At 40.9% G+C, this 144,179-nt stretch overlaps 2 protein-coding genes across 18 annotated transcripts; both read left to right on the forward strand.

Moving 5' to 3' along the window:
- The first annotated feature begins 14,947 nt into the window (after window positions 1–14,947).
- Window positions 14,948–19,258, forward strand: LOC131243600 (uncharacterized). Its single transcript, XM_058243079.1, has 2 exons — window positions 14,948–15,242; window positions 19,094–19,258. Exons 1-2 carry the CDS (start codon window positions 15,027–15,029, stop codon window positions 19,181–19,183), a joined length of 306 nt encoding a protein of 101 aa, XP_058099062.1. The 5' UTR covers window positions 14,948–15,026; the 3' UTR covers window positions 19,184–19,258.
- A 13,084-nt stretch (window positions 19,259–32,342) lies between these two features.
- Window positions 32,343–120,320, forward strand: LOC131243598 (uncharacterized). 17 transcript variants are annotated; one of them, XR_009170140.1, is made up of 6 exons: window positions 38,466–39,394; window positions 41,519–41,582; window positions 41,709–41,763; window positions 41,887–41,928; window positions 46,372–46,452; window positions 47,400–47,712. XR_009170140.1 is itself a non-coding variant. In XM_058243069.1 (6 exons), exons 4-6 carry the CDS (start codon window positions 44,230–44,232, stop codon window positions 120,252–120,254), a joined length of 795 nt encoding a protein of 264 aa, XP_058099052.1. In that variant the 5' UTR covers window positions 39,083–39,394; window positions 41,709–41,763; window positions 41,887–41,928; window positions 44,169–44,229; the 3' UTR covers window positions 120,255–120,320. The 17 variants fall into 17 exon arrangements, 13 of the variants coding, with proteins under 13 accessions (XP_058099054.1, XP_058099058.1, XP_058099050.1 ...); XM_058243069.1 differs by lacking the exons at window positions 41,519–41,582; window positions 46,372–46,452; window positions 47,400–47,712 and adding exons at window positions 44,169–44,850; window positions 119,785–119,865; window positions 120,162–120,320 and having other exon boundaries at window positions 39,083–39,394; XR_009170141.1 differs by lacking the exon at window positions 41,519–41,582.
- The last annotated feature ends 23,859 nt before the right edge of the window (window positions 120,321–144,179 follow it).

The raw sequence follows: 144,179 nt of genomic DNA on the forward strand, positions 1-144,179 counted from the left end.
TATGAATTTAATTTAATTTTTCATATAATGTGGCCCACTTCAACCTTTAATATATGTTATTTTTTTTCTCAATGCCTTAATTGATATGTCAAAATGGATAAACGGTTTAGATAAAACATATACATCAAGGTGGGCCCCACATAGCTATACAAAAACTATCCGTTTTTGTGTTTATGTTTTTACTGAACGTATAAAATAACGTGCACTGCACGAAAGCACCCAGCTTCTTTTTTATATATGTACAGTGAGTGGGACTTGCTGTAATGAACTTAGCAAGTTATGTGGGTCTTATCATGGGGTATGTGTTATATCTAAACCGTTCATCTATTTGGTAAGCTCGTTATAAGGCTTACAATGAAAAATAAGACAGATATAACTATCAAGTGGACCACACGAAATATTTAATGGTGAAAATCATTTGAGGCTGCTACTTGTGGTGTGGTCCACATGATCTTTGGATATTAATTATTTTTTAAATAATATACTAAGATGATCTCTAAAAACATATGAACGGTGTAGATATAATAAATACATCACTATAAGGCCCATATACCTTTAATCTCCTTTGAACCGTTCATACAACTCGGAGCACGAGGAGCGCCGGTCTCGTCCTTGCACAGAAACGGACTGGCTTACTCCCGCCTGTTGACGTGCCGTGCAAGTAACCCATTTTCATATCTGAGTGAACTCTGTTGGGGCCCACCATGAATGCATGTGGTGTATCCATGCCGTCCATTTGTTTTTTCAAATTATTTTAGCTGTTGAACCCAAAATTGATGAATATTCAAAGCTCAAGTGGACCACACCATAAGAAAAGGTAAAAATATTATTTTTTACTCCGGATCTGGCCGGATCGGAACGGTCCGGATCTATTCGGATCGGGTTTTCGGATCGGAACGGTCCAGATTAACCACTATCCGATCTCGATCCGAAAACTAGTCGGATCTAAATGATCTTACCCGATCCTACCCGATCCAGGCCGTCGGTTCTGTTCGGAACGGGTCTGATCGGGTCGGATTCACCGGATCGGTTAAAAAATGCCCACCTCTAATTACGGTACGCTTTTGCTCTTACAGTCCCGAGTAAACTCAGTTGGGCCCACCTTGTATGTATGTAGTCTATCTCGGCCATCCATCCGTTTTTCTATCTATTTAAGGGGTTGATCCCAAAATTGAACTATATCCAAAAGTCAAGTGGATCATACCACAGTAGACAGTGGGGATAATGATTTCCACCGTGGAAACCTTGCTATGCCTCACAGTGAAGTATTTGTCATCCAACCTGTTCATAAGATCATACAGGCATGGATGAAGAGAAAACACAAATATAAGCTTGATCCAAAACTTTTGTAGCCCCCAAGAAATTTTCAACAGTAAACGTTCAATTCAATTGTTTCCTATGGTGTGGTCCATTTGAACATTGTATATGCTTCATTTTTTGTCTCAAGCCTTAAAATTATCCGGTAAAATTGATGAACGGAGTGGATAAAATACATAAATCATGGTGGACCCCACAGAGTTTACTTGGTACCTAACGTAGTGAGTTACTACGAAATCCATTCCTTTCATTCAGGGATTCAGCGCACGGGTTGAGTAGTGCAGCCGGACTCCTACCAAAGTTATGTCACCTTGTTACATGGGTCCCACCATGATGTATGTTTTGTATCCACACCATCCATCCATTTGGAGAGATCATTTTAGGGCATGAGAAATAGAATAAATCAGATCCAAAACTCGAGTGGACCCTACCACAAAAAACAGTAGAGAGAGTCACACCCACCATTAAAAACTTCTAAGGGTCACAAAAGTTTTGGATTAAGCTGATATTTTTGTTTTCCCTTCTTCGATGTCTGTGTTAACTTAGGGCATGTTTGGCCAGGTGACTTAGGAGAGAGTAGGAGGGATGGGATGGTAAAATCCTGGGATATGCCAAATGAGCCAAACAGACCTAGTGAACTTATCCCGGGATATAGCTAGCCAACCCATGGATCTTAAACCAATCCACTCACATCACCATCATTACCTTAAAATTGATCCCATCCCTCCTAATCCGGTTCAATCTGGGGCGTGTTTGGATGGACGGATTGGAAGGGATTGGAAGGTAAAATCCCGGGATATGCCAAATGTACCAAACAGACTCGTGAACTTGTCCCGGGATATAGCAATCCCATGGATCTTAAACCAATCCACTGACACCACCATCATTACCTTACAGTCCATCCCATCCCACCTAATCCCATTCAATCCAGCCAGCCAAACAGGCCCTTAAGGTCCACCATGATTTTTATTTAAGTTTTATTTGGGGATTCAGCGCACAAGTTGAGTAGTGAGACTCGCTACTAAAGTGACATCAGTTGTTATGTTGGTCCCACCATGATGTATGTTTTGTATCCACATCGTCCATCCATTTGGAGAGATCATTTTAGGGCATGAGCCAAAGAATAAATCAGATCCAAAACTTGAGTGGACCCCACCATAGAAAACAGTGAAGAGAGTACGCTCACCATTAAAAACTTCTAAGGGCCACAAAAGTTTTCGATCAAGATGATATTTGTGTTTCCGCTTCTTTAATATCCGTGTTAACTTATGAACATGTTAGATCTCAAATAAAAATCACAATGGACCTTAAGAAGGCTTCAACAGTGAACGTCACTCTCCTCACTATTTTCTATGGGGGGTTCACTCTAGCTTTGGATCTACCTCATTCTTTTGATCATGCCCTAAAATGATCTCTTTAAATGGATGGACAGTGTGGATACAACACATACATCATGGTGGGCCCCACCGAACTTGGTGGCATCACTTCAATAGCGAGTCTAGCTACTCAACATGTTGATAGCTAATCCGCCTCCAATTTCTTTCTTCTAAAATTTAATTAGGTCATGTCATCTCACGACAATTTTATAAGATTAAAAAATATTTACAAAATTTGATTGATTAGCAAGGAATATTAACTGCGACCTAGGATGAGTGATATCCGTAGGATCCTCACCGTGGGCCCACCTTGATCTATGCGTTGTATATCTACTCCATCCATTTGTTTTCTCATATTATTTTAAGACTCGACTTGAATCGGTACTTGTGATATGGGATATGGTTAGATTCAGTCCGAATTAGTCCAGGCCAGACTCGGACTCGGATCGGGTTAGGCATGCTGGACTCGGTACCGAGTCAGGTCAAGTGCGGGTCAGGCCTATTTCAAAACCGAATCGAGTCGGGTCAGCCCTAACTTGGTTTGAACTCGATGCCCACCTCTAACCATGATGGTTGTTTTTTTATCCACATTGTTTATCCATTTTGCCCACTTACATCAAGGCATGAGTTTAAAAATAGATAGATCAATATCTCAAGTGGACCACACCATATAAAAAGTGGTGATTGAACACATACCATTATAAACTTCGTAGAGCCCAATGTAATGTTTATTTTCCATCCAACCAACTGATAACATCACAAAGACATGGATGAAGAGAAACACAAATATCAGCTTGATCCAAAACTTTTGTAGCCCCCAATAAATTTTTAATCTTTTAATCATCCATGTTACTTATGGTGTGGTCCACCTGAGATTTGGATCTTCTTCAACTTTGTGCTCATGAACTACAATGATTTGTAAAAATGGATGAAAGGTGTGGATAAAATACATACATCGTAGCAATGGAGCCAATAGAGCTTTTCCAATAACACATAGTACTGCAGTTGGTGGTATATGCTACCAGTGTCCCCTTTGTCAAAGCCACTAGTATGAGCAAATAGTCAGTGGCTCAAGTGGGCTATATTATAATGTTTTTTTGGAAAAATCAACCTAGACCACAAGGTGCGTCACCTCATTTTACGCCACAGGCCGAAAAAATCAGTTCTATCAATAATTCAGGTTGACCACATGATTGTAAAAAGTGTATAGACAATCCTCGCCTTCCAAATTGTTTCCATTAGTCTGGCCAAAGTGATTCATGTATCGGTATGATTTTTGGCAAAATGTTTTTTATTTTTATTTTTTAATAATCTAGTTGTTGAAGTGGATTTTGATGTAAGTATAATGTTTGACACTTTAAAATAACGGGTGGACATCTCTCTCCCAACTATATCCTTTAGTGTGTATCTTTAGGCTTAGACTTAATAGCCAGTGGTTATAGTTGATATTACATAAACATCCCAGTGGGCCCCGAAAAAATCAAGATCATGCCCCATACAACACACACACACACACACAAACTCTCTTTTACAATTGGAGAAGTATGGGGTATTAAATTTTGAATTTTTAGCGGGGGCCCACCATGATGTGTACGCAAAACCCATTCTGACAATTAAATGTGTAATCATTTAGGCTCGAATTCAAAAAAATTCGGTCAACACGAGATTCATGTGAACCACACTAAAGAAAATATTTGGAAGAGAGACATCCACCCCTGAAATTTATAGCACCCACCATGATGATTATATAAAATGGACACATTAGTTTATTGAATGGAACCTCATCATTTTGTGTAATGGAACCTTATCACTTTGTCAAGTGAACCTGTCACTTTGTCTATTGAAACCCTGTCATTTTATTTGAAAAGCCGCTACTTTATCTGGTGAAATCCTGTCACTTTGCATAATAACATCGTCACTTTTTCTAGTGGAACCAAGTCACTTTATTCGAAAACTCATCATTTTATCAAGCAAAACCCTATCAATTTGTCTGGTAACCCCATCACTTTATCTAGTGGAACATCGTTACTTTGTCTAGTGGAACCCCTTACTTTGTCCAATAATCATGTCACTTTGTCTATCAGAACCTTGTCACTTTGTCTAGCACCCATTTCACTTTATCTAGAGAAATCTCGTCACTTTGTCTAGCAACCTCGTCACTCTTTGTAAAACCTCGTCACTTGATACAGTAGAACTTTGTCACTTTGTTCTACTAAATAGTCTTTTTGTCTAGTAGAACCTCATCACTTTGTCCAATCACTTTGTCTAGTAAACCTCGTCACTTCGTCCAACAGTCTCATCACTTTGTCTAGCAACCTCATCACTTTGTCTAGTGGAACTCAGTCACTTTGTCTTCCAATCTTGTCACTTTGTTTAATAGAACTAGGTCACTTTGTTCGGCAACCCATCGCTTATTTGACAATCTGAAACTTTGTCTAATAGAACCCTATTTGCTTTGTCTCGTTTAACCTTATTAATTTGTTTAGTGGAAGCATGTTGCTTTGTCAAGTAACCTCGTCACTTTGTTTAGTATAACTTTGTCACTTCGTCTAATAACTCCGTCACTTTGTTCAATGAACCTCGTCACTTTGTCTAATGACTAAGAAAAAATTGTCGACAATGGATGGTTTATATTGTCAGTGGCCTCACATGATTTAACGCCCACGTTGAATTGTCTTATTACCATGAAAACTATTCATTATATTTTGTTCCTGAAAGCTATGCTTAATTATCTTAATGTTTAGTAAATCTTGGGGGTTGTACCTCACTAGGATAGCCATTGATGCTATCAAACCATATTCAGTGTATAGGACATGCAGATGATGAGCATGTTAGTGTTCACGTGGAATAGGAGCAAGATGATCTTACAACTCTTTATTCATAATTTCATTCGTATTTAATTTGTATTATCTTATATTGTAAAAACTTAAGACATTGGTTTGTATAAGCCTTCAGGTAGCCACTCGATTATTTTGTTATGTATATTTGGACTCCCTCTTATACTTAATTTGTTTCTATTCCGCTAAATTGCTAACTCTAATAAAGAAAAAAATGTACGTGAAATTTGGGCTATATTTAAAAGTTAACACTCGGGTTTTTGGAAAACTAATAGTGTCACGCCCCAAACCTAGAAATCGGGCTCACAAAATTCTCGATTGCCGAATCTGGTGCTGACAGCCTCCGTAGTACCCCATTCTCGGCTCTCAGTGCCCATACGCCACATTCCGATCCTTGGATCTTACAAGAAGGATTTTTCAACGTACATTTGTCTCATAAGAAGCATAATCAGAAGTTTACCCAAATCACAAAGGCAGCATCATTATCACATATCCATTAATATAAATAGTTGAATACAATGCTGGAAGGTAAATACATATATCAAAAATCAAAGCTCCAGAAGATAGCTGTACGCTCCAACCTCAACGCTGCTGCGACCTAACGCCACCTGCATGCATCTATCATGCATAAGCTTATAGAAAGCTTAGAGGCTGGTGTAAGTGTGTGCGATGCACGTGCCAAGCATCTAAATATCAGAGTATGCGGAAATATGCTGGTAAGTATCATCAGCCTCATCCAGGCTATGCGATGCAAAAACATAATAAGCCAATATCATATACTGAGGAAACAATGTAGATCAACTATACAATGCAGAGATATAGTAAGCCAAATATCATATACTAAGAATGCAATGCAATATACAAATCATGACGAGCCTTCGAATACCTTCAACCTCATCCATGCCATGTAAGTGCAAAGATATAGCAACCCAAAATGCCATATACCGCGGATATAATGCAATATGCGATCCGAATGAAATGACCAAGCTAGAGTGTGAAGTCGGGATGATAGTACATAGTATCGCAGGCTATGGGGTCCACTACAAATGACTTCTATCTAAACCAGTCCCATACCTAAATTTAGATAGTCAGACTTAATGTGGTAAACTCCTGATCCTAGGTTAGTCGTGCTCCTAACAAAAATCCTGACCGTTTCGAAGGTATACATATCAAATTAGTTGCGCACTACCAGCTCGAGTGGATAGTGAATGAATGAATGAATGAGTAAGATGCTGAGTATACAACTCCCACTCAATAAGTCCACATATCAACATCATACATTCTGGGATCATCATAGGGGTCTAGTACACTCTACATACAATCGCCGCCCACTGAACGTGCAACCATGCAAGTAGAAGAGATCTCACTATCCGCCTGACCAGTAATCAACCAATATCTACCCGGCACGTCGATAGCGGACCCAATTACGAGCTGGTCAAACTCAGCTTAGCTTCAGAGCAACTAAAATTATATTAATTATTGCCATTAAATATTGTCCACTAATTAATCCTTGAATCTTTAATTACATTAACACCAAAAAAATAAATAATAACAACATTCATTGAATTTTAATTAATTTCTAAATAAATAAGGATAAAAGTCTTCAATGTTGCCCAACTGATTCTTCATATACAAATCCTGCAAAATAATCTATACGGGTGTGAGCACGACGGCTCGTAGGGTCACATCCCAAAATTGAAAACTCTACGGTAACACCAATACAACTCAATAAAATAAATATGATCAATTACGAGTATTAAATCGGCATTTTACATGATAATAATAACAATTTGTATTTTATAATAACAAAATAAGATATACAGTCAACTAAAATCCTTTTTGTTTCAATCCAGGGTAGAGCACCCGTATGTATTGATCCTTTTAGGGAATGACCCTCGGCAGAACACCGATGTTGATCCTTTTAGGAAGCACCTGATGAATAAACTTTTAGGGTAAATACCCAGGGCAGAACACCCGTATGTGTTGATCCTTTTAGGGAATCACCGAGGGCAGAGTACCCATGCCGATCCTTTCTGGAATGACCCTGGGCAGAGCACTCGTACCATGCCGATCCTTTCGGGAATGACCTTAGGCAGAGCACCCATAAAAATATAATGATCCTTTTAGGGTAGAGCACCCATAAAAATATAATGATCTTTTTAGGGCAGAGCACTCATAAATTCAAATACATTATTCATCATGTAATAATAAGGAATTAATTACAATTTGATCACATAACGATAATTAATTGAAATCAAGTAATAACTCAAATAAATTACCTTTATATTGTGCAATTAAGAATCAAATAAAATAATCTGTAACTAATGATATTAATCAAATAAATTGAATACATAACAAATAATCAAATTAATTTATATATTAACCTAAATTTTCCAACAGAGAATATCACCTACGTGCTATGGAAAAATAGTGTGATGGGAGGAAAATAATCTGAAGCGATGCTAATTTCTACGTGTACTAACTTGGATTGACCAACTCTGAACTCGACCCGACTTGGGAAGTAGAACTTCATATAAATGTGTCAATCTCCATAAAAATCAGATGTTATAGAAGGATCTTCAGGTTAGCTCGTACTCGGCGAGCTGAGTTGCACTCGGCAAATTTAGTCAACTTGGTGGAACGGCTCGATATACGCTACCTCCACTCAGGATCTCTCTCTCTCTCTCTCTCTCTCTCTCTCTCTCTCTCTATAGAATAGTTGCAAGAGATGCTGGAAAAACCAACAACGCATCATTGGGGATTGAGTCAGTGAGTCACGAACTCGATGTTGAACCCTCACGGATACTCTCCCTTCTCCTGATCTCTCTTTTTCTTCTCACAATCTTTCTTTTATGATTTTCTCTATGGTTTTCTATAGATAGCATGAGAAATGGGGTATAAAAATAATGTCAGGTGAGTTGGTGGGTTCTGAGTTTGAGAGTTGTGTCTTCCGCGCGTTTGAGGAGTCGTAAAGAGAAAAAGAACGTGGGCATATGCAAACTTCTGATTGACTGTCACGGGGAGGACTGCTGGAGGGCCGATGGCCATTGGATGAAGGATTTTGAATGGCTGAGATTGTGTGGAAAGACCTCACATGGATTGGGAAGAGAAGAAGCCGTGTTATAAAAACGGAAGGCTTCCTTGCGCATGTAGAACTCGGGATGATAGGTGGGGTCCATTGAGATGTATGACGAAGGATTTAAAACATTCATTTATTTTGTCAGGTTGAGATGGGTTGGGAGTTCAAGAATGAAGCAGATCTGAAACTCTGGTGGACCGCACAGTTGGAATCCAGGGAAGAGTTTTCAATGGATGGAATTACTTCAAGGTCCGAACATGATGGATGGTTTGGATTATGCTGTGGGTCCCAACATGACAAATGGTTGATGGTCATAGCTCGGGTCGTGTGAGTACTGGCCGAAGAAGAAGGGAGAGAGGAGCGGGAGATGGGGTTGGTTACGATGAGATGAGTGCACGTCACTTTGTTTTGTTTTTTTTTTTTTAAATTTTAAAGTGGGCCCCATAGGAATGATGTGACAGATCCACACCGTTCATCAGTTTTGCTGGATGATGTTAGGACATGGACCACGAAATGAGGTAGATTCAAGGTTAATGTGGGCCACACCAAAAGAAAAAAATGGGATATAGTTCCCACCGTTAAAAAAGTAGACGGGTTGTTATATTCTACCCTCCTTAACAAAAATTGCATCCCCAAACTTTATTATGCCAATACCTAAATAAAAATTGCGTGGTGGGTTTGTGAATGACGTAGTTTGTGCTAACATTTACTTTAGTTGTGGTGCCTCTTCTGGTGATAGTGTGTTATGAAATTATTCGTAGAAACCTACTCTCTTCTGATAGTGCAACAACATAATCAAGGGTTGACGTCAATGTTATGAAGGTCTTTGATTATTATTATTATTAGTAGTACGTTGAAGATTTTATAGGATTACAAGGAATATTAGATACTCTAAAGACTTACACATGAAGATCAAGAGGATAAGAGCTGTGATATGTACCAAGGTTGTAATAAAAAAAAAAAAAAAAAAAAAAAAATCAGATTTTGAGGACATTGTTCCTGCTAATGTTTCTGGTATTTTCAGGTATCGGATTGGTCTAAAACTTTTTATAATGATGCATTTATTAGTATATCATAACTCTATAAAATTTCAGCTTAATCCAAAGTTTACAAAAAATCCTAAAATTTAGAAAATTAAGTTTGCTCAAAAGCAAATAATTTCTGACCAGTATACACATAAATTAAAATCGGTATAGGAGAAACCTAGAATTATATTTTTATATTATTTTTTTTTTTATAAAACTACACTTATTAATCTACATCTAAAATTTTGAATCGCCTTAAATGGAGTTATAATTAATTAATTATGATTTTTATAATTCAGGTGTTTTCTGCTTACTATTGTTGTCCAACTTATCATAGTAAGTTAAAAATTCTTAAAAATTCCTTAGGATCCAGTTTTGAGCTGTTAGTTCAATGTTAAGCCTAAATAGTATCAAATTTGATGTTATACAGATACAAAGGGTTTTCTAAGTTCATATTTTATTTTAATTTTCATTTCATCACAAAAGTAAATAATCCTATATTTGGATCTCTAATTCAATCTCTATCATAGGCCTTAAAATTGATTCTAGCCTGAGCTTAATCAAATCATTAGTGTAACATATATCAAAGGTCCTCGTGAGAATCTAAAACCTAAGCTTTGATACCCATCTGTCACGCTCCGAAAATCGGAACCCGAGTTGGCCAGGCCCGAACCCGAATTTCAGGATTGTGAGTTGTATTTAAATATTTCATGCATTTTCAAGGCAATCAGAGCAACTAAAATGATATTAATCATTGTCTTTAAATATTGTCCACTAACTAATCCTTGAATCTTTAATTACATTGACATAAAAAAAAAAATAATAACAACATACATTGAATTTTAATTAATTTCTAAATAAATAAGGATAATAGTCTTCAATGTTGCCCAACTGATTCTTCATATACAAATCCTACAAAATAATCTATACAAGTGTGAGCACGACGGCTCGTAGGGTTACATCCTTCCCAAAATTGAAAACTCTATGTTAACATCAATACAACTCAATAAAATAAATAGGATTAATTACGAGTATTAAATCGGCATTTTACATGATAATAATAACAATTTATATTTCATAATAACAAAATAAGATAATATAGTCATTTAAAATCCTTTTTGGTTCAATCCAAGGCAGAGCATCCATGTGTATTAACCCTTTTATGGAATGACCTTCGGCAGAGCACCAGTGTTGATCCTTTTAGGACATGACCCTCGGCAGAGCACCTGGTGAATAGACTTTTAGGGTAAATACCCAGGGCAGAGCACTCGTGTGTGTTGATCCTTTTAGGGAATCACCTAGGGTAGAGCACCCGTGCCGATCCTTTTGGGAATGACCCTTAGCAAAGCACCCGTACCATGCCGAGCCTTTTAGGAATGACTCCGGGTAGAGCACCCATAAAAATATAATGATCCTTTTAGGGCAGGGCACCCATAAAATTATAATGATCCTTTTAGGGTAGAGCACCCATAAATTCAAATACATTATTCATCATGTAATAATAAGGAATTAATTACAATTTGAGCACATAATAATAATTAATTGAAATCAATTAATAACTCAAATAAATTACCTTTATACTATGCAATTAAGAATCAAATAAAATAATCTGCAACTAATGATAATAATCAAATAAATTGAATACATAACAAATAATCAAATTAATTTATATATTAACCTAAAATTTTCAATAGGAAAGATCACTTACTTGCTATGGAAAAATAGTGTGATGAGAGGAAAATAATCTGAAGCGATGCTAATTTATACGTGTACTAACTTGGATTGACGAACTCTGAACTCGACCCAACTTGGGAAGTAGAACTTCATATAAAGGCGTTCATCTCCATAAAAATCAGATGTTATAGAAGGATCTTCAGGTTAGCCCGTACTCGGTGAGCTGAGTTGCACTCGGCAGACTCAGTCAACTTGGTGGAACGGCTCGATATACACTACCTCCACTCAGGATCTCTCTCTCTCTCTCTCTCTCTCTCTCTCTCTCTCTCTCTCTAGAATAGTTGCAAGGGATGCTGGAAAAACCGACAACGCATCATTGAAGATTGAGTCAGTGAGTCATGAACTCGATGTTGAACCCTCATGGATACTCTCCCTTCTCCTGATCTCTCTTTTTCTTCTCACAATCTTTCTTTTATGATTTTCTCTATGATTTTCTATAGATAGCATGAGAAATGGGGTATAAAAATAATGTCAGATGAGTTGGTGGGTTCTAAGTTTGAGCGTTGTGTCTTTCGTGCGTTCGAGGAGTCGTAAAGAGAAAAAGAACGTGGACATATGCAAACTTCTGATTGACTGTCACGAGGAGGACTGCTGGAAGGCCGATGGCCATTGGATGAAGGATTTTGAATGACTGAGATTGTGTGGAAAGACCTCACATGGATTGAGAAGAGAATAAGTCGTGTTATAAAAACGGAAGGCTTCCTTGCACATGTAGAACTCGGGATGATAGGTGGGATCTATTGAGATGTATGACGAAGGATCTAAAACATTCATTTGTTTTGTCAGGTTGAGAAGGGTTGGGAGTTCAAGAATGAAGCAGATCTGAAACTCTGGTGGACTGCACAGTTGGAATCCAGGGAAGAGTTTTCAACGGATGAAATTGCTTCAAGGTCCGAACATGATGGATGGTTTGGATTATGCTGTGGGTCCCAACATGACAAATGGTTGATGGTCACAGCTCAGGTCGTGCGAGTACTGGCCGAAGAAGAAGGGAGAGAGGAGCGGGAGTTGGGGTTGGTTACGGTGAGAGGAGTGACGTGTGTCACCACATCACTTTGTTTTGTTTTGTTTTTAAACAAAATTTTAGAGTGAGCCCCACAGGAATGATGTGACAGATCCACACCGTTCATCAGTTTTGCTAGATGATGTTAGGACATGGGCCAGGAAATGAGGTAGATTCAAGGTTTAAGTGGGCCACACCAAAAGAAAAAATGGGATATAGTTCCCATCGTTAAAAAAACAGACGGGTTGTTACATTCGTGGGCCACATAAGTTTTGAATCAAGCTAATATTTTAGTATTTTCAACTCATCCTAAGCAAAAATTACCTCAAGAAGGGCATGGATCACATATGAACGTCTATGATTTCCATAGAGATTTCAATAATGGACATTTTCATATTAATTTGAGTTTTGGATCTAGTTCATTTTTATATGGAAAATATAGATGTACAGGATAAGTTCTCACAAACATCACAGTGGCCCACGTAGCTTCTGACTGCAGCTGTGACAAGTGGTCTGCTTTAGAAAAGAAAAAAAGAATCCTACTCCACCATCTCTGGCCATGAACAGCAGTTCTCTGGTGGGCCCAACGTGATGTATATGTTTATCGCCGTTGTCCCTCGATCATTTTAAAGTATGAGCACAAAAATAAAGTTGATCCGAATGCTCTAGTGAGCCACACTATATATGACTCTTGCATTTAATACAATCCAAGCTTATTATTTAGTGTGGTCCACTTGAGAAGAGAAAAGGATTTGCTTTATCATTTGGTAAGGGCCTTAACAGTCTTGAGTGAGGCCCAATCTAACCTAATCTGCTCCCGTGCAACACATTCCAAGTATAGAGAGATTTTTTTTTAAAAAAAGTGTTGTATGTAGAACTTCCATGGACCGAGCACGACAATCTGCACTCAAAATAATAACAGCTGAGTATAAAACATATATTGGCCCCACGAGTACCGTCCAGTAGAGACGTGGCATGAAATGCAATCCGCATCCCATTCTTATTGAGCATGAAAGTTTGGTATTTTTCTTTTACCAGCGCTTTATCTACGAGCTACTAATAAAAAAGCATTAGTATCCTGTCAATGAGACCCTGTATGCAAGCAAAGCTGCCAGCCTAGATTCCCCAGTAAACGGGACTGTACTGTCAATGACACCCGGTATGCAAGCAAAGCTGTCAGCCTAGATACGCCAGGTTACTGGAACCTGGGTGACCAAATGCTTTTTTGGTCCCACCATGATATCTTCTTATGTTCGGGTAAATTCAGAGCTATAATGAGCCATACCACAAGAAATAGTAAAGATATGCTATCTAGGTTAGGTTGATTTGCACTAGTTATTGTGTTCTTGGTTCATCAATCACCTTAGAATAGTGAGGAGAGCTTTATAGCAGTGGTGGCGAATGTAGAATTTAGAATGCGCCATTCTATCTATGCATGTATGGATGGTTTGAGAAACTACCAATGCAACTCTGCTTGAATCCAACATTGTCCCTAATTCATTTATCATGCTGGCTGTGCTTCTAAAACTAGCTGCCTTAAGTGGAAACTCTGCCAAGTCAACTCAACTAGAAGGGATTTTGATTAGTTGCTTGTTGGCTTCAAAGCTGTTGAGGGCTGAAACCTTGGGAGCCGGTTACATGAGACCCCGGACAGGCCTAAGACAGTTTGGCCCTTACCATGGAGCCCACCTTGATGTATGTACTCTGTGCCTATATTGTACATCTGTTTTTTGAGATAATTTTAGGGCATTATCCTAAAAATGAAGTAGATCTGATCATTAGGTGGACCATACCTTAACATTTTGCACTGTTTATTTGTAATACAACCTGTTGATAAGGTCACATTAGCCTAGATGAAGGGAAAAAACACATATCAGCTTGATCCAAAACTTTCATGGCCTCGAAAGGTTTTTAATGGTCGACGCTCATTCAACACTGTTTCCTGTAATGTGGTCCACTTGATATTGGGATATACCTCATTTTTTGTTTCATCATATAAAGTGATCTGAAAAAATAGATGGAGGGCATGGATGAAATACATACATCATGGTAGATCCCACAGAGCACCGACCACCAGCCATTGGCAGGTAGCAGGGAGAGTAGCTAATCCGTTCCCGGATTTGCCTGCTTGCGGCAAGCAAAGCATCCGAATTCATAAATATATCGATCCTATTATTCATCCTGCAGTGGGCCCCAGCATTTTGGACGGTCTAGATTTTTCCAACAACCCCATAAATAAACACCAACACAAGACCACAAGCCCAGTGACCCACCCAAATCATGGCACCCACGCCACGCTTAAAGCTTCTGATAAACAAGAACACAGGCGAGGTGTTATTTGGAGAGGCTAAGAAAGATTTCGTAGATTTTCTCTTCAGCCTCTTAGCAAATCCAATTGGGTCCGTTGCAAAGCTCCTCACAAAGGAATACACGGTGGGATGCACTGGAAGTCTCTACGACGGCCTCGAAAATCTCGACGATGAATACATGCAACCTAAATTTGACAAAAAGACCCTCCTCGACCCCAAGATGTACAATCCGATTAGCGGTCCGGATCCTCTCCCCACATCTAAGTACTACACATGCGGCTATAACTACTCTCACCGCTTCGTCACAGATGTAGAGGGCGTGGGGTGTCCATCTTGCATCAATAAAATGACCGCTGAGGTTGTCTATGTTAGGCCTAAAGTGGTAGCGTCGGGATCGGACGGTGGAGGTGGTTGCGTTAAGGGTGCGGTGACTTATACGGTGATGGATGATTTGGCTGTGAAGCCCATGTCTACCATATCAGGCATTGCTTCACTAACCAAGTTACAAGTTGAGGATGTAAGTGCGCTCGAGGAGAAGGTTGTGGAAGTGGGGTTCGATGAGGTACGGCATCCATCTGTTACTCTCTGTATTAGTTTGGACGCGGATTGCGTCCTACTGCCGCCGGACGGATTAGCTCTTTGGGGCCTACCGTGATGTAAGTGTTTTATCCACGCCGTTCAACGCTTTTATCATATCATTTTAATATAGTAACCAAAAAGTGAGGCAGGTCAAAGTCTTAAGTGGATCACAAAGTGGGTATTGAGCGTCCACCGTTAAAAACTTCTTGATGGTAAAAAATAATTTGGCCATTACAAAGGTTTCAACAGTGGGTGTCGTTATCAGTGCAGCTTCCTTTGGTGTAGTCTAATCGATCCATGGACCTGCCTCATTTTTAGGATTATACCTTAAAATGATCGGCATGGATAAAACACTTACATCAAGTTGGGCCCCACATAGCCCTACCCGGATGGAAGGAAAGCAGATTGGCTGGTGTACCACACACCAGCGACCTGGACGGTGTGTTGACGTAACTAAGTTCCGTGGGTCCCATCATGAAGTATGTGTTATATATATATACCATTGAAACTCTTCTCAGAGTCATAGAAGTTTTTGATATGTCTCTGTGACCTCCTAAACAGATTAGATTGGAAATAAACGTTATAGTGGGCCCTACGAATGTTTTAACGGTGAGAATCATTATCCCACTACTATTTGTGGTGTGGTGGGGCTCATGATCTGGAATGATCTCACCAAATGGATGAACGGTGTGGATATAATAGATACATGATCGTGGGGCGCATGTAACTTAGATCTCCTTTCAACCATTTGCACAACTGGCGCTCGTACTCACAGCAGCCAGGTTGCTGGCGTGTGGTACACCAGCCAATCCGCTCCTACAAGAAGTGGGTCCTTATGCCTCTGTTGCAGACTCGTAAGAGTTTCGATGATATAGGCCATCCACTATATGGTTTCTATGTTAGTTTTTTTTTTTTTTCATCTTCGTCCAATAATCTTAAGAGATTTTTCTATATGGCCGCTTGTTTTTTGGTCCATGGATTAAATAGAGCGTTTAAGCTATTTCCAAAAAATAAATAAAAAATTGTTTAGGATGACCAGAGCCATTATGTCCAACTTTTTCATGAGTTCATGGAAAGATGCCAGTGTAAAACTTAACCAAATTCAAATCTTAGGTAAGCCACACCATGAGAAATAGTGGTAATGAATAGTATGTACTGTTGCGCCAATTCAATCAAATTGAACTACTCGTGTGATCAAGGGTATATATTGAACTTTTGTATGTGGGTAAAAAATGAGAAGTGGCAGACTCTACTTGACTCAAAGTTTGATTGAACCACTGGTGTCTCCTACATTAAGCTAAACAAGATTGGAGATAGATTAAAGATCCAGGTCCTCTCAATTACTAATATTTGCACTTCCTCTGAGACAATTTGTGAAAGGGTAAGATTAAGCCTTTCCTAATGAGTTCATTTTGTTACAAGTTGGTGAACTTAAATATTTAATATTCTTTCACTAACATTTTAAGTTCAAAGCACTTCTTAAAGGAATGAAGATATACACAAATTAAAGAATGCGAATTGTTGTCAATTTTATTAACATTGGCGTATGAAACCATCAAAACTCCTCCCTAAGGCTCAACACAATTTGGTAGTTCTTTATTATTATTATTTTTTACACACGCACATACACCCCACACACAATTTGGTAATTCTAGTTCAACTAAAACGTTGTATGTGTATCACAGATGTGACACACCACTCCTTACACGATTTTGCATGTATCACAACTGAGTGAGGTCCACTGGTACACTCAACCACATCATCCAACCCTTAGGACAATCCAAACCCTTGATCAATAAGGCTCACCTTATAGAATTCTTATGCCACTCATTCATACCGTTGATATTCTAAGTGCCACTGTCATCTATATAGGTTCACGCTGTTGGATACACGTCTTTTGATAAGTAATATGATGTAGAGCGGGTTGTAGACGCTTTCATGTCCAAGATGGACCAGAGAAGGCCCGACCAGAGGTAGAAGTAATCAAGACCATTGGAACCTTAAAATAGACATATCTCGCAAACTGGAATGAGTGACTTCTGCTCAAAATTATATATGGTACGTTGAGTAACTCATTCCGGTTTGTGAGATATGTCTGTTTTAAGGTTTTGACGGTCTTGATGACTTCTGCCTCTGACTGGGCTTTCTTTGGTCTATCTTGGACATGAAAGTATCCGTGACCCGCTTTATATCAGTCCCCTCCACTTCAAAAAAACTCGTCCTCGAGTTCGTGCTACTTCGGTTTATGATACTCCATCTGGTGCACCACAACGATACCTTGATCAAAAGTTATGATCAATTTAGGGTCCGCCTTCTTTTGCTCCAACCATGCTAGGAATGTATCTATTACACATTCTACATCATAATATCACACTTGTCTGAGAAAAAGAGTGGTCAGTAAAAGATGGCCAACAGTCCAAAATCGAGGGGCATGTGTGGGTCAGTGCAAATGAAATGCTTAGATTGGTCACGCGTGTGCCATTCAATAGTGGGAATCAGGCCCCTGATGATAGTTGCAGTGCATGTGCGATACATGTATCTCAAACCAAACACTATGGGTTCCACTTTAGACACACAATCGCCTTAAAATCAAAGCCAATGGATGGTTTCCATGTCTTTACTGGACTCTTATTGGTTGGACTCGCATCAAACCCGTTGATCAGGTGAAACAGCCACATGCAGAGCTTGATTGGGCCACAATGGTTTGTATCTTGCATTAAACTCGTTGATCACGTAAAACAGCTATATGCACATGCAGCTTAGGTGGGCCATGAGGGTTTGGCAAAACAACCACATGCCCCATCTAAAATCTCATCATTGGTCTAATCAATGATAGGGCTTATCCTTGATTAGAAATGGGGAACCATAGGTTGGCCACCACTACTGGTTTTTTAGAGCTCGCGCTATCCACTATGGGGCCCATCCGAACTCTCTGCACATTGACGAGACGAACTTAACTTCTCCACCTATCGTCAACCCATGGGGAGAGTGATAGAAGTAGAGAGAGAGAGGAGGAGATAACGAGAGGCCTATAGAGGGAGAGAGGGGAGGAGGGAGAAGGAGAGGATAAGAATAGCAAAATTTTTACTAAGATAATTAATATTCTTTAAGTAGGGTAAGTGGATTATAATTGTGGTTTGATGGAAGGCAGTTTAGTCAATACAAAAATACGCTACTGAATAGTATGGTAGTGGGCAATTTTTTTATCCAACGGTGAAAACTTTAGGCAGTTTTATGGAAATAGTTAAAAATATATAGTTTTCCATAGGCTAAAAGGTAAGTGATTATATGGAAAAATTCATAATCTTAACCATATTATTTATACTTGAAAAGTGAATGGTCCATATTGATCGTGCTCAAAAAAGTCTAGTCATTGATATTAACCAATGGTATGAAAGAATGGATGGTCCAAATTTGAGTCTGAATGTCCCATGTGCCTCTTGAAATTTTTTAGGACATTGGGAAAAGCTAATGTCCAACAATGTCCCTGTATTTTAAGAGACACATGGCATGTCCCACCCCCAATCCGTACATTGCAAATGTGAAAATTTCATACAATTGGATAATCCTACTAAACCTTTTAGTGTGGGCTATTTTGTTATAACTGTACATTTTTAGAGCCATAGATAGGATGGTTAGCATCATCAAACTAAACTAAGTCCCACTTGCACTCACTAATAACCTACAACATCGATCATATAATATGGGATTTAATATTTTTGTTTAATTTTATCTTATTTTATATATATATATATATATATATATATATATATATATATATATATATATATATATATATTTAATGTACGATTGATTTGTGATTTTATTTGTTAGGCTTTGGCTCTCTTAAAGGCTTCCTTGGAGTCGAAGACAGCACTCAATGACATCTTTGGAGCAAAGTCGGAGAAAGTGCTTGTGGTGTAGATATATTGCAACATTATCACCAAGCATCTCCTACTGTAAATTGGTGTTGTGTGGGAATCTCATGCACATTTTCTACGTTGGGATTTCCTGATAACATTAATGGATGGTAGGAGATGTTAGTCATAAAATATTATGTTGTTCCTTTTTATACCTTCATATTTGGTTGAAAATATTTATGGTGTTTAATATCTTAAAAAAATACAGTGTGAACTCATTTATTTTGCATTGAAATATTTTATTTTGAAAACTTCAATGGCTGTAAACATTTCATCGACTATATGTTTAGAGGTATACACGAGTCGATCTGAGTCGAGCTATGAGCACAGGTTGACTTGGTTCAGCCACTTGCCAACCCCAGCTTGAACTCGGTCCTCGAGTCTGACTGGCCAGCTCGGCTCGGTTCGGTCAGTAGCTCGGGCCAGTTCGAGCCGAGTTCGAATGAAGATCGACCCGAGTTTGCCTCTGCGGCATTTTCACAAACACATGGACTGCATCTCAAATTCTCGCTGTTTGGAAAACAACGGCAGCGGTTTTTACAGGTATTTCATCAAACACCTCGTAGGCAACATGAAAATCAAGAAAAAAGGGTATTTGTTTCACATACATACCTTCCTTGCCACCAGCCGATACTTGGTTGGGTCATTTCATCAAACAATTGATTTGGATTTGGACAAACAACCGAGAGGATTTGGGCAAACGGGTTAGGAGCTGAGGTTAGGGTTGGGCTAACAGGTAAGTTTTTTTTAAAAAAAAAAAAAAAAAATTAAAAAAACTTATATATACTCGACTCAAAAATCGATCCGAGCCTAATCAAGTCGAGTTGAGCTCAATACCAAGTCAAGTCGAGTCAAGCTAGGTCCAGCTCGGACTCGACTCGAAATGTTTCGAGCTCATTAAAACTGGCTTGAATACAGTTTCCATCTGAGTCGAGTTGAGCTTTTCCGAGCGAGCTAACAAGCTAACTCGACTCGTGTACACCTCTATATATGTTGTAGTGATCCCATTTTTCGTTAAGAATTTTTTTATATATATGGTGGCTGGATCCAATTTTCTAGGTTGGTTTTCAAACTTCTTATACCTGGGCTCAGAAGTCCTTTGGCATTTAAGCTATTCCAAACACACCCACCAATTTAACCATGTCTGTCTATTAGTTTCTATGGTCTATCTACCCAATAATTTTATAGGCCTAATCTTTTAAAAATTTCATCATAGTATCATGGTGGAGCCCACCTATTGTATAGGTTAGAAGAAATATAGACATCACCGAGGCTACACGATAGAAAACAATGGACAACCATCCAAAAGCCTCTAAATTCATGTCGGTGGCCCAGGTGTTGGTTGGATCAACCTAATTTTAGGGGCAACTAACTTTCATGGTGAGGCTATCCTGATGCGTAGGTTGGATGTTATACAAACGCTTGGTGGGCTAGCTCCTTGCAAAGCACTTTCAGAATAAGCATATTCTCTAAGGGCTTGTTTGGTCGGACCGATCCCACGATATTAGGAAGGATGGGATCACGATATCCCAGGATATGCATAACGAGCCAAACAGACTCGGTGAACTTGTCCCGGGATATAAGCAATCCCATGGATCTTAAAACAATCCACTGACACCACCATCATTACCTTAAAATTGATCCCATCCCTTGGTTGGACAGATTGGAAGGTAAAATCCCGGGATATGCCGAGCGTGCCAAACAGACCCAGTGAACTTGTCCCGGGATATAGCAATCCCATGGATCTTAAACCAATCCACTGACACCACCATCATTACCTTAAAATCCATCCATCCCTCCTAATCCCATGGGATTCACTCGGCCAAACAAGCCCTAAGGACTTGTAGAGGAATCGGCCTCTTGTATCCATGTTATTTTATTAGAGCCACATAATACCTTATAATTTATATCAAGTAAGACAAACCAAAATTGCCCACAACACTTGTCTTATGGAGTGTATGTAATATCTACCACAGAAAAAGATAAGCTTGATGGAAAACTTATATGAGCCACACTCATGTAATTAAACAATGTAAATTTTTCCTAAAACCTTTAATTTCAATCAGTGTGGGCCGTGTGGCTCATGGGAGTTCATGTTCTCATCATCCTTGATAAAATCAAATTCACCACGAAGACATTCATAAACCGCCTTACTATAATTCTTGGCAAATAATCCCAATTTTAGTTTAATAGTACATCCTAATAGGGGACCAACCATACTTGTTCAATTTATCTCTTTCTAACCATGTTGATATGATTAGGGGTGTACATCGAGTCGAACTGAGTTGAGCTGGCCTCAGCTCGACTCGCCTCGGCCACTAGCTGACCTCAGCTTGAACTCGGCTCGGCTTGGTCCTCGAGCCTAATTGGCCAGCTCAGCTTGGTTCAGTCAGCAGCTTGGGCCAGTTCAAGCCGAGTTCAAGCTAAGACTGAGCCAAATTCGCCATTGTAGCATTTTCATAATCACCTAGAATACACCTTCAAAATCTCACTGTATTTGAGATAGTAGCAATGGTTTCACAGGTATTTTATCAAACACCTTCTAAGCAACATAAAAATCAAGAAAAAAAGGGGTGTTGGTTTCATATACATACCTTCCTTGCCACCAGCCACACTTCTTTGAGTCATTTCATCAAAGTAACCGAGTCACCAAACTGGTTCGATCCGAGTCAAGTCGAGTTAGGGCCAACTCGAACTCGGCTCGAACTCATTTTTGAGCTCAAAAAATCAGCTCGACTTGGCTCGAACTCAACTTTGAACCGAGTTGAATCAAGCTTTTTCGGGTTGACTCGAGCGAGCTAACCGAGCTAGCTTGGTTCGTGTACACCTCTAGATATGATAGGGTCGATCTTTCCTATTAATTATGATGACCATAAGTATGTCATAAGAAGTTTTTAATGGTACAACGGTCTGTCACCACTGTTTATTATTGTATAGTCCACCTGATGATTAGATTAACTATGTGTATACATAATACATACATCAAGGTTGGACGTAAATTTCCTCCCAAAGTATCTTGGGAAGTTCTTGTGCTGGAAACCTAAGTGGGGCCCACATTTTTGAGAAATCAACCTCATCCATTCATTTTTTGAGCTCATTTTAAGACATGAGGTCAGAAAATTAGCCAATCCAGTACTCGAGTGCGCCGAAAACGTGAGTATTGTACTTCCACAGTTGAAATATTCATGGGGCCACATAAGTTTTGAATCAAGATAATATTTGTGATCTCAGTTCATCCAAGTAGGAATGATGTTATGAACGGTATGGATGGCATGTAAACATCATGTTCGACCTAAGGATGTTTCAACGGTGGGAATTTCCCTACCCACATTTTACTTTAATGTGGTTCACTTGATTATTCGATACTACTCAATTTTGGTCTCCAGTACTGAAACGAGCTTTAAAAAAAAACGATGGACGGGTAGAATTTTCACAAACATCATGGTGGGGCCCACTTAGGTTTCCAACGTCTTCACTTCCTGCGAAAGCCTGCGTCCATCAAGGTTGACCCTACGGTAACCCGGGGGTAAGGGCCAGTCCGTCGGAAACTAATTGGCTACTCCTCTACTACCAGCTCGGTGGCTAGCGGTCGGTGCTCTGTGGGCCCCACCATGATGTATTTGTTTCATCCATGATGTTCATCTATTTTTTAAGATAAACCTTACTGACCTCGAAGTTTGGTCAAATTACCTAACGAGAATTGATTTTAGATACAGGGGCTTCGTACCACATGACCCCTCATCAAAATTGGTTCACCAGTAATAATGAACGTGATGGTGACCAAGTATTTATAGGCAATGATAATACATGTAAAGTGATTGGTATTGATTAGTGCGCATCAAGATGTGTGATGGCATGAAGCGTATCTTGACTGATGTGAGACACGTTCTTGAGTTGAGGAGGAGTTTGATATCTTTTAGTACACTCGAGGCTCTTAGGTGCAAGTTCACCATTTTTTATCGTATCCTTAAAGTTTCAAATGGGGTACTTGTAGTCATAAAGGCATAGAGGAATGGAAACCTTTATAGGTTGATTGTAAGCACTTCATTAGGTGAAGCTGTAATATATGTAGCGGATTCCACGTCTATATGTATGTGGCATGCGCACTTAGGCCACATGAGCGAGCGAAGTATGAAGGTAGTTTTTGAATGTTATTTAATTCCAGTTTTTAAAAGTATTGATTTTAGTATATACGAGCATTGTATATATGATAAACAGTTGATATTGTAATTTAGGAAACATGTTTGTAAAGAGGTTTTAAATTATGTGCATTCTGATGTATGAGGGCCATCGCTCATGGTTTTTTATGGAGGATCGTCATGGTTTGTCACATTCATTGATGACTACTCTAAAGGGGTGTGGGTTTAATTTATGAAAAATAAATCCGAGGTTTTCACCAACTTCAACCAGTGAAAGGCGATGGTGAAAAAACAGTCAGGGCAAAAAGTGAAAGTGTTGATGACAGATAACGGTGGAGAATTCACTTCAGGGGAATTCAATCAATATTATAAAGATGAATGGATTATGAGACACAACACAGTGCGCCACACGCCAGAGCAGAACGATGTGGCTAAGCGAATAAATCGGACTCTCTTAGAGTGGGCCCAATGCATGATGAGCAATGATAGGTCAGGTAAGGAATTGTGGATTGAAGATGTTAACACAACTTGTTGCTTGGTAAATCGGACCCCTTCTATTGTCATTGGATGTAAAATTTCAAAGGAAGTGTAGAGTGGTCAACAAGTAGACTACTCAGGGCTACACGTATTTGGTTGTAAAGCTTACTCTCATGTACCGTCAGTTGAGAGAGATAAGCTGGACTAAAGGGTTAAGAAGTACATCTTTGTCAGTTATGGTGATGGTGTGAAGGGTACAAGCTACATAATCAGGATCACATGAAAAATCATCCTTAGTCGCTACGTCAAATTTGACAAGAGATCATTATTCCGTAAGGATGAGCACAAGAAAATAGAAAAGTTGGTTGTTAACATTCAGGATGATACAGAAATGCAGACAGAGGTACATGATCGGGTAGAGCAGCCACATGTGACAAGGAATCCGCTAAGGGATAGTAGGTTATCGATGAGATACAAGGATTACTCAAATATTGTATTCGCTCTCATTATAAATGAAGGGGGTCCGTTTACTTTTTAGGAGGCTCTTAATGAGTCAGATGTTGAAAAGTGAAAAGTTAGATGAATGATGAGACAAACTCCTTGTACAAAAATAAGATGTAGGAGCTAATGGAGCTTCCCATCTGCCATAGAGCAATCAGGTGCAAGTGATCTTCAAGAAGAAATATGATAGGTACAAGGCGATGTTGGTAGCAAAGAGATATATTCAGAAGGAAGGTGTTGACTTCACTGAAATATTCACGGCGATAGTTCACACGGAGAAGTTTAAATTCTGTGTAACTTATATGGGCTTGGCGAATGTGTAAATGGAAAACAGAGTGTACATAAGAAGCGATGATGGAGCTATTATGTAAGGCAGAATTAGAGATGAGGATAAGAAGTTATGAAGAATGAAGATTGAAGACATTATGGAGATTATTGTTGATGTCTTAAATCTGTAAACAATAGGGTCTGTATATGTCATCAAAGGGTCATCGATGAGGTGTTTATGCCATCGAAGTCCCATCGATAAAATCAATGTTGGTTGGTGAAACTTTTTAGTGTTGTTACTTGATATCATCGACAGATTGTCGATGTCATTGAAGACCCATTAAAGATGCGCACAGAATTATGCAAGTGCAGGATTTGTTTCCTATTCCGGTTGTGATAGTATATATATCGAGTGTAATCGGGATCAGAGTAAGGGATGGGTATTATAGGGCTTTCGAATTCGTTCATAAGGGTTTCAAGGGCATAGCTAGGGTTTGTGAAGTGGATTCGAGGCTTGTTCGAATAAGTAATACTTTATCTCTTGTAATTTTCACTTTCATTAATGTTGTGGATCTCCAACACACATTATAATGTAAGGTGAGTTGGCATCATAGTCCGAAACTTCTTTGTGCAGTTGTTGAGTGTGTCCAACCAGACCCATTATAGTGTCGGCCTTTCAATGGGGCTGACCTTGATGTATGTATTGTCGTCCATCTATTTCGCAAGTCATTTTAGGGCATAAGCCCAAAATTGAATCATATCCAATTCCCAAGTGACCCATAACATAGGAAACAATGGTGATTGGCTATTAATTAGCTACAAAAGTTTTGGATCAAGCTGACATTTGTTTTTTTTTCCTTTCATCTAGTTTTTGTGACCTTATCAACCAGTTGGATAGCTAATAAATATTACCGGAACATTACCTAAGATTTGCATCTTCTTCATGTTTTGGGCTCATGCCCATGATCCGAAAAAATGGATGAATAGTGTGGATATATAATAAATATATCAAGGCAGGGCCATGGTAAGAACCGCACCGTCTTGATTGTGGCCGAGGCCGCACCCAACACGCTACAACTGCAACTTGTATACTTGCATCCCAAGTTTCCTCACTAGGAGACTCTGTCCACTTTAATTGATGGCCGACAGATAAAAGCACTCCTAGAAGAAAAATACCAAAAATCTCCGTACATGGCATTGTATGTGGGAACCGATTGCTGAGTTGCAACGCCATCATAATTTGTGGCATCAATCCATTTTTCGCGCAAAGATGCTATTTATTTAAGAAATTTGCGCCATGAAAACGGTGGGCCCAGATGAAAAACATACCATACAGGTCGGCTCATCAGATAAGCCACAACGTCAGAGAGAATGGTCCCCTGATGGTCTGATGCCCATTGCTGGTATGGCCTACCTTGAGACTGGATCAGCCTGATGACGTTAAATAAGACGGAAGCGGATTGGCTGGTGCTGCGTCAAATAAAATGAAGACTCTAAGAAGTTAGCGAACTAGGTAAGGCAACGGCCTCACCCAAGCTACAGCCTTACCATGGGGTCTACCTTGATGTGTGTATTTTATTTCGACTTGGTCATTCATTTTTTTTCATATTAATTTAGAGCATCACTTTAGAAATGAACCGTATCCAATTATCAAGAGGACCATAGCATAGGAAACAGTGGTGATTCGCTATTATTGGGCTACAAAAGTTTTGAATTAAGTTGATATTTTTTTATCCCTTTGTTCAGGTTTCCATGAATTTATCAATAGATTAAATGACAAATAAATATTACGAAAACATTATAGTAAGCTTTAGAAAAGTTTTAAAGATAGGTGCTCATCACCATTATTTCTTATGGTAGGGTCCACTTATGATTTGGATCTTCTTTATATTTGGGTTCATGTCCTAAAATAATGTCTAAAAATTAGATAAACAGCATACATACATCGAGGTGAGCCCACCCCACTGTCTTGGGTGAGACCGGGCTGCACCTAATCCACTCCCAAAGAACCTACCCTGTAAGTCAGCCTCTAGAAAGCAAATTAGCTGAACAATACCAAACTCTGATTAAAGTTGGGCATCGGACTGAGTCGGATCGGATTGGGTCCAACTCAAACCGATTCGAAATGTACATGGCCTGATCCAAACTCGATCCGATCCGGGATCGAGTTCGAGTCACCTGACTCGAACCGATTCGAAATTTACATGGCCTGATTTGATCCAAGTCCAACTCGGTTAAGAAAACCGAGTCGAATTAGATTGGGCACGGTTCGAATCAGATCCCTGAAATCAAGTCGAATCAAATTGGGTACGATTCGGATCGAATCCCTGTAATAATGGACCACCAGCGAGCAGGGACCGCACGGCTAGCTAGGGCGAGATCCAGACAGTGGGCCATGGCTGGTCGACAAGCCACAACCGCACAACGAGCCAGTGCGGTCCACCACAATGAGCTATTGAGCTCCTAAAATAAAAAAATAAAAAATAAACTGGAGTGGCTAAGTGGGTCCTACTTGATGAATGGAGAATGAAGATGATGAATGGCCGGATCTGCTGTGTGGAGACTCGAGTGGCCGGATGCCGGATCAGGATCAGGATCGGTAGACAGATCTGGAACGGGATTGGGATCAGGAGTGGTGTGCCAGGATGTGGAGTGGAGTCTGAAGACTCTGAACTGATCGGATCGGGATCGAGATCTGCGTTCGGGTAGAGACAAGACGAGAGGTATTTGGGGATTTAGGGTTCGGCGCGGCAAGCTCTCAGGTGCGGGTAGAGAGGTTAGGGTAAAAACATAAAGGGGTGTGTGTGTGTGCGCGCGTGTGTGTGTTAGGGTAAAAATGTAAATACATACTTACTAATAGATCCGGTCCGGATCAAATTGGATCGGATCCATTTGGATTAGGCTTCGGATCGGATCGGTCCGGATTGACCACGATCCGAACCTGATCCGAAAATCATTTGTATCTGAATTACCCAATTCGATCCACACCGATCTAGGCTATTGGTTCGGTTCGGATCGGGTTGGATTCATCAGATTAGATTAGACATGCCCAGCTCTAACTCTGATTGGGGACACTTCTTTGTTGAAATAAGACTAAGAAAAATTTCAATTTTAAGAGACTGATAACCAAATAAGTGTAATTTTTCTTTCTAAATACGTGTATCATCCATCCTGCTCTGCCGGTGTATCAAAGTTTTTCTCCTTTGAACGACCATCGCTGAACTGCCCATGGCTATGGGCCCGACCTAGCATTCCGAGGAACTTTCCGTCGCAGCCCTACCTAGCTTTGGTAGGAACTGCCCATCGCGGTGGGCCAATCCGCGTCCACTTTTGTCTAGCAAGGGTCCAAGAAAAACTCTCATCAATGGTAAAGAAGATGCTTTAAAAAAGAAAAAGTTCTCAATAATCATTTTAATGTGATGATAGTACGGTCTAATAACTTGAATATAAACTACGTAGACATCACATACAGCGGCTGTAGGAATACAGCCATTCTTTTTCCACCAAAGTCTCTCGTGTATGGAAAATCTGAACCGTGTAATAGGTTAGCCACCCCACGATGATCTATCAAGTCCACTCATCAAGTGGGACACAACATACAGACTATTGTATGACTTGATAGGCCTGATTTTAATAATACGTGATGATCAATATTGGTCCAGAGTTTGAACGGAACGGATATTCTACACTTGTGAGATGTTGGCACGAAAGGAATAGATGCACGTGTAAGTTCACGAACGGCTACTGTAAGTGCTCATTGCAAAGCATCTGATCTAACATACGCCGCAGCTGCATGGAACGAAAAAGTAATACGTGGAAAGTGCCGCGTCCCGCCAAGAGGAGGAATGCATGTCGATGTGAATCCCGGACACTGATCACGGACGCGGACTGCGTCTGCCCCTGCTGTCTGGACGGATTAGGTCTAGGCAGGGCCTCTGTGGGGCCCAACGTTATGTTTGATTTTTATCCCTACCGTCTATCCATTTTACCAGTTCATTTTACGGCATAAAATAATAGATGAAGAAAATTCATGGCTCAAACAGATCACACAGTTGAGATTGAATACCCACCGTTGAACGACCATCGTGAAGCCCGACCTAGCATTCCCAGGAACTTTCTGTTACGGCCCCACATAGCTTTCGCAGAAACTTCCCATAACGGTGGGCCCCACCTAGCTACCGGTCGAAGGAAGCTCCTGCGAAAGGCCTTTCAGACAATCCGCGTCCTCTATTGTCCTGTGAAGGAAGGGTCGAAGAAATACTCTAATCAATGGTACGAGAGATGGTTTAAAAAAGTAAAAGTTCTCCATAACGCATCTTCATGTGACGTGGATAGTACGGTTTGTCCATTTTACCGGATCATATTAAGGCATAAAATAACAGATGAGGAAAATCCATGGCTCAAGCGGACCACACAGTGGAGATTGAATACTCACCATTGAAACTTCTACTTGAGAGCAGTATAAGTTCTGATCAAGCTGATATTAGTGCTTTTCCTTCATCCAAGTCCGTGTGACATTATGAACCGGTTGGATTACAAATGAACATTGGCCCTAAGAAGGTTTCAACCATTGGCGTCATTACCATTGCTGCTTCCTTTAGTGTGGTCCACTTTAGCCTTGGATCTGCTACGTTTTCGGACACATAAAATAAAATGATCTTAGAAAATGGATGGACAGCAGGGATAAAACTCCAACATCAAAATAGCCCCACGGAGCTCCTACCTGGACCCAATACGTCTAGCGGGGGCGAGACGCGATCAGCGTCCACTGATCACCCATAGGCAACGCACCGTATCTTTGTGGTTCCAACGTTCTTTCCCTCGTAGCATCGGAATTTTATACAAAATCCGTGCCAGTAAAACGGTAGCCCCACCATAATGTATGTGTTTCATCCATGCGGTTCATCTATTTTTATAGATCATTTTACGATATGTGAAAAAATATTAGTTATATCCCAATCTCAAGTGGACCACATTATATAGGAAACAGTGTTGATTGAAGGTTGACTATTAAAATTTTTTTGGGGGCCATAGAAGTTCTGGATCAAGCTGATCATTGTTTTTACCCTTCATCTGAGTCTTTATGACCTGATCAACCGATTACAGATTGGATGTCAAATAAACAGTACGAGGGGTTTTAGGAGGATTTTAATGGCGGATATCCGATTAATATTGTTTTCCTGTCGGTGTGGTCTACCTGATATTAATATCCCTCTCTTTCTTGGGATGAAGCCCTAAAATGATACGTAAAATGGATGAACAGAATGGATGGAACACATACATCATTGCGCGGCCCACAGCACCGTCCACCGGGCTGGTGGCAGGGGAGTAGCCAATCCGTTTCCTCGTTCGAGTACCATACCATTTCTGACAGCAGAACGCATGGATAACCCGAACGGTCACGGGACAATCCCGCATGGAGAAGACTGTCTTATGAATGAGACCTGCGGAGACTTAGGATGCAAGTAATGCATGACCGAAAGGTCGTCGGGACCACCACCATGGTGCCTGGTTGTGTGGAAAGTTGGAGGGTGGGGATACACCGCTATGATGCCCCTGACCGGAAGCGGATTGGCTGGTGTGCCACACACCAGCTATAGCTAGTGTATTGATGTCAGTGAGTTCCGTCACTCCCATCACCAGGTATGTGCTATATCTAAACCGTCCATCCATTTTACGAGATTGTTATAAGGCTTGAGACGAAAAATAAAATAGATCTACCAATCAGTTGGACTACATTGTAAAAAGCAGTGGGAGATTGAACGTCTGCCATTGAAAGTCTTATGGGGTTCACGGAAGTTTTGGATTAATATGAAATTTGTTTTTTCTCTTCATATGAGTCTTTGTAACTTTATGAACAAATTGGATGGAAAGTAAATGTTATAGTGGCCCTACCCAATTTTTAACTGTGAAAATCATAATCGCGGCTACTATTTGTGGTGTGGTCCAAGTGATCTTTAGATATGATTTATTTTTTGGATAGCTTTAAAATGATCTCTAAAAATGTGTGAAAGGTGTAAATATAATAAATACATCATTGTGGGGCCCACAAAACTTTGATCTCATTTGAACCGTTCATATGACTCAAAGCTCGAGACGCTTCTGCGCTCGTCTTCGCATGACACATATCTACACTGGTGCATGGTACACCAGCCAATCCGCTTCCTTCTTATGAATCAGACCAGAGGAGACTTAGGATGCAACTGCAAGCAATGCATGACCCAAGGTCGTTGGGACCACCACCATGATGCCTTGTTGCGTGGAAAGTTGCATGGTGGGGATACACAGCTATGATGGCCCTGACCGGAAGCGGCTTGGCTGGTGTAGCACACACCATCTGTATAGCTAGGGCAATATTGACGTCAGCGCGTTCTGTCAGTACTACCATGAGATATGTGCTATATCCAAATTGTTCATCCATTTTACGAGATTGTCGTAAGGCTTGAGATAAAAATGAAACAGATCTAACGATCAAGTGGACCACACTGAAAAAAGCAGTGGGGGATTGAACATCTACCATTGAAACCTTTTTTGGAGTCACATAAGTTTTGGATCAATTTGAAATTTGTTTTTCCTCTTAATTCAGGTGTTTGTGACCTTATGAATAGATTGGATGAAAAATAAATGTTACGGTGGGCCCTACAAATTGTTAAACCATGAAAATCATTATCTCTGCTCCTATTTGTGGTGTGGTCCGGATGATCTTTGGTTATGATTCATTTTTTGGATAATGCTCTATAATGATCTTTTAAAATATATGAACGGTGTAGATATAATAAATACATCACTATGGGGCCCATATAACTTTGATCTCCTTTGAACCGTTCATATAACTCAGAGCTCGAGGAATGTCATTGTTCATCTTCGCACGACACGTACCTACAGCGGCTATATAGCTGGTGTGTGTGGTACACCAGCCAATCCACTTTCGCAGAATAGGTGCGGCCCACTACATTGATTTATTTATTTTATATATGCACTGTTTATCTGTTTTGCCTGATCATAGATCTTAGGTAATGAGCCAAAAAATGAAGAAGATCCAAATCTCAAATCTCAAATCTCAGGTGGACCATACTATAGGAAATACTATGATTGAACGCCATACTGGTGAAAACTTACTAGGGCCAACTGTAATGTTTGGGAATTGTTTATTTGACACCTATTGATAAGGTCACATGGTTAGTTTTGAACTAAGATGTAATGTGTGCCGGAGATCTACATCATCAATTAGATGAAACTTTCCATAGTGGCCATGGGCTTAAAATCAGGCCAATCTATAACATAGGTGGGCCACACCATATACACCAATTGGGAGTAGATGCACCCCCACTGAAACATTCGTGATTGTTTATGGGGCCCATGGAGATGTGGCTCAGACATCTAATCCATCCATTGTGTGTGTCCCACTTGGATGAGGGTTCACAATAAATTTCAGACCATTCCAAAAATCAGGTAGGCCCTACTAAGTGTTTTAGATGTTTTATGCATGATTTTACAAAGATTCAGTTTTTATGGCCCACATGAGTTTCAAATACAGTTGATTTTGGGACATGTCATAACCTAAAAGGAGACACACAAAATGCACGGTGTGGATGTCCAACACACATGAGGTGGAGCCCACAGATCTCGAACTCATGGGTAATTCCCATAAGGTAACCTGATCATATACGTAGGAGATTCCATGAGGTCGATATCTGTGGGCCCAACTTGGATTATTTGCCCACTAATGAACAGTGGCAAACACAGCCCTATAAATCAACACTAACACAAGACCACAGCCCAAAGTCACCCACCCAAACCATGGCATCCAAGCTAAGCTTAAAGCTTGTCCTGTACGAGAACACAGGAGAGGTTTTATTTGGAGAAGCTGGAAAAGATTTCATAGATTTTCTCTTCAGCCTCCTTGTATTGCCAATTGGGTACGTTTCAAAGCTCCTCACAAAGCAACGCATGGTGGGATGCGCTGGAAGTCTCTATGATAGCTTTGAAAATCTCACCGTTGATTACATGCAACCCAACTTTGATAAAAATACCATCCTCAACCCCAAGACGTCTATTCCGATGAGCGGTCAGAATCCTCCCCTTCTGTTGCAAGATGGTGCTTCCACCACATCAAAGTACTACTCATGCGGCAGCTACTACAACTACAGCAATCACTACTACATCACAGATGTTAAGGACGCGGTATGTGAATCTTGCAACAAAAAAATGGCTCAGGAGTTTGTCTATGTTAGTCCTAAAGGTGTAGCATCGGGATCAGACGGTGGAAGAGGGTGCGTTAAGGGTGTGGTGACTTACATGGTGATGGATGATTTGGCGGTGACGCCCATGTCTACCATATCCAGCATTTCTCTACTCAACAAGTACCAAGTCAAGGACGTAAGTGCACTCAAGGAGAAGGTTGTAGAAGTAGGCATGGATGAGGTATTGCATCTCTCTCTTACTCTATAAGTTTGTATAAGTGCGTCCATTGATCAGTGATCCAAACCGTTGATTCTATGGACCTCATATATGCACCAAAATCTATAAATTGGATGGAGTTGGACGATGAAGTTGGGTTAACGTTGTTTGGACAAAATTTCTAGAGTTATATGGAGTCCTACATTTTGTGTTTGGAAGATATAATTGTGGAACTCGTCTTACATGCTACAAAAAAACCGATTGTATATGTTAAAAGTGTCACATGCTTCCTCAACATGAACATGGTGACCCAAATGAAATGGACTTACATGATGTAAGATGCATATTGAATTGAATTGATATAGTCCATCCATCATGTGGCTCTCACCATTAATTTTCAGCCATCTTCATCAAATAATCTTAATCTTGCTATTTATTTTTTGAAAACATGAATGGTCCATACTGATCATGTTAGAAAAAGTACGCTCATTGATATGAACCAAAGTGGAGTCTGCACGTCCCTTGTGTCACTTAAAATTTATCAGGACATAGGGGAAAGCTAACACCGTAACAATATCCCCCATATTTATTAAATGGCAAATAGCATGTGATCCACCTCCAACGTGGTGTTAAGGAAAGAGAAGAGGAATTATGTTATCTACTACGTGAGTGGAACTCTAAAACTCTGTCCAAGTGAACTATTTCACTACGAAAAAAGAACTATTAGGCATAGTGTTTGCTTTGGACACGTTTAGGTCATACTTAATAGGATCTAATATCATCATTTTTACTGATGAGCTAGCATTGAAGTACTTTTTTTTTTTCTAAGAAAGATGTCAAGCCACCTTTTTTTTTTTTTTTTTGGGTTAGCTTGTTAATACACACCCATGTCAGTACACACACTCCATGTTAGCCACCCCCGCTAGGGATCGATACTAAGACCTCAAGTGTTGAAACGAGGTATCTCCACTGCCAAGCCACGTTTGTTAATATGGATCTTTCTTATCCAAGAGTTCCACATAAAAATATGCTATAAAAAAGGAGTTAAAAACGTAATGGTCGACCATCTCTCTCGCATCACAAATGTGAAAAATTCATGCAATTGGATGATCCTAACCTTTTTAATGTGCACTATTTTGTTACATCCATTTTTACATGCCATAGATAAGATGATTAGAATTATCAAACTAACTTAGGTCACACTTGTACCCACTAATACTCCTACAATATTGATCATATCATGTGGGATTCAATATTTATTTAATTTTATCTTATTATATTTGACGCATAATTTATTTTTAATTCCATTTGTTAGGGTTTGGATCTTTTAAGGGCTTCCTTGGAGTCGAAGACAGTACTCACTGACGTCTTTGGAGAGAAGTCAAAGAAAGAGCCGGTAATGTAAAAAAAGATGAAGAAAAAGAGTGTGCACCCAGCATCTTCTATTGTAAATGATGTTGAGAGATGTTAGTTATAAAATATATTTATATGTACTTTTCCTTTTTATAAGTTTTTTAAGAACATTTGGTTGGAAATGTTTATGGTGTTAAGTACCGCAGTTTGAAGTTCAGATTGACCATAGTAGTTTAAGTGCATTCTTAAACCGATGGTTTTATTTCAATATTCATAATCATTTATATAATGAGACTCATAGATGGATGTGATACTCCTCTCAGTTTCTTAGATTGGACTATTTTAAACTGACGACCATTTCACTCCTTTCATGTATTGGCCCTAACACAGCTTTACCTCAGACCTGACTTGGCCCAATCCTATAAGGCCAGGGCCAACCTTTTTAGCCTGAACATGGCTAGGGCTAGGGGTATGAGTGGCGTAGTGCCACTTGATAAATTATTAGGATTTGTTTCATTTATGAGATTCTGGTGCTCTAGTTACACGTAAGTGGCCCCAATATATACACCATGACCCTTGTATGTACCCTCTAAATCATGGAGGAACATATAATTCCATTAGAATGACCTCAGAGATAACCAAGAAACTAAAATCATAACTCCCTAATATTTTATAAAGTGGTCAAAATTCAGTTGACCCTAGGCACATTGAGGCTCTTTTGCCAAGTCACTTAAACATATGACAGTCAAATCATTGATATGAACCATCCATTATGTTTGTTCTACTTCTTACAGGCCAGCATAAAAAAGAGAATGGACACAACTAATCCAATCAATTCATTTGTGATAAAATTAATATATATATATATATATATATATATATATATATATATATATATATATATATATATATATATATATATATATATATATGTAAAAAATTAATGATATTTTGGAAAGTAAAAATAAATAATATTTTGGCAACTACTTTATTTTGAAAAATCTTTCAAAATCTAACAGGATCTCACTTGCACTGATTGATACCCGCGGGGTACTAATCATATCCTTAGTGTGAATCACGTAAATCTTCTTCATTTACAATTTTCTACTATATATGCTGATGTTCGTTTTATTTGTAAATTGGGTTTTTAGGATTTGGCCCAGGAATCGAAGACAACATTCACTGGTAGTTTCCGAGTGAAGCTCGAGGCCATGGAGTAGCTGGAAAAGACAGCACTCTATAACAAACAATCTGCCACCGTAAACCAGTGTTGGGGTGGGAATTCCTTTGCACATTATCTGCCAGTTTTCACTTTTTTTTTTTTTTTGAACCATGCATTGGGATTTTCCAATGTCATCAATGAATGGTAGGTAATGAATTATGGGTACTGCTCTTCTTCTTTTTTTTTTCTTTTTTTTATATTGAAACATTTTGGCTGGAAATGTTTATAGTGTTTGATCTGTCATAGAGCTCTTCAAATGAACTCTGTTTATTCTGTGATTTCGACATTGCATAATGTCTGTAAATTTTGGATATTTCTAGCTCAAATTCCAAACGTCCGCGGGCATGTTTTGTATTGATCATAATTCAAAAACCACACTTAATAGGTGACCATAATGGTCAGTTGGCTCAAAATAAATCTAGGTGAGAAAATTTTGGTATACTAACCTCTTTGGGAGATATTTGGGGCATGGTCCATGAAACATGGAATATAATGACACCAACCATTGAAACCTTCATGGTGGGCTCCGCACAAATATCCCATTCCTTGATAGAGACGGGGGAGGGCCAGATGTAATTTGCTTTCATTGTCGGTGGGCAAGGCAACCAACGCTTGGCTATAGCCACCATCAGGAACGGGGGAAATGGATTTCGGTACTTGGTATGGTGTATTGGCCTACATATACATGCACTTATCAAATTTTAACCGTATTATGGATGTTGGATATTCAACCCGATCAAATCACTGATTTAATCATGGATGGATATTCGCAGAAAATTTCACTCACTAAGACTTGTGTTTGTGGTTTCTACATTTTTGCTAATAGGAGTTGAAGGTGTCATGCATGCCATCTTTATACCCATTTTCTATAATTCTCTGGACCGATGATTTCATAGATGCTGTCATGCATTGTTGATCGCCAAAAAGGAAGTAGATTCATAGATCAACTGGGTCAGGTGATAGAAAACAGTGGGGATTAAATTTCCATAGTTGAATCAAGGGTAACACGCAAGGGAATAGTGGGATTGAATGCTCATCATTAAAACATTTTGGGCATACCACGAGACTCAATTTGAGTGTTGAATCTCTCTCAATTTTGAGCCATTTCCTAAAGTAAGGTAGCAAAATAAATGGATGATTTTTCACAACCTCAAGGTAGGCCCCACATGGTCAAGGTTAAGTTGGCACGACAATCAAGCGTCACTAAAATTTTCTAGAAATGTTTTGGATATTTTAAGTCTAGACCACGAGGGTTGCCCAGCATTAGGTGGGCCCCACCATGATGTTTGAGACAAATACACTGCGTCCATTGGTTTTCCACTATCATTTTAAGGCATTCGCCCAAACACGAGGCTAATTCAAAGCTCAAGAGGGCCAAATGAGCAGAAAAAGTGAGGATTGAATGCCTACCATTGAAACATCCGTGGGTCACAAATTGTTTGTGACAAATCTATCTTGTCCATTTTTGTTTCCAAATCATTTTAGAGCATGGACTAAAAATGAGGCATATCTAAACCTTAAGTGGTCCGCATGATACGAAACAATGGGATTGTACACGGAGTGTTGAAACATATCGTGGCCATTAAGACTGTCACTTTGAACTATGGATGTGGCTCATTTTTTATTTTTTTTGTAGATGCCTTAAAATTAATAAGCAAAAAAAAAACAAATGGATGGGGTAGATTCTAATAAACATCAAGGTGGGCCCCATGTATGGTCTAGGTTAGGTTGGCATTACAATCCCAGCCTGTCGCTAAAAGGTTTGGATGAAATTAAAGTCAAGAGTGAGAGTTGGTTGATCGTAAGTGGGGCTGGCTATAGCGTTTGGGATAAATTCATTTTGTTCATTGGATTTTTCATCTTATTTCAAGGCACGGGCACAGAAATAAGTATGATCCAAAACTCAAGTAGGACAATGAACATAAAACCGTGGAAATTGAAGGCCCACGGTTGAAACATCTACGGGGCATAAAATGTTTATGACAAATCCACCCTGTCCATATGTTTTCTAGCTCATTTTATGCTATGGGCCCAAAAGTGATGCCGATGACAATATCCAATGAGTCAGACATTAAGAAATAGTGGAATTAAATTCCTACCATTTAAACATATAGGATCTATCTTGGAGTACACATTGAGCTTTAGATTTATTTCATTTTTGGGACTATGTTATAAAATGAGCTAGAGAAACAGATGAATGGAATGGATTTGTCAAAAATATCAAGCTGGTTTCCACATGTGGTTAGGGTTAGGTTAGCACCTGATCATCTATTAGTGAGCAGGGGAAATTGCCAAGCATAGAAGTGGGAGGACAGTTATGTTAACGGTGAAAACTATGAGCGGAGTTATGGGAAATAGTTTAACAGCAGGTTTGAGGTCCATAGCCTAAGAAAGAAGGCAGACGTACATATATAAAAATTACTTATTTTTAATCCATGAGGTTGAGGAAATTTTTAAAAATTTAGAAAATATGTAATCATGATATATTCTCGCCGTTTGTTTTTTTAATATTTCCAAAGAATTTAAGATGTACCTTGCTCGGTGATCGAGCATATCCAACTAAGGGCCACGTACTGTCAACTGATGCTGGTGCCGGTACACGGTGATGTGTGACTAATCCACACCGTCCATCTATGTTTCAAGACTGCTTTATGCTATAATCTCAATTGGACAACTCAACAAAAAAGCAGTTGTTATTGTAAGCCTAACATAAAATACTTATTAAGGACCAACAACCCTTTCGACAGGAGCTGGTATTCATGTTTTCCCAAGATTCAAGTCTGTGTAAACCTACCAACAATTTGGATCTGGTATACACATCACGATGGGCCCCACTGCACGAATGACGGTGCACATTTGAAATAGTCATCCCTGGGACCACTTTGTATGTTTCAAACCCATTTCCCGCGTGCTTACTCATTTACTGTTGTTTACAAAATAAACGGCTGAAAATGGATGAAATCAAAGGGCTGTAGATTGTGATCATTATCCATTTAGGAGCTATTTGCCGGTTATTTGGAAAATCAAACAAGCCCGGCTTTCATTTTTAAGCTTGGACTCGATCAACAGGCCGCTTATATCAGTCACTTTTATGCCTTGACGCGAACATCAACCGCATTTATCAGGCTAGGTCTAGGCCCAAGTCGGCAAAACTTGTGAGCCCAACGGGCGGCTCCAGCCCATTTACATCCCCACGCTCCGTTTTCTGCCCGTCTCTTGTTGCACCGACTCATGATATTCACCATTCATATAGAAGCTCATCCAGCGTATGATCAAGACGGTTTTGATGCGAAGGTGAGATCTCTGGTGGAGAGATTAGATGACAAATAAACATTAACGTGGGCCAAATGAATAAAATAACTTTCAATGGTGGACGTTTAAGGCCATTGTTTCCTGCAGTATGGGCCACTTGAACGTTGCATCTGTATCAATTTTGGACTCAGGCCTTAGAATCTTCTGATAAAACAGATGGACAGTGTGGATATGTCATGCACATCACAGTGATGTCTGTAAATTTAAATTAACTTTTTTGGACTAATTTTCGAGATGACAATACACTTTTAAAATTTCAAGCAAAGTAAAAAGGTAATAATGAGCTTTTTACCGAGTATTTACCTAATGCATGAAAAATCAAACACCCCTTAATAACTGGGGCAGTCTACAAAGGGAAATTTTAAATGAAGGGTCTGGATCATCATATGGTTGGCAGAAGTGGAGATCCTCTTTAACAAATACATCCTCATTTTGGTAATTTTAACAAATTGTAAATAAATAAGCGGTTTCACCCTTTTTCATCTTCCTCTAAACCCTAGAACGGCCGCAACAGACTCTACGCCACTCGCTCCGCGTCTTCCAGGTATTCTCCCTGCCTATCACGAGCTTCTCACGTGCTCTCTCTCTCTCTCTTGTTCTTGTTATTGTTATTGTTGTTACTTGTTAGAACCCACCCGTACATGTGGGGCCCATGGTTGGTTAATCCAAGCCATTGATCTGATGTCCCCCCATCATGGATGATCAACTCTATCCTTTCCATTGTTTGCATGTAAACACATGATTGAGAAGAAATGTACCAACAGTCCCCATTCTATGTAGATAATACAGATGGTTTGATGATTAGTATTTAACTGAATCAGTGATTTTCTCTGCATGGTCCATCTCTGATGGAGACCATCAGATTTATGGATTGGATAAACCAGCCATGGGTCCCGCATTTACAAAGTCGGTTCATAACAGGTAAGTTCCCTTTCCACCACAAATAGGAAACTCAGGCTCTTACTGGTATTATTATGGTTGAGAAAATGGCTGTTTGGTTTAGAAGATGGAGGGATACCCACATACAAGGTTTTTGTAGCCCTGCCTGTCCACGTGAATATATAACAGTAGTGCTTGATCGTATCTTTCCAGCAGGTTGGGGTGCACTTTTTTTTTTAACCTTATGGTCCAGAAATCAGGTCATTTCACGCATTAGTTGGGCCACATCATGTGAAACAAATGGACGGTTAAAAATATTGTTTTAATTATAGTGCAAGGTAGGGTTTGATGAAACTAGTTGCAGAAGATAGAATAATACATGCCTGATTTAGAGCTTCAAAATATCAGAAAAAACAGGAAAATGTTAGTGCAGAACACACGTGTTGCTCACCTAAGATATTAATGGGACAATGTTTGAGGCAGAACACATGCACCGTGATGGTCACTTGATGAATGGAATGAATTGCGCTCGTGAATGCCACTTTGGCATATGTAGGTTGTCTATGTATTGAATTGCAGATGGGCATTCGTAGATCATCCAAATACATCCAGATGAGCATTCCTCAACCATCCAGATTCAATCTTGTAAAAAAGGAAGTTGCCTCTGTATGCAGAAAATGTTGGATATGGACCTGTGGTGTCAACTTGTGAGCAAATGATTAGTGGTTGGATCCAACGTGATTTTCCCTCAAATAACCTTCGGGTGGATAACACTTTTCTTCATGTTCATATCCTCTCAAATTCAAATCAATGAGGGGAGATGGAGATGAGATTGGATGTGATAGGGATACGACTGTTGGATTTGGGCATGTGGGGCTGCTTATGAGCAGTTACTTGTGGGTTGGTCCGCACGGTTTTCCTCGGATAGAGATGAGGTTGAATGCGATAGAGTTAAGACCTTATCCATATTATAACCAACTCATGGCCCTCTTCAATTGCTTTCTTTAGAAGAAGTCCCTCAATTCAAGAGTGTCCCTGAAAACACCTGAGAGAAATAATCAAGACAAATAATGAGGGATTAATATTTGATTATCCATTGGGATCCCTATATATAACTATCCATCCTAATCGTGCATCAGAGTGATTAGTTCCTTTTCGCTTCTGTTGTAGTTATGTCACTTATGTGAATCATAGGATGGTAGCCGTCCATATCTTTGGCTTTGCAAAGGTCTCAAAAATCATTTAATGTCGTTAGATCCTATGGGGCCACCTATTTGTACCTTTTAAAGTGGTATTAGAGTGACTTCAACTGATCTCTGGTTTACGAGGATCAACATTTACTGTTGGATCGAGGTAACTGCCCTCTAATTTAGTCAAAATTTTTATTTAATGCCTTTTAATTTTAATCATTACATTGATTGTTATTAGAATGACTTCAAATCATGTAGATGTCATTAGATCCTATGGGGCCACCTATCTATACCTTTTTAAGTGGTATTAGAATGACTTCAACTGATCTCTGATTTATGAGGATCAACATTTACTGTTGGATCGAGGTAACCGCCCTCTTATTTAGTCAAATTTTTTATTTAATGCCTTTTAATTTTAATCATTACATTGATTGTTATTATCAGAGGCTCCCCACCCGTTGGCAATGACCGCAACCGAAAATATAAGAAAATGAGGCGTAGCCATAATAATTAAAAAAGGAAAAGAAAATGAATGGGAAGAAAGCAAATAATACACAACATAAAATTTAAAAAAGATTAATGGTAGGCCATTGCAGCAGTCCCAGCAGCTGTTAGCCATCATGGCAGTGGTGGCAGCTGCAGCAAAGCAACAACGGCTTCCTGGTTTGCATCACTTCCCCTTCCTCCTGGCCGTATCATGCCACTTATTTGTTGTAGCATACTGCATACCTGTTCCCATACCAGAAGGACATGCGAATCTAGGTAACCTTGGTTCGTTTGGTTCTTTAGGTGGGCTCTTTCACAACCCCAAATTCAGGGGGCTATCGATGGAGTTGTGACATAGGTATTGTAATTCAATTGTATTTGGGGACATGGGGTAATGAGCTGTTTTTGTATCCCTATGGAGTCGGTGCTTTACCTTGGCAGGTTGTAAGTGTAACCCCATTCTCTCCATTTGTTCTCACAGGGCTGATTGATGAGAGGGTTGCTTCCATTTGGGTTATTTCTGGTTTGCCTTTTGGCTGCTCTTAATAATATTTTGTCTCCTTCTTAAAAAGAAAAATGCTGGGCAACGAATCTCAAGACAATGAATTCAGCTCTTATGGGTAAGTGGCTCTGGCGCCTGGGCAATGAATCTGCAGCTCTGTGGAATATCATCGTCAAAGGAAAATACGGCTCCTCTTCAGGTGGTTGGTGGACCAGCGACACCTCCATTTACAGAGCCTCTTATGTCTGGAAAGGCATCTTGTGTCAGAAATCTGTTGTGCTTTCAAACATAGGCTTTGTCCACCTAGGTAATGGATCGAGAAGCAGGTTCTGGGAAGATCAGTGGTTAGGTGAGTACACTCTCAGTAGTAGATTTCCGGGGATCTTTAGAATTGCTGCCAATAAAGAGTAAAGACAGCATGATAGCTAGCAATTATTCATATTTGGGAAATACTGGGGTTTGGGAAATCAACTGCATCAGAAATGTGGGGAAGAGGGAGGTCATCGAATATGTCGAGCTGCTTCATTTTCTCTCCTCTATTTTGTTGGACGCTTCCTCTCTCGACAAACTCATCTGGAATCGCCATAGGTCCGGTAAATTTTCGGTAAAATCGTTTTATGCGCTCCTCAATCTCAACTCTCCTTCCTCATCGCAGATCTCCACTGGTTTATGGAAAATTGCTGCTCCTCCAAAGTTCTCTCTTTTGCCTGGCTTGTAGCTATGAACCGGATCCTTACGACTGACAACCTCAGGAAGCGTGGGATGCATCTTGTTAATATTTGCCGCTGTTGCATGTGTGATGAAGAGACAGTAGACCATCTTTTGGTCCACTGTCCTTTTATATCTCATATTTGGTGGGATTTTTGGCCTAGATTCAATTTTGTTAGCTGCAGCCCTTCATCAGCTGAATCCTTACTTGCAGTTTGGCTCGGTCACAAACTCGATAAAATGAAAACCAGAATCTGGAGAATGACGATAATTGCAATTTGGTGGGCTGTTTGGACGGAAAGGAATGAGTGAGTGTTCAATGACTCTCAGGCTACGGCTAACTCAGTGGGCTCTATTGCAAAAAACCTGGTTATTGAATGGGTGACGAATGTAATGGGATTAAAAGACTACAATCTTGTTTTTTTAGGTTCTTAGTTTCTTTTGGTCTGCTAGCTCAGCAGTCCTTTTTGTATTCTTCTTTTCTTTAATATATTCTCCGTTATCTTCCAAAAAAATTAAAAATTAAAAAAATGCTGAGAAAACTCTAAGTAATGTGATTGGGTAGTGCATTGCCGTTATTTTTATGTAAATAAAAAATAAAAGATCCCATCAATTATTTTTTTGAAGGGTAATTTATTCAAAGAAAGGCTATAAATCAAGCTGGCATCTCGTCAAGGGGAATAATTCCCACAACACACGACTACCTGACCGCTGGTCAAGATAAAAATAGAGATATACCAGGGACATCGATCCAGTGCATTGGGTTTTTCCGAATTCGGCTGGTAGGTTGCTAAGTGCTTGGCAGGGAGTTAAGTGTGGTTCCCAAAAGACTATTCTCTGGAAATTTTCTATTCTGTGGTAGGCTGTGTGGGAAGAGAGAAACGGGAGATGTTTCAACAACATTTCCAAATCGATAGAGGATATAGTTAAAAGGGTTTTTCAGTTTATTGTTGAATGGGCTTTAGCAGTTGATAAGCTAAAGGGGTGTAATCTATCTTTCTTAGGGTGCATCTGATTGGCTATCTCAGCTGATCAGTTCCCTGTTTTTGTAATCTCTTTTTTCAATCAAATTTATCGTTATCTGTCAAAAAAAAAGTGTCCTCTTCTTTAGCTATACTATCGGCCAGGCCATTTGCTTCTGTGCTCGCTTGGTTAAGCGAGACCATCTTCCCTCTAACAAGATCCTGAGCTCTCTATTAAATGGGCCAGTCTCCCGGGAGTTCTTTTTTATGAAACCCATGCAGCAGCATTTGAAGAATCCCCTCTGGTGACAAAAGCTATTCTCCACCATAAAATAAATAATAATAACATTTATTATTTTGTGTGAAAAGTACCCCCAAAATGAAAAGATGGTGATAAATTAGACAGAAAATTGATTTTTGCTTCGGCCGTCTCCATCCATGTTGGACGCATATCAACATGGAAATTTTTTAAAACATGTGTCCTAGTTACACAAGCATTTAGATTTTAATATTGAACATATATCAACTTGAGAGGAGATGCTCAACCAATTTCTAATATTTCCTAATATTTTCGTATGGCATGTACACAAGACCACAGGCCAAGTCACCCACCAAAACCACGCTTTGCAATCCGAAATTACCCACCCAAACCATGGCATCCAAGCTCAGCTTAAAGCTTGTCCTAAACAAGAACACAGGAGAGGTGTTCTTTGGAGAGGCTGGAAAAGAATTCATAGATTTTCTATTCAGCCTCCTAGCATTGCCAATCGGGTACGTCGCAAAGCTCCTCACAAAGCAACACATGGCGGGATGCACTGGAAGCCTCTACAATAGCCTTGAAAATCTCACCGTTGATTATTTGCAACCCAACTTTGACAAAAATACCCTCCTCAACCCCAAGATGTCTATTCCGTTGAGCAGTCAGAATCCTCCCCTTCTGCTGCAAGATGGTGCTTCCACCTCATCAAAGTACTACTCATGCGGCAACTCCAACTACATCAATCACCGCTGGATTGCAGATGTTAAGGGTGTGGCGTGTCCATCTTGCAACAATTCAATGTTCCAGGAGTTTCTCTATGTTAGGCCTAAAGGCGCAGCGTCTGGATCAGACAGTGGAGGAGGTTGTGTTAAGGGTGTGGTGACTTACATGGTGATGGATGATTTGGTGGTGACGCCCATGTCTACCATATCCAGCCTTTCTCTACTCAACAAGTACCAAGTCAGGGACTTGAGTGCACTCAAGGAGAAGGTTGTGGAAGTGGGCATGGATGAGGTAATGGCATCTCTCTTACTCTACTAGTTTGTACAAGTGCATCCATCCATAAGTGATCCAAACCGTTGATTCTAGCCTCATGCTCCAAAATCCATAAATTGGATGGAGTTGGGCGAAGAGGTTGGGTTAATGTTGTTTGGACAAATTTTCTAGAGTTACATCGAACCCAAGATTTTGTGTTTTGAAGATAAAATTATTGAACTGGTCTTACATTCTGCAAAACATTTAACAGATTGGACATGCTAAAAGTGTCACATGCTTGCTCAAAGTAAATATGGTGGCCCAACTGAAATGGACTTATATGTGAGCCACACAAGTAAGATGCATATTGAGCTCACATAGCCCATCCACCTTGTGGTTCTCACCATTAATTCTCCGCCATCTCCATCAAATAATATTAATCTTGCTATTTATGGCTTGAAAAATGAATGGCCCATATTGATCGTGATAGAAAAAGGTCGATCACTGATATGAACTAAATTGGAGTCTGCATTTCCCATGTGTTTCTTAAAATTTTTTGGGACATTGGGGAAAGCTAACTTCATAACAATATCCCATATTTATTAAATGACACATGGTATGTCTGCCTCCAACCTGGACACCGCAAAGGTGAAAAATTCATGGAATTGGACGATCCTAACCCTTTTAATGTGCACTATTTTGTTACAACCATCCATTTTTGCAAACCATAGATAAGATGGTTAGCATTATCAAGCTAAACTTAGGTCCCACTTCTACCCCTCGTGTGGGAAAATGGATGAGACCCAGGAGAGGCTGGATCAAGATCAACATCGACAGGTCGGCGCTGGGAAACCCAGGGCCATTGGGCGGAGGTGGCCTTGGTAGAGATTGGGAATTATTTTTACCTTCTCCTTTGGCTATGGCATTGGCTCCAGCTCTCGAGCTGAGTTGCGGGCCATCTAGGAGGGTCTAACGAGATGTACTGAGTTGGGTTTTTCTAAAATCGAGGTGGCGAGCGACTCCAAATCCTCTATGCAGATCCTGTCAGCCATCTCTAAGCCAGCATGGTCTCTGCGTTATTGGTGCGCGAGGATCAGGGCTTTGCAAGGCAGGTTAGACATTTCCTTTGCTCACACTCCAAGGAAGGCTAATGCGGTAGGCGACCACCTAGCCAGGAGAGGCAGTGCCTCGCAAGCAAATTCCACTTTTTCCGCCCAGGCCGATCTCCCTGATATTGCTAAAGGCCTCCTGTTTTTGGATAAAGTAGGCTTAGGTTACTTGAGAGGGATTTAGCTTAGGCTCCTTATACGATAGGTGAGGCATCGTCCTTTTTGTGATGCCTGCCTGAAGGCTCTGTAAATCCCCTTCTTGTGAAATATAACATTCTTTCCTTCTTTTTTTTTCTTTTTTTCTTTTCTTTTCTTTTTTTTTTAAAAAGAGGGTCCCACTTCTCCCCACTAATACATCTACAATATTATTCATATCATGTGGGATTCAATATTTATTTAAATTTATCTTATTATACTTGATGCGTGATTTATTTATAAATCCATTTCTTAGGGTTTGGCGCTTTTAAAGGCTTCTTTGGAGTCAAAGACAGTGCTGACTGATGTATTTGGAGAAAAGTCAAAGAATGTGCCGGTAATGTAGATAAAAAAGTCTCTGTGCACCGAGCATCTCCTATTGTAAATTGCTGTTGTGTGGGAATCTTATGTACATTTTATGCCTTGGAATTTCCCAACAACATTGACTGATGTTGGGAGATGTTAGTTAGAAAATATAATGTATATACTTTTCCTTTTTATATGTTTTTTAAGAACATTTGATTGGAAATATTTATGGTGTTAAAGAAGTACTGCAGTTTGTGATTCAGATTAACCATGATAGTTTAAGTGTATTCTTCAATCGGCGGTTTTGTTTCAATGATCAAAATCATTTATATGATGTGACTAATTGTTGATAGATGTGATACCCCTATAAGATTCTTATTTTGGACTATTTTAAACCCATGACCATTCACTCTTCTCATATATCGGCCCTAATCCAGAATGACCCCAGCCCCGATTTGGCCCAATCCTATAATGCCAGGGCCAACCTTTTTAGCCTGATCAGGGCTAGGGGGGCTAGGGCCAATTCTAGCCAGGCCCCCATTCCCACCCCTAACTATTGAGCCACTTGATAAAGTATTAGGATTTGTTTCATTTAGGAGATTTGGGTGCTCAAGCAACAAAAAGTGGCCCCAATATACCACCATGACCCCAGTTATAAAAATTGTAAAGCCCATGATATGATCTCTCAGCCAGAGCCTTATAAACAACCTCTATTCCCTCTGGAAGGAATTACATTATTCTGATCAACTAGGGGTCTGAAATGTTCACCCAACCAAAAATACTAGGATCATTAATCCTAATCCAATGAACAAGGCCACGGTGTATTGATCCAGACCATTTTGTACGTTGTGCCTGACCATTGATCGGCCATGCGCCAAAATTCTCAGATATTGCAAAACACTAGCCACCAATCTTGGGACCCTTATTCATTGAATGTGAGCTATGTTGCATTTTCTGCTTTTAACCATCTATTTGCAGGTAATGCATAAAAAGGCCAGAGCACATGTGACAGAATCTCACTTGCACTGATTGATACCCTCAGGGTACTAATCATATCCTTAGTGAGGATCACCTAAATCTTCTTCATTTGCAATTTTCTACTATGCTGATGTTGTTTTATTTGTAAATTGGTTTTCTAGGGTACGGCCCCGATGAAATCATCCCCAGCGTCGTCGAAGAGAGCATTCACTGGTGGCTTCCAAGTAAAGCTCGAACCCATGGAGTAGCTGGAATTTTGGATACTGCTCCTCTTTTCTTTTTTGGAACGTTTTGGCTGGAAATGTTTATGATCTGTGATAGAGCTCTTCAAATGAACTCTGTAGGCATAATGTCTGTAAATTTTGCATATCTAGCTCAAATCCCGACCACGGAATCATGGTTTTAGGAACCGTATGTGGAGTGCGACTCTGACGAGTCAACTTTGACTCAGTTGAACCCAATCCGGTTTGACAACACAGGTCAAATCTGAGTTACCCTCAACTCAAGCAAGACGCGCTGAGTCAGCTCTGACTTGGGCGAGTGGGAACTGGACTCAGGGCTGAATGAGTTGGTGGGAGTTGCTGATCAGTCTTTTAACCATGGATGAAATTGACATGAATGGTCTAGATTATTGAACCATTAGCAGACACATGGTGCCACATATCTAATTCCTCCTAAATCAGTTCCCCATTTTCACAGCTTTGATCTTGGATTGTGAGCCACATGATGCACTAAAATCATGCAGATCCACAACTCAGTGGGCCACACCAAGGGAGACTTCCAGTGACCCACTGTGATGTTTATATGCCATTCAACCTATTCATGAGGTAAAAGATGGAAGAAAGAAGAAATATCTTCACAATCCAAAACTTCCGTGACTGGCCCAGTCACGTTGGTGGCATCACGATATGAACTTTTCTTGCAGTGCCATACATGAACCCAAAACTGAGGTAGATCCAAAGCTCAAAGCAGACCATTCGATGGGAAAAAGTGGGAGATGATAGCTTACAGTTGAAACTTTTCTGAGGTCTATTGTAATGTCTATGCGCATTCAAACTGGTCACAAGGTCATTCTCATTAGCACGAATTTAAAACACAACAGCTTTGGGATGATGAAAAACTTGTGGCCTCAAGAATGTTTCAACTGTGGGCGTTCAATCTGCCCACATGAGTTTTGAATTTGCTTCATTTTTTTGCTTCATGAACTAACACGAGCTGGAAAAATGGATGGTGTGGATTTCATAGAAACATCACAGTAGGCCCCACCTAGCTTCAGACTGTAGGAATCGAGGTCAATGACGATTGGTATTAACCTATAGCCTAAAATGAGCTGAAGTGAGCTGAAGTAGCTAATGGGCAAAATGGATTTAACATTGACATCACTGTAGGCCCCACAAATGTCTTTGTTACATAGCCCTCTCTGCTAATGAATCTCATCACTTGTTCTTGAAAGCCGAGTAGAGACATGGATAATTTTGTAGAATTGAACACTAGCAATGCATGGCAATTCAAAATAGGAGCAAGTATCGATGAAAGCTGCCCAACATAATAAATGGTCCACATCAAATGTTGGCCCCACATAATGTATGGTGGATATTAAAGGTGAACCCCACATAATAAATGGTCCACATCAAATGTTGGCCCCACATGATGTATGGTGAATATTAAAGGTGAACCCGATGTGAAATAAGTAAAAATTGGAAGAGATTTTAATGAAAGATCTTTGAAAAAAGAAAAGAAAAAAAAAAAACATAAAGAAAGATAGAGAAATGGGAGATTTATTCACGTGATGTTGGAAACCAAACAAACTTTTCTACATTTTTTTTTTTGGATAGATATGCTAATTTGTTGGATAAGTAGAAACAAGATTAGTTACTTTAGGTATAAATGACTTGAGCAAAATGACTTATGATCCAGTCATGTCCTCTCAACAAGTGAGACACTGTGGAAATAATATATAACAATCGATAAATAGCAAAATAAAAGTGTACAGAGTGGATGGGACTGATTTTTGCAATGGGTAATCTGCGTGGTAGGGTCAGCCTATTAGGAGGATTATATGTCACAATCGCTTCAAAGGTTAAGTTATCCTGAGTGGATGATAAACTGTCATTTTATTGGTAGACTTGAGTTTTAGATATTTTAATCGTGGGTGTTCAACCCTTGCTATTTCCTATCATGTGGCCTGCTAGAGTTTTGGATTTGCCTCATTTCCGGGATCATGATCTAACATGAGCTGGAAAAACAGATGGACGGTGTGGATTTCTCAAAGATATCATGTTAGGCCTCACCTAGAGATTTGGATTAGGCTCTTGATTAAAAATAATAATAATTAAAAAAAAAATTTTAAGAAAAAAAAAAGAATGAACATCATTGTGGGGCTCACACAGCTTTTCCACGGAAGACGCCACGAGGTCAAATCCATTCCATGTTTTAATTAATTACTTTTTATTTAAAAGTGCTTACACGTTCCCCAATGGAGGGAACTTGATAAGGAACGTTATCATTTTCCCACACATGCACTTAGTAAATGCGCACTTACATCCCAATCCTCGGAAGGCCAACCGTCGTAGGGAAAAATATGGATTACCTGCGGAAGTAGGATTGAAAATACGGATGCACACATCTATTGTACACCTGACCAGCTTGCACTCCAAATTAAACCGTCCAAATCGTGGGGCCCAGTAAATCTGTTTCATAACCCAAAAACTAGACTGAATCTATAATCCATACTGGATATTTTTGGACATCAAATGGACGGTTAGAATAGAGAATCACCAATCATCACAATTCAATATAAGTAAATGCCCATAATCGTAGCTCTGAATGGTATAATCAATCTTATTTTAGGTGGAGGATCCATACCATCGATACAACTATGTGGACGGTTTGATGTTAGGTGCATGTATGACACGTGCACAGTTTTCAGTGCGCCTGAATATACAGCATCACGCTATGCTAACGCGGTTTGGCTCGTCACGCAGCCACCTTGATGTATGTGTTTTATCCACACTGTCCATTCATTTTTCCTGATCATTTTAGGGCTTGAACCTAGAAAGAGGCATGTTTAAATTTCAGGTGGACCACCACACGAAAACAGTGGTGACTGAATTTCCACCATTAAAAATGTTTATTCGATGTTCAACCTGTTAATTAGGTCATACGAGAAATCCAACACAGTCCTGTTCGCAGAAGCAGGAAAAGAATTCATTGATTTTCTCTTCAATCTCCTCACATTACCCCTCGGCTCTGTAACAAAGCTCCTGACAAGAGGAGGCATGGTTGGATGCATCGGAAGACTGTATGAAAGTGCAGAAAATCTAAGTGCGATTTACATACAACCCAACCAAAACAAAAAAGACCTTCTCAATGCCAAGACATCATCACCTCAAAAAGGCTAAAATCCTCCTCTTTTCTTACAAAATGTCACTTCAACAGCAACAAAGAAGCTCTACGTGGGCACCAGTTACACCTACAATCAGTATTATACGGATGTTCATGGCACGCCTTGCTGGATGAGATTTTTTTAATAACTGGGGCAATCTACGAAGGGAAATTTTAAATGAACGGTCTGGATCATCATATGATTGGCAGAAGTGGTGATCCTCTTTAAAAATACATCCTCCCTGGTTGTAAGACCAAGGACATTTTGGTAAATTTTAACAAGTTGTAAATATATAGGTGGTTTCTCCCTCTGTCATCCTCCTCTAAAGAGACTCTACGCCGCTCGTTCACCTTCTTCCAGGTATTCTCCCTGCCGACTTCCCTGTTTGTGCTGAACAGAGAAGTTTCTTGTTCGTATCCAACCGTACATGGAGGAAAGATTGCAAGTGCAGCAATGGGGAGATAGTTTCGTTAATACGAAAATACAAAATTTTATTCATATGCATAACTCAAAGTGATCAGGGCCTGTTTCTTAAATCTGAATCTGAAGTTTGAATCTAACGTATGAAATATTTTCCTACCATTAAAAACTTTATAGATTCCACTGTAATGTTTATTTGCCATTTAACCTGCTGATAATGTAAAAAAGATCTGGATCAAATGACCACATAAATATCATCTTAATCCAAAGCCTTTATTGCCCACAATAAATTTTTAATGTGTGTTTTATCCATGCCATCCATTTATTTTTCCAAATCATTTTAAGGAATGATTCCAAAAATGAGGGTTATCCAAATATCATGTGGCCCAGAACTTTCATAGTCCATTAATGGTCGATCACTACCGTTTCCTACGGTATGGTCCACTTAATAATTGGATTTGCTTTATTTTTTGAATCATGCCCTAAAATGAGCTTTCAATACAGATGGACGGTGAGGATGTAGTCACATTGATCACAGTGGCCCCCACAATCAGGCGTCTCACCCACCTGGATGGATCCGGGTCTCACCTAATCCGTTCCCCTTAATCGGAGAGGGAATTGCCGTGCTAATCCCACCAACGAAATAGGATTGGCTGGTGTACCACACGCCACCCATTTGACCCGTGTGTTGATGTCAGTAAGTTCTGTGGGTCCCATCATGAGGCATGTGTTATATCCCAACCATCCTTTCATTTAGAGAGCTTGTACTAAGGCTTAGACAGAAAAATAAGACAGATTGATAGATCAAGTGGACCACACTACAAAAAGATGTGGGGGGATTGAACGTGTACCATTGAAACCCTTTTGGGGATTACAGACGTTTTGGATCAATATGATATTTGTTTTTACTCTTCATCCCGGTCTGTGTGACCTTATGGACAGATGGGATGGGAAATAAACGCAATGGTGGGCCCTACGAATGTTTTAATGGTGAGAATCATTGTCCCACTTCTATTTTTGGTGTGGTCCACTTGAGATTTGGATATGAACAATTTTCGTTACTATGTTCTAAAATAATCTCACAAAATAGATGAACGACGTGGATATAATAAGTACATTTTGGAGCCCATGTAACTTTGACATCCTTTGAACCGTTTTTACAACTAGGAGCGGCAGCCCATGTCTTTGCACGATACGATACTCCAGCCAATCCGCTTCATCGAATGGAGCTAGAGATGGACGGTCCGGACTCTGTTTGGCAATCTCAATGTATATATTCTACCCACACTGTCTATCCATTTTTCATCTCATTTTAGAAAATAACACAAAAAACAAGCTGGATCTAAAGCTCAAGTGGGCAGCGAGAATTGGGTGCATACCATTGAAAACTTCTTGTAGCCGCGGAAGGCTATGATCAAGTTGATTTTTCAATTCATTCAGGTTTATATGACCTTATAAAGAGATTAAATGGCAAATAAGCTTCACAGTGGAACTTTGGAAGGTTTTAACAGTGGTCATTCCATTCCCACTACATTCATGAGTGTGGTTAACTTGATCTTTGGATGTGACCTTTTTTGGGATTATGCTCCGGAATAATATATAATAGTTGATGGAGAGTGTGGATCTAACATATGAATCATGGTTAGCCCAGGGAAGTGCCACATGTTAAAAGTTGTACTGAGTATCATGCAAAAGAGAAAATCTCCCTCACCGAGGGCAATTTTAAATTTAAAATGTTAAAAATAAAAAAAATAACAAACCACTGAACGCATTATTTGTTCACACATATGCTATACCTCGGTTGCCAGGGAAATTTAGTATAAAATTACGAGCACTCTCCACATTTGGCATTAACAAACATCAAGAAAGGCGAAGTACGTATGACAAAATCCCTTATTTTTATTTCACGAGGTTTAAGAATTTTTTAATATTTAGAAAATATGTAATCATGATATATCTCGCCTTTTGTTTTTTAATATTTCCAATTAATTTAAGATGTACTTCGTTCGGTGATCCAGCGTTTCCAAATAAGGGCCACGTACTGTCAACTGACTCTGTACAGGAGACACCTTGCTGACGGACGCTGGTGCAGGTACACGGTGATGTGCGTGACTAATCCACACCGTCCATCTATGTTTCAAGACTACTTTATATGATGGGCCAAATTCTGAGACATATCCAAATCTCAAGTGGACAACTCAACAAAAAAGTAGTGGTTATTGTAAGCCTACCATAAAATACTTGTTGGGGGCCAACAACCCTTTCAATGGAGCTGGTATTCATGTTTTCCCAAGATTCACACCTGTTTGATCCTGGATCTGGTATAGACATCAGGGTGGGCCCATCGCACGAATGAAGGAGCACATTTGAACTAGTGGTCCTTGGATCACTCTGTACTTTTTAAATGTCTTTCAGAACTACAGTCATTACTCATTTTCCGACGCGGATTACCTACTGCCAAATTGAGTAGCAATAGTCGCTACTGAAGTGACGTCATTAAGGTATGTGGGCACACGGTTCATACATTTGTAGAGACCATTTTAAGGCATAATCCAGGGAATGAGAAGATCCAAAGCTCAAATGGACCCAAACAGTAGGGATTGAATTCCATAACTTTTTACCCCCGAGAAGTTTTCAATTGTAAATATTGGATCCCCACTACTTTACTTTAGGTGGTGTGGTCCATTTGAGATTTGGATCTATCCCATTTTTTAAAAAATCTAAAGCCATAAAACAATTTCTAAATGGACGCATGGTTTGAATATAACTAGTAGATCATGGTGGGCCATATAACTTGGTAACATCAACACCCCTCGCAATCCACTTTCCTCTCAACCGTTTTACATTTAATTATAGAACATGAAACTAAAAATGAGCAGATCCAAAACTTAATTGAGTGGTAAACGGTGAGAATTGAATGTCCACAGTTGAAACACAGTAGAGATTGAACGTTCACCGTTGAAACATTCATGGGCCACATAAGTTTTGAATCAAGGGAAAATGACCTCAAGAAGGGCATGGATCACATATAAACGTCTAAGATTTCCATAGAGATTTCAATAATGGACATTTTCATATTAATTTGAATTTTGGATATGTTCATTTCTAATTCATGCATCAACGTCATATGGAAAATATAGATGTACAGAATAATTTCTCACAAACATCACAATGGCCCACCTAGCTTCTGACCGCAGCTGTGACAAGCCGTCCGCTTTAGAAAAGAAAGAAAGAATCCTACTCCACCATCTCTAGCCATGAACAACGGTTCTCTGGTGGGCCAAATGATGTATCTGTTTATCCCCCTTGTCCACCCCTTTTCTTGGATCATTTTAAAGTACGAGCACAAAAAAAAAGTTGATCCAACGACTCAAATAAACCACAACATGTGACTCTTGCATTTAATAGAACCCAAGCTTATTATTCGGTCTGGTACACGTGAGAAAAGGATTTGCTTTATTATTTGGTAAGGGCCTTGCAGTCTTCAGTGAGGCCCGATCTAACCTAATCCGCTCCGGTGCAACACATTCCAAGTGTAAAGAGAATAAAAACAGGAGAGTGTTGATATGTGGAACTTCCATCATATATATCAAATCCACACCGTCCATCCATTTTTTCGTACCATTGTATTAAATGAGACAAAACATGAGTCAGATCAAGGCTCAAGTCAGCCATACTACCATAACAAAAAAAAAACAAAAAAAAAAAAAAAGGAATTGGATGAACAATGGGAATTGTACGCCTACTATTAAAAAATTCTTGGGATCACATAAGATTCCGATGAAGCTGATATTTGCGTTTTCCCTTCATCTAGGTCATTGTAACCTTATGAAGAGGTTAGATGGCCAAAAACTTACAGTAGACCCTAGAAAGGTTTCAGCCGTAGTTGTTGGATCCCCATTATATTATGTGATGTGTTCCACTTGACATTTAAAAGTCATGTTGTGTAACACAATCTATTTGGTAAAGAGAGATACAGTGTTAGCTGGAGTCATTGGCAATAACACGGATCAATGAGTAGCGACTTATTTGAATGTTCCTGTGCCTTCGATGAAAACAATTTGCACTCAAAATAATAACAGCTGGCATAAAACATATATTGGCCCCATGAGTACCATCCAATAGCGACGTAGCATGATAGGCAATCCGCATCCCATACTTATTGAGCATGAAAGATTTGTATTACTCTTTTACTAGCTCTTTACATACGAGAACTACTAATAAAAAAGCATGACTGTCCTGTCAACGAGACCTTGTAAGCAAGCAAAGCTGCCAGCATAGATTCCCCGGTAAACAGGACTGTCCTGTCAATGAGACTCGGTATGCAAGCAAAGCTGCCAGCCTAGATACGGCAGATTACTGGAACCTGGGCGACCAAAAGCTTTTTTTGGTCCCACCATGATATCTTTTGGGTAGATTTATAGTGAGCCATACCACAAAAAATAGTAAAGATTCAACAAACTACCATTGCGGCTATTTTTGGTCCATATAGATTTTGTACCAGGATGATATTTGTGTTTTACCTTCATTTTGAGGAATCACCTTACGAATGAGTTAGAGAGCATACACATCACGATGACCTGAGAAAGTTTCAGGGGTAAGCATTTTCATCCCCTCACTTTCTGTAGCGTGGCCTGCTTTAGTTTTGGATTTGCCTTAGTTTTGAGTTTATGTTATAATATTAGCTAAAATTAGGCCAGGCTGATGTGTACGGACATTGTGGTGGAATCTATGTAGCATCTGGTTAAGTGACCTATGGTAACTGGGTTGTAGGAAATTTTGTGTTTATGCCCGGTTCATGTATCTTGGATATGTTATCTAGGTCATATTGATTTGTGCCGGTTATTGTGTTCTTGGTTCAGCAATCACCTTAGAATAGTGAGCAAACAAGGATCGTCTTATTGTTTGGAGAGCTTTATAGCGATGGTGGCAAATGTAGAATTTAGAATGCACCATTTTATCTATGCATGCATGGATGGTTTGAGAAACCACCGATGCAACTTTGCTTGAATCTAGCATCGTCTCTTAGTCCGGTTATCATGCTAGCTGTTCGTCTAAAACTCGCTACCAAGTCAACTCAAGTATAAGGGATTTTGACTAGTTGCTTGTTGGCTTCAAAGCTGTTGATGAGGGTTGAAACCATCCATCCCTTTTTTTCAGATAATTTAAAGGGCATTATCCAAAAAATGAAGTAGATCTGATTATCAGGTGGACCATACCTTAACATTCTGCATTGTTTATTTGTAATCCAACCTGTTGATAAGGTTACGTTAATCTGGATGAAGGGAAAAACACATATTAGCTTGATCCAAAACTTTTGTGGCTCATTAATGGTCAATCACTACTATTTCCTACTTTATGGTCCACGTTATAATTGAATCTGCTTCTTTTTTTGGGATAATACTAAAATTATCTTAAAAACAAATGGACAAAGTCAATATAAAATACAAACATCAAGGTAGGCTCCACGGTAAGGGCCACACTATCTTGGGTGAGTCCGGGGTCTCACCTAATCCACTCCCTAAAACCTTAATTAATAGTCATCTGCTCCGTAAAATCTTAATATATAGTCATTTTGAAGCTGAGTCTCAGAGAAACTCTGTTTCCAAACTTGACAATACTCATCGAGTTGGCTCAACAAACCACTCAACTCGATACAACTCAATGCGTCTCAAACCGGCTCAGCAGCCCGATTAGGAACTTTCTAGCAATAAAAGAAACACTGCAGCTAAGGAGATCGATTTGAACCCGGCCCAAACTAGCATTTAGGAAGCATGGCCTTGTTAACCGTATGCCATAAACAAGAGTTATACTTTTTTTTATTTTAATTACAAATAAATTTAATATATAATAATTTCAATTACTTATTCACACGATTTATTTCTTCAATTATATATTATAATATAAAGTCCAGTTTTCAAGTTGTCCACCTATGACACCAGCTGGCTATACACCAGGAAAATATTGCTTGTTGCAATCTAATTGGATCATCATACTGCATGATTTGCCTGCATGTGGGCTGGACCAGTCACCATGAAGGAATGCATGATTTCTCTGCATGTGGCAAGCAAAGGATCCGAATTCATAAATCTATGGATCCTGTCATCATCTCATGGCTGGTGGTCAGTGGTATGTGGGCCCCACCATGATGTATGAGTTTCATCCATGCCGTCCATCTATTTTTTCAGATCATTTTATGGAATGAGACCAAAAATGAGGTATATCCCAATTGAACCACATTACACGAAACAGTGTTGAATGAGCGTCGACCATTAAAAACCTTCCAGAGGCCATAGAAGTTTTGGATCTAGCTGATTTTTGTTTTTTCCCTTCATGTGGGACTATATGACCTAATCAACACATTGGATTTCAAATAAACAGTACAAAAGGCCTTAGGAGGATTTTAATGGTGCACATCCAATCACTATTGTTTTCCTGTGGTGTGGTCCACCTGAGATTTATATCCCTCTCATTTTTAATTTGAAACCCTACAATAATATGGATGAAACACATACATCACGTTGAGGCCCACGGATAACCGACCACCAACCACCGGGCTGGTGGCAGGGGAGTAGCCAATCCGTTTCCATCCTATTATTCATCCTGCAGGGGCCCAACCATTTTGGACGGTCCAGATTTTCCCCACAACCCTATAAAACAACACCGACACAATACCACAAGCTTTACTCACCAAGTACTGCATTCGAGGAGAAGGTTGTGGAAGTAGGGTTCGATGAGGGACGGCATCTCTCTGTTACTCTCTTTTTTAAGTTGAGAAATTCAACACTGTACGACCCATTTACCCGCTTAAGCCCACTCGGTTTCACCGGACTAGACTAAACCCCAGATGTACGGACGATTTGCCGAAGGTCAAAAATGTCCCTGCTTTTTCCTTGAGCGGAATGGCTGGTGCTGAAGGCTAGGTTTACTATAGCGACGGATTATAACCGTAGCTTTAGCCGTAGCCATTGATACAATTTAATTCGAGCAATATTACCTTGATCCAGCGGCAATGCCACCGACCTCCTCTGGACGCCTGTGCCGTAGTGCCACCCGGTTTTTTAAAAAAATTGGGTGGGTCCCATCGTGGGCCCCACGTTCACCTGTGCACTTTTTTTTTTCTACATGGATAACTTCATTCTACCTACATTTTTCTCTAATACATATTTATATAAATATGTATACATAAGCATATAAAAAAAATTTCTCTCTTTTTTCATTTCTTTCTTTATTCATTTAACAAGAATATCTTCTAAACCAAAATTAGTTACTTGATGTACCCTATATGATTTTGGGGTAGGAGAAGCTACTTTAGCCAACCAACCTGTTTATTTTCCAAGATTCCATCAGGTTGATGGTCGAAAATCCATTTCATTCACTTTGCGGTCAATTTCAATCAGTTCGTGGCCAATTTCTTTCATTTCATTTACTTCACGATCAATTCCATGCATTTCACAGTCAATCCCAGTGATTCCGCTTTACTTCACAGTCAATTCCCTTCACTTCACGGTCATTTCCATGAATTTTATGGTCAATTCTCTACACTTCACGATCATTTCTATGCATTTCATGGTCATTTTCGGCAATTCCGTTTCATTTCACGGTCATTTCCATGCATTTCATGATCAATTCCCTTCACTTCACGGTCATTTCCATGCATTTCACGGTCAATTCGCTTCACTTCACGGACATTTCCATGTATTTCACGGTCAGTTCTGGCGATCCGTTCTATTTCACTGTCATTTCCATGCATTTTACGGCCAATTTCCTTCACTTCACGGTCAATTCGCTTCACTTCACGGTCATTTTCATGCATTTCACGATCATTTTCGGCGATTCCGTTTCATTTCATAGTCATTTTCATGCATTTCACGGTCAATTCCCTTCACTTCACGGTCATTTCCATGCATTTCACGGTCAGTTCACTTCACTTCACGGTCATTTCCATGCATTTCATGGTCATTTTTGGGCGATTCCGCTCATTTCATGGTCATTTCCATGCACTTCACGTTCAATTCCCTTCACTTCACGGTCATTTCCATGCATTTCACGGTCATTTCCGGCAATTTCATTTCATTTCATGGTCATTTCCATAAATTTCATTGTCAATTCCCTCCACTTCACGGTCATTTCCATGCATTTCATGGTCAATTCGCTTCACTTCACGGTCATTTTTGGCGATTCCGTTTCATTTTACGGTCATTTCCATGCATTTCACGGTCATTTGCATGCATTTCATGGTCAATTCCAGCGACTCCATTTCATTTCACAGTCATTTCCATGCATTTCACAGTCAATTCCCTTCACTACACGGTCATTTCCATGCATTTCACGGTCAATTCCGGCGATTCCGTTTCATTTCATGGTCAATTCCCTTCACCTCACGGTCATTTTCATGCATTTCACGATCAATTCGCTTCACTTCACGGTCATTTCCATGCATTTCACAGTCATTTCCAGTGATTCCGTTTCATTTCACAGTCATTTCCATGCATTTCACGATCAATTCCCTTCACTTCACGGTCATTTCCATGCACTTCACGGTCAATTTCCATCACTTCACAGTCATTTCCATGCATTTCACGGCCATTTTCGGCGATTCTGTTTCATTTCACGGTCATTTCCATGCATTTCACGTTCAATTCCCTTCACTTCCCGGTCATTTTTATGCATTTCACAGTCAATTCGCTTCACTTCATGGTCATTTCCATGCATTTCACGCTCAATTCTGGAGATTCTGTTTCATTTCACGGTCATTTCCATGCATTTCACGGTCAATTCCCTTCACTTCACGGTCATTTCCATGCATTTCACGGTCAATTCGCTTCACTTCACGGTCATCTCCGTGCATTTCACGGTCAATTCCGGTGATTCCGTTTCATTTCACGGTCATTTCCATGCATTTCACGGTCAATTCGCTTCACTTCACGGTCATTTTCATGCATTTCACGGTCATTTTTGGCAATTCCGTTTCATTTCACAGTCCTTTCGATGCATTTCACAGTCAATTCGCTTCACTGCATGGTCATTTCCATGCATTTCACGGTCAATTAACTTCACTTCACGATCATTTCCAAGCATTTCGTGGTCATTTTCAACGATTCCGTTTCATTTCATGGTCATTTCCATGCATTTCACGTTCAATTCCTTTCACTTCACGGTCATTTCCATGCATTTCACAGTCAATTCGCTTCACTTCACGGTCATTTCCATGCATTTCACGGTCAATTCCAGCAATTCCGGTTCATTTCGCCGTCATTTCCTTGCATTTCACGGTCAATTCCCTTCACTTTACGCTCATTTCCATGCATTTCACGGTTAATTCCGGTGTTTCCGTATCATTTCACGGTCATTTCCATGTATTTTACAGTCATTTCCCTTCACTTCACGGTCGTTTTCATGCATTTCGTGGTCAATTCGCTTCACTTCACGATCATCTCCATGCATTTCACGATCATTTCGGGCGATTCTGTTTCATTTCACGGTCAATTCTCCTCACTTCACGGTCATTTCCATGCATTTCACGATCAATTCGCTTCACTCCATGGTCATTTCCATGCATTTCACGGTCATTTTCGGCAATTTTGATTCATTTCACGGTCACTTACATCCATTTCATGTTCAATTCCCTTCACTTCCCAATCATTTTCATGCATTTCACGGTCAATTTGCTTCATTTCACAGTCATTTCCATGCATTTCATGGTCAATTGCGGTGATTCCATTTCATTTCACGATCATTTCCATGCATTTCATGGTCAATTCTCTTCACTTCATGGTCATTTCCATGCATTTCACAGTCAATTTCCTTCACTTCACGGTCATTTCCATGCATTTCATGGTCAATTCACTTTACTTCACGATCATTTTCATGCATTTCATGTTCAATTCCAGTGATTCCGTTTCATTTCACGGTCATTTCCATACATTTCACGGTCAATTCCCTTCACTTCACGGTCATTTCCATGCTTTTTACGATCAATTTGCTTCACTTCACGGTCATTTCCATCCATTTCAAGGTCATTTTCAACGATTCCGTTTCACTTCACGGTTATTTCCATGCATTTCATGGTCAATTCACTTTACTTCACGATCATTTTCATGCATTTCATGTTCAATTCCAGTGATTCCGTTTCATTTCACGGTCATTTCCATACATTTCACGGTCAATTCCCTTCACTTCACGGTCATTTCCATGCTTTTTACGATCAATTTGCTTCACTTCACGGTCATTTCCATCCATTTCAAGGTCATTTTCAACGATTCCGTTTCACTTCACGGTTATTTCCATGCATTTCATGGTCAATTCGCTTCACTTCACGGTCATTTCCATGCATTTCACGGTCATTTCCCGTGATTTCGTTTCATTTCACGATCATTTCCATGCATTTCACGTTCAATTCCCTTCACTTCACGGTCATTTCCTTGCATTTCACAGTCAATTCACTTCGCTTCATGGTTATTTCCATGCATTTCACGGTCAATCCCGGCGATTCTGATTTATTTCACGATCATTTCCATGCATTTCACGGTCAATTCGCTTCACTTCACTGTCATTCCCATGCATTTCATGGTCAATTCCCGTGATTCCGTTTCATTTCACTGTCATTTCCATGCATTTCACGGTCATTTCCCTTCACCTTACAGTCATTTCCATGCATTTCACGGTCAATTCGGTTCACCTCACGGTCATTTTTCATGCATTTCACGATCAATTCCGACGATTTCGTTTCATTTCACGTTCATTTTCATGCATTTAACAATTCATTTTTTTCTAAACAAACAAGCTAAAATATAGGACAACTACTCTATTACAAGTCGTATTGTATATCAAGCAATTTATTTGGGAGAGGAAAATCCGGCAAATCTTGTTAGCTTGAGGGGAGGCATTAGAATTTCCTTTGCCTTCAACACAAATGATCTGCACTCAATTATAATTAAATAATATCCAATGGTTTTAAATAAGTTTAACCACGAACTTTTGCAACCTACACAAGGTTAACTAAGGGACCTATACAAGGTTGCCTTACGTGCCTACACAATGTGAGGAGTCCTACACAAGTACACAAATGAGAGCTTACACAAGGCAACACGTCCTTTACAAAGACAACACGTCTTACATAGGGATGCTCTTATTCATAGGTGAGAGATTGTCACGCCCCAAATCTGAAAATCGGATTCACAGGAATCCCGATCGCCGAATCCGGTGCCAACAGCCTCCGTAGTACCCCATTCTCGGCTCTAGCGTCCATACGCCAGATTCCGATCCTGAGATCCTACAAGGAGGGTTTTTTTTTCATTTAACTAGCAATAAGCATAACTACAAGATTACCCAATTCACAAAGGCAACATCATCAGCACATATCCCCTAATATAATCAGTTGAGTACAATATTGGAAGGAAATACGTAAATAAAAACCAAGCTCTAAAAGACCGCTGCACGCTCCAAGCTTAACACTGCTATAACCTAACATCACCTGCACGCATCTATCGTGCATAAGCTTATAGAAAGCTTAGAGGGTTGTGTAAGTGTGTGTACAAGGTAAGTGCCAAGCATTCAACATAATGACATTATCATATAAGACCAGAAATACCGGTAATCCATAAATCATACAATATCAGAATAAGCAGAAATATTGATAAGATCATGAATTATCAGAGTAAGTAGGAATATTGACAAGATCATACGATAACAGAGTAAGCGAAAATACGGACAAGTCCATGAGTCAATCAATGTCAGAATACGCAATATAAAACAACTATGCAAATGAGGAATAATAGATAGCCAAATATCAGATGCAGAGGATGCAATACAATATACATTCCTGATGCATAACACAAATAGCGTCAGCCATACCTAGACCATATAAATGCAGAGACACAATAGCCTAAAATGCCGTATGCCACGAATGTTATGCAATATGAGGTGCGAATGGAATGGCCATACTAAAGTGTGAAGTCAGGATGATAGTACGTAGTATCGCAGGCTATGATAGTGCGTAGTATCCAAACCAGTCCCATACCTAAATTTGGATAGTCAGACTCAATGTGGTAAACTCCTGATCTCAGGTTAGTCGCGCGCCCCAACCGAAATCCTGGCCATTGCGAAGGCACACGTAACAAATAGTTGCGCACCACCAACCTAAGTGGATAGTGAATGAATGAATGCATGAATGAGTATGCAACTCCTGCTCACTAAATCCACATATCAGTACAGTTCATTTCTGGGATCATCACCGAGATTTAGTACACTCCAAATGGCACCGCCGCTCTCCCAGCCGCACAGTCCAAGTGAGCGTAAGAAACCTCACTATCCGCCCGGCCAATAGTCCGCCAATACCTATCCGGCACGTCGATAGCGGACCCATTCACGAGCTAGTCAAACTCAGCCAAGTATTTCCCCCTACCCTCGAGCGAGTAAGGCCACGCCCCCTCCCAACCGACCACGACACAGTGGGAGACGCGGCCTCCTGGTATTCGGTACTTGGGCGCTCATGTATCCACTCAGTCTCGACGTTGGGCGTCCTCTGGTACCAAGAGGGTTTATAAATTTTCACCCAGAGACATCTATGACGCTCGTATACTAGAACCAACATTTCCAGTGTCCCATCTGGCCATCCACGATATGCCTGTGGAGGCTACGGCCTCAATGTCGCTAGAGCGTACAATAATCATAATGCAAGATGCATGAGTCATACAATCCAGTCATGCATCAATCTTGCATATACCATGCGCTCATGTGAAATAGCCTCCGCCTATCAGGGAGTCTCATAACAATCTGCCTAATGACATATGCAATGGTCAACCACATCTCATAACAAACATGCAGATGATGCGTATAAGCATGTATGATGATGTTATGTTGTCACATAATCATAATCGGTGTCAACGATCGGCCTCGACAATGTGGACATTTAACCAACATTGCCCCCAAGGAATAGCTCACATAGAGCCAAACATATAATGGGCCCATGGCCGTACACAATGGCCTAATACACATCACTTATGAGCCTCACTCATGGGCCTCACATACATCACATCAAGCTTCATACAAGGGCCTCGAATGTATCACAATGGGCCACGCCTCCGGAGCTCGAATACATTACAATAGGCCTTGCCCATATGCCACGAATACATCATAATGGGCCTTGCCCATGGGCCTCAAATACATCACAATGGGCCTCAACTACGGGTCGCATATGCATCATATAGGCATCAACAATAGGCCTTGGCAATCAAAATCGGCCTTAACAATCAGGCTTGACACTCGAAACCGGCCTCGATACTCGGCCACACCAAATGGGCCCCAATATGTCGAATGGGCCGAAAATATATCACAATGGGCCGCAGGACATAGGCCTCGAATATATCATGCTGGTCTACGACCATGGACCTCTCATGCATCACATCGGGCCTTGCCATCTGGGTCGAAAATACATCACAATGGGCCACGACTCTTGGGCTTCAAATACGCAACAAGTGGGCCTCATCACATGGGCCATAAATTCATTACATCAGGCCTTGCCCATGGGCCTCGAATACATCACAATGGGTCACAACCCATGAGCTCCAAATACGCAACAAGTGGGCCCCATCACATGGGCCATAAATTCATTACATCAGGCCTTGCCCATGGGCCTCGAATACATCACAGTGGGTCACAACCTATGGGCTCCAAATATACAATAGGCGGGCCCTACACATGGGCCCCACTACATCATAGGTCAGCCCTACACATGGGCCCCAAATATACATCAAGATGGGCCTCATGGATGGGCCGCACAATGGGCCTTAAGTGGGCTTAGACTACACCATAAATCATTTCATGTGTATCACAGTACACTATCATTCTATGGGGCAGATTGCGCTCTAATGATGATTAGCACTGCCCAAACATTGTCCATGTAAATCAGCACCTATCCAAACATTGTCTATGTAAATCTACACTGTCCAAACATGTCCAGCACTGTCTAAACATTGTCCAGCATCGTCTAGCTCAATCTGGATGGTTTGGATGACATAAATACATCATGGTGGTGTCCACGTATGTGGCCCACCAAAAATTTGAATCTGCTTCATTTTTAGCCACAAGCCTAAGACAACCTTGCCAAGTGGATGGACGGTTTGGATATAACACATACCTCTGATCAGACCCACATAACTTGATGATGTCGATACAGCAGGTAGGTGGGGTCCCCACTGTCCAGATGGATGGTTGGGACAAAATACATATATATGTGGGGTCCACGGTCCAGATGGGACCCATAGAACTTGCAGACTTATGCAGCAGCTGCTGCCGCTGGTAAGGACCACAAATGGACGGTCTGGATCGAACACAGACATCAGGTGGGTCCACACGTGTGGCCCACCTGCTTTAAATAAAACTGATATTTATTTATTTATTTATTATTTTATTTTATTATAATTTTACAAACGGTCCAGCAGCAGCTGCTGCTGGACGTTCAAACCGAATGGACGGTGATGGGTATATAATAAATTCATCAAGGTGGGTCCCACCATCTGAAAATGTTGGACGGTGTGGATGAATCACACACGTCAGGTGGGTCCCACAGATGGGCAGTGGATAATACATGTACATCAGGTGGGTCGCCACCGTCCAGAAACGCTGGACGATGTGGATGATTCCATGCATCAAGGTGGGTCCCACGTGGGAGTGGCCCACCAAAATATAACTTTAATATTTTAAATTATATTGTATAATATATTATATATATAATATAGTATAATATATTATAATATTAACAAACGTCCTGAAAGCTCCCAGCGTCCAGAGAGTCTGGACGCTGGGTCATCATGTCCAGTAGGGTGGGTCCACGTGGTGTGGCCCACCCAGATATAATATTTAATATAATATAGTATATTATATAATAATATACATTATATACTCATTATATAATATTATATATTATATATAGATATACATTATATGTATATGTAATCCAGATCCACCATCCAGACTCTGGACGTCTGGACGGTGTGGATTCCAACCATCCATCAAAAGCATCCCACTGTCCAATGGTGGGGACGGGGTGGGTCACTACATAATCAGGGCGGGTCCACACGTGTGGCCCACATCGGCTTCGGATCAAACTGATACTTGTGTTTTCCTTCAATCAGGCCCGTCCAAATGGACTGCTATGTGGGCCTACTCGGTGGACGGCATGGATGAAATACTTACTTCATGGTGGGCCACACACACACCAACATCCATAAGAGAGAGAGAGAGAGAGAGAGAGAGAGAGAGAGAGAGAAACGGATGGAGGAGGGGCCCCGCCACTATGGGCCCCTCAATACAACGCATAATCATGATGGGTCCCACTATATGTGGGCCCTCAATTCATCAAAATCTCACAAATCAAATAATAAAATACACCCACAAACAATGAAGATTCACCCACCTATCCTTCTTCTAGGCTCCATGGACTCAGCTCATTGTCTTCAACTTTAATGGAGGAAGATGAGGATTGGATGGCTAAGATGGAAGATTGGGTAGTAGGGAGTGGGCCACACAAAGCTCCTCTCATGGAGCTCTCTTGCTTGGACGTTGGGATGCTCTTGGAAGGAAATGAGAAATGAGAAAGAGAGAGAGAGAAGAGTGATGTAGTAAATGGAGGGTATGGTGCTTGTTGACTTGTTGGTGAGAAAGGAATGAGATGAGTAAGGGTGTTGTTGACTTTATGTGAGAGAAGGATGGGTAGGGTATGAGATATTGTACTTGACATGTGAGGTGATTGATGGGACATTCTCTAGGGATTTGCAACGCGTGACATTTTTTCTCGAACTGAATGTGGGCCCACATCTCCTGGCCTAGGTATCGCCTTAGCTCGTGAGACGCGGCGTCGGAACCATGGCGACGGCGCAGTCGCAATGATGCAAGTTTCGAGTCGAGCCGACTCTAATATGCAGAACTCGGCTTAGAATTGAACGCAAACATCAGATACAGGTCGAGGGTCGCCGGAATTTTACCAGGAGGACCGATACGGGCCTTATAGAGATGGTGGTGTAGGGGATGATCTCTCTATTTAGTAGGAGCGTATTGTAGAGGGATTTGGATCCCATGTGCCTCGCAATGATCTTCCAAGATCTTCAGCGAAGATCTCGGACAAACTCGTGTTGCAGTTATTTCCCAAAATCTTCGGCTGAGATATCGGACGAGTAGTTTTACTAATATTTAGACAGTTAGTACCAGGTCGAAACTAGTAGAGGCGCGTGGCATGAGGCCAAGGTGGAGAGTCCAAGGTGATTTATACGGTTGCTTCTGAGAGCGGTTTGCGGACCTGAATTTTCTAGTGAACCGTCGTCGGGTTTTCCCTCGGTATCAAGCAGATGGTCGACCTGCCGACCTGCATTTGTCCAAGCATTGAGACCAAGGTTCTTTCTGTGGATGGAATCGGGGGTGACCGTCCTCTTCATCTTATTGTACGGGGCAGGAATTTTTCTAAAAAAATGACCCGAGCAGCAGCTAAAAAATGTGTGGGACCATGGAAGAGCTCAATGTTTGATAGAAATGGGTACTTCGTCTTTTGGCGGCTGAGCTCGTGATGTGCACGAATGTCTAACCTGACCTCATCTTATTGGCCAATCCATTTTTACCCATAACAGTAAGCTCCCTACTTTCGAGCTCGCAAAGCAGGCTCAGAAAGTAAGTCGAATTTAGTGAGGTCGGACATTCTTGTATATGGGGCGTCAAGCCTGCTTGTCATTAATGCTAAATGAGAAGGCGTGCACAGGAATCGAGGTGTATTCGCAATCATGAAACGACATGCTTGAGGTGATGTGCCTCAGCTCGAGGTGACGTGCGATATCAGGGCGCTTGTTCGGTCCTCATCATATGGGGCGCTCACGCGTGTTGTATTTTGGAGAGTTGAATCAACAAGCGAGTGGGAGAGCTCCACTTGTCTGAGCGCGGGCATTAAAGGGCTTTTTTGGCTGTCGCATTAAGTGTGAGCATTAAATGCTCGTATGGATGGGTTTCCTATAAAAGGGGGAGCCCTAATCGTGTAAGGGTTATTTGCCTTGCTGCTTCTCCTTGACATAGGGGATTTCCAAGCGGTTTTTGGCGATCCTCAAAGGCGTTCTTGTTCGATGAGCTCCGTCTCCCCCACCCCTTCTATTTTTCACTTTTCTTTTAGGTCCCTGGTTCTCGAACGTCATTCCCGCTAAAAAAATGTCAAGTCCGTCGGACCAGTGGGGGGAATCGTTCCAGCGTAATGGAGGGCCGGAGGACTCAGATCTGCTGAGAATCCGTCATCTCCTTTAGTGATGATGAGTGATAGAGATTTCCATGCGTCCTACGGGTCAAGGATGGCCACTCAGTCCTCCGCTGAGCAACCAATCGACGCCGAGGGGTTTGCCCTAGCTAGGGATGAGGTCAGTCAGTCTTCGTCAGAATCAGAAGAAATCAAGCTGATTGAGTCGAAGTTGATGGAATCTGACCCGGTACAGATCAAGTCGGAGTACCGCATTTTAGACTCAATAGCGCTCCAAGCTCCCGTACTTTGTGAAATTCTAAGCGAACCTAAGGACGCCGAAGTGGCCATATTCCTAGTAGCCCTCCAGTGCGGCTTGAGGCTCCCTCTCAATCGCATCGTCAAGGAGGTCCTCTTGTGCCTGGAGTTAGCTCCCGAGAAAATAATCTCGAATGCCTGGAGGGCCTTAGTGGTGTCGTTCATTCTCTTAGCTGAGCTCGAACGACTTAAGCTGACCATGAATGAGTTTCTTTACTTATATCAAGTGAAGTCCAACCCAAACTACGAGTGTTGGTATTATTTTTTGACCTGTTCGCACACAGGCAAGCCCATTATCAAGGATGCCCTGACTTCAAACAAAAACTAAAAAAGTAAGTAGCTATGTACTTCGAGAAATTTAATCATTTACCCCGTAAATTACGCATATCAAAATCTAAGGTTGACCACACCATGGGAAAACAATAATGATTGGTCCACCGGAAAATAATAATAACCGATCATATACCATTAAAAAATTCATACTCTACAGTGTAACATTTATTTGACATCCAACAAATTAGGTTATGCACGGGTGAATAAATACAAGAATATAATATCAGCTTGTTCCGGAGCTCCATGGAAAAACAATAATGATTGACCGTATACCATTAAAAAGCTCATACTCTACGGTGTGACATTTACTTGACATCCACTTATAAATTAGGTCATACACATGTGAATAAATAAGGGCGTGTTTGGACGGGCACGCTGCGTTGGAGTAGCCTGTATTAGGCTGGATAGGGTACTCCAATCCTACATCGTTAGAGCAGCCGCCTGTTTGGACGGGTGGTGGATTCGAGCTTGGAGAGAAAATCTGCTGGATTGGGGCGGATTTCGTTACTGGATTCGAAGGGTTATCACCCGTACGGCGCAATCCTGCGGGATTCGACGCTAGATTTCTCTATTTTCATGTGACTTGCCTTCCTCCTTCCCGATGTCAATCCTTTCCGTTAAAATCTCATCTTCGGGGTTTCATGGGCTGGGATTTGGCGGGCTGGTCAGGAAGAGATTATGGCGGGAGATGATGAGGTATGGCACAAAATTGGGTTTATAAGAAGTCATATCAGGTCGCGATGGCCATCACCAGTCGAGTCGGCGCTGCCATCGCGAACTGATGGTCTTCTCCGGCGGAGATAGGTCCTCTTCCTTGCCCAAATGCTATGAGTAACCCCCATTTGAATTGCATGTTGGATCTTGGCCTGATCTGTGTTGCGGCTGAGATGTGGGATGAGGTGGTTTTTCATGTTTATCTTGTATGAGGCTTCGTCACAAGCGATACAGGCCCTCCGATATGGAGTTGGCCTTTGTCGTCCGCTCCGACGGGATTGTTTCACATACCGATTTATACAGGGGTGGATTTTTATCTTCTGTTTTCAAATGTGGTTCCTGTCATGCTTTTCCTATTATTTTTTTGGATTAAGTCTATGGTATCTTCTGCTTTCATAATGAGATGGTGATCTGGGATCTATGAGATGGTTTTCTAGTATCTGTCTCCTTGAGTTTACCAGGATTATCTCAGATTGTTTGCTGTATTGGTAGATCAACCGCGGGATTTCTCTGTTGTTGCTATATATGAGATGGATTCTCCGTTGCAAGATTTTACACTTGCACATTATATACCTGCTATTTATAATCATGTTCTACAGATGAATTTTTCCCATATAAAGTACATTTATATATGAACTATTGATATCTGTTTGATAAGGTAGTTATGAATTTTTATGGCTTCCTTTCTCAGCCAAACAAATGGTTGGAAATCATGATCTGTGGAATTTCTGGGATCACCTTCAGTGTTACAATGGAATTATTCTGTGAACCCTCTTCCAGTGGTGTCTGTTTGGGTTGCATACAGTGTATATTTTTAGACTCTTTGACAAGTCAATTGTGACTGTAGTTGAAGCCTCCTCATTTATGTAATTTTCATATCTGGATAGCTAACTCCTTGCAAAATGCGCAATTTTTAGCCATTTTTCGATCTTCTGTATCTGCCATGAAAAATATATGTTAGAAGTGTTGACTGTTGGTTTTTATCATTTCCTTTCAATCTTTTCCTTCTCTTCTTTTTGCTTGAGTACATATGTATTTTCTTCTTTTAAGTACTGAATTTCCTGATATATAGCAGATAGATTTCTGCTACATGTCATATGGAATTCCCAGGATTACATCAGATGGTTTGTTCTGTTCGTATATCAATTGCATGATTTAAGAGTTGTTACTATATCTCATCTGGATTTGCTGTTACTGGATTTTTCACTTGGACATCATAATCCTGTATTGAATAATCAGGTTCTTCTTTCTAATTATACATGTATGATAGTCTCATCAGTGTAAAAATGAATCATATGGATTTTCATGGCTTGTTCAGGGAATGGACTGTATGCCTTGTGATCCAGTGGATTGATTTTTTGTGGCTCTTAGTACATGGATTAAATGATAGTTCTATCTTTGTATATATGCAAGCTGTTTAATTTAACACTACTCATCTGCTAATGCACTGTTCTCCTTGGATTCCAATGATGAATTTTTCAAGATTTTAAAATACATGTATACATGATACTTCTATCAATGTATAAATGTATATAGATTAATTATTCTTTATATTTCTCTTCTAAAACCAGTGTTGTATTTGGTATTCCTCATGTAGCATTACTAAAATGAGATTGTTTTAGCTATAATGATTGTGAAATATACATTTTCGATCTTTTGCTCTGCCATGAAAAATATATGTTAGAAGTCCTTATGTTGGTGTTAGTGTTGACTGTTGGTTTTTATCATTTCCTTTCAATCTTTTCCTTCCCTTCTTTTAGATTAAGTCTATATATATCTTCTTCTTCTATGTACTGAATTTCCTGATATATACCTGATAGATTTCTACTACATGTAACATGGAATTCCCAGGATTACATCAGATGGTTTGTTCTATTCGTATATCAATTGCACGATTTAAGATTTGTTGCTATATCTCATCTGGATTTCCTATTGTTGGATTTTTCACTTGGACATCATATTCCTGTTTTGATTAATCAGGATCTTCTTTCCAATTGTACATCTATGATAGTCTCATCAGTGTATAGATGAGTTATATGGATTTTGAAGGCTTGTTCAGGGAATGGAATGTATGCCTTGTGATCCAGTTGCATGATTTTTTGTGGCTCCTTGTACATGGTATAAATGACAATTCTATCAATGTATACATGCATGCTGTTTATTTAGACACTATTCATCTGATTGTGCATTGTTCTCCTCGGATTCCAGTGATGAATTTTTTTGTCTTTTAACATACATGTATACATGATACTTCTATCAATGTATACATGTGTACAGATTAACAGTTCTTTATATTTCTCTTCTAAAACCAGTGTTGTATTTGGTATTCCTCATGTAGCATTACTGAAATGAAATGTTTATGGCGATAACGGTTGGGAAATATACATTTTCTATGCACCATGGATAATGACCAAAATGTAGGCAATTGATTGAGTGTTTAAGATAATCCAATCGATGGAATTTCATGCCACATTGAACAAATAATAAAAACAAGCTGCCATATGCCATGCCAGTTTTAATGGATAAGGCCCTGTTTGGCTTCTACTTAAAAATGAGTCCATCTCATTTTATATATCAGTGTATTTGGTTGCACCTACCTTCATGAAAAATTTCATCAAACTGGACTGATTCATGGTGAAATATCATGAAATTTCAATTGGTGCAACCAAAGGCATTTTCGCATTAATTGTGTATTAGAGATTTCCATAAGGATAAAAAACTCTTGATACCCCATAATTTACATAAAATAATGTATAATCTTTAATACATAATACTGTTACCTAAATGAGATGAAATCATTTTGAAGTGGCAACCAAACAGAGCCTAAAATGATGATCTGCAATGGCTCGCATTCAGCTTCATAAATTAACAATTGAGGTCATCCTAACAGCATGATTATGGGATTTTCGTCGCCGAGTTAATGGTGTTTCCTGTCATGCTTTTCATGTTCTTTTTTTTTTTAAGATTCAGTCTATGGTATCTTCTGCTTTTTTAATGATATGGTGTTCTGGGATCTATGAGATGGTTTTCTGGTATCTGTCTCCTTGAGTTTACCAAGATTATCTCAGATTGTTTACTGTGTTGGTAGATCAATTGTTAATTTTTTCTATTGTTGCTATATATGAGATGGATTTTCTGTTGTAGGATTTCACACTTGCACATGATATACCTGTTATTTATATATATGAGATGAATTTTCTGTTGCAGGTTTTCATCGTTTCCTTTCAATATTCTCCTTCTCATCTTTTTGATTGAATCTATATGTATCTTCTTCTTCTACGCACTAAATTTCCTTATATATACCAGATAGATTTTTGCTACATGTCACATGGAATTCCCAGGATTACATCAGATGGTTTGTTCTGTTCGTGACAACCAAATATATACCAGCTTCTTATATGAAATACCTTGATCATTCAAACATCCATGTTGCTGATATAGACCATTTCAATTGCCCAAACTGGTCAGAGTTGAGGATCTGGACCAAATCAAGGTCTAGATGATATATCTGGACCAGAGTCAATTGTCTAGCTACTTTGTGTGGTCTACAGTCCAATTAGATGGCCTGACTGGATCAATCAATTGTCCAGAATGGGCCCCCTTTGATTACGGGGCCGGATATTAACGGCCCCCTACACATGATGTTGTGGTTTTCTAGACAAGTTAGTTAAGATTTGGAATATTTTTGTAGTTGGTTTTCCCATTTTTGGCTCTTTATCATTTGTATTTTTTGACCTGTAAGCGGAATGGTAGAACAAGATTCATGTATGTTTCTACACTTTTGCTCTTTACCTTATGAATTTCGTTAATTGCAGTATGGTTGCTTTTCCTTGAAGTTTAGCTGGTATGGTTTCTCTAATCTCACTTCTATCTGTTATAGTCTGATCTGTTACCTTAAACGCAATGATCTAGTAGTTAATATTGCACACTTCATTCATATGGGAGAAGCCAATGACCTATATGCGAACAACTGTATTTGTTGTATATGCAATGGTGTCTGACGGGACTTCCTTATTATAGTCATGTGATGTCTTAACTGAAGGAATATTTCCATTACATGTTGTTCCATTTTTCAGGAAACAGTATTGAGCACCCCGTTCTTGTTCATTACAGGGACGTTTAGGAGGTACGGTTCTACACTTCTATTCATATCGGAAAATTGACATTTGCAATTTTCACTGCATATTATATCATTTTAATTAAACTCTCTGCCTTTTATTCAGCTGGTTTTTTAGAATTCTGTCGTATAATGTTATTTATTTTAACCCTTGAACCAGATTCTAGACATGGGTCAAGATTTTCAATTGGAATCCATCTCTTCAGAATTTGTCAGAAAATAATGGGTTGGGAAATGTGAGCTTCTTAACATGTAATCATATGTGAATTTATCCCACCATATAAATTATTCAACCTTTTCTCAAAGAGTAGATGGAACGACTTCAGATGTTCCAAATATATTCCATTGCAAGATTGCTTGACTTATAACTACCCATTATTCCCCATAACATGGGAGAAATTCTACCCATTATTGTCAATCTGAGTATACGAACCCGATGGTGTTGGTTATCAGTTGGCGATGGAGAGTGAAGAATCGGGAGAAGATACAGATAGTGTCATGGTTGTAAGGGCGATGATGGCTTGTGTGGCGGCTGTTAGAGAATATTGTCGTGAATACATGTTCAAACAGCCCTCTCATCATGGAGAGGATGAGTGCGTCAGGTTCATCAACTCTATCATTAGGGCCAGTGACCGGGATTATGTCACACAACTTAGGATGAATCGAGCGACGTTCTTCGATCTATGTACCCAGCTACGCGAGAAGGCCGTGTTGCATGATACTGGCGTGTGAGTCTTGAATAATAGTTAGTAATGTTCCTACACACATTGGGGCACAATGTTTGAAATCGCGTAATTGGTCATAGATTCATTCGTTCGGGTGAAACCGTGAGTCGCCACTTTCATAATGTATTAGATGCAGTTGTGTCGCTGTACCCAATTTTCGTAAAATAGGATGGACCGGCGACTCCATCTGAGATTCAGACAAACACAAATTGGGTTGTTTACTTTCAGGTATTAATTATGGCGGGTCATATTTCCATATACGTATTTTATACTACCCTTCATTCACACTTTATCCAATGTATCTAGGATTGCATTGGGCTAATTGATGGTACACACATTCCTGCTCATGTGCCTGCTGGTAACCATGCGAGCTTCCGCAATCGGAAGGGGGTCCTCTCCCAAAACGTACTGGCGGCGTGTTCATTTGATATGAACTTCATTTACATATTGGCCGGTTGGGAGGGTTCTGCTTCGGATGTGAGGGTCTTACACAACTCTCTGAGTCAATCAGATGATCCCTTGCTTGTCCCACATGGAATTTGGTAATCTTTTAAGAGATTGCCAGTCTATTTCATCACGTTAACTTATGTTATTGTAAACTCAATGGGACTTTGATTCAAATGTGTAGGAAAATATTATATTGTCGATGACGGTTATGCACATTCACCCAGTTTTATGGCTCCATACCGAGGCGTTCGATATCACTTACAGGAGTATCGAATCGGGAGAGCACCTGCCAACATGAAGGAGCTGTTTAATTATCGGTATGCACAGTTGCGCAATGTAATTGAGCGTTGTTTTTGTGTTATGAAAGGCAGATTCTCCATCCTGAAGACCGCCATGCAGTATGAATTCCACACACATATTCAAATTGTGATAGCCTATTGTGTCTTACACAATTTCATATGTATTAGAACAGAATCTCAAGAAGAGATGGATTACGCTGGAGTATCTACCACTGATGGGGAGAGTAACCCAACGCCTCACGAGGTTTCAACGAACGACGAGCGACAATGGTTACTGCGCGCATCTCAGCGTGAAAAAGATGATTGGAATTGTGTGCGCGGTGCTATAGCAAACAAATTGTGGGAAGATGCATAGCAAAATAGTAGGACTAAATAATTTATCGCTATTTATTACAAATTCCATGACTTGATGTTATTTACTTTCTAAATCATGTTACGTACCTATCAAAGGAATTATAATCTTCCAATCTCTAAGATGGTAGAGTCATCATATGAAGATAGCAGATGATATTTTTGATCATCGATCTTTTAAAACATGGATCATATTCTTATGATTATGGTTGACTTTATACAAATCATCATATGTACTTGATATGCAGGTGGTATGCCAGATAGGATGTCTAGTGATCCATCGACACCAACACATTCACCGGCCAAGATACCAGTGGTGCCCACATAATCCTCCCCACACACGAGGACGGCGAAATCCCTGGCCGAGCCTGCGTCCCAAGCATCGAAAATAAAGTGGACTTCTGAAATAGATCAGGTTATGATCGACATATTTTTGGAACAAGTGGCATTGGGATGCAAAGGCGATAATGGTTTCAAACGTGAGGCGTACCAAATTGCTGCCGACGCCATTACAAAGCATACCAATGTAGTCCTCAACTGGCAGAATGTCTCTAACCGATTAAAGTATTACAAGAGGGAGTACACTGCAGTGAAGGATATGCTGTCGGCGAGCGGGTTCGGATGGGACAACGAGCGGATGGTGGTGATAGCTCCTGATGAAGTCTGGGAGGAATATATCAAGGTATAATTTTTTCAAAATAAAGTCAAAATATTCGTAATTAGTATACACTTCTTACTGTACTTACTACTCATTAATGTACGGCTGCAGTCTCACCCTCGTGTGGAGAAACTCCGCGGTAAATGGATTGAGAGAATGGATGATCTTACAACTATCGTCAGTTTTGACCAGGTGTCGGGACATTTTTTCCAAGGCAGTAGGACTATAGCCGCATCAGCATCATCATCTCGTCTTCAACAAGAACTCAATGATGCATGGAGAGAGCTGGATGATGACCTCGATGATACAATTGACTTGTCAGATGATTTTGTCACAGACTCTGAAAGGACCATCCCATTTTCGCCAAACAGTCCTTCGATTAGACAACACGGCTCACGTAGCACTCCCACTCACACGTCTAATTCCAATGCCACTCAAAGTGGGAGCGCAGGCAGGAAACAATCGCGCCCTGCTCGTCCTTGTGAGGTACTCGGGGCCTCTCTAGAGACCGTTGTCGACTCAATGCTTAAATTTGGCCTCGGCAAGTCAGTGAATCGTACTTCTAAAGTACTTGATATACTAGAAGAGGTCCAGGGCCTGATCAACTCAAAGTTCTTTGAGGTTGGTCAGCTCTTGAGTAAGGACAAGGATCTGGCATCATTTTTTGTGAGTCTGCGACCTGAGCATCACATTGACTGGTTGAAGAAAACACTTCATGACCACTTTGGTGATCGAGGTGTCGGATCCATCTGAGATTCGCATTTCTGGGTTTGTTGTTTTGGCTGTTAGTTATTGGTTTGTAATAACTTTGAATTACATGATTTTCTTGGATGATTTGATAACTTGCTTTAATTTTTGGGACTGACACATGGTAGTATATACGAATATGACAATTATGCTATGGACATGACTTTAATGTAATCAATTATACTTTTATGGTTTCACATGCATCCATTGGTTAGTTTATTTACTTAAGACACTCGAAGACCATACAATTTGCTTGCTTGGAAGGGTACGTATATACGAGTGGTTTTTGTTTTCATTTAGTAAAAAAAAAATTTTGTACTTTCCGATGCTATTCAATAGGAGAATATTGCATGTCCACTTAGTTTAGGGATTTTTATTCCAACACACGTATCCCGTGCCAATTACCTCCATCTCATTGCAGATGGGAAAGGACAAATATTACGTCGTCTTGGTGGGTCGTAGGCCTGGCATATACATATCTTGGGACGATGCTTGGGTGGAGGTGGAGGGGTATAGTGAAGCGAGACACCGCGCATTCAGGAACTGGAAAGAGGCAATGGCATATTGGGACGAGTACTTCAGCAAGGCATGTGCACCGTCAAGACCTTGCACGACATCTCATGCAATTCAGGTCGCTGCATTTTCTAATGATCTCTGCATCCGCCATTCTTCGTCACACTCCAGCCGACAGATGATGCCGACGTCACAGGAGTCGACTGCCATGGTTTCTAGGGCCGTGTCGACTGATGATCTTCCCCGATCACCCCGATCAAATGGAGAGATATTTTGTGCTCTTCTAGTTGGCGTCGTAGTCCTGTTTCTTGCCTTCCTTATGATTTTTAAATTCTAGCCCTATTTGGATGACTGTCACTCTTATTGTGTTGCTTGATTCTTTTTTGCTCTTTTTGCCATGGTTCTCAGGTTTTCATACATCATTATTCTAGGTTGTTGTATATTTTCTGGGATCTATCTCTATCACACCACTGCCACATGATGTGGTCTTTGCTTCTTACGTGGACATGATTTCTGCTGATAATAATGTTGATTGAATTCACTTTTATTTGCCAATTTCATGAGACATACTTCGGTGGGCCCCACACGATTTTATGACCTTTGAAAATACTAGTGTGGTCCACACGTAGTTCGTTATATATTGATATCTGTTATATATCTCCATCTGGGCCTGTATGGCAGGTATGAACAGATTTGATCTGGTAAGTGGTAAATTAAAAGGCTGGGATGCTATATGTTGAGGTGTTGTGGTTCACCTGAGATATATGTTGCTGATTTTTGGGACAACGATGTAAGATGTCGTGTCAAAGTGGATGAAGGGCATGGATGAAAAAATGAGCTTGATCCAAAACTATTATCGGTTGAAATGTATTTTAACGGTCGACGCTCTCTCAAAACTGTTTCCTGTAATCTAGTCCATTTAAAATTGGGATATAGGAATATTTGACTTCAGACAATCTTAAAATGATCTGGTAAATTAGATGGACGGCATGGATGAGATATGTACATCATGGTGGGTCCCACGAAGCAGCGACCACAAGCCAAAGGCTGCTGTCAGGGGGAGTACCCAATCCATTTTCCTGGTGCAAGCAAGTGTTTTTGGCGAGAGACGGTTATAACCGTCCTTTGCATTTGACTATGGACCTGTGTTTGTTGAAGTGCCTGGATGGCTTCCAATCCCACACTTGTCCTAACGCGTACTCACTCAACCCAATCCCATCCAGGCTGCCTATCCAAACAGGCCATAGCTGGGACGTTGGATACAGCAATCCATTGGGATTACATGTAATCCACTGACGCTGCATTGGACGGCGTGCAATCCACATTAATACAACCCAATCCCATCCAGCGTGCCCGTCCAAACGCGCCCTAAATAAATAAATAAACAAATATAAGCTTGATCAAAAGAACTTTTGTAGCCTGGGTAGTTTTTAACAGTAAGAGTTCAATCACCAGTGAGTAGCTCACCAGAGATTTTGATGTACCTCAGTTTTAGGTCAGTTGTACAGCAGGGATGAGACACATATATCATGTTGGGTCCACGTAGCACTGACAACCGGTGGTAGCATTCTCAATAATGCAGTTAGATGAGACGTTGATAGTGTTGGAATATTTAGTTGAATTAAATAAACTATTAAAAATTGAGAACCAAAAAAGGAAAATAAATTTTGAGAAAGAAGAACTTATTGAATTGAGTCGAGGCGTGACTTAGTCACTCGGCTTGAAATCGAATTTGCTCCTCTTGGACAGTGTCCCAAGTGCAACAGGTTTCTAGAGCAATCGACCTCCAGGATACAACGACTATGACCTGATCCCAGCAGTGCACTCACTGTACACGGGCTCGAACCACTTGCAGTTTAATCCGAAAGTGCTGAGTTGACTCAGCGATGAACTCAGTAGAAAAATGCTTAAAACCGAATATCAGAGAGCATTTTATAAGAGAAGAATTTTTCGTATATTTAAACTAGAATCGGTAGTCTTTATATAGACTTCGAAGTGGTACATAAGCACCCTTTACAAAAGGTTAGGTCCATTGGGTTTAAACCCAACATGGGCGACCAACCGGAAGGGACGCATCTCTCTGGTTTAAAACGAAAAAGCGCAAATGCAAGTACACTCCCGCACATACAGTCCTGCGAGTACCCATACACACACCCACGCGAGTACACACACACCACACCCGCACCTGCACCTGCACCCACGCCCACGCCTAGCCCAGCCCAGCCCGTCCCGTCCAGTCCAGTCCCGTCTCGTCGCGTCGCATCACGCACGCACACGCGCATGAGCACACGGACTCGGACTCGGACTCGACTCGGCTCGGCTCGACTCGGCTCAGCTCGGCACGGGCACGCGTGTGTGGTCAATGACATAGATTAGAGCTATTGGCATAGCCCCCCCTCCCCCACAGGACCAAATTCATATGGCCCCTGAAAGGGGCTCAAGCCCTAGGCAAAAAGACTATCTTATATACAAGATAGTTTACTATGTCAAATCCGATATGGGACAAAATCCACAACTCAAAAGTACTACAACTTTTCAAAAATGGAGGGAAATCACCGAAAATTTGAAAATTCAAATTTTAATACTATTTTAAAACAAAATATAACAATCCCCCACATGTTTTAAAATAAAACTCTTTCGAATTAAAGCGTAATAATTGTGCAATGGTACCGGTGTCACCATAGACTTGAACCGACATTAGAGTAAGTAAGACAGGTCTACAGGAATCAGGTGACACCATAGTCTTGAACCTGAATCCTTTTAATGTAGATCGCAAGTACATGCCACTCACACAACTCTTTCTTTACAAGTGATTCTACGGTTCGGTGCATTTCGGCCATACACCATTACCTGGATTTCATGAGTGCTCTAGAGAATTCGCTTAGATTCTCATAGGAAGCGGCCTCCACCTCCACACCCATATAGGTGAATTCCATCAAGTGTATGCAGCAACTGTATACACCACCAAATATATGTGTAATGACCCAAAAAAAATTGTGCCAAGACCCGAGTACTACCTCTATCTTTCCTTAGTAGCTTTTTGGGGTAATTAGCACCAAACTCGATTGCTTGTGAAATTTGCATCAATCACTTTTAATTGGATCTGCATGACTCAAAATCTGTAGAATAGTTAGCGCTATATTACTCTAAAATCTGGGATCCATCGCTAAATCCAGTTGCTCTTGGAAATTTTTAGAAGTTCTGGATCGGACCTGGACTGCGCGTCGAAAGTCCGATAGTGATGATCTTAGGCTGTTGTGGTCACTATGTTGGACTTGGTCATCACCTCAAAAATCAAGTCCAGATGATGTTCTGGGTCGATTTGATTGAGGCCGGAGTGAAGAGTGTGAGAACGGTTGAAAATTTAATGAGATTTTATGAAATCTAAGTCGTGTCGCTTGCGCGACGATTTTAAGCAATCTGACCGTTGGATTCTGACCCAATTTCACCCTCTGATTAGGAAAGGTGGCCCAGGCATGTCCTTATGCTTGTGGACCTGATCGAGTTTCTATGACCGTTGAATTGAGAGTGGTCCGCCACGACTGATCTGAAGATATGATCGGTACGAAAACTCAGCTTGACCTAGATCCATGGTCAGTGAGCTTAAGTCCGACCTTTCGTGGTATTAGGCCCACCGGAAGTGCTCCGTTGGATCGAGAGAGGCCTGTTTTGGTTATACCCTAAGTATACCTTGGCCCTGGGGTTATTTTCATCAATGTTAGGCCTATATATAGACCTTAAAACCCTAACTCTCTTTTCCATACGAATTTCCTAACCCTAGCTAAGAAAGAGAGAGGAAAAGAGAGAGAAAGTGAGAGAGAAGTTGGAGAATCATCTTAGATTCTTTCCTGTTCTTCTTCATCTTTAAACCTTCACTTTTGAATCATTATTCCGGTGATTCTGAGTTCATCTTTGGGTAAGTTAACCTAACCCTAATCTGTTTTAGAACTTAGAATAGTCTTTGTGTTGTTGTAGCTCATTTCTATTGTTGTCTTAGGTTGTCCTGTCGCCGTTGACAAAGACATATCGTCTGAATCAGTTCGGTGTTCTATTTCTGGTCTAAGGTGCGGACTTTAATCATATAAGTTATGGTTTTCAAGGCTTTCAATGCCAGGGAATGGTTTATTCTTGTTATCGATGAGATTTCACATGCCAAATGTTATATTTATTTTGTGTTCCTGATATGCATGTGTTACATTGAGATTTGTGTATTTTATGTGTATGTATAAAGTACCGTATGCGTATAAAATATGAACATGTGTTTGCCATGATTATTTGTCATGTACTTATGCTAATTGTATGTGCGACAACTCCTTGGTAAAAGGAATTGTCCAAATGTGTGTATTTCAACATACGTCATGTATGTTGAACTATGTATTCTAAGTGTTTGTAGAAATGCCTGAATGAACTAAAGTGTAATATATTATACTATTTGCGGGCGTTGAGAAGCGATTCTCAACACTCCTATTGATGTGTAGGATTTACCACATGCAAGTCATATTCCTTGTTGTTTAACTTCCAGCATTACTTGTGCGTTCCAAGTTAAGTTGATATTCTTCAAATACTCATATGCTACATGGTTGAAATTGTTGTTCCCTTACTATTCTAAATTTGCTGATATTAATATCTGTTGTAGTGGAATGTGTTTGGGACTATGAATAGTCCAGGAAATCGGTAATCGGCCTTAAGTTCGTAGCAGAGATTGCTTTTGCCATGAAGGACGTGATTAGACGAACCCGAGTCATATTAGAGTTGTTGGCAGTGGTTTGGCCACGCGGAGTGTTTGTGCACTCTATGTCGTTCAACCCAACGTGCGCTCGTACTAATCGAGTTCGTCAAGTAACCCGATTATCCGATGTATGTTCACCATGTATGGACACTATTGTTTGAATCTAGGGTACCAAACTTACCGATGAAATCCTGATAACCATGGTACCTTGATCCGGTAAGACTCATGAGCCGGACATGGTGGTATGGGACTGAAATATCCTGAATTTTCACTGTTTTGGATTTTTAAAAAATCCATCAATTTTTATTTTTTTAAATTTTATTTAATTAACCTAGATATTACTTAATAACCATTAGCACTCAATGTCAGTGTATACAGGGGTGATACCAGTAAAGAGCCGCACCAGTCCAATTAATCAGCGTAGAAAACCAATGAATCCGCCTGATCACTTGAACATCAGGTGTAGTGTAACGTCCCACCCAAACAGAGCAGTGTCATGGGGTGTCCACGTAGGATTTACCACAGGACCGTTCGTTTAAGCCACTCATAGTGAGGTATCACAAGTAAATTAGATCAAGATTAACCTAATTAAATAGACCAGACGGGCCTTGATAAAACCTGGTGTGGGCCTCCAAGCCAAATGGCCGTTAACACCTAGCGACAGCCCGTGCAGGCTATATCGCGACATGGGAAGGTCAGAAAATTATAAAAATTCAAGAAAGCATAGGTCTCACTGGGCTTGGGGACCATTGCGGACCACAGACCCAGTGGACACCCAGAAGTGGAATCTGGCACTTGCCAGATGTGCCCCACCAATGCCAGAATTGGAATCTGACACGGGTAAATAAAACTGAGATTTCAGGCATTTCAACCGTCGAATTTCTTCTAAATTTATGATAAAGGTCTAATATATTTTTCTATGCCCGCCCACAAGATCTGGGCCCCGATCGTGGCACGATGACCGTTGATCGCGAATCAGACCCGTGCGACCAAACCCCATATCTGATCATCCCTAAATTTTGCATGGCCCTTCATCGGGCCATGAAGCACCTATCTTATAAGTTTCATGGTCAGAGGGCCACCAGAACTGCCCCGGTTATCCAAACAAGCTCTAGAACGCTCGTTGGTGGACCACTAGTTCCAAAACTATAGAATAATGTTTGTCTCATTGGGCTTGACGTCCATTGTGGGTATCGGACCTGGGTACGGTCCAGAACTAGTCAACTTGAGCTGAAAGACGAGTGCATGAGAAGTGTAAATACCCTAAGGGAAGGAGTTGGAACTTAAGTGAATTGAGTCGTCCACTCTTATGCAAAGTTGAGGATTTTGGACCGTCGATTTGTGACCAAACTTTACCCATGGAGTAAGGATATTTTCCTACTCATATCCATATAATCACGGCCCTGATCAACTATCGGTGACCGTTGAACAGACTTCTTATCATATCTGTCGATCGGCGCATCCAAATGGCGGGCCGATCATATCCATACATAGATCATCATTAGGGCTAGCTATCCTACGGTGTATATTGACTTGTACACCTCATAGTGGGCCCTAGAGCTTAGAAAGACCTTCTCATAGGTCTAATATAGTGAAAACTCATCTCTTAGGGCCATTTACACCAAACCTGAGACTATATAAGGGCCTCATTTGGGGCACCCCTCTCCCCATACGAATTTGCCCTAGAGAAGGAAGGAGAGAAGAGGGAAAAGGGAGAAGAGAAAGAGTAGAAAAGAGGAGAAAGAGAGAGGGAGAGTGAAGAAGGGAGTAAAGGTGGACCTTAGATCGAGGTGGGGCCTAAAGAATCAAACCCCACAACTCCTTACCTCTTCTCCAAGAAGAATCCCTCCTCTACAACCGCTCATTCATTCCGTTGATCGTCTAGGTAAGACCCATCACCCATTTTTCCTTAAAACCCTTGTGATGAGAAGTGATTTCATGAATTTCTAACATGCAAATGGTTGTTTTAGGGAATCCGGCCGTCCGACCCCAAAAGCCCTCATTCTTAGGTCGTTTCCAAGATCTCAACGATCCATAGGTGTGGACTATTATCCTTAGGTGGCCTAGCACCAATTATAGTTGGAGTTTAATGATTTTGTTTACTTGGTATGTTGTATGGAAGAATCTAGATGAACCTAGGGATGACATGTTGTTGGAATTGTATGATTTGCATGTTTATTTCTCTTTGATGTTAATCTTGTCTCTCTCATGATATAGTGTATGAATGATTACATGCTCATGTTTGGTTGATTTCTCTTCTCATATGTGTTGCTTCATCTTGTGTATGATTTATTGCTCTTGTACATATGATTTCTCAACATGGAGGAAGTGTTAACTTCCTCACTAACCCACACCACACGCCTACACTTTATTCATGATATTAATAGTTGCTTGTTAGAGAAATTTGAATTGTATGTTGAGCAACATGAGAACATGGTGTTGAACATGCTTGATGTTACATTGGTAGTTGGCATGCTATGAGTCACTATTCCTACCCTTGGGTTAGTCAGGAACATGAGGAGAGCGAAGGTGGTTTCGTTGGTAGGACCGCCTTGAGGCTAAACCCATGGGTTTGGGCGAGTACGTGTGGGCAGCAGTAGTTAGGCTACATGGGTCGCTTGTACCCGATGTCGTTCCGCCACATACTTGCCTCGGCTCGTGCGGTTTAGTCCACTGGCTGACTCACCTGGTTGTTAAACTTGTTTGCTCACATATGTATGAAAATTGAAACACCCTACCACCGTTGTAGCCCATCGATACCGGATGGAATATTGATCCACAGTCTCGTGAGCCGGGCATGGTGGAATGGGACACGGTGTCCGAGCTGTCGGCCTACGCTGGGGTGACGCGCCTCCCCATAGTGACTACGAGTGACCCCACATTCAGCACCCCCCATGTGCTTGAAGTCGAGGATGGGGGAAACCCGACGGGGTCAAGGATCGTGGGGTCTCGGCCTCACACATTGGGGGGCCTTGGCCTCGCAACTAGTTCAGGGCATTTGATACGTGGGGTGTATCAGATTTTTAAATCTGCTAGATGAATGGACTTAACTAAGAACCCGGTTAACATCATCATTACATGGCATTAGCTAGGTTGGCGACTTGGCAGTCGAGGTCGCACTAAGGGAGTGTTGGCATTGGCGATCGTTAGATGTTGTCACACAAGGGAGCGTTGTGGTGAGGGCATACATCATATCATCCTGCATGCATGCACATTAACAAGACTAGATAGATGTTTATGATTGATTGCTTTTCATTAAATTCTTATTATAATTGATGCTTGTTACAACTTATGGCTAATAGCACCCACTGAGTTGATCACTCACTCCCACTCTGGGACAGTGTTTTAAAACACCAACCAGACCCGTTCATAGATGCAGGTGATACAGATTTCGTGGAGCCTGGCGATGTAAGCCTCGAGGAGGAGGACGAGTTCTCTTACTTCCAGCCGATGTATGGGCCCTCATCGGACCTGTAGATGGCATGTTGGATCACTGTGCAGAGGGCTCAGCTCTACTTTTTTTGGACATATTATTCTTTTGTGATTATGTTAGGTAACACCATGTGCGACCCTTTATCATTTTTCTCTTGGTCATGTATATGTGTGTATATATATATGCTGGTTCTCTTTCATTTCAGTCGATAGGTGCATTTGTGCTTCATGTTCCAGGAACTCTAGGCTGCGCATTTAAACCCAATTAAATGCATATTGATGAAAATCAATTATAAGTGACCCCGGGAACTCGGCAGTCGAGCGTATGCATGACCCCCGATTTTCAGGGTGTTACAAGATGGTATCAGAGCAATAGTTTGGAATCCCTTGGGCTATGGGTCATTAACTCACTAACGCGTCCGCTGACATGAGAGGATACGTATTTGAAAACGCAATAGGGACTTAGAACGCTAGAAACCATCCCAGACCCTGAACCAACAATTGTAGATGGAGGGTAGGACTTCTAAGGAGTTAGGAATGGGTAGCGAGAAAGGAAATAGTAATGCTAGAGAGGGGGATCCAAGAGTCTTACAATACCACGTCCCATTCCCGGGCAAGATATTGAAAACTTGATGGTAAGACTCGATATGATTGACTAGGAGATTTAGCTAGTTTAGTCCACCAAATTCCTAGGGCCCGTTGGGCCAATTGAAATAGGTGGGATCAGGGTGGAATGAATTTTAGAGTAACGATAAATGTAGGTAAGGTATTGTCCCTAGGATGAGTGCATCCCATATTTCATGATGACCTGTTGGAATGTATCCAACCAGAGGTAAAATTCTGGTTTTCCTTCTGAAATTTACTTGGAAAGTCCATCATCATGAGATTTGGAAATCCCACATCACGCCTCTCAACACTAGGCTCATCTAGCAAGCCTAGGAAGTTAATCTGGAATCCTATCCCACACTCATTCCAGACATACCTTTCCCAATCGTGAGTTGGGATTAGCGTTGTAATCCTGTTTCGTACAGCTTAATGCCACTAGGTGAACCGGCCTAAATCGAAATCCCTCTCCCCAACCTATCCCCTTAAAATCTTCACCTACCATCACTCTGACCTTTAGTTTTTTCCGGGATATTAATAGGAACGAGCCGGAGACTTAACATTTGACGGTCAAAGCCATCATCCTACACCAAATGAGTGAATATCGGGCCAAATTTGATAGTTTTGACCCATTTGGGGGCAAAGAGTTAGGGATGAACGAAAATTCACCGAAAATAGTTAAACTGAAGAAAAATAAGATTTTGGCCCCTAACCAGGAGGAATTTCATAAAATAGATAAGCTCATTGTGTAGATCAGATCCTCCTACCTCAAATTCATATATGGCACGTCGCGTAACTCATTCTGGTTTTCGAGATATGCCCCTCGCAAACTACCCCCGCCGCCTACCCGTGTGGCCCCCGCCGTTTGCCCGCGTGGCCCCCACCGACAGTCCAGGGAGCCGCATGCGCCCCGCCGAATCCGCGTGCGCCCCGCCGAATCCACGTGCTCCCCACCACCGGTCCGCGTTGCCCTCGCCGGAAATTCCTGCGAATTTAGGTTGACTTCAAAAATTCATATCTCCTTCATTATAACTCCGATTTAAGTGATTCAAAAGCCAAATTAAAGTTCAATGAGTCTAGTTTTATATAAAAATAATTAAAAAATAAAATAAAAATTATAATATAGTTACAATTAAGATGTTTTACCAACTGTCCCAAAAATTATAAATTTCGGACAGCTGTTGGTCCTGGAATTTTAGTAATTTATTTACAACTCCAAATGAGATGAAATTTTGTAAGATGTCTTTAAACTTAATGATAAAATATTATAAAAATTTTAAAAATAATTTAACTAGTGAAAGTATAAGAAACCTTGCAAGAAATAGAGACATCATGCAATCTTACAAAAAAAAAAATCTTTAATTTTAGACAAATGTCACTTCTAGAATTTTAATATATATATATATATATATATATATATATATATATATATATATATATATATATATATATATATATATATATATATATATATTATTCTACAACTCGAAATGAAATAAAATTTGTAGAGTGAGGTTGATCTTAATAATAATAATAATAAATAAAATAAAATTCTATTACTAAATATATAAGAACCGTTACAATGGCCCCCGCCCAGGCGGCCAATGGGTGGCCCTTTTTGTGTTTTAAACATGTGTGGGGTCACTTGAAGACCCCTCTCCCAGCCCTTCTCTTCCTCATTCCAAAAAAAACCACATCTATTTCTCTCAAATCCCTCTCCTCATCCATGAAACCCATCCCAAGAACCCTTACTCAAATCCTTCAATTCCTCTCAAATCTTCATCAAAGCCCTCTTCTTCTTCTCAAATCTTATTTCCAAAGCCCTCCTCCATATCTACATCAAAGCCCCCTTCATTTATAAATCTTCATCATATTATTTATATAAATTACTATATTTCAAGAGTTAATTGAGTCATATTAAGTAAATTCAAAGGTTTTAGAAATGAGTTTACGCAGTAGCTTAATTGAGAGTTTCACCAGAAATGTTGTCAAAATTTATGATTCTTTTTTCCTTTTTCTTCGATCTTTTATTATTATCATTATTAGTCTTTGGGTTTATGACTTTCCTAAAATTCTAACACATACTTTTTGAGCCAAGTCACCGTTAAACTCGTCTGTGAGCCTAACTCGGCCCTGACTTGGCATGACACGTCCAGTCAATTACTTGCGTGGTCAAGTTGGCTTGGGTTTTGAATCCATGACTTCTAACAGAGGTAAGAACACCACCAACAGGCCAATTAATAGGCACATGCACTTGTGTGTCCTTGCATTATTTTTATATTTTATTGATATATATGTATTTTTTTTATATTTATAAATAGTATTACTTCAACTATATTTGAATAGAGTTGAGTAAGACTAGTCATAGAACTCGAGTCAACCTAACCCAACTAGACATTGAGTCGAGTTTTCAATTATTTAATTATTTCTAAAACATATGATGGATTAGGCTAGATATTGGGATCTAGGACTAACATCCGAAGGCATCTAATGGATGAGTTAGATGATACTTACATGTCATGGTGGGTAACACATAGGTAAAAAAAAAAAAAAAGGGGTTGATACTTATCATACATGCGTGCTTGTTTTAAAGGACCCTGTAGACTTTCCTATATTAACTAATAAATAGTTTTCTTAGGTCTGATTTGGGTCCTGTCTAGGTTGAGTTCATTATAATATTTGATAAGATGGAACCACATGTGGTAACTTGTAATTCATTGATTGATGGATGGCGTGAGTTGGGTAAGACATAAGCTGCATCGGACATTTTGCTATTAATGGGTGAGAAGGGTATTTTGCCGAATGAGGTTAATTATACTTCGATGATTAAAGCCTACTGTAAAGAAAGTGAGATTTAAAATATATATTTGTATATACATGATATAGCTCGTTGACTCTATCGCCTAATTTGCTTGCTTAGTTGTAGCATTTGAGGTGTACATGTAATAGTCATGTTGGGTTTAGTACTAGATGGGACCATGTCAAGATGCGAGGGTAGTCAATGTGAGGCTTCGGCATGGCCGGCTCCTGGATCCTAGTGTGTCATATCTCGAGTACTTCCCTAAGTACAGACTATGAAGCATTCGCATACACCCTTGTTGCAAATGAGTTAGCCTACCACCATAGTGCAGTCACGCTATTTTGGAGAAGAAAGTAACATAACAGAGCCTTCATGGTAAGCGAATTTGTTATACTGGAACTGAAGAATGAGGTTTATTTGGTTAGTTACAAATGAGGAACCGTCTTCCTTATGTAGACCTAAGATCCTTTTAGCTACCTTACATGGATAGTTAAGATAAGGCTTACGATGTCATCCTGCTGCTAAGAAAACTTTAGAAACCATCTACATAATCCTACATAGTCTCTACAATACATTCTTTTACCACTTTAGAATTTTCTATACACGTAGGAACCTTTTAACTTACAAAATGTGCCAAAATGCCTAGTTTCATGGAATAGACTCCTTGAAATTTCTGGTATACCCATAACATCAGTTAACAGATGAAGATTGATGCCCTGTGGGTTGCCAATGAACCAAGTGTATTTTTTCCATATTTGAGTTTTAGTATTTTGTTTCTTTTTAGAAATTACTTCTAACCATGATAGAAATCGTCTCGTATGATTAAATTAGATTATTTTTAGTATATTTTTCTACTTCAAATAGTTTCTAGTACTGTTGAACTTTGACTCTTGAATAGGGTTGAGTTTGATGGTTTAATTCTTTCTAAGTTCATATTCGATGCAGACTTTACTAAAATATTGTAAGTTTTCTTATTTTCTTATGTAATTAAGATTCATACTACATTAAGGAGATGATGTTCTTCCTCTTTTCATTCCCGCGGCCTTTCTAGGGTCACCATCCCTTCTAAACCCTCCTATTCTAGATCTACTTCAAACCCATCTCAAACCCCCTTCACAAATCCAACACTAAACCCATTTCATTTTTTCAAAACATTTTCATTAACAATCCATTTCCTTGCCAAGGGAAGTGGCATTCCTAGCAACTGTTGCCTCCTTCTTCATTCTGTGATTCTTTCCCTCATGGGGAAAAAGCACCCCCACCCTCATCCGACCCAGAAGAATAGAAGCTTGACACACGGATAATTAGTAGTTTGTTTGGAGTCGGTTAGGACTATTTTCATATATTGAAGGATAATTAGAACCTTTCCTTGACTAGGTTGTATTTCCCTTACGTTTGGAATATCTATGCTGAAATCCATACTGTAGGATGTAACTGGCCATACTAATGGCACTTTGAATCCAATATGATGTATGGATTGCCTTGAAATTTTCTTGTTGCCTTGTGAATGCTTGTATGTATGATCGCCTTACTGCGTCCTTAGTAACATTATTAGCACTTCAAACCACCAGAATACTTTAAAACTTTTGACTATTCCTTCATTCTTGAAATTTATGAAACTAAAGTGCAGCCTGCTCCTAACCCACTATACATGAGATCGAATTGGTAATATACATCTAAGATTTTATACTTCTAGAAACCTTTTTACGATGATCATTTGACCATAAGCACCGTGGGAGATTTAAATCACTAAGTTAGACAAGAATTAAAATGAGAACTCTCTTGGACCAAGACCCAAAGGACAACCTTATAAATTGGATATTTAAACTTTTTAATAATAGCCGTTCCCTAAACATTTAGGTCGATCGGGCTATGGAATTATGAGACCATACACTTGCGAAGCATTCACAGCTTGACCCAATTCTCAATCCTGGGTGACTACCAAAGGACTCACTGCTTTGACCGAGCAGAAGACCAGGATCCATCAGGATTAGAAGGGATACAACGAGTTGTCTGCCCTGGTCAGGCGAACAATCGACGTATCGGATCAAAGCCTACCACAACTGTTTTTCCGTATCAGCCCAATCAGAAATACTAGAATATACCACCATTAAATAAACTTTATCAACAAACCACCCAGTACGATAATAATGATTTCGACATTTGTTTTCAAACCTCAAAGGTGAAAACTTTTAAGGGGGGTAGAATATAATAAGCAAGGCTAGTATAGTTAGTATGCACCCTACCACGCATATAAACCTGTAATCAATAAAAACTTAGGCAATCGAAATGATAATATCTTTATTTATTACCCTTAGGCAATTTCGGATACGAAATTATTTTTAAGGGGGGTAGATTGTAACATCCTGAATTTTCACTGTTTTGAATTTCTAAAAAATTCATCAATTTTTGTTTTTTTTAATTTTATTTAATTAACCTAGATATTACTTAATAACCATTAGCACTCAATGTCAGTGTATACAGGGGTGGTACCAGTAAAGAGCCGCACCAGTACAATTAATCAGCGTAGAAAACCAATGAATCCACCTGATCACTTGAACATCAGGTGTAGTGTAACGTCCCACCCAAACAGAGCAGTGTCCTGGGGCGTCCACGTAGGATTTACCATAGGACCGTTTGCTTAAGCCACTCATAGTGAGGTATCACAAGTAAATTAGATCAAGATTAACCTAATTAAATAGACCAGATGGGCCTTGATAAAACCTGGTGTGGACCTCCAAGTCAAATGGCCGTTAACACCTAGCGACAGCCCGTGCAGGCTATACCGTGACATGGGAAGGTCAGAAAATTATAAAAATTCAAGGGAGCATAGGTCTCACTGGGCTTGGGGACCATTGCGGACCACAGACCCAGTGGACACCCAGAAGTGAAATCTGGCACTTGCCAGATATGCCCCACCAATGCCAGAATTGGAATCTGACACGGGTAAATAAAACTGAGATTTCAGGCATTTCAGCTGTCAGATTTCTTCCAAATTTATGGTAAAGGTCTAATGTATTTTTCTACGCCCGCCCACAAGATCTGGGCCCCGATCGTGGCACGATGACCGTTGATCGCGAATCAGACCCGTGCGACCAAACCCCATATCTGATCATCCCCAAATTTTGCATGGCCCTTCATCGGGCCATGAAGCACCTATCTTATAAGTTTCATGGTCAGAGGGCTACTAGAACTGCCCCGGTTATCCAAACAAGCTCTAGACCGCTCGTTGGTGGACCACTAGTTTCAAAACTATAGAATAATGTTTGTCTCATTGGGCTTGATGTCCATTGCGGGAATCGGACCTGGGTACGGTCCAGAACCGGTCAACTTGAGCTAAAGGACGAGTGCATGAGAAGTGCAAATACCCTAAGGGAAGGAGTTGGAACTTAAGTGAATTGAGTCGTCCACTCTTATGCAAAGTTGAGGATTTCGGACCGTCGGTTTGTGACCAAACTTTACCCATGGAGTAAGGATATTTTTCTACTCATATCCATATAGTCGCAGCCCTGATCGACTATCGGTGACCGTTGAACAGACTTCTTATCATATCGGTTGATCGGCGCATCCAAATGGCGGGCCGATCATATCCATACGTAGATCATCATTAGGGCTAGCTATCCTACAGTGTATATTGACTTGTACACCTCATAGTGGGCCCTAGAGCTTAGAAAGACCTTCTCATAGGTCTAGCATAGTGAAAACCCATCTCTCAAGGCCATTTACACCAAACCTGAGACTATATAAGGGCCTCATTTGGGGCACCCCTCTCCCCATACGAATTTGCCCTAGAGAAGGAAGGAGAGAAGAGGGAAAGGGGAGAAGAGAAAGAGGAGAAAAGAGGAGAAAGAGAGATGGAGAGTGAGGAAGGGAGTAAAGGTGGACCCTAGATCGAGGTGGGGCCTAAAGAATCAAACCCCACAACTCCCTACCTTTTCTCCAAGAAGAATCCCTCATCTACAACCGCCCATTCATCCCGTTGATCGTCTAGGTAAGACCCATCACCCCTTTTTCCTTAAAACCCTTGTAATGAGAAGGAATTTCATGAATTTCTAATATGCAAATGGTTGTTTTAGGGAATCCGGCCGTCCGACCCCAAAAGCCCTCATTCCTAGGTCGTTTCCAAGATCTCAACGATCCATAGGTGCGGACTATTATCCTTAGGTGGCCTAGCACTAATTATATTTGGAGTTTAATAATTTTGTTTGCATGATATGTTATATGGAAGAATCTAGAGGAACCTAGGGATGACATGTTGTTGAAATTGTATGATTTGCATGTTTATTTCTCTTTGATGTTAATCTTGTCTCTCTCATGATCTAGTGTATGAATGATTACATGCTTATGTTTGGTTGATTTCTCTTCTCATATGTGTTGCTTCATCTTGTGTATGATTTATTGCTCTTGTACATATGATTTCTCAACATGGAGGAAGTGTTAACTTCCTCACTAACCCACACCACACGCCTACACTTTATTCATAATATTAATAGTTGCTTGTTAGAGAAATTTGAATTGTATGTTGAGCAACATGAGAACATGGTGTTGAACATGCTTGATGTTACATTGGTAGTTGGCATGCTATGAGTCACTATTCCTACCCTTGGGTTAGTCAGGAACATGAGGAGAGCGAAGGTGGTTTCGTTGGTAGGACCACCTTGAGGCTAAACCCATGGGTTTGGGCGAGTACGTGTGGGCGGCAGTAGTTAGGCTACATGGGTCGCTTGTACCCGATGTCGTTCCGTCACATACTTGCCTGGGCTCGTGCGGTTTAATCCACTGGCTGACCCACCTGGTTGTTAACCTTGTTTGCTCACATATGTATGGAAACTGGAACACCCTACCACTGTTGTAGCCCATCGATACCAGATGGAATATTGATCCACAGTCTCGTAAGCCGGGCATGGTGGAATGGGACACGGTGTCCGAGCTGTCGGCCTACGCTGGGGTGACGCGCCTCCTCGTAGTTACCAGGAGCGACCCCACATTCAGCACCCCCCATGTGCTTGAAGTCGAGGATGGGGGAAACCCGACGAGGTCAAGGATCCGGGGTCTCGGCCTCATACATTGGGGGGCCTTGGCCTCGCAACTAGTTCAAGGCATTTGATACGTGGGGTGTATCAGATTTCCAAATCTGCTGGATGAATGGACTTAACTAAGAACCCGGTTAACATCATCATTGCATGGCATTAGCTAGGTTGGCGACTCGGCAGTCGAGGTCACACTGAGGGAGTGCTGGCATTGACGATCGTTAGATGTTGTTGCACGAGAGAGTGTTGTGGTGTGGGCATACATCATATCATCCTGCATGCATGCACATTAACAAGACTAGATAGATATTTATGATTGATTGCTTTTCATTAAATTCTTATTATAATTGATGCTTGTTACAACTTATGGCTAATAGCACCCACTGAGTTGATCACTCACTCCCACTCTGGGACGGTGTTTTAAAACACCAACCAGACCCGTTCATAGATACAGGTGATACAGATTTCGTGGAGCCTGGCGATGTAAGCCTCGAGGAGGAGGACGAGTTCTCTTACTTCCAGCAGATGTATGGGCCCTCATCGGACCTGTAGATGGCGTGTTGGATCGCTGCGCAGAGGGCTCAGCTCTACTTTTTTTGGACATATTATTCTTTTGTGATTATGTTGGGTGACACCATCTGCGAACCTTTATCATTTTTCTCTTGGTCATGTATATGTGTGTATATATATATATATGCTAGTTCTCTTTCATTTCAGTCGATAGGTGCATTTGTGCTTCATGTTTCAGGAACTCCAGGCTATGCATTTAAACCCAATTAAATGCATATTAATGAAAATCAATTATAAGTGACCCCGGGAACTCGGCAGTCGAGCGTATGCACAACCTCCGATTTTCAGGGTGTTACAGGGACACCGTGGTCGACCTGTCGGCCTACGCTGGGGTGACGAGCCTCCCCATAGTGACCAGTGAGCAACTAAACTCGTGAACCGATTATGGTGGTATGGGACACTATATTCACGCTGTCGGCCTACATTGATTGGTGACGAGCCCTTTGTAGTGACCTCGAGCATGCCTGGATACCGCATTGAGGTGACGAGCCTTATTATGGTAACGAAGGTATGATAGGCGTGCATTGATTGGTGACGAGCCCTTTGCAACGATCTGAAACCATATGATCGTATGAGATGTCTAGGACTGACGACCCTAGAATGGATCACTGTTTGGATGGTGATATGAGGAAGGTACCTTAGCTTCCCAATCCTGCTGTATGAAAAAGTCTAATAACAACTTGGTAATCATGTTCATGCACCGCATTTGCATGTGCTTTGAAGATGTGGCGCACTTTGAGGCGATGTCATGCGTAACGTAAGATGAAGACGCTGAAGGTGTACGCGCGAGGGCACGCATCATTCTTCATACATCCTTGCATTAACAAGAGTATTTAGGACATGTTTGATTGTTCTGCTTTATCATTACTGCTTGATTGAACTGATAACATATTAACCTTTGCTTTATTGTTCCACTGAGTTGATCACCCACTCCCACGTTCTAGGCGGTGTTAAACACCCACCAGACTCTGTCTTAGTTGTAGATGTTGATGAGACCTCTGAGGCAGAGCAGGACATTGAGGATGATGAGGCTGCATTCTCTTTCATGCAGTTTTCAGGCAGGTTCTAGTGAGCCTTGTTCTGATGCGCAGGATTCTAGGATTTCTTTTGGGATTAAATAATGTAATTTGATACTTATAATTTTGATAGCAAAACTTGTATTACGACCTGGTATATGTATGTATTTCAAGGATTTGCACATGTTCACATATATTTCTTTAAGTCTTCCGCTTGCGTTCTTCACTTATTCCTGAATTATATCTACAATTTGGCTTAATCTATTCCATGTTTTATGCACTAATACAGACAACATATATCCATCATTAAATTTGTTGCATAAGTGATGTTTTAGAACTCAGGAGCTGAGTTATATTTGACCCCCGAATTTCAGGGCGTTACAAGTTAGTATCAAAGCATGATTTGGATTAAACCGGACCTGGGTTATGGTCACACACCACACGCTATTGCCACTTTAGTGTATTTGGGTGCGAGTTTATCGTAGATTGTATGTTTGTGTCCTGTTGCTTCTATTGGCAAAAGTTTACTGAAAACGATCGCCGAGATCGAGTCTGTGCTCTCTCCTGATCACACACAGCGACCCGAAATCTCCCTTAGACCATCTATTAATGAGTCTAGATAGTTTATCATCCCATTTCAACCCTTTAATCTTCAAGAAATCTCTGTTTGTATCAGATTTCTACCCGAATGGCCCGATAGGGGTCGAATCATGCAAAGGGGCCGATTGGGGCATTTTCAGTGGGGCCCAGGGGGGACCCACATCATTTGGGAGCCAAGGGGCCATGAGGACCTCGCCCAAACGGTGAGCCATAGCTGGTCGGTCCAGAGACCGGCGATGTCATCGCCGGTTCGGCGAGCCCTCGCCGATCAGTGGGCCAGGCCGGGCGGGCCGATGAGTGTATGGCCTAGTGTGACCCACCCTTCCACAGTTTGTTGATTAAAATCCTTTCTAAGCCCTACTTCCTTCACAATCCTCCCTCCTAAGCTCTCTTTTCCTTCTCCAAACTCCTCCAAATCTCTTCCAAATCTTCTTCTTCTTCCATTTTCGTGCAAACCCTACCATCCCATCTCAAAACCTCACCATCCATTGCTGTTTACATTTCCTTTTCTTCTCATTTGGGCTCTCAAATCCTCTTTTGGGATCTCAAGTGTGTGGAAGCTTCACCATTCTTCCTATATCTCTCTTTCTCTCATTTCTCATAGCCCTCTTTGAATTTATCACGGCCATCTTTTCCATTTTCTCCCTTCTTTCTTTGATGGGGAAGAAGAGAGCGCCCGTGGATGAAGCCGAGCCTAGCTGCCCAACCCGTGCACGGAGGCCGAGAGGTGCCGCCGCGAGCACGACCACCGCCCGTGAGTTTCAGACCAAGCAGAACCTTGATCCTCAAGCTCCCATTGGAAGAACCTTGTTGGTGGAGCTATCGCATGAAGTCTATGAAGGTCGTAGGGTCCTTTTTGAGGCTCATGTTGATCCGCGGCTGTTTGGTGAGTTTTTACTGTTGGAGCGTCTGGAAGGAGATGGTTATTGTCCCTTGTTTGAGGGCGAGTATCACGCGAATGTAAATACTGTTCAAGCTTTTTATGCCAATATTCATGATCCTTCGCTGTAGCCTCTGTAGTTCAAGATTCCCTGTGGTAGCGGTCGGGAGGCCACGGTCAACGTTGCTTTGATTTTTCAACTCCTGAATGTGCCACTTGGTGAGGTGCATGCTAGTGAGAATAATTTGAACAGTATGCGTGAGAGGGACCGTTGCACCCGGTTCTCGTGTGGTCGTCTGGTCGAATGGTAGCCGAATAGAAGTCTTCTAGCTACCAACATGACGGATGACTTTCGCTTGCTTCACCACATGTGTACGTTCAATGTATATCCAAGGTGGAGCAATCGCAGCGAGTGTACGCGCCTGATGGTAGATTTTCTATATCAAGTGGGGCAAGGAGCGAAGTTATGTGTGCCAACGTACATCTTGCGTCAGATTATCCTTATCGCTCATTCGACTAGGAGGACCGAATCGCTTCCTTTTGGCCGACTCATTTGTAAGCTTACACATGAGTTTCGCTATAGGCTTCGAGCAGAGAAGCTGATTCCTGTTCGTCATATTAATTTAATGACCCTTAAGCAGATGGAGATTGGTCCTCGTCGTCAGGCCTCTGAGAGTGAGAATGAGTCAGAGAGTGATGAGGATGAGAGTTATGCTGAAGGTGGTGCTGAAATTGAAGAAGAAACAGAGTAGGACGAGGAAAAGGTTGAGGCACAGGATATGAGTGAGATCTCTCCTCCTGTGGCACCAGAGCAGAGCACAGATCAGGCTGCCAGGGATGCCCGTATTGCTCCGCTTGAAGAAGGGCAGGCTGTTCTACGCCAAGATATCATGGATCTTCGAGGCCTTGTGAAGCATAAGTTTAAGAAGGTGACTCGAACTCTGAAGTCTATCCTGTATTACTTGAAGGATAAGGGTGCCCCGCCTCCACCTCCTGATTCCGACGAGTAGTTGTCGTTGTAGTCATCCTTTACTTTGTTTGTTGTTTCTTTCTGTGTGTAGCCGTTGTTGGCTTTTGCAGTTAGAAATTGTTTGTTGTTGCTTGAAGTTTTAGATGATGTAGTTCACATGCTTTCCCTGTCGTGATTCATGTAATGCTGCACTAATTGTATTGCGATAATTTTATTTAATGGAATGTATGTTATTTATCTTTGAAGTTGTGCTGTGAATGCTGTGCGGATGGATTATGTGGACGTAGAATCTTACAGGTTGCATCTTCTGTTCATGTAGGGTATGCCTCCTAAAGGTTCGAAGACTTCGGCCCGTCTCTCCTTGGTTGAGTCGCTTGTCGGGGTTTCTCTCCTGAGCGATAGCCAGATGGATCCACAGACGGGCCCGTCTCATGCCGGTGTTGGGCGGACACCTATGGCTCCTCCAGTCACGCCTTCAGTTCCTGAGCCGAGTCATGCATCTTCGTTTGCTCCACCATCTGATAGGTTTGAGCAAATGATGTTGTTGATGCAACAGCAGCAGATTCAACAGCAGCACCACCACCACCAGCAGCAGCAGTAGTTCCTATCTTCCATGGCTGGCATCTTTGCTCAGTCAGTGGGGGCGACTCCTCCTGCTTCACCTATGTCCCCATCTTGGAGCGCCAGTGCGAGCGGCACTTTTGAGCGATTCCAGCGCTTACGACCTCCCACATTTGCGGGTTCTTATAGACCCGAGGAGGCCGAGTATTGGATTGATCGCATCTCTAAGATACTAAGACCGCTGCACTGCTCTGAGGTTAAACAGGTTGAGCTTGCCTCCTTCATGTTTGAGAAGGAGGCCAGTCTATGGTGGTACAGTGTTCTTCGCACTGTCGAGGAAGAATTTGAGTGGTCATGGCAGGTGTTTGAGGCATGCTTCCACGAGAAGTATTTCCCGGTTACGTATCGACATGAGAAGGAGAGTAAGTTCCTTCGCCACCGCCAAGGAGGGCTGTCGGTGACGAAGTATGAGAATTGGTTCACTGAGCTAGGTCGGTATGTTCCTTTGATTCTGGGAGATCAGCCGATGAGGATGTGGCGCTTTTCTGAGAAATTGAGGCCTGAGATCCGATCGAAGATATGTTGTGCTAGCATTTCTTCCTATGCGGAGTTGGTGAACATGTCCTTGCGAGCAGAGTAGGACGGGGATAGGTTGTCCCGTATGCGAGCACTTATGGTTCGTAGACCGCGACCTGACTTTCAGGGTGCACCTTTTCTCGACAAGAGGCCACGGGCAGATTCTCCTCCTAAGCGTTTAGCGCCGCCCGCTCAACAGATGCGAGCTGATCTTCGCTGTTCGTATTGTGGAAAGATGGGGCATTTGGATCGTTTTTACTTTTCACGTATGCGGGCCAGTAGTTTTACTCCACCGCAGAGGATTAGCCATCCGATGTCTCAGGTTATTTCTCCTCCACCTCTTCGTTCAGTGCCAGCTCATCCATCCTTCAGACCTGTAGTACCTAGCTTCAGGCCACCTCAGCGGCCCATGGTTCCTCCGTCGAATTGTCAGCAGCAGGCTCGAGTTCATTCGCTCTCAACTGAAGCACCTATGTCTGACTTGGTGCCGAGATCCTTCGAGGTTACAGCGCACATTGAAGGTAGTCCCGTTTCTATGTTAATGGATATAGGGTCCACCACTTCTCTTATATTATATGCGGCAGTTAGGCATTTGGGTTTGAGCTCTGTTTCTATGAAAGGAGTGACGCTTACTACCGCTACGGGGATTTCCTCTGCTATGAATAAGCATTGTATGGATTGTTTGGTCGATCTAAGAAGTGGATCGATTCATGTTGATTTCTTTGTCGCACCTTTTTATCATTACGATGTTATTATGGGTATGGATTGGCTCACGAGGATGCGAGCAGAGATTGATTGTAAAGCCAGATCAGTGACAATCCATGAACCTGAGGGCGAGGCAGTTACTTTCTCAGTTCAGGTCAGTTACTCTTTTCGTCTTAATTATTATACTTCTCTGTTAGAAAGTATGGCTGAATCGGCGTTTGATAGCACGCCGGTAGTTCGGGAGTTTGAAGATGTGTTTGAGTCAATTTCTAGATTACCTCCTCAGCGCGAGATTGATTTTACTATCGATCTCATGCCTAGTGCGGTGCCCATTTTTTTACCCACCTATCGTATGCTTTCGAGTGAAATGGAGGAATTGAGGAAGCAGATAGATGGTTTGTTGAATTTGGGTTTTATTCGGCCTAGTGTGTCTCCTTGGGGAGCACATGTCTTGTTTGTGAAGAAGAAGGATGGTTCCTTGCGATTATGTATTGATTATCGCAGGTTGAATCTGGTAACTGTGAAGAATAAGTACCCTTTGCCTAGGATTGATGATCTGTTTGATCAATTAAAAGGGGCACGGTACTTTTCAAAGGTTGATCTACAGTCAGGGTATCACCAGTTGCGCGTTAAGAATGAGGACGTGCAGAAAACCTCTTTCAGGACTAGCTTTGGCCACTATGAGTTCCTTGTGATGTCGTTCGGTCTTACGAACGCACCGGCCGTGTTCATGGATCTGATGAACAGGGTGTTTCGGCCATTCTTGTTCCGATTCGTCATTGTTTTTATCGATGACATCTTGATATATTCTACGAGTCGGGAAGAGCACGAGAAGCACTTAAGAGCGGTTTTGGATACTCTTAGGAAGAATTAGCTTTTTGCCCAGTTCAAGAAGTGTGATTTCTGGAAAGAGAAAGTCAAGTTCCTGGGACATGTGGTGTCTAAGGAAGGGATAGTTGTCGATCTTGCTAAGGTAGCTGTAATGTAAGACTGGAAGTAGCCTAGTTCAGTTACTGAGGTAAGGAGCTTTCTAGGTCTTGCAGGCTATTATCGACGCTTCATTCAAGACTTCTCGAAGATTGCTAGACCGTTGTCGCAGTTGACACGGAAAGATTTGAAGTTTGCTTGGAATGAAAGGGCGGAGGAAGCTTTTTAAGAGCTGAAGGAAAAGTTGACGTTTGCCCCTGTGCTAGTATTGCCAGAGCAAGGGGTTAAGTATATTATATATATTGACGCCTCTCACGTTAGTCTGGGTTGTATCCTTATGTAGAAGGACAGGGTGATTGCTTATGCTTCGCAGCAGTTGAGGAAACACGAAGAGAATTACCCTACGCACGACCTGGAATTAGCAGCTGTCATTTTCGCATTAAAGCTCTGGAGACATTACCTTTATGGAGAGGAGTTTGAGCTCTTTTGCGACCACAAGAGCCTTAAGTATATTTTCACACAGCGTGACTTGAATATGAGGCAGCGCCGATGGATGGAAATATTAAAAGACTTTAAGTTTGATGTTTCATACCATCTGGGCAAGGTGAACCTTGTGGCAGATGCGTTGAGTCGCAAGAAGGTTATTAAGTTTGTGGCTCCGCTGATGATAGCAGAGTGGGATATGTTGGAGTTTGTGCAAGACTTTGAGTAGAAGCTTACGGTGGAAGAACCATATGAGGTTATCGCACACATTCTTGTACAGCCCCTTATCGACGAGAAGATCGTTGCAGCTCAGGCAGATGATGAGCTTTTGGTGAAGATGAGAAAGCGGGTTGGTACAGATGAGAACTCCGACTGGAGTGTTAGTTCTGATGGGGGCCTACAATTTCGTGGCCGGTTATGTGTTCCTGACATCCCTAACTTGAGACGGGAGGTTCTCGAGTTAGCCCATAGTCTAAGCTTGCGATGCATCCAGGTAGCACGAAGATGTATCAGGATATGAGAAGATCTTATTGGTGGGACAACATGAAGGTCCATATTGCTGAGTTTGTCTCTCGTTGTCTCACGTGCCAGCAGGTCAAGGCAGAGCATCACCAACCTCCTGGGTTGCTTCAGCCCATGCCCATAGCAGAATGGAAATGGGACTTCATCTTTATAGACTTTATTTCTGAGTTGCCGAGAACGAGGAAGAGATATGACTCTATTTGGGTGATCATCGACCGATTAACGAAGTCGGCTCACTTCTTACCGATCAGAGTCACAAACTCTGCAGACTAGTTGGCTAAGTTGTATATCAAGGAGATTGTGCATCTGCATGGAGTTCCCTTTGAGATTGTGTCTGACAGAGACACGCGTTTCACATCTATCTTCTGGACTCGTATCCAGAAAGCGATGGGTGTGAAATTTAAGTTCAGCACCACGTTTCATCCGCAGACAGATGGGTAGATGGAACGCGTGAATCAGATCCTGGAAGACATGTTGCGAGCTTGTGTTTTGAATTTCAAGGACAGTTGGGATGATTGTCTCCAATATAGAGAGTTCGCATATAATAACAGTTTCCAGGCGAGTATCGGCATGGCTCCCTATGAGGCATTGTATGGTCGCCCGTGCAGAGCACCGCATTGCTGGGCAGAAGTTGGCGAGCGTAGTTTGATTGGCCCGGAGTTGGTGCAGGCGACTTCAGAGAAAGTTGACATTATTCGACATCGACTTCTGACAGCCCAGAGTAGGCAGAAGAGTTACGCTGATGCGAGGCGGCGACCGCTTGAGTTTGAGGTTGAAGACCATGTATTTCTGAAGGTCTCTCCTATGAAGGGAGTTCTACGGTTCAGTAAGAAGGGAAAGCTCACGCTGAGATTTATTGGTCCATTTCAAGTTCTAGATCGAGTGGGAGCGGTAGCATACCGCCTTGCTTTGCCCACACCTCTTGCGGGCGTGCATAACGTATTTCATGTTTCTATACTGAAGAAGTACGTTCCTGATCCTTCGCATATTATCAGTTGGGAGCAGGTGCAGTTGAGCGAGGATGCCACATATGTACTGCGACCGACGCGTATTCTCGACGGGAAGGAGCAGGTATTGCGTAGCAAGGTCATCCCTCTTGTGAAGGTACTATGGACGCATCATAGTGAGGAAGAGGCTACTTGGGAATTCGAAGCTGAGGTTAGAAAGAGCTACCTTCAGATCCTTGAGGAATATGAGAAGGTATGAATTTCGAGGATGAAATTTTCTTTAAAAAGGGTAGATTGTAATGACCCAGGAAATTTTGTGCCAAGACCCGAGTACTACCTCTATCTTTCCTTAGTAGCTTTTTGGGGTAATTAGCGCTAAACTCGATTGCTTGTGAAATTTGCATCAATCACTTTTAATTAGATCTGCATGACTCAAAATCTGTAAAATAGTTAGTGCTATGTTACTCTGAAATCTGGGATCCATCGCTAAATCCAGTTGCTCTTGAAAATTTTTGAAAGTTCTAGATCGGACCGGGACCGCGCGTCAAAAGTCCGATAGCGATGATCTTAGGCTGTTGTGGTCACCATGTTGGACTTGGTCATCACCTCAAAAATTAAGTCCAGATGATGTTCTGGGTCGATTTGATTAAGTCCGGAGTGAAGAGTGTGAGAACGGTTGGAAATTTAATGAGATTTTATGAAATCTGAGTCGTGTCGCTTGCGCGACGATTTTAAGCAATCTGACCGTTGGATTCTGACCCAATTTCACCCTCTGATTAGGAAAGGTGGCCCAGGCATGTCCTTATGCTTGTGAACCTGATCGAGTTTCGGTGACCGTTGAATTGAGTGTGGTCCGCCACGACTGATCTGAAGATCTGATCGGTACGAAAATTCAGCTTGACCTAGATTCATGGTCAGTGAGCTTAAGTCCGACCTTTCGTGGTATTAGGCCCACCGGAAGTGCTCCGTTGGATCGAGAGAGGCCTATTTTGGTTATACCCTAAGTATACCCTGGCCCTGGGGTTATTTTCATCAATATTAGGCCTATATATAGACCTTAAAACCCTAACTCTCTTTTCCATACGAATTTTCTAACCCTAGCTAAGAAAGAGAGGAAAAGAAAGAGAAAGTGAGAGAGAAGTTGGTGAATCATCTTAGATTCTTTCCTGTTCTTCTTCATCTTTAAACCTTCACTTTTGAATCGTTATTCCAGCAATTCTAAGTTCATCTTTGGGTAAGTTAACCTAGCCCTAATTTGTTTTAGAGCTTAGAATAGTCTTTGTGTTGTTGTAGCTTATTTTTATTCTTGTTTTAGGTTGTCCTGTCGCCGTTGACAAAGACATATCGTCTAAATCAGTTCGGTGTTCTATTTCTGGTCTAAGGTGCGGACTTTAATCATATAGGTTATGGTTTTCAAGGCTTTCAATGCCAGTGAATGGTTTATTCTTATTATGGATGAGATTTCACATGCCAAATGTTATATTTATTTTGTGTTCCTGATATGCATGTGTTACATTGAGATTTGTGTATTCTATGTGTATGTATAAAGTACCGTATGCGTATAAAATATGAACATGTGTTTGCCATAATTATTTGTCATGTACGTATGCTAATTGTATGTGCGACAACTTCTTAGTAAAAGGAATTGTCCAAATGTGTGTATTTCAACATACGTCATGTATGTTGAACTATGTATTCTAAGTGTTTGTAGAAATGCCTGAATGAACTAAAGTGTAATATATTATACTATTTGCGGGCGTTGAGAAGCGATTCTCAACACTCCTATTGATGTGTAGGATTTACCACATGCAAATCATATTCCTTGTTGTTTAACTTCCAGCATTACTTGTGCATAAATCCAAGTTAAGTTGATATTCTTCAAATACTCATATGCTACATGGTTGAAATTATTATTCCCTTACTATTCTAAATTTGCTGATATCAATATCTGTTGTAGTGAAATGTGCTTGGGACTATGAATAGTCCAGGAAATCGGTAATCGGCCTTAAGTTCGTAGTTGAGATTGCTTTCGCCACGAAGGACGTGATTAGACGAACCCGAATCGTATTAGAGTTGTCGGCAGTGGTTTGGCCACGCGGAGTGTTTGCGCACTCTATATCGTTCAACCCAACGTGCGCTCGTGCTAGTCGAGTTCGTCAAGTAACCCGATTATCCGATGTATGTTCATCATGTATGGACGTTATTGTTTGAATTTCGGGTACCAAACCTACCGATGAAATCCTGATAATCATAGTACCTTGATCCGTTAAGACTCATGAGCCGAACATGGTGGTATGGGACACTGTGGTCGAGCTGTTGACCTACGCTGGGGTGACGAGCCTCCCCATAGTGACCAGTGAGTAACCAAACTCGTGAGCCGATTATGGTGGTATGAGACACTATATTCGCACTGTCGGCCTACATTGATTGGTGACGAGCCCTTTGTAGTGATCTCGAGCATGCCTAGATACCGCATTGAGGTGACGAGCCTTATTGTGGTAATGAAGGTATGATAGGCGTGCAATGAATGGTGAGGAGCCCTTTGCAACGACCTGAAACCATATGATCGTATGAGATGTCTAGGACTGACGACCTTAGAATGGATCACTGTTTGGATGGTGATATGAGGAAGGTACCTTAGCTTCCCAATCCTGCTGTATGAAAAGGTCTAATAACAACTTGGTAATCATGTTCATGCACCGCATTTGCATGTGCTTTGAAGACGTGGCGCATTTTGAGGCGATATCATGCGTAACGTAAGATGAAGACGCTGAGGGTGTACGCGCGAGGGCACGCATCATTCTTCATACATCCTTGCATTAACAAGAGTATTTAGGACATGTTTGATTGTTCTGCTTTATCATTACTGCTTGATTGAACTGATAACATGTCAACCTTTGCTTTATTGTTCCACTGAGTTGATCACTTACTCCCACGTTCTGGGCAGTGTTAAACACTCACCAGACTCTATCTTAGTTGCAGATGTTGATGAGACCTCTGAGGCAGAGCAAGAGATTGAGGATGATGAGGCTACATTCTCTTTCATGCAGTTTTCAGGCGGGTTCTAGTGAACCTTGTTCTGAAGCGCGGATTCTAGAATTTCTTTTGGGATTAAATGATGTAATTTGATACTTATAATTTTGATAGCAACACTTGTATTACGACCTGGTATGTGTATGTATTTCAGGAATTTGTACATGTTCACATATATTTCTTTAAGTCTTCCGCTTGCGTTCTTCACTTATCCCTGAATTATATCTGCAATTTGACTTAATCTATTCCATATTTTATGCACTAATACAGACAATATACATCCTTCATTAAATATGTTGCATAAGTGATGTTTTAGAACTTGGGAGCTGAGTTATGTTCGACCCCCGAATTTCAGGACGTTACAATATGGCTATGGATTCATTAAGAGTTGTAACAACTCATCCTTCTGCGTTGTTGCTCGCACTGTACACCATAGAAGGGGCTCATACAACTCAGTGCAATCGTCTACCTCGTGTCTTGTTATTTACCCATTGAACCTATCTCATGGGATCTCCACTTGTATATGTTGGGTTGCCAACACTGGCAGCTCATATATTAGACTCAGCCCCATTCCCTTCGATGTATCATTGACTAACCTTTTAGATAGTCCTTTAGTCAGAGGATCTGTTAGATTCTTTTCTGACCTCACAAAGTCAATAGATATGACTCCATCACGCAACATATGTTTCACTATGTTGTGTCTAAGTCTAATATGCCTGCTCTTTCCATTATATATTTTACTCTTTGCTTTCGCTATAGCTGCTTGACAGTCACAATAAATAGATACGGCCGATACAGGCTTTGGCCACAATAGTATATCAGCTAAGAGATTTCCAAGCCACTCGGGTTCTGTTTCAGCCTTTTGTAAAGCAATAAACTCGAATTCCATACTAGACCGAGCGATACATGTCTGCTTGGTAGACTTCCAAGAGACTGCTCCTCCACTTAAAGTGAAGACATATCCACTCGTGGATTTTGTCTCATCTGAATCACTAATCCAGTTAGCATTACTGTATCCTTCTAATACAGCAGGAAAACCATTATAATGTAAACCATAGGCTATACTGCCTTTTAGGTATCTCAAAATCCTAGACAAAGCATTCTAATGCTCTTTTTCAGGGTTATGTGTATATCTACTTAGCCTTCCTACTGCAAAAGCTATGTCTGGTCTAGTACAGTTTGTTAGATACATAAGGCTACCAATTATTCTAGAATACTCCAATTGAGACACTATTTTCTGTATTCTTCATGAGAGTCACACTATAATCATAAGGAGTACTGACAGGTAAACAGTCAAAATGGTTAAACTTTCTCAATATCTTCTCAATGTAATGAGATTGAGATAATATAATAACATCATTTTTCCTGGTTACTTCAATACCCAAGATTACACTAGCCTCTCCTAAGTCTTTCATGTCAAACTTAGATGATAAAAATTTCTTAGTTGTATTAACTAATTTAATATTAGTTCCAAAAATAAGCATGCCATCAACATAAAGGCATATAATAACATAATCATTTCCAGAAATTTTACTATATACCCATCTATCTACATCATTTATATGATAACCATTTGATTTTAAAACACCATCAAATTTTTCATGCCATTGTTTGGGAGCCTGTTTTAAACTATATAATGATTTAATTAGTCTACATACTTTATATTCTTTTCCTGATATCTTATAACCCTCAAGTTGTTCCATATATATTTCTTCATCTAAGTCTCCATTTAGAAAAGTTGTCTTAACGATCATCTGGTGTACCACCAGTTTATATATGAAGGCTATCGCTATTAAGACCCTAATAGTTGTAATTCGAGTTACAGGAGAGTATGTATCAAAGTAATTTATTCCTTCTTTTTGTTTAAAGCCTTTCGCTACCAACCTAGCCTTAAATTTATCAATAGTCCCATCTGGTTTTAGTTTCTTTCTAAACACTCATTTACAACCTATTGGTTTATTTTCAGGTGGTAGGTCTACAATTTTCCAAGTGTTATTAGATATAATAGATTTTAACTCATCATTTATTGCTTCCTTCCAAAAGGTTGCATCTGGAGAGTTAATTGCTTCTATATAGGTTGTAGGATCATCTTCTACTAAGAAAGTGAAAAAAATCATCTCCTAGGTTAGTTTCTCTTCTAACCCTAGTACTTTTTTTTTGTTGTATCTCTTCTACTACTTTCTCGTATACATTTTTACTAGTAGATGCAATATCTGATTCATTGACTTCCTCTATTCCTATAGGTTTAGATTTCATAGAGAATGCGTTCTCAAAGAACTCTGCATCCCTAACTTTTATAATTGTATTAGGATTTAGAATATTATCCTTAGTTTTTAAAACTAAAAACCTATAGGCCGTACTGTTTTGTGCATAACCTATAAATACACAGTCGGTCGTTTTAGGACCGAACTTTCTTTTCTTAGTTTCAGGCAATCCTACTTTAGCAAGACACCCCCACACTTTAATATATTTGTAACTAGGAACATGATTCTTCCAAAGTTCATATGGTGTTTGTTCAGAAGATTTAGAAGAAATTCTATTTAGAATATAACAAGCAGATGAAATTGTTTCTCCCCACATATTTGAGGGTAAGCCTCAACTATTTAACATATCATTCATCATCTCTTTTAGAGTTCTATTCTTACGTTCTGCTATTCCATTTTGTTCTGGTGTATAAGGAGCTGTAGTTTCGTGAACTATTACATTCTTTTCACATAATTCTCTAAATTGAGAAGATTCATATTCACATCCTCTATCTGTTCTAAGTCTTTTAATTTTTATATTTAACTGATTTTCAACTTCAATTTTGTATTTAGAAAAAACATCTAAAGCTTCATCTTTATTCCTTAACAAATAGACTCTAGTGAACCTAGAGTAATCATCTACAAAAGTTATGTAATATCTTTTTCCACCGCTAGACATATGATTTCTAAAATCACCTAAGTCACTGTGTATTAAATCTAATAGAACAGATGATCTTTCTATTTGTTTAAAGGGTTTTCTAATGAATTTTTATTCGACATATGTTTCACATTTGTCAAATTCTTCATTAGATATATTAGGTAATAAACCTAATCTTTTCATTTTCTTCAAAGATGCTATATTTACATGACCTAATCTACTATGTCATAGATAAAAAGGTTCAACGATATAAACAGAACTGAATGTCTTCTTATTATTAACATTGGATACATTTATAATGAATAAACCATCGCTACAGTACCCCTTACGAACAAAAGTTTCATTCTTAGTCATTACAAGCTTATCTGAATCAAATACTAACTTAACACCAGCCTTATTGAGGAGTAAACCAGAGACCAAGTTTCTTCTAATGTCTGGCACATGTAGGACATCATTCAACATTAGAGTCTTTCCAGAAGTGAGTTTCAGAAGTACTTTTTCTTTCCCTACAACTGGATACGTTCTAGCATTACCCATGAACACCTGTTCATCATCTCCTGATACTTGGTAGGAGGTAAACATGCTACGATCCTTGCACACGTGCCTAGTTGCACCAGTGTCTAGCACCCACTCCAAGTGTTTACAAGGAAGACTTCTAACACCACAGCTACTATCATGTCAGACTCATTGCCTATTTCTATAAAATTAGCTTGCGGCTTATCTTTGTTTTTCTTAAGCCTACAGGTTTTGACATGATGCCCAGGCTTTCCACAGTTGTAGCAGTTTCTTTTTTTCTTGAATTGATTGTTTGTATTCTTCTTTTTGAGCCTACATTCATTTGCATAATGTCCAGGTTTGCTACAGTTATGACAGTTGCCCTTTTTCTTATTATTTGCCCGACTTGATTCCACAAGATCTCATTTTTATTTTCTTTTTGTTTCCTAATTTTATTGGCCTCCTCTATTCGTATGTGTACGATAGTGGTTTCCAAAGAAACACCGTTCTTTTTATGTTTCATTCTATTCTTATATTCTTTCCAGGAGGGCGGTAACTTTTCTATTAGTGCTCCTAACAGAAACACTTCATTCAACTTAATTCCTTCTGTCGATAGATCGTGAACTAGACTTTGAAAATCATGAATCTGATTTGTGACAGGTATATCGTCTGTCATTTCATAATAAAGGAAATTAGCAATTGCATATTTTTTACTGCATGGATCTTCTAATATGTATTTCTTTTCCAAAACAGTCCATATGTCTTTAGCAGACACGTAAGAAGCATACACGTCATATAGTTCGTTGGATAAAGATTTTAGAATATAATTTTTACAATTATTTTCATCTGTTACTTCAGTTTGATTTTCTGGATCTATAGTAAATGATTCAGATAAAATGTATGAAACTTTTAGGGTGGTCAGAGCGAACATCAGTTTCTGTTTCCACCGTTTAAATGATTGTCCAGCGAACGGTTCAATTTTGGCTAACTCAGTAGAAGCATTTACTGTTACTGTAGTCATAGTCTATGTAATTCAACAATTCGATTTTCAAGATTGTTGGAATATTTAGTTGAATTAAATAGACTATTAAAAATCGAGAACCAAAAAAGGAAAATAAATTTTGAGAAAGAAGAACTTATTGAATTGAGTCGAGGCGTGACTGAGTGACTTGACTTGAAATCGAATTTGCTCCCATTGGACAGCGTCCCAAGTGCAACAGGTTTCCAGAGCAATCGACCTCCAGGATACAACGACTATGACCCGGTCCCAGCGGTGTACTCACTGTACATGGGCTCGAACCACTTGCAGTTTAATTCGAAAGTACTGAGTTGACTCAGCGATGAATTCAGTAGAAAAATGCTTAAAACCGAATATTAGAGAGCGTTTTATAAGAGAAGAATTTTTCGTATATTTAAACTGGAATCGGTAATCTTTATATGGACTACGAAGTGGTACATAAGCACCCTTTACAAAAGGTTAGGTCCGTTGGGTTTAAACCTAACAGGGGCGACCAACCAGAAGGGACGCATCTCTCTGGTTTAAAACGAAAAAGCGCAAATGCGAGTACACTCCCGCACATACAGTCCTGCGAGTACCCATACACACACCCACGCGAGTACACACCGCACCCGCACCCGCACACGGACTCGGACTCGGACTCGGACTCGACTCGGCGCGCGCGCGCGTGTGTGGTCAATGGCATTGATTAGAGCTATTGGCATAGCCCCCCCGCAGGACCAAATTCACATGCCCCCTGAAAGAGGCTCAAGCCCTAGGCAAAAAGACTATTTTATATACAAGATAGTTTACTATGTCAAATCCGATGTGAGACAAAATCCACAACTCAAAAGTACTACAACTTTTCAAAAACAGAGGGAAATCACCAAAAATTTGAAAATTCAAATTTTAATACTATTTTAAAACAAAATATAACAGATAGTACGGTGTTGAACACCGCAGCAGCGGATTGCCTGTGACCCAGGCGCAGTGATATACCTTACCCCGTGCTGCGTGGGGTCCACATATATGTCCTTAACAAATCCACCCCGTCCATCTGTCTCGAAAGAACAAAATAGGACGGGTATAAAAATCAGGCGGATTCAAAACTCATGTGGGACATACCACACGAAATAGTAGACTTGTCCCGGACATCTCTGTGGCCCCACGCAGCCCCAGCAAACGTACGTCTCCGCGCTGGGACCACAGGCTTTTCGCTTCCAACACCGCAAAGATAAACTTCATAGACATCACGTACAGTGGCTGTATATATACAGCCATTCTTTTTCTGCCAAAGTCTCTCGTGTATTGAACATCTGATCCGTGTAATAGGATGGCCACCCCATGATGGTATCTCGAATCCACTTATCAAGTCGGACACAATATAGGCCTGATTTTAATATTAGTCAAAGCATCTGATCTAATATGCGCCGCAGCTGCATCGTACCAGCTTTCAAAAAAAAAGTTATCTTGTCAGAGTACCGCCTACGACGGTAAAGTGAACGATTAAAGGCACGTATATCACCACCTAGAACCCAGAAATAGATAACCTACAATCAAAAAACCACAACCGGTAGGATATCTGTGCCGTTAAAACGGTAGGTCTCACTATGAAGATCAACCTTATAAAAAATCGGGTTGATCCAATCTCAAGGTAGGCCATACCAGTAATGGGCATCAGACCATCAGAGGACCATCCTCTCTACGCTGTGGCTTATCAGATGAGCCGACCTGCATGATATGTTTTTCATATGGGCCCACCGTTTTCATGAAGCAGATTTTTTGGATAAATGGCATCTTTGCACGAAAAATGGATTGATGCCACAAGTTATGGTGGCGTTGCATCTCAGTGATCGGTCCCCACATCCAAGTCATGTACGGAGCGCGCCGTCCATTCTTTTTTAAAATGAAAATTTCGTACTTCTTCTTTTTGAAGTGCTTTTAAGTTTTATCTGTTTTAGGGAAATTTCCGATTGTAAACTCCACTTTTTACCCACCATCTTTTCCACACATTTTCAAACTTTACTTTACCAAATTAAACTATTTTGCACAGAAACACTATTTTCAGACGAAAAATACATTCAGCGAGGTTGTCTCATCCATTCTGAAGACTTATAGCTACGGATAATAACCGTAGTGATAGTTAGCTTAGAGAAAAAGCATAGAACCTTTGTAGCCTTACGCTACCACTAGGCACGGCCATAATCTGTAGCTATAGCTCTACGCAATGAACAGTGCAACCGTATTATATGCAACGGCAAACGCCAAAATTTTCTCCCCTTTTTATCTGTTGGCCATCAGAGTCTCCTGTCAAGGTGACTTGGGATGCAAGCAAACAAGGTTACCGCCCCATATCGGTACTGGGTGCGGCTCCAGCCACCGCAATCGGATTGCGTATTGAGTTACTCACTGCGCACCGATATTGTGACTAGTCCAAGGAAACAACTGGGATAATGATTTCCACCGTTGAAAGCTTTGTAGGCACTACAGTGATGTTTATTTATCATCCAACCTATTCATAAGATGATCACATAAACATGAATGAAGGGAAACACAAATATAATCTTGATCCAAAACTTCTATAGCCCTCAGGAATTTCTCAGCGGTACGGTAGACATTCAATTACCACTATTTCCTTTGGTGTGGTTCACTCTAGTTTTAGATATACTAAAATTTTGTATTAAAGCACTAAAATTATCCTGTGAAATTGATGGACGTAGTGGATAAAATACATATATCAGTGGGCCCCACAGTTTACTCAATGCTCTTAGCGTACTGAATTAATCGGTACGCAATCCGCTTCCCCGGCCACTGCTAAGACGGTGCAGTACTGACCATAGTTCCGCCTTATATATTTATTTCATATCTAGACTCTTCATCCAATTTCAGAGCATGTCAGGACCGAGCTCAATAAATAAAGAAGATCCACATCTAAGGTAGACCATACTGTAAGAAATAGCGGTGATTGAATGCCCTTTACTGTAAACTTTCAAGGGTCCACCGTAATATTTCAGTAATGTTTATTAGCTATCCAAACCGTTGATAAGGTCACGTTAAAGTAGATGAAGGTAAAAAAAATAAATGTCTTTTGTGGCTCATTAATGGAATCACCACTGGTTCCTATAGTACGGCCAACTTGAGAATTGGATATGATACAGTTTTGGGCTCATGCTATAAAATGACCTGCTAAATAGATGGATGGCACTACATACATCAAGGTCAGCCCCATTGAAAGGGCGAGACTATCTTGGTTGGGGTTGGGCGCACTCAACGACGACTCAAGGAAGTTTTGAACTATGATGCCGAACTCACTGCACACTGTAATGTGTGCTGGAGATCCACAACATCAATTAGACGTGCCTTTCCATGGTGGCCATGGGCTAAAAAATCAGGGCAATCCTTAACGTAGGAGGGCCACACCATAGACAACAATTAAGAGTGGATGCACACTAAACATTAATGATTCATGGAGATGTGGTTCAGACATGTGTGAGTCCCACTTGGATGTGGGTTCACACCAAGTTTAAGGCAACTTCAAAACTCAAGTATGCCCCACCAATGGTTTTAAATGTTTTGGGCATGGTTTCAGATTGTACGGCCCATTCAAGTTTCAAATATTGCTGATTTTTGGGACATATGGTGACCTAGAGGCGACCCACAAATATATATAATGTGGATGCACAACAAACATGAGTGTAGGGCCTATTATGGTGAAGATCAAACTGATCCCTCGCACGGGAAGAGTAACAATCATATACAAGTGATATTATTTCGAGCTGGGGTGACTGAGGTTCAATCATAAGGACAATCGACACGGGACGAGCAACTCCTTTATCTAAGAGATGAAGTGCCGAGTTGAGACATCGGAGACGGAGTTCGGTAAGAGAAGAATCGCCCCACTAGGAATGTCCACAACACAAGTAAGGAACCCGTGGGAAATGAGCTCGGGCTCCGAGCCCCAAGCTCCCCAATATCTCGGGCTAACCAAGTCAACCATTACGAGAGAGGCGGCACAAGAAACATAGAGCGAATCTCACCCTGGATCTGGAAGAGATATGGATCTAGCCTGATCTTTGTTGAACATCACTCTGACATATTCAGGCTCGGCCAAATATCACTTTGACATATCTGGGATAAGAATCCCCGCTGAATTAGGGACTCACTAGCGTAGCACATTGGGATACAGAGGTTCAGAACCTTCTCTCACTCTCTCTATATATACGACCGCAGGCTCTAAACCAAAGGAGGAAAAAAGGTGATGCATCTAAGCCCTAATCTAGTTCCTTGCGATCATCTTCTACAAGCCTGACTTAAGCATCAGAGGGTCCACAGCTAGCTACTAGCACCCCCGCTGCTCATATTTTCTCTACTATTTGCAAATCTATTGGAGGGCGATAATAAGGCTAGAGCTGTCTTAATTCTACATCGACCTCATCTGTTGATCGGATTCTGGCAACAGCATATTGGCAACCTTTGTGGGAACGAGGAGCCATATTCTCAACATCTTGAGTAGCTACAACCATTTTCGGCCCTCCCTCCTATGCCAAAGAGAAAAGGAAAGGCCCCAAACGTGATTGGTGTCGTTAGTGGGAACGACGAGTCGTGTTCTCACTATCTAGAGTAACTACAACCATTCCCAGCTCTCCCTCCAATGGTAAAGAGAAAAGGGAAGGCCCTAGCCATAGTCTGGTCCTCCCAATCAAGCCTTGTCCGGTCCTCCCATCAAGCCTCGTCCGAGGAGGAGCAGGCTTTGCAGTCACCTCCCCAATCCCAACCACCCTCGTGGGTTGTGGTTCACAAATCGCAAAATCAAGGAGGTTGACTTAGTTCCCTTGAGAACTAGGTCGGAACCCTGATTGACAACATAGATTGTATCATGAGGTTGTTGGAAAGGCAGCAAGCGTCCCTAGTTAACCTACAGGAAACAGCGAAGGGGGCGACTGAGCAGTCCTACCCTGAACAATTGCGACCTATGTAGCATCAGGGGCAAGCATCCCTAGCTAATCCGCAGGAAACAGTGAAGGCAGCAAATAAGTAGTCTCGCCCTGAACAATTGCGACCTAAACAGCATCAGGGGCAAGTACGAGATAGAGAAAGCCCTGCCGCCCCATCCCAGACACGAGCGACTACGGAGCTCACTGAATCCAACTTGCGTCATACCCTCAACGACAAGTGACATGCTTATGGAGAAAGAGAGCCCCAAAAGCCATGGAAGAAAGCAATGTCCCCTAGGGGGCGGACATCAGAGAGATCTGAGACGAGCTCGGTAATATCCAATAAGAGTACCAAGCAAAGGCCCTGATATCTGTTGACGCCTTCCTTGAGCAGACTAAGCTGCCATTCACTGATGACATCATGTGGTCTCAGCTAGCACACATATTTAGAATGCCCTAGATACAACCCTATTCAAGTTCGTGCAACCCTGGCGAGCACTTGTAGTTGTTCCGAGCATGGATCAAGCTCCATGGAACTTTCAGACCGTAATGTGTAGGGCATCCTACCTAACACTCACCGGGGTAGTGCGGAAGTGGTACAAGAACCCGAAGCCGAAGTCCATCAGCTCTTTCCCTCAACTTAGCAGAGCCTTTGCCACACAGTTCATCGAAGGCAAAGACATTTGCAAGTTGGCGATTCACCTTCTTACAATGACTTAAAAGGACGATGAGTCACTAAAAAATTACACCATCTGGTTCAACGCTGAGGCCGTATAGGTTGAAAACTACTCCGACGAGGTAGCCCTCATGGCCATAATGACCAGACTCAGCAATGCGCATCAGCCATCAGGGTCCGGGTCCGTTCTCTCTGACGCTGTGGCTTATCTAATGAGCGGACCTGCATGGTATGATCTTCATCTGGGCCCACTCTCTAGGTAGGCCAGGCCAGCAATGCGCATCAGCCATCAGGGTCCGGGTCCGTTCTCTCTGACGCTGTGGCTTATCTAATGAGCGTACCTGCATGGTATGATCTTCATCTGGGCCCACGATTTTCATGGCTCGGATGTTTCTTAAATAAATGGTATCCCTGCGAGAAATATGGATTGATGCCGCAAGTTGTGGTGGCGTTGCATCTCAGTGATCGGTCCCCACATCCATACAGCCCCATGTACGGAGCGTGCCGTCCATTCTTTTTAACACGAAAGTTTGCTACTTTTCATACTTTTCCCGAAGGAGTGCTTTCATCGGCTACTTTTCAAACTTTTCTTTGAGTGCTTTTATTTGCTGGCCATCACTTAACGCAGGACTCTCCGGTTGAGGAGACTTGGGATGCAAGCAAACAAAGTTGCCGTTGCATGTAGGGAAACGGATTGGCTACTCCCCCTGCCACCGCCCAATGGCTGATGGTCGGTGCTCTGTGGGCCCCACCATGATGTATTTGTTTCATCCATGCCGTCCATTTATTTTTCTAGATCATTTTATGATATCAGACCAAAAATCAGTTATATCAAAATCTCAAGTGGACCACGTTACAGGAAACAGTGTTGAATAAATGTCGACCATTAAAAACTTTTTGGGGGCCATAAAAGTTTTGGATCAAGCTGATCTTTGTTTTTTCCCTTCATCTGGGTCTGTATGACCTAATCAACAGATTGGATGTCAAATAAACAGTCCAGTGGGCCTTAGGAGGATTTTAATGGTGGATCTCCAATCACTATTGTTTTCCTGTGGTATGGTACTCCTGAAACACATATATCATGATGGGGCCCACAGAGCATCGACCACCAGAAACCGGGTTGGCAGGGGGAGTAGCCAATCCGTTTCTTGCATGTAGCGAGCAGAATAGGTGCGGCCCTTACTGTGGGGCCCACATTGATATATTTATTTCATATATGCACTGTTTATCTGTTTTGCCTGATTATCGATCTCAGGGATGAGCCAAAAAATGAAGAAAATCCAAATCTCAGGTGGCCCATACTTTAGGAAATACTGTGATTGAACGCCATACTGGTGAAAACTTACAAGGGCCCACTATAATGTTTGGGAATTGTTTATTTGAAACCTATTGATAAGGTCACAAGGTTAGTTTTGAACTATGATGTAATGTGTGCTGGAGATCTACATCATCAATTAGATGCACCTTTCCATGGTGGCCATGGGCTTAAAAATCAGGCCAATCTATAACGTAGGTGGGCCACACCATATACACCAATTGAGAGTAGATGCACCCCCACTGAAACATTCATGATTGTTTATGGGGCCCATGGAGATGTGGCTCAGACATCTAATCCATCCATTGTGTGTGTCCCACTTGGATGAGGGTTCACACTAAATTTTGTACCATTCCAAGAATCAGGTAGGCCCTAATAAGTGATTTAGATGTATTATATCATGATTTTGCATAGTTTCAGTTTTTATGGCCACGTGAGTTTCAAATACAGTTGATTTTGGGACATGTCATAACCTAAAAGGAGACACAAAATGCACGGTGTGGATGTCCAACACATGAGGTGAGGCCCACAGATCTCGAACTCATGGGTAGTTCCCATAAGGTGACCTGATCATATATACATAGGAGATTCCATGAGGTCGATATCTGTGGGCCCCACTTCGAGTTTTTGCCCACTAATGAATAGTGGCAAACACAGCCCTATAAATCAACACTAGCACAAGACCACAGCCCAAAGTCACCCACCCAAACCATGGCATCCAAGCAAAGCTTAAAGCTTGTCCTGAACGAGAACACAGGAGAGGTTTTATTTGGAGAAGCTGGAAAAGATTTCATAGATTTTCTCTTCACCCTCCTAGCATTGCCAATGGGGTACGTTGCAAAGCTCCTCACAAAGCAACACATGGTGGGATGCACTGGTAATCTCTACAGTAGCCTTAAAAATCTCTCCTCTGATTACATGCAACCCAACTTTGATAAAAATACCCTCCTCAACCCCAAGATGCCTATTCCGATGAGTGGTCAGAATCCTCTCCTTCTGTTGCAAGATGCTGCTTCTTCCACCAAATCAAAGAACTACTCATACCCCCACACCTCCGTCTCATTCGGCCCCCACACCCACAGCGTTTTGTCGTTCGGCAGCTCTGTTAGTGCTTTTGGCGTAGCATCGGGATCGGACGGTGGAGGAGGTTGCGTTAAGGGTGTGGTGACTTACATGGTGATGGATGATTTGGTGGTGACGCCCATGTCTACCATATCAAGCATTTCTCTACTCAACAAGTACCAGGTCAAGGACGTAAGTGCACTCAAGGAGAAGGTTGTAGAAGTAGGCATGAATGAGGTATTGCATCTCTCTTACTCTATAAGTTGGTATAAGTGTGTCCATCGATCAGTGATCCAAACCGTTGATTCTATAGACCTCATGCACCAAAATCCATAAATTGGATGGAGTTGGACGATGAGGTTGGGTTAATGTTGTTTGGACAAAATTTCTAGAGTTACATAGAGCCCTACATTTTGTGTTTGGAAGATATAATTGTGGAACTCGTCTTACATGCTACAAAAAAACCGATTGCATATGCTAAAAGTGTCACATGCTTGCTCAACATAAACATGGTGGCCCAACTGAAATGGACTTATACGATGTAAGATACGTATTGAATTGAATTGATATAGAACATCCATCATGTGGTTCTTACTACGGTTAATTTTCAGCCATCTTCATCAAATAATCTTGATCTTGCTATTTATTTTTTTGAAAACATGAATGGTCCATATTGATCATGCTAGAAAAAGTTCATTCATTGATATGAACCAAAGTGGAGTCTGCACATCCCTTGTGTCTCTTGAAATTTATCTGGACACTGGGGAAAGCTAAGGTCGTTACAATATCCCATATTTATTAAATGACACATAGCATGTGATCCGCCTCCAACTTCGTGTTAGGCTAAAGAAGAGGAGGAATTATGTTATCTACTACGTGAGTGGAACTCTAAACTCTGTTCAAGTGAACTATATCACTACGAAGAGGGAACTATTAAGCATAGTGTTTGCTTTGGACAAGTTTAGGTCTTACTTGATAACATCTAAGATCATCATTTTTACTGACCATGTGGCACCGAAATACTTTTTTTCTAAGAAGATGCCAAGCCACGTTTGTTAATATGGATCCTTCTTATCCAAGAGTTCAACGTGGAAGTATGAGATAAGAAATGAGTAGAAAATGTAGTGGTTGACCATTTCTCTCGCGTCGCAAATGTGAAAAATTCATGCAATTAGATAATCCTAACCTTTTTAATGTGCACTATTTTGCTACATTGATTTTTGCAACCCATGGATAAGATGATTAGCATGATCAAACTAAACTTAGGTCACACTTGTACCCACTAATACTCCTACAATATTGATCATATCATGTGGCATTCAATATTTATTTAATTTTATCTTATTATATTTGATGCATGATTTATTTATAATTCCATTTGTTAGGGTTTGGATCTTTTAAGGGCTTCCTTGGAGTCCAAGACAGTACTCACTGACGTCTTTGGAGAGAAGTCAAAAAAAGAGCCGGTAATGTAATAAAAAATAAATAAAATAAAATAAAATAAAATAAAATAAGAGAGAAGAAGAAGAAGAGTGTGCACCCAGCATCTCCTATTGTAAATTGGTGTTGTGTGGGAATCTTATGTGCATTTTCCGCATTAGAATTTCCCAATAACATTAAATGATGTTGAGACACTACAAGAAAAGAGAACTTTAGCCTTGGTTCAAAACTGTGGGAATCTTGTGTGCATCACCTAAATCTTCTTCATTTACAATTTTCTACCATGCTGATGTCAGTTTTATTTGTAAAATTGTTTTTTTAGGATTTGGCCCAGGAATCGAAGACGACATTCACTGGTGCTTTCCGAGCAAAAGCTCGAAGACATGGAGTAGCTGGAAAAGACAGCACTCTATGACAAACAATCTCCCACCGTAAACCAGTGTCAGGTTGGGAATTCCTTTGCACATTATCTGTCAGTTTTCACTTTAAAAAAAAAAAAAAAAAAAAAAAAAAAAAAAAAAAAAACTGTGTACTGGGACTTTCCAATTGTTGTGTTTTTTAGAATAAAAATAAAATTCAAAAATAAAAGTTATTTTTAAAAAGTAAATAAATATATTGATTATTTAAACTTTCCATAAATAGTGTATATAGTCAGTCAATAAGAGAATGGGTTTTTACTTATGCAACCAGGGTTCAAATCTCTTCGCATCGCCTGCGCACATAGCGTGGGCTGTAGGGCTGCTTGGACGCCTTTTAGCGCTTTATTAGGCGCACTTAGCACTTCGCACGTGCGCATCGTTGCAAGGAGCTAACAGAGCCTTAGTCTTTTTGGTACTCGGTTCATATTTTTTGGGCCTGGTACCCTAATGTTTTATTACTTTTTTTTGTTGATTGAGAGTAATTGTGACATGATTGTACATGTTGCACCTATGCCATGTGTCGCTTATGTGGATACAGTTTTTCACGTTGGATAACTGCTCCTATCTGAATGGGTACAGAAATAACTGTCATAAGACAAAGAGTCATGTCCTTTCATGAAAAGGCAATTATTTGCTGTGAATGGGTATAGATTTCTTGAAGAGGCACTTTAGCACCTCTTCAGGAAGAAATCGATAACCTTTCAATTGATATAAATCCTGGATACTATAATTCAGAAGAACATACTCTTAATCCTTAAGATTATATCATCTTCTGTGCAATTACTCTCGATCTGATTTCTTGCTGAGTTTTTTCTGAACGTTGCATATCCGTGTCAAAACTAGAGATCTGTTCAATACTTAAATGTGCAAATTTTCGTGTTGAAAATCGGATTAAGAGTTTATTGTATCTTGAAGACAATTTGCAAATTTCCTTCGTTTGCACTTGCTGGAATTTACAGAAAAAGAGCAGCAAATCTGTCTTGAGAAATTGATTGTTCAAGTCGAGCCTTGAACCCGATAGATCTGATCGTTTTATTATCATTTTCTTCTATCCTCCGTTGTGTACAAGAAACTCTTACATTTTTAACACCAATACCATCAATGAATTGTAGGTAATGAATTATGGGTACGGATCCTCTTCTGTTTTTTTTGAAACATTTTGGTTGGAAATGTTTATAGTGTTTGATCTGTCACTGAGCTCTTCAAATGAACTCTATTTATTTTGTGATTTTGACGTTGAATATTGTCTGTAAAGGTTGGATATATCTAGCTCAAATCCTGAGTGGCATGTTTTGTATTGATCATAATCCAAAAACCACACTTAGTAGATGATTATAATGGTCAGTTGGGGCGAAATAAATCTATCTTTGGATCTGCCTCATTTTTGGGCTTGTACCCTAAAATAATAGGAAAAAAATTTGATGGACGTTGTGGATTAGACCCATACATCACCGTGGCCGGACGCAATCCATGTCCCCTAATGGGCGGGCATTGATTGGACCCTAGTCAATCTTAGCCTAGCCCGCATGGTAGTACCTTAGCCCAAGTCTAAGTGGGACTTATGATAGGCCAAAATGGACCAACCTGAGACCAGGTTTGTAAGTTAATAACTCACCTAGCTTGAGTTTAGTGCTAGCCTAATCCTTAATCTATTATTATATTTAAAATTGTAATTTGAAGCCCAATAATAAGATATTATTTATTCTTTAAAATAAAATTAGAATATACGAAAATGTTAATTGTCATAAATGAGCTATCTAATTTGTATCCGTTATTACATATTTGAAATGTACATTGAAAAAAAGGAAAAAATTTTAAATAATACCCTTGAAATGGGTCAAGTTAGGCTTAGAAGTTTTAAATAATGCCCTTGAAATGGGCCAAGCTAGGCTTTATAGGTAGCGGTGTACACGAACCGAGGTAGCTCAGTTAGCTCGCTCGACTTGACTCGAAGAAGCTCGATTCGACTCCGTTTGAAGTTGAGTTCGAGCCGAGTCGAGCTAATTTTTTGAGTTCGAAAATGAGTTCGAGCAAGCCCCAGCTCGACTCGACTCGGATCGAATCCAGCTCAAATTGAACTCGAATCGAACTAGTTCAGTGACTCGGTTACTTTGTCATTGATGTTGTTCACCAAGTGTTTGATAAAATGACTCAACAAAGTGTGGCTAGTGGCAAGGAAGGTATGTACATGAAACAAATACCATTTTCTTCTTGGTTTGTCTTGGTTTTTATGTTGCTTAGAAGGTGTTTGATAAAATACCTATAAAACCATTGCTTTTGTTTCACATACAGAGGGATTTTGAAGGTGCAGTCTAGGTGTTTGTGGAAATACCTCAATGGCGAACTCGGGTCGATCTTGGCTCAAACTCAGCCCGAGCTGTTGACTGAACCGAGCTGAGCTGGCCAGTCAGGCTCGAGGACCGAGCCAACCCGAGTTCAAGCTGAGGTCAGCCAGTGGCCGAGCCGAGTCGAGTTGAGGCCAGTTCGATTCAGTTTGACTTGATGCACACCCTATTTATAGGCAAGTTGATGAGCCTTTATAGACACCCAAGTCTAGCCCAATTTAATAATGGCTGTTTGATTTTGATTTCTGATCTTAAAACGAAGTAAATAATATTTATTATTTATATCATGTAAATACTATTCAATTTTAGTTTTCATTATTTTTAGTGATTTTTCTATATGATCGCCTGCCCTTTTGGATACGGACCAAAAATCTCTTACTTTTAAACTATTTCTCACAACCAGCCTACCTAGTTCAAATAGGTCCTAAGGCGGCTTCCACTAACATATTCGAAACAAGTGGAGCCGTTAACTACGGAAAAGTCCCTCTTGTCCTGGTTAATTGAAGATATTAAGGGCCTGTTTGGGAATGTGGATTTGGAACCCCATGGATTCGGAACCTCCAGGATTGGAACCCCCTTGGATTTGCAATCCTCATCGTGTGTTTGGCACCTTGGAGTGTGAATCAACTTTAATCCAAAAATACCTATGCATGGTATATTTACAAGGGTTTCAATTTAATTACTAAATTAACTTTAATATCTCTAATTAGTGAGATATGTAATTTTTGACACTATGGTTGTGATAAGCCCGCTGAAATATACGCTTTGCCTGAAAATGATGAAATTCCACGTCTCGGATGGACCGCAAGCACAAGATCATGTCTGAGTGACTAACCAACAATTTTTAATCATTGATTAATAGGGACAATGTTTGGGCAGTGCTAATTTACATGGACAATGTTTGGACAGTGCTGATCATAATTAGTGGGCCATGTGCCCAATAGAATGATAGTGTACAATGACACACATGTCACTCCTGGAACTATTGAAATGATTTTAGGTGTAATCCAAGCTCTCACAGTAGATTACAAACCCCCTCAAAGAGGGGATTAGAAACCCCTTGGATTTGCAACCCCCAGTTACGTTATGCGCCAAACAACCAAGGGGATTTGAAACCCCCTCCAATCCACGATGTCAAACGACCCCTAACGTGTGTTCTTTTCATGCTTTTTAATCTTTGTAAAATGATGGCGCTGCCCTCCCTTTCTTCCCAATTGCAGCTAGTTTGATTGCATGAACGTCACTGCCTATAGACGCATGGGAATAAGTGGGGTCCATGATGTTGTGGCTTATCCATGCGGCCCATCCATTTTACCAGATCATTTTAAGGCATGAGCCCAAAATTGAAACATATCCAAAGCTCAAGTGGGTTACACCAAAGGAAATAGTGGAGATAATAACAACCATCATTAAAACCTTCACGGTGGGCCCCATGTAAATCTTCCCATTCTCAGCTACAGACGAGCGAGGGGCTGTTGGGGATTTGTGTTGCAAAATCACATAGATCTAAATCTAGGATAGCAATCCAAGAGCAATAAGTAATCACAAGAGAATATAAAGATTTAATGTGGAAAACCCTTGCGGGAAAAAACCACGACACAAAGCGATAGAAATCCACTATGAAAAGAAATTACAAGAGAGAGGACTTACCCAATTCGAACAATCTCGAATCTCACCCTTGCTACACCCTTTAGAAATCCTAAAACCTTTTTAGGAATCCTTAGAACCCCTTTAGAAAGCCTTAAAATATATTAGAATAGCCCGAGGGACCCCTATTTATAGTTTAAGCAACTCCACTTATGCATCAACCTTGAAAAAGTCCAAAAACCGCCTTAAATTTACGCAGTTCGCGCAGGATCTACGTAACCCTTGACTAGTCAAAGGAGGGCCTCGACTGCTCGAGCAACCTTCTCGACCGGTCGAGCCTGACCCTCGAATGGTTGAGCATCATGGACACCCAAAAAATGAGCTCGCTGGACTTCGAGCCGAGCGTGCCTCGACTAGTCGAGCAGCTCCCTCGACCGGTCGAGCAGCCTTGAATATTGAGGACATCAGTTCTGACAACAATCTCCATCATGGCTTTAATCTTTAACCAAGTAGCTCCTTTACTTCTTTTCTTATCTCTGCATCACATCATAGCTTCAATCAACGCTTCTCGTGCACACTCCGTCCTTCTTTTACGCCATCGCCAAGCCCAGAGAAGTTGCACAGAACTTAAACTTCTTTGTAGGAACGACCTTGGTAAGCATGCCTGCTGGATTCATGCTGGTGTGAATCTTCTCCAATATTACGCCTCCTTCCTCAAGCACCTGTCGGATAAAGTGGTGACGAACATTAATGTGTTTAGTACATGAGTGATAAACATAATTTTTAGCCAAATTAATAGCACTCTCGCTATTACAGTTAACCGGCATGGCCTCCTGCTGAAGTACCAACTAATTTATGCCTCTGAGCCAAACGCCTTCTTTAAACGTTTTCGTCACTGTCATATATTCTACTTCGGTCGTGGAAAGAGCCACCACTGACTGAAGCTTCGACATCCAATGGATTGCTCCACTCGCTAGTACAAACGAGTATCTTGAAGTAGACTTTCTGTTCACAACACCGACTGCCTGTGAAATATTTGGTCTTGTACAGACCATGACATACATTAAATTGACAACCGCATTCGAATAAGGCACATGAGATATGACCTGCTTTTCCTCATTTGATTTATAACATTGTTCTGAGGAAAGCTTAAAGTGAGCCGCGTGGGGAACGCTCACCGCCTTTGCTTAGTCCATCCCATATTTGATCACACTTTTTCAAGGTATTCTGCTTGTGATAACTAAAGCATGCTCTTCTTCCAGTCTCTATGAATATATGCCGAGAACCCTCTTTGCAACCCTCAAATCTTTCATCTCGAATATCCTTATAACTGAGTCTTCAGTACGTTAATTTTAGACATATCATGACAAGGGATCAACATATCATCAACATACAATATTAGGATGATGAATTTTCCATAACTCAGTGTCTTATAATAGACACGGTGATCGTATTCACTCTGAGTAAATTTCCGACTCACCATGAAATAATCAATTTTTTTATACCACTACCTAGGTGACTGTTTCAGGCCGTATAACGACCTCATTAACTTGCAAACATTTTTCTCCGCCCCTTTAACTTCGTAGCCCTCTGGTTGCTTCATGTAAATCTGCTCTTCTAATTCCTTATGCAGGAATGCAGTCTTCACATCCACCTGTTCCAGCTCGAGATCGTGTTGGGCAACCAGCGCCAACACAAATTTGATAGACACCTGCTTAACCACCGATGCAGATATCTCGTGAAGTCAATTCCTTCTCTTTGAGTATAACCCTTCGCTATTAACCTTGCTTTGTATTTATCCTGTTTCCTTTTGAATAACTACCTGCATCCGATTGCTTTTCAGCTTACTGGAAGCTCCACCAGCTCCTATATGTAATTTTTGTTCAACGAGTCCATCTCATCGTCCATAAACGCCTTCCACTTTTCTTCATTAGCCTCATCAAGAGCCTCCTAAATAGTAGATGGGTCCCCTCATTTGTAATGAGGGCATATGCAATTTACAGTCGTCCCTATATCTTGTCGGTAACCTGCGATCACGTAGTGGGTTCCTTCTCATAGGTGATTACTCCACCTGATTCTGTACCTCTGTCTGCGCATCTGTCTTTGCCTGAGTATCATCTGAGTCAATCTAAACATTTACAATCAACTTTTCCGGTTTCTCTTGCTCCTCTTGATCATTCTTGCAGAATAGAGAGCTTTCATCGAATCTGACGTCACGGCAGTGATGACCTTGCGTGTGACCTTGTCGAATAACCTGTAACCTTTCACGCCAATGTCATTGTTCACTCCCCAAGTATAGGGTTGTGATGTAGTAATAAACTCGGTAAGACCGAGGTCGAATCCATAAGGACTGATACCTGTACGTTATCTGAAACCAAGTAGAACTAGAACTAGAACTAAACTAAGATGTGATCTAAACCAAATAGAATTTAAGAAATAATTGTGGAATAATTATCTAAAACTTTAAGGAATTCAGAGGAAGGAAACTAGGGATTCAGAGGATCCACTTGTAGAGATCAGAGAGATCTTATGCCTGTATCAAGGATTAAGGAATTCAAACTGAACTTACTTGATCTGGTTTTCAAGCGATGAAAAGTATATGAATTAGAATGGATTCCATCATCTAACCATGCCCAGGAGACAAAGCAAATAACAGGATTAAACTAATTACCAACCAATCAACAATGTATGAAGATCAGGAAGGGTACTGTCATCTTACCATGCCCATGGAACAATAATGAACAACAGGGCTTCCTGACTTCATAAACATAAAAAGGGGAAAGAAATATTCAAAGCCATTGCAAACTCATTGTAATTTCAGTCACAACAGACCATTAAAGACTAAGAAAAATATTCTTTGAATAATCAACTAGAATCACATTCAGTTTATGAATTTCAAATTACAGGAACAAAATATGATCTCCCATCTCGCTACAGGCTTCACCTCTTAGCCCTAGCTAAGAGGTTTAGCCAAGCATGATTAGGCTAAATCCTTAGAAGACATAAGGGAAAGAAAGAAAAGAAAAATAATCCAAGGAAATAAAAAAACTTTCCTTCCTGTCTTACTCCCCACGTCCGCCTCTGCCCACGTCCCTGCCAAACTCCAACTGAGCTCTCTCTTTCCCGTTCCAGCCTCTCGTTTCCTCCACGTCCTCCTGACGTGGGTCCCTGCAAAGACCGCTCCCTGACGTCCAGCCCTCAGCTCCCTGACATCCACTACAGTAGAAAAAACCACGTCTTCCCATTTCTTCCTTTCTTCCTCCAATCCTCCAAAACGAGCACCCCTTCTCTCTTTTTCTGTTTTTACTTATATAGAACTGTCGTCCGGGGCGGATTTCCCAACTCTAGGCGGAAATCTTCCGCACAAGAGAACGTGTTGGAGTCGGAATAAAACAAACTTTCGCAGCAACAGGCGGAGGACTCGCGATCAACCCACGTTTGGCTTGAGATTTGGATGACTGATCGTCCAAAATCAGAATCGGACTTCTTGGTGGTGGTCATGGCTCCCTGTTTATGAGAATGAATGGTTTGGATTGCTGATCCGATCACCATCTTGATCAGAGAACTACCCGGAAGTCCCGGCTGCGCGCAACAGAGCCTGCGCACTCCTTGCGCTGTGCTGTCGGTGGAGCCCATGAACGATGCTGGAGAGGAAATCCACTCCGTCAGTTGGATTCACCTCGGAATTCCGGTTGGAGATGAATGGTTTTGGTTGTCCGTTGATGCGGCCCATTGAATTGTAACTCAGCCGTCCATCCTGCGTTTAAACAGAGACCCACGCATATATGTGTGTATGGGTTTGGAGAAACCCCTTTTGTACGGCCGGTTGGATCCTCTGGAATGACTGGACGGTCCGAATTGTCGAAACGAGGCGCGAGTGGGGCCCACATCGAGCGTCCGTCAAAACAGCATCGGGCGCTGTTTCCTTTCAAAAAAATAAATTCGGGTCAGCTCGTTTTTTGACCGAACTCTCCGTCTGGTGCATTGCTCGTGCACATGTACCCTATGTACATGCAATGTACATATGGGTTCATCGTAATGTTCGAGAGAAATCTGTGTCGTCCATCCATTTTCCCACCTCATTTAAGGCGTTGAGTCCAAAATTGATGCATTTCCAGATACCAGGCGGGCCCCAAATCACTGATTTGTGGGCTGATCTGTCCGTTGGGCCACTTCTAGAAGGATCCAGTGGCTGAAACTTGACATGTACGGTTAGTTTTTGGTCCTCGAGCCATGTATAAAGTTTCAAGCCAAACAGATGGTGGAAACCCAGTGATCTTGCATTCTGGCTGACTTTCAGGCCGTTTGAGCTTCGGTTTCTCGATTTTTTCGGGTCCCTGGTGTGTAATTTCTTCGATCTTTGTCCCCTAGAGTCTGTCGCTTGCCTTGGTGACTTTAGACCTGTTAAATCGATGCTTTTAGTACCCTTTCCTAGTCCAGGCTCGTACATACACTCTGCATCACAAACACGATTAATCAGGCCATTAAGCGGTATCATGCGTGTAAATCTATGCAACAACTGGGTCTGATATGCAATATTTGACCCTCAACACTCATAGCTAAAAAAGATATACTTTTTGGCTCTATGGTCTAGCTTATCTCTCTCTACTGATGGTACATAAGAGTAAGCTTTACAACCAAATATGCGTTGATCTGAGTAGTCGATTTTCTGACCACTCCATACTTCCTCTGGAATTTTACATTCAATTGCCGTTGAAGGAGACCGGTTCACCAAATAACAAGTCGTGTTAACGGCCTCAGTCTATAGGTCCTTGCCCAACACAACATTACTTAACAAGCATCTGACCCTCTTCAAGAGAGTCCGATTCATTCGCTCAACCACACCTTTTTGCTTAGGTGTGTGGCGTACTGTTTGTGCCTAATGATCCCCTTCATCCTTGCAATAATCATTAAACTCAGTGGAAGTAAATTCTCCACCAGTGTCAGTCCTTAAAATCTTTATTTTTCACCTTAACTATTTTGCTACCATTGCCTTCCATTGTTTGAATATGGTGAAAACTTTATATTTACGTTTCATGAAGTAAACTTAAACTTTCCTAGAGTAGTCCTCAATGAATGAAACAAACCATGACGACCTCCTAATAAAAACTTCTGGCGATGGCACCCATAAATCAGAGTGCACGTAATTAAGCACTCCCTTACAAACATATTTTCCAGATTTAAAAGACAATTTAGATTGTTTACCATATATACAATACTCGCATATATCTAAATCAAAAATTTTAAATGCTGAAATCAAATATCGATTAAAAAGTAACTTCATGTCCCACTCACTTATGTGAGACCCGTATCCTAGCCCGTACCGTTCCATAGGCTTCCACGGTCCTCCGGATCAAATTTCGGCGACTCGTGTCGCATAGATAGTAGTTGCGCGCATCCCCGAGTTACATCCTGTCGATCTGAGTTGGCTTGGCCCGAGACTTGCACCAGTGCGACTGCACCGGCACCACGATTCTGACGCCATGTTTCGCACGCCGATGCGACAACCAGATGTGAGCCCGCGTTCAGTTCAAGAAAATGCCACGCATTTGCAATCTCAAGAGAATCTCTACAACAGTCTCATCAATCACCTCACATGTCAAGTACAACACCCCATCCCCAAGCAACCCCAAAGTCAAAGTAACCCATACATGTCAAGTACACCTATCACTCCATCACTTTTCACCCATCCCTCTCTCCCATTACTTCTCTCTCATATCTTCTATCTTTATCATTCTCTCCCCATTTTCAAGCCAGCCACCATGAGAGCAATCGTCCAAGCTCCATGAGAGAGATAGCGTGGCCCACCTTCATACCACCCAATCCCATCATCCAAGCTTCATCTCCACCGTTGACACTCTTTCCTTGGAACTTTAGAATGCTTTGGCGGAAGAAGGAAGAGAAGATCAAAGGTGGGTGTTCATCATCTCATTTTTTTAATTTAGGGCCCACTTGTAATGGGACCCACTTAATGTATGCATTGTATTTAGAGGGACCTATAGTGGCGAGGTCCCTCCCATCTCCACCATGCTCTCTTTCTCCCTCTCTATTTCTCTCTTTTCTCCTTCTTCCTCTCTCTCTTTTTATGTGTGGCCCATCTGTGATATGGTATGATGATCCAGACCGTCCGACTGCGGGACACACTTTGCTGCCGTCCATGTGGATGGCCTTGATGAAAGGGAAAAACAAATACCAGCTTGTTTCAGAACTTTAGTGGGCCATGTTAACGTGGGAACCCACCACCGGAGAAGCAGGTTGGTTGGTATACCTCACCAGCTATATAGCTGATGACATCAACTAGCCCTGTGGGCCCCTCGTGATGTATATGTTGTATTCTAGCCGTCCATTTGTTTGGACGGTGGTGGGTGAATCCACCATGATCTACGTATTTTATCCCCTCTGCCCATCCATTTTCTGGGTGTGGGACCCACCTCACACGTGCTACACCCGTGAGGGTGGGGCCCACCTTGAGATACGTATTATGCCTTCCACGTAGACAGTGGGTCCTAGCAGCATACGGCTGCTGGATGGATGTCAGCAGATCCGTGGGCCACCACGATGAACGTGCATCATCTAGTTGTCCGTGTGAACCCCCCGCAATGATGTGTATATCTGCACCGTCCAACTGGGACGGTGCTGCACGTGCTAAGCATGCTGGGCATGCTGCACATGGCATGTGGGACCCAACTAGATGCATGTATTTTATATTTCCACCGTCCATAGATGTCTGGACGGTGCAGTGGAAATCACACCGTGATGTGTGATGTACGCCGTCCATCTGTGGAGCCCCACACATGATGTATGTGCCCCACCCTCACCGTCCACATGTGGACATGGGGCCTACCATGATGTCTTGTCCTTATCTTCCAGTGGAAGGATGGTGGGGCCAATTGTGATGTGTGTATTCTCCACGCCGTTCATCTGTTTCAACCACACCGTTCCTCTGCTGGGGCCAGCAGTTACAGCTACTGCTGTGACGTCTGTGGCCTTGGGGCCCACCTTAATGATTTGTTGTATATCCCAGCCGTCCAGCAGGTTTGGACGGTGGGACCCACCCCTGATGTATTTATTCTATATCCACGTTGTCTATCAAGTGGACCACGCTGCAAACAGTGGGGGATTGAACGGGTACCCTTAAAACCCTTTTTAAGTCAGGGAAGTTTTGGATAAATATGAAATTTGTTTTCCTTCTTAATCCAGGTCTTGTGACCTTATGACCAGATTGGATGGAGAATATACGTTATGGTCGGCCCTACCTCGATATATGTATTTTATGCCCACACCGTCCATCTCTGGACGGTGTTATGGGGCCAATTGTGATGTATCTGCTTCATCCACATGTGTTGGATGATATTTTGACAATGCTGATGAGCTGGACAGTGTCCAGATAGTGCTGATTTATATGGACAATGTTTGGGCGGCGCTGATCATCATTAGTGTGTCATGTGGGACCACTGTGATGTATGTGATTCATCCACACCGACCATTGTTTGGGACAGGGGACCACCATGATGTATGTGTCATATACGAAGCACCCATCCATTGTACCAGTAGGGTCGTGGGCCCCATTAACTTGTGAGATCCACCATGATTTATATGTGTTATACACACACTGTCCATCCATTTTTAAGGACTGTGGGTTGCCCAACAGGCCCACTGTAATGTGTATCTAGGACCGTCAATTCTTTGTAACATCTAGCAAGCCCACCTGTATTATATAAAGCCCACCTGTTGTGTATTTATGGTCCATTTAACAAGGCCCATTGTAATATAATTCTGGCCCATATATCGTGGCCCATTGTCCTATATTTCCAGCCCCAACGATTAGGCCCATTGTGATGTATATTGGGCCCGAGTGACGAGGCTTATTGTGATGAATTTGAGGGCCAAGCGATGTGGCCCACTTGATGTGTTTGGGGCCCATGAAATATGGCCCAATGTGATGTACATATGGGCCCATTATGATGTACATGTTTTATTTGCACCTTCCATGGGACGTGGACCCGACATGATGTACGTGTTGTATCTATTCCATCCGACCACGAGAGACGTGGGGTCACCATTATATATGTGTTGTATAATCCTACACCATCTAGCTTGCTGGACAATGGGCCCATCTGCTGTGTAATCGTAGGGCCCACCATGTTGTACATGTTTCATCTATGCCATCCACTTATGCGGCCCACCTTGATGTGTGTACAGCAGGTACATTGTCCATCTGTTGGGGCCCATTTGATATGTGCAGGGCCCGCCTCGATGTGTTGTATGTAAGGCCCATTATGATGTATTTGGAGCCTAGATATGAGGCCCATTGAGATTGTATGCAGTCCTTTGTATTGTGTATGAGGCCCTTGTGTGAGGCCATGGGCCCGCTATATGTTTGGTCCTATGAGGACCACCCCTTGGGAGCAATGTTGGTTAAATGTCCACATTAACGAGCAATGATGGTTCGATGTCCACATTGTGACCTTCCCTTAGGCCTTGTTCGGCCGATTGTATAGGCTGATTCCAATTTGTCGAAGCCGATTGTACAGGCCGATTCCGATTGTCGAGGCCGATTCCGATTGTAGAGGCTAAATATTGAGGCCGATTGACGAGACCTAATGTGATATATATGTGTGATGTGTATTCAGCCTGTGTTTAAGGCCCAATGTGATGTATATGAGGCCTATGTGATGAGGCGCATTGTGGTGCATTTGAGGGCCAGGCGATGAAGCTCATTATGATGTATATTAGGCCCATGTGAGAGGCCCATCGTGATGTGTATTAAGTTCTTGAGTGAGGCCCATGGTGTTGTACATTAGGCCCTTATGCAAGGCCATGGGTCCACTATATATTAAGCTCTACGTGAGGCATTCCTTGGGGGCAATGTTGGTTAAATGTCCACATTGTCGAGGCCGATTGTTGATGTCAGTTATTAATACCGATTATGAGTACGTGACAGCATAACATCATGATACATGCCCATATGCATCATGTGCATGTTTGTTATGAGATTTGGTTGGTCATTGCATGTCATTAGGCAGGTTATTTTGAGACTCCCTGATAGGTGGAGGTTATCTCACATGAGCGTACGGTATGCGCAGGATTAATGCATGACTGGATTGTATGATTCATGCATCTTACGTTATGTGTTGTGACTATTGTACGCCCTAGCAATATCAAGGCCATAGCCTCCATAGGTATACGTAAATAGCCAGATGGGACACGAAAAATATTTAGTTCTAGCATACGGGCACCATAAATGTCTATGGATGAAAATTTTTAAACCTCCATGGCCAGGAGACACCCCAACGTCTAGACGGAGTGGATATATATATGAGCGCATGAGGGCCATATACTAGTAGGTCGCGTCTCTCACTGTATCGTGGTCGGTTGGGAAGGGGTATGGCCTTACCCGCCTAAGTGAGGGGGCAATATCTAGATTGAGTTTGACCAGCTTGAGGAATGGATCCGCTATCGACGAGCTAGGCCCGATATTGGTGGGCGGATAGTGAGGTCTCTTCTACTTACCCAGTTGTGCGCTCGGATAGGAGCGGCAAGCTGGTGTAAAGTGTAATAAATCCCGATGATGATCTCAGAGAGAAACTGTACTAATATGTGGACTTATCGAGTAGGAGTTGCATATTTATTCATTCATTCATTCACTATCCACTCGGGTTGGTGGTGCGCAACTAATTATTGTATACCTTCGTAATGGCAAGGATTTCGGTTGGGCGCGCGACAAACCTGAGATCAGGAGTCTACTACATTTAGTTTGGCTATCCAAATTTAGGTATGAGACTAATTTGGATAGAAGTCACTTGTGATGGACCCCATAGCCTGCGATACTACGTACTATTATCCCGACTTCACTCCAGCTTAGTCATTTCATTTGCACCGCATATTGCATTGCATTCGCAACATTTAGCATTTTGGGTTACTGTGTTTCTGCATTTATATGGTTTAGATGAGGTTGAAGGTATTCGTGAACTTATCAAGAATTGTATATTACATTGCATCCTCAATATCTGATATTTGGCTCTTTCTGACTCCTTATTTGCATAATTGATCTGTATTACGTACTCTGATATTACTTAACTCATGGACTTGTCAGTATTTCCGCTTACTCTGATATCGTATGATTCATGATCTTACCAATATTTTCGATATTGTATGATTATGGCATTGTATTGAATCATTGGCACTTACCTTATGCACACACTTACACCACCCTTTAAGCTTTCTATAAGCTTATGCATGATAGATGTTTGCAGGTAATGTTAGGTTGCAGCAACGTGAAGCTTGGAGCATGTAGCTGACTTCTGGAGCTTTGGTTTTAACATATGTATTTTCCTTTCAGCATTGTATTTAATATTTATATTAGTGGGTATGTGATGATGATGTTGCCTTTATGATTTGGGTATACTTTCGATTATGCTTATACCGAATCAAAATCATGTTTGAAATCCTCCTTATAAGATTCCAGGATCAGAACCTGGTGTATGGGTGCCGGGAGCCAAAAATGGGGTACTACGGAGGCTGTCGGCGCCGGATTCGACGATGGGGAATTTTGTGAGCCCAGTTTCCAAGTTCGGGGTGTGATAGCTTATATGGCCTAGACGGAGTCTACAATAGTTGCTACCACTCCACCTGCTGAAGTGCTCCCAATCAACCTATAAAGGTTTTCGTACCTTTGCGCTCTCATAACCACGAGTGTCCCTTTTGAAACTTTATGGCCACCATTAATACCGGTGAATTTGCACCCTATAGCCTCGAGTGTACCGAGAGAAATCGGACTTTTCTTCATATTAGAAACATGCCTGACATCAGTCAAGGTATGCTCCATCCCATCAAACATCTTGATGCTTACTGTACCAATAGCTACAACATTATACGCATTGTCATTACTCATAAAAACTTGTCGACCATCACATTCTCTATAACTGGCAAACCAACTCCGATAAGGAGTCATGTGATATGACGCTCTTTTGTCTAGGATCTACTCATCCGCATGATTGTCGTGAACATGTCCGATCATGGACACAGACAGAACATCACCGCCACTTGTTTCTTTATCAATTGTGACAGCATTGGCCTCATTGGAAGAAACCACTGAATTTTCTTTCTTCCCTTTAGGATTTCTACAATCCTTCTTCATGTGTCTAAACAACCCACAATTCCAACACTTTAATTTTCATTTGCCCTTACCCTTGGATTTAGATCTAGGTCTTGAAGATCCTATACCTCGCTTAGAATCTCTTCCCCTCGTAATCAATGCATCGAAAGATGCCCCCATATCGCCGTTTAGCTTTCTCATAGCCTTCCCTTGAAGGGCTGAGATAACGGTGTCGACACTTAGGGTTTTATTTGCAGTGCAAATCGTGTCCCTAAAAGACTCATATGATGTAGAAAGAGAATTCAACAATATATATGCTTGTTCCTCATCTTTAATCACTTCCTCTACATCCAGCAATTTGCACATCAATTTATTAAAGTTGCTGATATGAGCTTCTAGATCTCCACCCTCTTCCATCTTGAAGGTATAACACTGTATCTTTAAGTGTAGGCGATTTTAAGAGGACTTCTTAGCATAAATATTCTCTAACTTTGCCCACAAACTAGCCACAGTTTTCTCCTTAAAAACATTATAAAGAACCTCATCCATGAGACATAAACAGATAGAGGCTGAAGCATTACAATCAAGGTTTTTCCATTCATCATTTTTCATGGTAGATTTCCACTCCTCAAGAATCTTAATCTCGCCTTGCTTGGTTAACAGGCTAATCATCTTAACCTTCCATAACTCAAAATTATTTTTGGTTGAGTACTTCTCAATATCAAACTTGTCGTTTCTCATTATTATTAATCCTGCAGATTCAGATTTGTGCCCCAATGATTTCTCTGATACCACTTGTTCGGGATTTGTGCTGCGAAATCACACAGATCTAGGTCTATGATAACAATCCAAGTACAACAAGAAATCGCAAGAAAACACAAAGATTTAACGTGGAAAACCCTTGCGAGAAAAAACCACAGCACAAAGTGACAGAAATCCGTTATGAAAAGAAATTACAAAAGAGAGGACTTACCCGATTCGAACAATCTCGAATCTCACCCTTACTACACCCTTTAGAAACCCTAAAACCCTTTTAGGAACCCTTGAAACCCCTTTAGAAAGCCTTAGAATATTTTAGAATAGCCCTAAGGACCCCTATTTATAGTTTAGGCAACTCTACTTACGCACCGACCTTGGAAAAGTCCAGAAACGCCTTAAATTTAAGCAGTCCGCGCAGGATCTGCGTAACTGTAACACCCTGTACTTTCCAGTACTCAAGTGTTACTATGTAATCTAATTTAATATAAATACAAAAGTAATACGACATAAACATATACACTATGGAGGATTATTTATATACTTTGTAAGATTTAAAATTTTTTATATTAAAACGATAGGTAACCATAATCCATGCTATGTGTATACACTTATAACCTCATTAATATAAATTACAAATTATAGAATTTATAATACTAATAAAATATATTAGAAAAATTTATAGTGAATAACACATTTCAAGCAATTTGACACCTTGTATAAAGTTTAAACATAACACCCATATCACCATACAAATAATACACAAATAATATATACTAATCTTCACGTACCTACATTCATACAAGTTATGCATATAAACGATCTATGAAGATATAAATTAAATATGATGAATTATATAAATGATAATAATAATAATAATAGTGAAAATAATAATAATAATGGTAATAATAATAATAATAATAATAATAATAATAATAATAATAATAATAACGTTAATAATAAATAATATTATTAAAGGTGGTGTAACATGATATTTAGAGTTATAAAAGCATAGCAGGTCATATGTCTGTAACCCGACCATTTATTTCTAGCTAAAATGGTCCCTTAGACCTTTTCAACCGTTGACGTTAAATTTCAGGGTAATCCAACCGTCGGGTTGACGTAATCAACACCAAAGGACATTAGAAGCGTTAGTTTGACCCACCTAAGCTTTGGATCCGCCCCATACTTGGCCGGATGTCCTAGAAGGACGCGTAAGACTCGATGGACGGAACAGATCTATCGACATCATCGCAATGGACCCCATGTAAGTGCTGTATGTGCACAGTCCATGCATGGCCGCGGAGCACCGAGCCGAACGCTCAGTCAAATTGGGTTTGACCCGATGTGTCCCTCCAAATGAGGAAAAAACCCCTCTTTCCTCCTTCCTGCTCTGCAACGGCGTTAACAGAAAACGCCTGTTGTCTTCGATTGATGGCCCACAAGCCAGGGCCCACGTCCATGATCAGAGCCGTCTATCTTGTGTGTACAGTCGTTCTGAACAAACTACACCTGATTCCACAGCTGGGATCACGCGTGCGTACGCACGAATTGTGCTGCAAGCAGGTCCTACAAGCACCCCATTTCCAGATATGGAAACTGCCAGGCTGGTGATCCGCGTAAAGAGAGATCCTCCAATCCCAGCCCTCTATCTAAGCATACCTCGACTGTCCATTTCCGTTCACGGGGATCATGGTTTTCTGAGAAAACCAGCAACAAAACCACGGCCGGTTTCATATCCTCCCCTGTTTTGGGGGTGGTTTCGGACAGAGTAAATTCACACCGTTTTCTCTCAATCCGACGGCTTGGAAACGTTAGGGCAGTTCTATTAGAGGGAGAGGATCGAGCATCTCGCCATTCTCATCGCCGTTTTTACAGCTAAAAGAAAGAAACACTGTTCCTTCTCCATTTGAAACCCACCGCCCAAATCTCCCCCGAACTCCAGAAAATACCATTTGGAGGCTTCCTAGGATCCCTTAAAACGGTTTCCAAGGACTGGATCTGAGGAAGAAGCAATGCCGAAGGAAACACCATTAATGGCGGCCTTCTTCCTCGTTCGGAGCCGAACCGCACCATCGCACTCGACCACCGAGTTCGGCTCGAGTTGGGCCTGGGTTCGAACCGGCAACTGCTAGCTAAAAGGAGAGAATGAAGAGAAAGGAAGAAGAGAAAAACAAGAGAAGAAAAGGGAAAATGGGGGGAGAAGTGCGGCTGTGCACCGCGCCACCTCGACCCGATCCACTACCGAGTTAAGCCTGTCGGACGTCCATTGCTGGACGTTCCAGCACATGAGGAGAAACAGAGGGAGAGATTGAAGGAAAGAAAGGGAGAAAGAAAGAAAAGGGAAGAAAATGGAGAAAGAAAGGAGAGAAGCGAATGTGCATTGTTGCACTAGCTCAACCCGAACCGAGTTAAGACTGGACCGAGTCAGGTGGTCTCGAGGTGTGGGCTGGTCCGTCTCCCTGCTGGAGTTTCCCCAGTAGTATGAGGAGAAGAGAAAAAAAGAAATAGGAAGGAACAGAAGAAGGAATGAGAGAGAGAGAGAGGGTTGAGTGCTGGCAAGTTGACTCGACTCACCTGAGTTGGACAAGGCTGTTCATGGTTGGATTTTTCAGCAAAATAAAGAGAAAAAGAAAGGAGTGAGTGAGGAGATGATGTCAACTCGGTCTCAAACCGAGTCAACTCACCGAGTTGACAAGGGTGAGTCTATATTTTCTCTCCAGATTTAAATTACTTTAATTACCACTGTTAACATCATTTTAGGATTTTAAAGTTAGAGGTGATTAACAATTAGTAATTGTCCATACTTATATTAACTATATATATAAATTGTTATTATCATTAAAATATTAGTATTTTATTCGTCATTCTTAAAACATTATTATCAACATTAGAGCACACTATTTCTATTCATCACAATGATTATTAGGGCCACGTTAACTAATATTAAGTACATTGTTAATGTTAATAATTGTTTTGGAAACTATAAGTATCATTATTCATCGTGGGCGTCATTAGATAAATTTAGCTATTGTGATATTCCTAAAATTAATAACTAATTCATTTTATAAATTTTATTTATCAATGATTCCCATTAACAATATCATTAATGGTCATGCAAATTAGAGTTCAAACCCTAAACCTAGCCTAAACCTAAGTAATCTAAAACATAAGCTCCGATCCTAACCGTTAGTATGTTGTCCATGCCAATAGTTGTTAGTACAAATAAAGACCACCATTACTAAATACTAGTACCTTATTTATCAATCTTACGTACAATCATTGATAGTAGATCATACTACTTACAACATCGCGAAGATTATTAATGTCGCATAGCTAATCTTAATCACATCATTAAGGATAATGGTGATGTTGTGATTATACTTCAATCAACCTTCAAATCTTAGAATCTAAGCATATAAACTAAACTCTAGGATGAAAACTCTAATTCTATATTAAAACCCTAAGAAAGATAACTCAAACCCTAGGTTAAAACCCTAACCATAAATAGTGTGTAAGCTGGGACCCAACTGTATAACTTTACAGTTCATGATAGGGTTGATTCTAAGTTAACACGCACTTGCTAGCAACACTAGTAGGCAATTCAAAGTATAAGGTGATGATTCTTCCCCTTGAGCTTTCTATTTTCCCATTAGCTTAAGTTATAGTTTTTATTTTAACTTGTAATTAATATCTCCATTTCATAGTCACATGTGTTAATTGTTGAAATTAAATTGTTATTACATGCTTAATGTTTATCCTATATATTTATTCATGCTTGTGGGTTACTTGTGCATTGCCTATGGAACTTGAACTGGTACACCAGTGGGAAACCCCCACCTATATGTGTATACCCATAGTTAGGATGTAACCCGACTGGTTGTGATAGTAATGGACCTTCGGCTTAGTAGTTATTAAATTGTAGTTTAAATTAACCATTGATGTGGGCCTACCATCCAGGGTTGTTGTATCCAATGATTTTCAAGGATGGTCTTTTATCACATGGTTTTGATACTCACCCTATGTGGCTTATTTTGATATTTGCCTTATATGGCTTATTTTGATATCGCTCTATGTGGCTTTGTTCTGGTATTTTCCCTACATGGGTTCAATATTTTATACTATGCAACCATGCGATGGTAAGCCCCATGTATTATAATATGATTAGCCATTAGTCGACGGAGTTCCATTAAACATCTTAAGATGGTAATCTCATGAGTCGGGGATGGTAGTATGAGACCTATGCCCGAGCTGTCAACCTACGCTGGTGACGAGCCCCCGTGGTGACCTTGAGCTTATTTAAATTGGTTGATTGTAACTGGACTAATAAAGGTTTGATTAATCATGTATTCATAACATATTAGCGATAACGGATGGCTAATTTTGGATGCTATAGTACATGCCCTAAAGTTGTTGGGATATCGTTTCGTTAGCTCCCAAACCATCGACTATCGACCCCTATTCCGACTAGACGATCATTCCCAAGTCAATGATTGCATGGGTGACGAGCCCAAGTCCGATTGGATGTACATCCCTAGGTCGATGTGCATTCACGCATCCATGCAGTTAAAAAGACTACATCATGTGTTGTTTTGATTGCGTTGTTGTTTTATAACTATGCTTACCTAATGCGGCAATGTGTAATCTTGAAGGGAATTCATACTGAGTTGGCCACTCATTCATCAAATATATAACCGTACAAGTAGCACAAGTGGCCCAGATAATGTTCACATTCATATTGGTGAGGAGCAGGCTATGGTTGACAAGAGTACATAATTGCATTTGCTAAGGGCTGTTACAGGATTTCACAGCTCAAGATTGATGCAATTTACTTTGTTTCACATGTAATATTATTTCATTTGTATTGTTAGAATGAGGACATTGGTTTGTATAAGTCATTATGGGCAACTTCTTGTATATTTTAAATGTAATTGTAAAATTTTTCTTTATGCTTACTTGTCCATTCTATGCTCATCTGCTTACTCTAATAGTTGAAAAAATATATATTCGAATTTGACTATCCTTTAAGGTTAACACTTGGGTTTTTGAAAAACGGGTCATATACTCGAGTCCTGAAAACACGGAGTGTTACAGTAACTCTCGACTAGTCGAAAGAGAGCCTCAACTGGTCGAGCAACTCGCTCAACCGGTCGAGCCTCACGGACACCCAAAAAATGAGCTCGCTAGGCTTTGAGTCGAGCGTGCCTCGACTAATCAAGCAGCTCCCTCAATCGATCGAATAATTTTGAATATTGAGGACATCAATTTTGACAATAGGGGCTAGACACAAACCGTACACACGCAAGGTAACCATAGCCTAGCTATATCCACGATCAAGAATGGGGAAAGTGGATTTAAGTGCTTGGTGTATTGTATTGGTCTAGACACGTATTGGTCTACACACATGCACTCATCAAACTGTAACCCTATCATGGTTGTCGAATAATCCAACCGGCCCAAATCGTTGATTTAATCATAAAAAATTTCACTCACTAGGACTTATGTACGTTGTTTCTACATTTTCGCTCGTAGGAGCCGAAGGCATCACGCATGCCATCTTTATGGACGCGGATTAGATACTGACTAGTACTGAAGTGATGTCACCAGGTTTTGAAGGCTCCACCATGATGTACGTGTTGTATCCACACCGTCTATCCATTTGGAAAGATCCTTTTATGGCATGTGACAAAAACTGAAGCAGATCAAAAGCTCAAGTGAACTCCACCGTAGAAAACAGTGGAGATAGTGACGTCCACCGTTAATTCATTCTTAGGCCCTCCAAGATGTTTATTTAATGTCAAACCTGTCTATAAAAAGTTTTTAATGGTATGCGTTCAATTCCCACTGTTTTCTGTGGTGGGATCCACATGAGCTTTGGATCTGCCTCGATCTTTGGATCGTTCTATAAATGGTCTCTCGAAATGATGATACAATGCATATGCCATGGTGTGTCCCAAAAAACTGGTGACGTCACTTCAGTAGCAAGATTGCTACTCAACCGGTCAGTAGCTGATCCGCCTCCCATCTTTATACCCATTTTGCGTGACCAATGATGTCATAGTTGCTGTCATGCATGGTTGATCGCTAAAAATGAGGTGGATCTATAGCTCGACTGGGCCGCATGATAGGAAGCAGTGGGGATTGATAGTCCATCGTTAAAAATTTTACAGGCACGTGATGCTTGTGAGAAATTCACCTGTCCATACACTTTCGCAGATCATTTTATAGCATCATGCCCAAAAATTGATGCCATAAAATGAGGCCAACATCAAGGGCAACACATAAGGGAATGGTGGGATTGAATGCTCATCGTTAAAACATTTTGGAGCCACCATGGGGTTCACTTTGGCGTTGAATCTCTCTCATTTTTTGGGTCCATGCCCTAAAGGGAGGTAGCAAAATAAATGGATGGTGTGGATTTTTCACAACCTCAAGGTAGCCCTGCTTAGTCGTTTAAAAGTGTGGGGTTCTACGTCCATGGCCCAAAAGGCAGGGCCACATACGAAAAAATCTCTTATTTTTATTTCATGGGGTTTGAGATTTTTTTAATTTTAGAAAATATGTAATCATGATAAATTGAAAAAATTATTAAAGTAGATGCTGTCTTTTAAGGTATTTATTTTTCTCACTGACAGGAAATGTTGTCGGCGGTACAAGATTTTTAGGATACCTACGGATGAAAATATCCTAGGCTACTCATATTCAAGTAAACAGTAAGTGAAAAATGAGTAATTTCGTCCAAAATATGTTATCTGTACAAATAGAGGTCTACTTTGGTTACCTATGTTTGTGGTACGTAGGGCTGGTAACTGGTGAGGCAGGTAAGCTGGTGTTTACCTTCCCGTGCCACCGGCCACAGGTGGTCAGTACTCTATGGGCTCCACTACAATATATGTGTTTCATCCATTTTTACATATCATTTAAGGTCTTAATCCAAAAAATGAGAGGGATATAAATGTCAAGGGGACCACACTACAGGAAAATAATAGTCACTGGATATCCACCATTAAAATCCTACTAAGGTCCAATGTACCGTTTATTTGACATCCAATCTGTTGATTAGATCATATAGGCTCAGATGGAGGAAAAAAACAAATATCATCTTGATCCAATTTTTTTATGACCCCAAAATTTTTTTAATGGTCAACGCTCTTTCAACATTGTTTCCTGTAATGTACCTGCCTCATTTTTGGTCTTATACGATAAAATGATCTGAAAAACTATATGAACGGCATTGATGAAACACATACATCATTTAGGGCCCACAGAGCACCGACCACCAGCCATTGGCAGGTGGCAAGGGGGAGTAGCTAATCCGTCTCTTTTTCAATATTTCCAATTAATTTAGGGCCTGTTTGGGCAAATGTTTTTAGGTGTATTGAGGTGTATGGAATTGGCTGATATGACGCATTTAATGCTGTCAGTGGACCGTCGGTGGTTTGGGTGTAGTCACCAATTCCATAACCAGCTACGGTCGTGTTTGGGTGTTGTGGTATTGCAACCATCCCACTATCTAATGTTGTTTGGATAAGTGAGGAATTGCTTCCAGTATTTGTCATAACCACTGGAATGATGTTTGGCAAGATTGTACACCCTTCTTCAACTTCCAGTATTGTACAAATACTGACACTGTTCAACGGTGCGAAAACGGTGGATATCACGGGCCATGCTTTCGGTGGCCCATGCACTACGTGATAAAAAGTCCATATAGACGGTGGATATCAAGGATCCGAAACGGTGGATATCACGGTCGATCCATAAATTTTATGGCTCAGATCTTTGGTCCATAATCTGTCCATGGTGGACCCCATAGTTTCAACACTTTAGATCACTGAACCATAGGGGCACTCATACAAACCGAAAACCAAAACTTTAGTGCCCGAGCATTGTACAATAAGAGAAGTCTCGAGTATCAAATGCTCCCCTAAAATAAACTGAGAAAACTGGATGGGCCATTGACCACGTTATCTACACCATCAAAACCTTTGGGTAATCAATGTGGCCCCTCTAATGAATATATTGTTTCAGCTTCTTGACCAGGTGATTTCAATGGGCTATTCTACCATTTCAACGGCGTAGATTCTCCATCCAACCGACACTTTATCAGGAAACTAAACCGTTGTATGAAAACATGT

This window comes from Magnolia sinica, chromosome 4 (assembly GCF_029962835.1).
Source record: "Magnolia sinica isolate HGM2019 chromosome 4, MsV1, whole genome shotgun sequence".
Lineage (NCBI taxonomy): Eukaryota > Viridiplantae > Streptophyta > Magnoliopsida > Magnoliales > Magnoliaceae > Magnolia > Magnolia sinica.

Bases quoted from the DNA above. Each gene is read 5' to 3' on its own strand.
- LOC131243600 (XM_058243079.1), top strand. From the start codon at position 15,027: ATGACCGCTGAGGTTGTCTATGTTAGGCCTAAAGTGGTAGCGTCGGGA. The intron at 15,243-19,093 runs GTACGGCATCCA...TTTATTTGTTAG, and splicing joins TGGAAGTGGGGTTCGATGAG to GCTTTGGCTCTCTTAAAGGC.
- LOC131243598 (XM_058243063.1), top strand. From the start codon at position 44,158: ATGTACACAAGACCACAGGCCAAGTCACCCACCAAAACCACGCTTTGC. The intron at 44,851-119,784 runs GTAATGGCATCT...TCCATTTGTTAG, and splicing joins TGGAAGTGGGCATGGATGAG to GGTTTGGATCTTTTAAGGGC. The intron at 119,866-120,161 runs GTAATGTAATAA...TTGTTTTTTTAG, and splicing joins AGAAGTCAAAAAAAGAGCCG to GATTTGGCCCAGGAATCGAA.